The 144,179-nt window shown below is 40.6% G+C and overlaps 1 protein-coding gene across 3 annotated transcripts; it reads left to right on the forward strand.

Moving 5' to 3' along the window:
* The first annotated feature begins 12,788 nt into the window (after positions 1–12,788).
* ARHGAP20 (Rho GTPase activating protein 20) lies at positions 12,789–107,748 on the forward strand. 3 transcript variants are annotated; one of them, XM_070425953.1, is made up of 15 exons: positions 12,789–12,879; positions 29,929–30,011; positions 64,978–65,142; positions 70,225–70,374; positions 79,583–79,624; positions 80,521–80,605; positions 83,409–83,486; positions 86,053–86,119; positions 88,321–88,509; positions 94,972–95,150; positions 96,961–97,122; positions 101,064–101,173; positions 103,360–103,549; positions 104,632–104,746; positions 105,741–107,748. In XM_070425953.1, exons 2-15 carry the CDS (start codon positions 29,932–29,934, stop codon positions 107,615–107,617), a joined length of 3,489 nt encoding a protein of 1,162 aa, XP_070282054.1. In that variant the 5' UTR covers positions 12,789–12,879; positions 29,929–29,931; the 3' UTR covers positions 107,618–107,748. The 3 variants fall into 3 exon arrangements, with proteins under 3 accessions (XP_070282054.1, XP_070282053.1, XP_070282055.1); XM_070425952.1 differs by lacking the exon at positions 12,789–12,879 and adding an exon at positions 13,134–13,379; XM_070425954.1 differs by lacking the exon at positions 12,789–12,879 and adding an exon at positions 13,871–13,936.
* Positions 107,749–144,179: the final 36,431 nt, after the last annotated feature.

A 144,179-nucleotide genomic window follows, 5' to 3' on the forward strand; every position in this document is an offset into this window, starting at 1 on the left:
AGTGGAGAAGTTTTTATTTTATTTTAATAAAGTCTAGCTTATTATTTCTTTCATTAATCTTGCCCTTGGTGTTTATCTAAAAAGGCATCGCCATACCCCAGGTCCTCTAGGTTTTCTTTTATATTACCTTTTAGGTGTTTTATAGTTTTGCATTAAATATTTACATCTATGATCAATTTTGAGTTAATTTTTGTAAAAAGTATAGGATCTGTGTCTACTAGTATATTCCTTTGTTTTGCATATGGACGTTTAGTTGTTTCAGCACCATTTGTTAGAGAGACTATTCCTGCTCCATTATATTGCCTTTTCTCCTTTGTCAAAGATCAGTTGACTATATTTATGGGTTATATTTATGGGTTCTCTCTTCTATTCCATTGATCTATTTATTTATTATTTTACCAATAACATAGTGTCTTTTTTTTCAATTACAGTTGACATTCAATATTCTATTACTTTCAGGTGTACAGCATAGTGGTTAGACATTTATATAACACACAAAGTGATTCCCTGGATAAATCTAGTACCTATCTGGCACCAAACAGTATTATTGACTATATTCCCTATGTTTTACTATGCATCCCCAAGACTATTTTGTAACTGCCTGTTTGTACTTTTTAATCCCTTCACCTTTTTCACCTAGCCCTTCAAAATCCCTCCCATCTGGCAACCACCAGTCTATTCTCTATAACTATGAATGTGTCTCTATTTTGTTTGTTCACTTATTTTTTTTAGATTCCACATATAAGTGAAATCATATAATTGTCTTTCTCTGTCTGACTTATTCCACTTAATATAATAACTCTAGGTTCATCAATGTTGTCACAAATGTTAAATTTCATTTTATGGCCAAGTAATAGTCCATTGATGGGCACTTAGAATGCTTCCATATTTTGGCTATTGTACTAGAAAAAACACTGCTATGAACATAAGGGTGCATATATTCTTTCTAATTAGTGTTTGGGTTTCTTCAGATATATACACAGAAGTGGAATTAAAGGGCCATAATGCAGTCCATTTTTAATTTTTTGAGGACCCGCCATACTGTTTTTTACACCCATCTGCATTCCCACAAACAGTGCACAAGAGTTCCCTTTTCTCCATATCCTTGCCAGCATTTGTTGTTTGTTGATTTATTAATGATAGGCTTTCTGACAGACGTGAGGTGATATGGACATTGAGCATCTCTTCATATGTCTATTGACCATCTGCATGTCCTCTTTAGAGAAATGTCTATTTGAGTCCTCTGCCCATTTTAATTTGATTGCTTGGTTTTTCAGTTGAGTTGTATGAATTCTTTATAAATTTTGGATATTAACCCCTTATCATATATATCAATGACTAATTACTTCTCCCATTAGAGTGGTGGTATTTTTGTTTTGTTGATGGTTTCCTTTGCTGTGCAAAAACTTTTTAGTTTAAAGTAGTCCAATTTGTATATTTTTCCTTTGTTTCCTTTGCCCAAGGAGATATATCAGAAAAAAAAATCTACTAAGGGGAGTATCAAAAGATATCTATGTTATCTTCTAGGAGTTTGATGTTTTCAGGTCTTACATTTAAGTGTTTAATCCATTTTGTGTTTATTCTTGTATATGGTGTAAGGACATGATCTAGTTTTATTTTTGCATGTTTCTGTCCAGTTTTCCCAACACCATTTATTAAAGAGACTGTCTTTATCCCATTGTATATTCTTGTCTTCTTTGTCCTAGATTAATAGACCATAGATGTGGGTTTATTTCTGGGCTCTCTGTTCTATTCCATTGATCTATGGTACTGGCACAGAAGCAGACACATACCCTTGTACTATAGTTGAATATCAGATAGTGTGATACTTCCAACTATGTTCTTCTTTCTCAAGACTGTTGTTGCTATTCAGGGTCTTTCGTGGTTCCATATAAATTTTAGGATTATTTGTTCTAGTTCTATGAAAAATACCATTGGTATTTTGAAAGGGATTATGTTGAATCTATAGATTGCTTTGGTATGGACATCTTAGTATGGACATTTTAATGATCTTAATTCTTTTTATCCATGAACATGCTATGTGCTTCCATTTATTTGTATCCTCTTCAAATTCTTTCTTCAATGACTTGTAATCTTCCAAGTACAGGGTTTTTACTTACTTAGTTAAATTTATTCCTAGATGTTTTATTTTTTATGAAATTATAAATTGAATTATTTTCTTAATTTCTACTTCTAATAGTTCATTATCTATAACTAGAGGCCCGGTGCATGAAATCATGCATGGGGCGGGGAGGGGGGGTGTCTCTCAGCCCAGCCTCTGTAGCTAGGATTTCTAATACGTCATTGAATAAAAGTGGTAAAAGTTGATATCCTGTCTTGTTCCAGATCTTTTAGCTTTCCATTGTTGAGTATGATGTGAGCTGTGGGTTTGTCACATATGGCCTTTATTATGTTGAAGTATGTTCCCTACTAGTCCCACTTTGCTGAGAGTTTTTATCATAAATAGATGTTAGATTTTGTCAAATGCTTTTTCTAAATCTATTGATTTGATCATATGATTTATAGCCTTCATTTTGCTTATGTAATGTATCATGTTAATTGATTTGTGAATATTGCACTAACCTTGCATCCCAGGAATAAATCTCACTTGATCATGGTATATGATTTTTTAATATATTGGTGAATTCCGTTTACTAATATTTTGTTGAGGGTTTTTGCAACTACATTCATAAGGGATATTGGCCTCTAATTTCCTTTCTTTTGTATTATAATGTCTGGCTTTTGAATCAGGATAATGCTGGACTTGTAAAATAAGCTTAAGAGATTTCCCTCTTCTTCAGATTTTTGGAATCAGTTTTTGGTTTCCGAATATCCTATTGATACATCCTTTAGCTTAGAAATTCTTTCCTCAGCTATGTCCAATCCACTAATGAGTCCATCAAAGACATTCTTCATTCTTTAGAGTATTATTTATCTCTAGCAATTTCATTTTTATTCTTTCTTAGAATTTATACCTCTCTGCTTACAGTGCCCATTTGTTCTTGCATGCTGTCTACTTTTTCCATTAGAGCCCTTAGTATATTCATCATAGTTGTTTAAATCCCAACATCCTTCTCATGTTTGGATCTGATGATTGCTTTGTCATTGAATTGTGCTTTTTGCATTTTGTTATGTCTTGAAACTTTTTCTTGATAGCCAGATATCATGTACCAGGTAAAAGGAACTGCTGTAAGTAGGCCTTTAAAAATGTGGTGGTGAGGTGAGGTGTGGGGGCAGGGAGGGGAAGCATTCTATTGTTCTATAATTAGGTCTCAGTGTATTAGTGAACCTATATCTCTGGATTGAACTTCACAAGTGTTTCTTAGTTTTTTCTTCTCCCCTCTGGTGAGTCAGGTGACAAGCGTGTGCTGTAGTTGGGTATTTCCTTTCAACTTTGATAATATTCCAACAGATTGGGCTCTAGTAAACTAGTTTCCCCTGGAGGCATTTCAAAATGGTTCCTTTTTCCCCTCTCCCTGCTGGAAGCCTGGGGAGATTTTCTTCCCCAATAATTAGTGTGGGAACCTGGTCGACCTCCTGGAAATAAATCTCAACAATATTATGGGACCCACAACCTATATCTGAGTCTCCCTGGAATTTTTAACTTTCAGAGCTGTCAGCTTTCAGCAATTCACTCCTTATAGTTTAGGTTTCCCTGCCTTGGCCTTGGTTCCTGCCATGGCTTTTGCTGGTGAGTCTCTGCTCCAGCAAATCAAGACCCCTGTATTCTCCTGTCTGTCTCTCCAATATTGGGGGCAGTGGTTCCCCCTGTGTCCTCCCAGCTCCCATCCGGAAGAGTTGTTGATTTTTCAGTCTGGTCAGCTTTTTACTTGTTGTTAAGATTTAGTAGAGACTTCCAAACTCCTTATAAGTGCAACCTGAAACTCCATTACTTTCTTTTAAGAAATGAATAAATGAAAAAAAAATCTTTTTTCATTCTTTCATTCATCAACAGATATTTACTTAGTACCCACAACTTGCCAGACAGAGGTCTAGGCACTGGCAATAGCAGTGACCAAAACAAATTCTTGCCTTCATAGAACTTGCATTAAGTAAAAATTTGAGGTTTAACAGTTTAATAAGAATATGTATTACCTATTCTGCATTAAATTTATCAAAAACACAGAATGCTTTTTTGATCTTCAAATTAAGTTTTTGTGTCTAATTTATTTATTTGTTCTGTAAGGACATTTGTTGCACTTTTTTATTCTTAGGCATTCAACCTTTTTCATTCCATCTGTCATCACATCTTTGAACTCGTGTTCATTGAATACTGGTTCTCATTAAATTCTAAAAAATGCAGCATTTTTGAAGATTCACTTTCTGTTTCTTTGGGTTATATTTTCATATGAATTGAACTCTTTTTCATACAATGCATGATTTCATCGTGCTGTAGCATGTTTGCATAGTTGCCATATCGTTTTGTTTCATCTTGCTCATTCTCTAGTATCTCTTCTGAGATTTTATTATATATTTTAGGATTCTCTGCTTCTAGTTGGGGTGAGGCTGGTACACCATTTCATTGTTGAATAACTTTCAAGCTTACAATCATTTCTTGAGTTGTAACTCTGGAGGCCTCCCTTCCATAGAGAGAGAGAGGCAGCTCCATAGTTCATTTTTATTATCATTCGTTTCTCTGCAGCTGTAGTTCCTGCTAATCATTTATTAGAAGAGAGAAAATAAGGGTACTTACACCCATTTTTTTCCTTTATAGATTTAGTTGATAATAGGGAGAATTATGTTTTGCCAATTCAAAAGTTTTCTTTGGAGGATTTGGGGTGAAGTAAGGAATATAGCCCTACTACTCTTCTTTACTACTCCAGAATTTTTTGCACCCCCTCAGTAACCAGGTTTTGAAATATTTTGCTTAGGTCAATGGTTTTCAATCTTAGATAGAGCTATGGAGGTTAAAAAACCCTTACATTCAGGCTGCACATTGGATCAATTAAATCAAAATATCTGGCTAACCCAAATATTATTTTAAAAGCCCCCAAGATGGTTTTGAGCTTAAGAACTATAAGTTTAGGTCATGCTTCTTTCCTTCTTTGGTGGCAGTAATTTTTTCTAAAAAATATTTTTCCTCATTTTGTGTTATATTTTTAGAGAGATATTCTATAATCAAATTTTAATCTGCCATCTAACTAATTGCTTAACAGGAAATTGAAAAGTTCTCAATAACTATTTGCTAATTGCTTAAGAATCACATTTTATATGTATGATACAGTCCTTTAAAATCCAGTTCTGCCTTTCCCTCCTCAACACATACCTATTTGTCACAGGAAAGAAAAACCAAAAACTTCTCTATTCCATCTGCGGATCACAGAAAAATTGTCCAACCTATGAGGGAAGGTGGAGGGTGAGGGGGTAAGAGATCAACCAAAGGACTTGTATGCATGCATATGAGCATAACCAATAGACAAAGATGGGGGGGGGGGGGTGGTGAGGGCATGTGCTGGGGGTTGGAGGGAGCCCGGGAGAGGTCAATGGGGGGAAAAGGAGACTTATGTAATACATTAAACAATAAAAAACTTAAATTTAAAAATGTATGAAGTAAATAATAATAATAAAATAAAAATAATAGTAGTATAAGTGCTATAGTTATATCCAGTGCTAGAAAAACATAAATTTACTTATTCAACAAACATTTGTGAATCTAAAGTCATGATTCTTCCCTTCAACACCTCAAGTATGTGTGCATGTGTGTGTCTGTGTGTATGCATATGCACATGTATGCTGGGAGGGGAAAAAGGACAGGACCTTGGGACATGCCTATATTATAATGTGGGTCGGAAAAGGGGATCTAGTGAAGGCAATGTAGAGAATTGAGAGAAACAGGAGAGCAAATGAAATGCAATCTTCAGGAGGGTAGAAAGCATGTCTAAATTATTCATTTTGTACCTTCAGTGCCTAAGATGGTGCCTAGGACAACTGGTTGGGTAATTAATATGTATTTGTGAAATGAATGAATGAAAGAATGAATGAGTCAGAAGTACAGTGTCCTAGCTACCAAAAAGAGAATGGCAGTTCTCATGCCACAAAATGTCATTCCTGAATTGATTGTAGACGCTATTGCATTTGATCTCTGGGAAATGATGGAAGAGACCTCATATTTGCAAGAAGGGAAGGCAATGAAAAAGTGGAGGTCATGAATATGGATTTCTTTCTCCAAAAGCTGGCAATGAAAAGAAAAAGAAAGTGGAGGTACAGAAGTATAACTTAAGAGGGAACCATGATGGAAGAAAGTTTTATTTTAAAACTATAAAGACTGGAGTGTATTGTGTGCAAAGAAGAAAAAATAGTGGAGAGGAAGGAATTAAATGGAAGCATGGCCCATTCTCCCATCTCTACTCTATTAAAATTCATTGCATACCCAGCAACGTTCTTATGATACTGTATTAACATCCTATATAATAAAAGGCTAATATGCAAATTGTCCCCTCGACCAGGAGTTTGACCAGGGGGTGGGGCCCGCTGGCCAACCTCCCACATCCCCCGCAACCGCCCACCAGCCTGGAGGATCTGTGCAGATGGGCCAGACCCCACCCGTGCACAAATTCGTATGCTGGGCCTCTAGTGTTAACTATAGAGAGGCAGAAAAAAGGTAAAGCAAGGATTAAGCATAGTTAATGATTTTTAACTGCAGAATTCACCAATGATTTAATATACACATTATCACATAAGCTTGTTTCCTTAAGCATGCAACATCCATTTTCATTTTATCTGTCATCACATCTTTAGTGGTATTTCCCATACAATCTTTGACTAGTGTTGTACATAATAACATGCCTTGGAAAATATGCTTTAAGGTAAAAATTCTTTCAGAATGTCTACATATAATTTATTTCCTTTTTCTTTGACATAAACACTATTTCAAAAAATAAGCCATTTTAATTACCAGTATCATTTTTTGTCATTTTCTATTGCAAATACTCAACAGTTTTCATTTATAACTTAAACTAGAGGCCCAATGCACAATATTGGTGCAAGAGTAGGCCTTCCTTCCCCTGGCTGCTGGCACCAGCTTCCCTCTGGCACCCAGGACCCAGGCTTCCCTCACAGCCCCAGCTTCATCTGGAAGGTCATCCGGAAGGATGTCTGGAAGGACATCTGGTCTAATTAGCATATTATGCTTTTATTATTATAGATTATTATAGATAGGACTTAATAAAAAGAATTTAAGTGTCATACTTTTAAGTCAAATGACAGAAATGCTGTTCCACCACTTATTAGCTGAGTAATCTTGCACAACTAACTTAACCTACGCATGGATTGAGCTCCTTAACTCTTCCATATATACACCAATAGTAATCAACTGTGCAGCAAATATAGCAATGAATTAGGAGTATAGTGAAAAGGGCTAATTTTCCACAAATTTTTGGACAGGATTGTTACATAAACATGTAGACATAACTAAAAAATATGCAGTCAATTGAAAAGCCTAAGAAAAACAAAAAGAAACCCGAAGTGGTTTGTGGAGGAAAGAAGTGCCACATATTGTGCTTCCCCTTAAAGAATGGGCAAGAGCACAAGGCGTGTAGTAGACAATAAATGATGATTAGTTAATTAATTTGGTCTGGCTCACAACTAATTTTGATGGGAAACAGACTTTTCTTCTTTTTGCTGTTTCTTATTAAAATATCAAGTTACTTTGTAAAATACATTTTAAAAATGATTGCCTAAGCCTGTGACCAGGAAGTAAACCGACCATGGACTAAGTAGAAAGGTTTGGGGTCATACATAGTTTGACATGGATACAGCAAAATTTATAATGTTTTTTAGTTCTAAGGAAGACATACCATCAAGTGTAGTGTTTTGCCAGGCCAGTGTGATTCAGTGGTTGAGCGTTGACCTATGAACTAGGAGGTCACGGTTCTATTCTCATTCAGGGCACATGCCTGGGTTTCAGGCTTGATCTTCAGTAGGGGGCATGCAGGCGGCAGCTGATCAATGATTCTCTCTCATCATTGATGGTTCTATCTCTCTCCCCCTCTCTCTTCTGCTCAGTGAAATCAATTTAAAAAATCTTTTTTTTTTTTTAAGAGAAAAAGAACATTGGTTTTGGTGTCCTGGATTTGATTCTACCTCTTGCATTCAGTAGCCATATGATCTTTAACAAGTAGCTTTATATCTCTGAGTGCCAAGCTCTTTGTCTAGTGGGCATAAATATACAAGCCATTGCGGTATTTTTGAAGATTGTGATAGATTACGACAGCAGTGTTTCACTATCAAATCCATATTGCCGCATCCCTCTCAATGAAGGATAGTTTTTAACATAATACTGCTGGCACCATAAATATATGGTTTCTATATTTAATCAGATCTGGGTTCAAATACTGGTTCCATCACTTATTAGTTGTATAACCTCAGAAACTTGCTTAATATATCTGAGCCTCATCTTTATATTTAAAATGAGTATAAAAATATCTACCTCTCTAGTGGACAATGAAGTTTAATAAGATAATGTAAGTAAGGTATACATAACACATGGCAGGCACTCAACAGATGCCTTTTCACCACTTTCCCTAGAGAATAATGACCACATTTTTACCATGGAATCCAAGGTCTTCCATAGTCTGTCCCCTGGCTCTTTCTCCAGTGTCAGTTCCTAACATCCTCCCTCCATCTCCCTCCTCCTCTCTCCTAACTTCTCTGTCTCCCATCTCATTAGCTTCTACTTAGAACTGGGATTATGTTCTTTGAGGAAATAGCCCCTTTTGAGATTCTAACCAACGGAAGAGAAAATCCCACATCTGATCTTGATAATTAAGTAAAGTCAATAGCTCTCTTAATAGTTCATAGTCACCTTAGAGAGAGCTGGGTCTCTTACAATATGATACTGTAAACCACTTCTCTTCTTGAAAAACTTTATTACTTTGCCTTTAAAACATGTGTATGCATGTGCACGCCCACACACACACGTGTTTCTCAGGTCTCTCTCTCTCTCTCTCTCTCTCTCTCTCTCTCTCTCTCTCTCTCTCTTTCTCACCAATTTTGCATCTTCCACTACCTTACTTGTTTTAGCTCCCCAGCACCAGGGACAGCGGAGACTATGACAACCATAGGGTTGTCATGAGCATTGAATGTGATAATACAGCTACAACTCAGCTTTAACTAATTGTCGCATCAGAAAATTGAGACCAAGGTTGTCAATATTTGCAAGGGAATTTTTTCAAAACAACCCAGATTTCTATGTGAAATATCCTAATTTTTAAGGCTTGCAACAAGTTTGAAAACTAAAAAGTGCATTGTGAAAAACATACTAAGCTCACTCTGTGGGCCGTCAGTTTGCAACCTCTGTTCTAGGATGTTTGCATAGCATTGCCAATGATTCTTGTGTGTATACTTGTGGGTTTGTTTTGACTGTACTCCAGCACCTTGCAGTGTCTGGCATGTAGCAGGTACACGATAAATACGCCTTGCCTGAACATCTTGTATAGCTAAATTTATTCATCATTTGTCAATATAATGTTTGGAAAACGTTTTGGTTTCATTCTTAGATTAGTTCCTGTCAATGGTCTGCCATTGGTTTTTCCAAGATGTTAAATGTTGCTGCTCCAATTACTTTGCTTTACACTTTGTTACAAGGTATTATGGATGCATCCTGATTGTGTCAGACTCGGGGTACCATTCCAACTGCCTTGTCATCACTTTTGTCTTATGATATCATATTTTCCTATTACATAACATTCCCAGTGCATAGTTCAGCATTGTTTTTTCCCCATCAGAGCATCTTCCCCAAACTGTAGATAATAATGGAAATGGTTGTTTCTAATACTTGATTCATTCATCCAGAGGTAACTCATTGAAAAAAATCATTGCGAGCATACTTGGGCGCCTAGCAGAAAGAAGTAAAGACTAATAAAACACAACCTTTAAATTTCAAGAATCTTACAGGCAGGTAAAACAGATAAAAGTGCAGTGTAATATGTACTATACTATAATACAATAATGTAATATAAGTACTATAATATATACTATATACACAGGAAAGGCAGTATAGCCTAGTAGTCAAGGGCACTGGTTCTCGAACAGACTTCCCAGGTCCCAAGCTTGGCTTCACTCCAGCTGTTTCAGCAAGTTATTTAACATGTGGTTTGGTTTTTTGATCTGTAAAGTGGGGTGTAGGATTAATATGAAGTTTAAGTGAATTAATATACATACACTGCTTAGAACAGTGTTTAGTATAAAGTAAGTACTCAGTAAGTATTATCTGTTACTATAACTGAAGGCATACTTAACCCTGTGTGTGGTTGGTGCATGGAGGTAGCTAGGCAAAGAGAAATAAAATCAGGAAGATTTTCCTGAATTATTTATGTAAGTCTTGAAGATTTATTTCCTCAACAAATATCTACTTGATATTTACTAGGCACTATGCACTAGATAAACAAGTGTAAAGCAGTGGGAATTGGAAAATCTAGAAGAAAAACTTCCTAGGCTATGGGAACAGCAAATTCAAAGTCATGAGGATGTGAGAGGTCAAGGCAAGTTCTTGTAAGCGCAAACAGCTCAATGAGGCAAATAGGGTGAGACTTGTAGAGGGGCAAGAGGTAATAAGAAAAAGAAGCGGGATGATGGTGTCAGATTGTAGGCAGCCTTGAATAGCATACTATGGCATTTGAAATTTATTCCATAGATACAAGTTGCCAAAGAAAGTTTTAAGCAGGGGAGTAACGGGATCAGATCTGAGTTCTTAAAACATTAATCTGGTGATAATATTAATCTGAGCCAACTCAATTTTCTTTAGGAAATGAGTCCTCCTGCAAAACTCCTTATCAGAGAATGCTAGGATTTTTTCAATGCAAATAAAAAAAATAAGAGTTTAAAATAAAAGCACTTACAAATTAAGAAGTGAAGATGAGTTTTCCACATATGCAGTATAAATAATATGTACTTTGGTTTGGATTATGAAGTATTTATCTCAAAAAGAAACACCTGATAATACATGGGCCTCTCTGAATGAAATAACCACCTCTAACTTGGCCCTTCTGTATCTACCTCGTGTGTGTGTGTGTGTGTGTGTGTGTGTGTGTGTGTGTTAGAGATTCGTTCTTTTAACCAACAAACATTTATTGTGCCAGACACTGCTCTGGGCACTTGGGGTAGATACAACAGTGAACAATGACAATAACAAAACCAAATCAAAGATTCCTGTCCTCTGGAATACAGAGAGATAGATCATAAGCATTAATGATAAGTAAATTACATGAAATATTAAAAGGACATAGCTATCAAAATAAAACATCAAGAAGAGTAAGAAAAATCGGGATCATCCATTCATGATAGGAATCATAGTAGGATGACTTCAACAAGGAATGAAAGGAACTGCAGAACTCTCTGTAGTGTAAAGTTCACCATAAACTCTGTGGGGGGTGCACAGTCCTGTCCCTGCATGTGGGTCTAAGCAGCAAAAAGAAAATTATGCTAAAAATATATAATATCTATATTAGCATGAATTAGATAATCCTATATAATAAAAGGGTCATATGCAAATTGACCTTAATGGTAGAACAACCGCTTGGCCAGTCACTATGAGGCACACTGACCACCTCTTGGTCCCTTTCCCCAGCCAGCAGGCTCTGATCTCCTGATGGCCACCCGCTGCTGGGAAGGGCCAGCGAGCCTGGGAGAATTGCAGACTGATCACCCCATGGCAAACGAATGGGGGAGGGTGGGGGGGCGGGGCGGCTGGGGGCAACTGGGGAAGATGGCCCTGATCGCAGGCCAGGCCTAGGGGCCTTACCCGCTCACAAATTTTGTGGGCCAGGCGTCTAGTTGTACATAATATACATGTATGGCTTATAAAGACTGTGTAAGTCCACTTTAAACAATGTGATGTGGACAAGGCTTAGAGTGGGCTGTCACATATTATTCTGCCCATGACTTCCACAATAAACAATTCTGGGGTTTGGTGGTGATGGTGTGTGGGTGTGTGTGTTTTGGACACCATCTCCTGCTTGGAACAGAGCCTGCCAGAGCCCTATTCTTCTATAACCTGTCCTGATAACAGCCCAACCCGGCAGGAATCTCGATTTTTTTTTTTTTCCCTTAACACGAAAACAAACGTCCTTCAAAACCTGGTATCATAGAGTGGTGTCCTTCACCACTAATCTGTCCTTCAGGCAGGCCTGACTCCAAGGAAGAATGCCACCTACAGAATCATCCGCACCAGCCAGCCAGTCCTGCAAAGTGCAGCAACTCAACCCTGTGGGCTCCAAATCCCCTCCCTCCAAGTATTCTTCGGTCAAAAAAAAAGGCACTATTTGGGCTGCCAGGAAGTTATGCTCTCGGCGCAGATATCTGATAAACACTTCCACATATTGTAGCCTGCTCCATAGCTAAGCCAAATTTCAGTCCTCTCTCTGCCTGCATTTTTCCTTCAGTGCGCTTTCTCCTTTGGAATGGCCCCTGTCTTTGCGGCAGGCAGTCAGTGGAAACCGCTGGTGCAAACGGTGCAGGGGCTGCAGCAGCCAGGCAGGGGAACCCGGGCACGCTAACCAGGGATTGCACAAGAGGTCAGGCGACGCTGCGGGCTTCCAAACGTGTACAGCCGCGGCGCTCGGCGAGGCACCACTCCATCCCGAGGCCTCCCGGGTGGGGGTGGGGATGAAGGTGGGGGGACCCCTCTGCGTCCGCTGAAAGCGAGGCAGGAATCCTTGCAAGTCCTCCGTTCACGCTGAAGTCGCCACAGCTGCGCTGATGCACGCGCTGCAGCGGCGCCATCCCCCGCGGGCGGGCGGGCGAGCGCGGGAAGGGATGGGGTCGGTGCGAGTGGGCCGGGCGGCGGGAGAGGCGCGCGTCCGTGCACCAAAGACCCCGGTTCGTGACACCAACCCGTGAGCTCCTCCAGGCTGGACCCATTCGGAGAGGCGGACTGCGCAGGTCAGCTGGTCCCTGCGCCCAAACGGGTATATATAGGGAACCGCCGGGCCGCAGCGCCGCAGGCCGGCCGCCGCGGGAGCGCCGCGCTGGGGGAAGGCGGCCGGGGGCGGGCCCGGCGCGCGGCGCCCAGCGCGGAGGGGCGGGCCCAAGGCGGGGCGGGCCGGGGCGGGCGCGGGGAGCGGGCGCCTCTGCAATCGCCTCCAGCCCGCGGTGTGGAGCGCAGGCGGCCGTACATGGCCCCGACGGGAGGCGCGCTGTCCGCACCCGGAGCCTGGCTCCCCGCCTGAGCGCGGCGGCCGCCCCGGCCCCGCGCATCCTCGCCCCTCCGGCCGCGGTCCCGCCGGGAGGACCGCGTAGCCTGCTCCTGGGCTGGGATTAGCCTGCAAGTCTTCTTCATGGAAGCGATGTCCCCCCAGCAGGAGACTCTAGGGGGGCAGCCGGGGCGCTCCTCCTCCCTGACAGGAATGTCTTGGATCGCGGGAGGCCCCGGCACCAAGAAGGTGAGGATGCTGCGCGGGACCCCGCGCCCGCCGCTGCCGCAGCCGCTGCCGCAGACCCCCCTCTCGGCGCGCGCCCTCCGCGCCGGCCACCGGGGCGCGGGAGCCGGACGCCGCGGGGATTTAACGCTCGCCCACCGCGCCGGCCACCGGGGCGCGGGAGCCGGGCGCCGCGGGGATTTAACGCTCGGTGCTCGTGGCCCCGCGTCGTTAGTTCTAGATCTAGAACGTTCCCGCCTTACTCGTCCTCTCTCCCAGCGGCGCCGCCGTTCCCCGTCTCACCCCGATACCTTTCTCGAGTACCTTTCGCGTCTAGAATCCGATTCACTCTCGGAGCAGCGTAGCAGTAGCCTCCCGCATCTCCATCCACCGCGGGGTCGGCAGGCGGCCGCTCCCTGGCCGGAGCGCGGGGCCCCTAGTTGGGGCCTCGCCTTTCCTCGGCCCCGGGGGTCCCGTGAGGTCCCCCGGGGGCTCACCGCGTCCCGATGGGGGCATCTTCGAGTAAACGAGGGCGGGCGGCGTCCGGCGGGGCGCCGCAACCCTCGAAGAAGAAGAAGAAGGTAGGCGGCGGGGCTGCGGAGCCGGGGCTCAGCCCCCTCACCTGGCGCGGTGGCGCCAGCTCCGCAGGATTTGGGTTGAGTCGGGAGGGTTAGGTTTGCAGGGGGAGGGGGGGGGGGTGAGCTCAGCGCGGCGCGCACGGAAAGACTCGGGCTCCCCGAGGTGATGGCCAGACTTGTGGGTACGCTTGGGATGCTAACGGTCGACACTGCGGGGACGTGGAGGCTCGGTTCGGCCAGGAACCGGACTGGGTGGGGCCGGTGGGCTGCGGTGGAGGGTCGAGTGGGCCGAGGCCAGGGGCCTTCGCCTACCCTGGGGCGTGTGGTGAGGCTGGAGAGGGCCTGGGTGTTGCGGTGGCCGTGGGGGAGGAAGCTGGGAGGAGGGATGCAGCCGCAACTGGTGGCGTTCGGTGAGGATGAACGCAGCCCGCGGTGCGTGCGGCGCGCTGCCGCCGATCCGCCCCGGTTTCTCTGGATCGGTTCCCGGAGCCAGTGCACGTGTCCTGGCCGTCAGGGCCGGCCTCTGCTGTTCTCTCCGAGGAATTGATTTGGGTGTTTCTAGCCATTGGGCGTTTCAGCTCTTGCTCCTCCCCTCCCCCCAAGACCTTGGGATATTTGGCCGGTTTTTTTGTGTGTGTGTTTTTTTTTTCTCTGTCCTGGTGGTTCCCTTCCAGATTCCCTGGAAACAGATTGGATTTGGTTCTCAACCTTCCTAATGCCGCGACCCTTTAATACAGTTCCTCATGTTGTGGTGACCCCCCAACCATAAAATTATTTTCGTTGCTACTTCATAACTGTCATTTTGCTACTGTTATGAATCGTAATGTAAATATCTGATATGCAGGATGTATTTCCAGGGGTCACGACCCACAGGTTGAGAACCGCTGGATTAGAGGGATCAGCTCACTCTTAAAGGAACTATCTCAATGCCCTGCGTTTATATAATTAGAGCCCCAAGGGGTTGCGCAGGCTCCTGAATTGACCCGATCCTAGTGCCTTTCAGGATCCCCGCACGCGCGTCCTGGGTTGGCTGGAGGTCAGTTGAAGCGCGGTGAGATCCTTGCGTTGTCGCTGTGAGAGTGTCTGTGAGCTCCCTGGGACCTTGACCGTGCCACGGAGCCCTCCAGAAGGGAACTTGAGGATGTAGTGTCAGCTGGACCTTTTATGGATTAGATTGCGGTTTGTCCTTGTCGATTTTCCCCTTCAGAGAGGTAGGGATTGAGGAAGTGTGTGTGTGTATGTGTGTGTTGTGTGAATTTATCAGGTTAACACTGCATTTGGGAAGGTAGATGAATCAGAAATTGGCATCGATTTTAGAGCCATTTTTATCCTTGTAAACTTAAGGAATCGGGGAAATCAAAGATTTATATCTCTTTACTAAGGGTAATTAAGCTTAAGCATACCGGGGAAGGGAGAAAGCATTTGAGTGGCTCGGTCATTTGTAAGGTAGTACTTGTCAAATAAATAAAAGGTTGCTTTGCATCTTCAGCCATTGTCCTTAGATGCTGATCATTACAAACCATAATGGGTTGTTAGATTGCCAAAATAGGCTTTTCCCTTTCCTTTTTTGAAAGGGAATGGATTTTGCCAATCAGATATTTCTACAGCTTTTTGCTCCTTTTGAAGTAGGTGTGAGGTTGAAGAACTGTTTTATTTTGCTTTTAATGTGCATCCCTGCTAATATTAAGCATTAGTAGCCATAGCAGTTTGATTTCAGATCTCCATGGTAACAATAGAATGTGAAAATATTTCCAAAGTGTAGCTCACAGTGCCATGGTCATTTCTACTCTTAAGAACCAGTCTTCATGTATCCCAAATGCTCACCAGATTGATCTTTTTGTGTGTGTGTGTTTCATCTTGCCTTTTTGGTGCTTGCTAGACTTAGTGAGTCATGAGACATTTCTTGAAAAAAAAAGTCTACTAATGTGGTTGTAATGTTAATTACTAAGGCTTGGGTCAATGTTTTAATTGACAAATACATTCAACATTTTTAAAAAGTGAAATAGAAGAGAAAATATTAGTGCATTAATGAAGGTAAGGGCTGTTTGGTATAGCTTCTTTTTCTCTCATACATGTACGTGTATTTTGGGTAGTGATGTAAAATGTGTTTCTTATTTAATGGTCAGATTCTTTAAAGGCAAGTTTACTGGAATAAGTTCACTTGGCTTTTAGTGTTAGCTCCATTACTAGCTCAGTGATCTTGAGAAAAATCACTTAACTTGTTCCATTTTTTCTCATTTGTAGGATGGGAATAAGTAGATAATGCTGGAGAAAAAGTATGTAGATGACAATTATATCTTGTATTTTGTGACAATAAGGTGATCTTAAATACTAGGAGTTAAAAAAAAAAATAGCATCTTTCATGTTAGTGACCCTGAGAGTTAACAGGGTGACTGGAATGTAGATCAGATTCTCAGCAACTGCTATCACTGTGGACAGTGAGGTAGAATTTAGAGTGTGGTGACCTAGGTTCAAGACTCCATGGTGTTGGTACTAGATCTCTGACCTAGGTAAGTTACTTAGCCTTTTTAGTTTTCTCTTTATACAATGAAGATAATAATACCTGCCTCCTCAGGTTGTTGGGAAAATGAGATGTGAAATTGAGTAAATATTGGTACATAATATGTCCTCGGTAAATGTTAACTCTTATTGTTTGTAATTTCCCCCGTATCTGTAGTTCCCCATACTACTGTGTCACAGCTGTTAAAGCCAAAAATCTAGAATTCATTTTCAACTCCTCTCATTTCCTCACTCTACAACAACCATCAGAAAGGCCAGTCAAAACGTATTTTGAATATATCCACTTCATCTCCACCGCTGCCACTGTAGTCCAAGCCAAACCATCACCATCTTGCACTTGTACCTTTACAAAAGCTCCCTAACTTGTCTTAACACCTTTCTTGCTCTTCCCTGATCCAGTCTCCATTTAGCAGCACCAGAGTGATCTTTAAAAATATAAATTGATCATGATGCTCACCTGCTTAAAAACCTGTAGGGCTTTCCATCATATGTAGACTAAAATTCGGACTCCTCTGAGGCATCTCTACCTCTCCAACCTCATCTGCCCTTGACACCTTGTTCTATTCTCCAGGCCTTCATTTTCAAACATCAAGTTCATTTCTATTCCTAAGGCCTTGGTTTTGCTATTCCCTCTGCTTCTGCCACAGGCATTTGCAGTATTGGCTCTTTTCTACTGTTCAGAGCTTAGGTCCTCCCAGAGGCCTGTCTCAAATGCCTAAGGGAAGTTGCCCCTTAATCATCTCTATGTTTTATTTTCATCATAGCATTCATCCTTGTCTGATAGTTTATTTATTTCCTTGTTACGTTACCAGAACCCCTCACCAGGTTGTGAAAACCATGAGAATAGGTTGTTCCAGGCTGCCTCCCCAGTGCCTAGGGCAGTGCTACAAATTAGGTACTCAGTATTAGTTGGATTACATACAGCGATGAACAAATTGGCTATTGTATTCAGAATTTATGATTTAGAGCAGGGTCAGCACACCTTCTTAAAGGGCCAGAATAGTAAATAATTTAGGTTATAGACCATAAGGTCTCTGCTGCAGCTATCCACTCTGCCATTGTAAGCAGTAAAGCAGCTAGAGACCATAAACAAATGAATTGGCATAGATGTGTTCCAATAAAACTTTATTTACAGGACAAGTGATGGGTCCCTAGTGTATAGTTTGCTGGCCCCTGCTAGAGCATCACTGTTGGCTAGAACTTTTTATGATGATGGAACTGACCTTTATTAACAATGTCCCATCCGATAACTACTACCTACATATGGCTACTGAGCACTTGAAATGTGGCTGGTACAACTGAGGAACTAGAAAATGTTTAACAGCCTCACTGAGGTATAATTGACATACAATAAATTATACATAGTTAAAGTATGTAAATCAATAAGTTTTGACATATGTATACATCTGTGAAACCATTATCACAGTCAAGATAATGAACATATTTATCATCCCCCAGAAGTTTCCTCATGTCCCTTTCTAACCTTTTGTTCCCTCCTCATTCCTAGGCAACTATAGATTAATTTGCATTCTCATGCATTTTACATAAATGCAATCATTCTCTGTATTCTTTTTTTGTTTTATTTTTTAATTTAGTGGCATTACTTTGAGATTCATCCCTGATTATGCATGTATCGATAGTTCATTCCATTGCTGGCTAGAATTCTATTATATGGATAAACCACAGTTTGTTTATCCATCCACCTATTAATGGCTATTTGGTTAGTTCCAGGTTTTGGCTATACAAATAAAGCTTCTGTGAAAATGTATGTACAAGGCTTTATATGGACTTATGCTTTCATTTCTTTGGGGTAAATACTTAGGTATTGAGTGACTGTCATATTTTAGGTGTATGTTTGAGTTAAGAAACTGTCAAATTATTTTCCAAAGTGGTTTTATATTCCCACCAGCAGTGTATAAGAATCCAGTTTCGCCAGCACTTATTATCTATCTTTTTTCATCATCCTAGAGGGTGCAAAGTGGTATCTTGTGGTTTTGATTTACATTTCCTAATGACTAATGATACTGAGCATCTTTTCACGTGTTACTTGTCATCCATATGTTATCTTTATTGAGGTGCCTATTCAAATATTTTTCCCAATTTCAGTTGGGTTGTTTTCTTATTATTGATTTTTGAGAGTTATTTATATACTAGAGGCCTGGTGCACAGAATTCGTACAAGGGTGCAGTCCCTAGAGCTGGCCAGCAATCGAAGCACAAGCATCTGGCATGGAAGGGCAGGTCCCAGCTGACTTCTTGGCCCTGGGCAGCACCTGGGCCCCCGTGGGCACCCCTCTGCCTGAGTCATTGGGCCCCCACCCAGCTCCCTTAGTGCCTGGGAGCCGGGTGGCAGCCCCGCCCCCCGCTGCCTCAGCTGGTCGCCATCTATGGGGCGATAGGTGGGGTGATAGGGCTCGGCTCACACCCGCCTTGGCCTGGCACCACCCACTCACCTACTCCACCATCCCACCGTGGTCCCGCTCTTGTGGGGCCCATCAGGGCCGGCAGTGCCTCCACTGCTGCCCGTTGCCAGCACCACATCACCCCCTGGTGGTCAACGCACATCATAGCAAGCAGTCAAACTCCAGGTCGAACTCCAGGTTGAGGGGACAATTTGTATATTAGGCTTTTATTATATAGGATTCTGGATTCAAAATCTTTCATTATATATGTCTTTTTGCAAATTCTTTCTCTCATTCTGTGGCTTGTCAATTTAAGAACAGAGCTCTTAATTTTGATGAAATTTGATTGGCCATTTTTAAAATTTAATTTTACTTCTTTGTAATCTATTTGCATTTAAATTTAAATAGCCACATGTATCTAGTGGATACTGTATTGGACAGCACAGGTTGATAGGAAAAGACATAATACTTTAAAAATTCGTAGAGTAATAACTTATTAAAGAAACAAACATGACACTGATTTAGACAAGCGTGGATATGAAGCTAGTCCTTCTGGCGTTCATGGAAGGACTCTTTAAAGATGCTTAACTCTTATACGTGACAAAGAGCATGCTATAAAAAGATTCCAGGAACTTGGAGCAGTTGTTCAAAGTTCCCTAGGTAGAAAAGAGCATTGTGTGTTTGGGAGCTAGTTCATAGATGCTGCATAAGAAGTCAGTCTCTTTATTTTATAGCCACATTTAACCTTATACAGAATTAATTAGTTGGTTCATCCATCTTTAGTTAATAATAGTCAAATGATTTGACTATTTCCAAAAATCAAAGGTTTTTCATCACGAAGGCTCCTCAAAATAATGCACAATAAATTTGCACATTACTTTCTTAAAATGTGGCTCTAAAATATCAGCGTGCAGATAACCAGTTCTGGATATAATTCTGGATAATGCATCCTTGAGGACATCCACGTTTGAACAGAATAGTTGTTGTGAAATGAAATGGAAGCACATATTAGAGTAATTTCAGTTTGGGATAATTTGTGTCATCCTCAACCACCATGACCTTTTGGTTTCACAAGCTAATTGAAAACTCTTTAAGTAAGATGAGTACATATCGGGATAGGAAAGAAAGACAGGCATAGAAAGTAAGTCAAAGCAAAGTATTTTAAAATAGATCCAACATTTTAAAATGTGGCAGCTGCTGTTGTGTACACTCCATTCTGTCGTTTTTGTCTACATTCTTGGGGTCCAAGTCTGTTTATAGAAACTCATGATAGAACACCCCTGGGAGCTGACTTTGCCTGTGTGTGTGTGTGTCTTGTGCTGGGCTTTGAATGAAACATCCTGATGAGTAAGCTGTAGTTTTACTCTTTGATACTGAGAAAAAGATTATGCCTATGGTTAACCCAGTGCACTACTGAATCCTTTTCTGCTGTTTCTCCACAAAGTGAATGGCATAAAATCAGGCAGCTGAGATTATTTGGGCTGAGAGGAGCCTAGAATTGTCAAAACTAAATTGGACTGATCAGAAATGGCCTCTGTTATCACTGGTATGACCTTGGAACTTCTAACTGTACTATGTTTCTTTGTCTAAAAATGGGGGTAATAATCCATATTCTGTACATCTCACAAGGTTGTTTTTTTATGGGTCAAAAAAAGAAAGCACATGAAAACACTTTTGGGGAAAAAAATGTAAAAGCCATTAGTGTCTTTTACCCTATTGTCTGTGTCCATGGGTTATGCATATATGCATGCAAGCTCTTTGGTTGATCTAAGTCAAGACATCTTGTGCCTTATAGCTGCAGTCGCCAACCAGTAGTCTGTGGACCACTGGTGGTCCATGAGGTCCGAAAGGTTGGTGACCACTGCCTTATAGGACCACATATAATTTAATAAAAATATGTGATTATAAGGCTTACCTTCCTAGAAGGTATCACTAACTGAAAATATACTCTCAATTGAAAGTGCCACTAACGCATGTTATAAACTATATATACACCTATATGTGCATATACTCATATACACAGTGCTTTGAGGAAATATATATACATTTTATTATTGTGATTTGATAGACTTTCATGACTCATATCCTTATGTCCCCAGAGCATTTGGCAAAAACCTCTGTTGTGGACTGAACATGTCCCCTGCAAGCTCTTATATTGAAGCTCTGATCCCCTGTATGATAGCATTTGGAAGTGGGGAGGGGGTCATTTGGGAGATAATTAGGTTAGATGAGGTCATGAGGACACAATCCCCATGATGGTATTAGTGCCCTTATAAGGGACCAGAGAGCTTGCCCTCTCTCACTGTCCCCTATGTGAGGACACCACAAGAAGGCAGCTGTCTGCAAACCAGGAAAAGGGCCCTCACCAAGAACCCCATCTGCGGGGAACCTTGACCTTGCACTTCCCAGTTTCCAGAACTCTGAGAAATGGCTGTAGTTTAAACCACCCAGCCTGTGTTATTTTGTTACACTAGCCTGAGCTGACGGACTACCTCTAAAATAAGCTTTCATTGAGTGAAGCGTTTGCTGTCCTTTCTGTTGCTATCGCGGGTGTTCTAGATCACAGGGACGCTCCAGATTCCTATGTGTGCAGAAAGCCTGCAGGGTACATGCTCAGTTTGGTAATGGCTAAGGCAGCAGTTATCTGAAGCAGCCTCGGGTGGAGGTACCGTCTAGCTTTTCTTTCCTTGCGGAAGACTAGGCCACAGTGTGGGAGTCCGGAAAGGGAGCAGGGGCCACAGCCTCTGTCAGCCACCAATAGCAGGGCTTGTAGGCAACACAGCCCGGTTCACTTTATAATTTTGTTTCAGTCTGATTCTCTTTGTCTGGGACAGATTTAGATTAGAAACATCCAGCCAACAGCAGAAATAGCCATATCAGCACTGTACGCCAGTGCTGTGCTGAGCAGCCTTGACCTAATTTTGACAGACAGCTGTCACATGGCACAACTGAGAGGTAAAACCTGTTTTTGGATGCCTGGTCACTAGTGAGAAGTCTCTGAAAGTGGAATGTGCCCACATCGGCTCATATTTCAAAGATCTGAGAAACCCAGCTGCTCAGTGGCCTTTTGCTTTCCCTGTGTACCTGGGTCCTAATTTGTACCTAGCCGAGTGTCTGTGTTCCTCTTGCATCCCTCCATTCACCTCTTGAACCTCAGCTTTTACAGTAGCCATTGCTAGGTTACACTCTCTCTGAATCTGATAGACATGGGCCTGGTTTTTATTCTTATTTCATACACTCTTTTACCATCATGGGTTTTGGACGTGATCATTGTACTCTTTCTCTCCGCATGAGGGAAGTGAGAGGTCGCTGCAAGGCAGAGTTTCCCAGCCATCACAGATGTATTTGATCATTCATCCCAGCTCCTTTGCCTTCAGCTAGGTAGGGTAGATAGGTTACTGGGGCAGCCAGAAAGCCCTTTTGTTTATTACAGTGTGCCATAATATGCAAGTAACATCACTTTGTCGGGCCATGATGTGAGACATGTAGGGAAGCCCTGCCCTCGCAGGGATTATGAGGGAGAGGGCATTGGTGATTGACCTCCCTACTCCAGGTGCTGCTGAAAGGGATTGTGACCTGATGTGGAAACTGGTGGCTTTGCCAAAGAAGAGAGTGCAGACACCTTGAAGGCCCATAGCGATACTCCAGAAGACTGCATGGGCAGGACGGGGCAGAGAAACAAAGAGTAATATACGTATAAGGGGACTGATATCTAGTGTCTCTTAGCCCCATGCCCATTCCTCTACATCACATTGATTCTCATGGTTATTATTTTATTTCAAAGTGGTTTTCTCACAAAAAGAGGAAAGACAGCCAAACGTAAAAAATGTTTCTTTCTTAACCTCAAAAAAGAACTACTATATTCCTTTATTTCTGTCTGTGTTGTGATGACATTGGTGTTAATTAAATGTTCAAAGTGATTCTGAATGGGATGATTGTGAGTAAATGGGAGATCGTACTCACCAGAGACCACACTGACCACAGTAAGAAGCTTCAACTCGCGCATGTCTGTGATAACAGGGCCTGAGAAGGTTAAGAATATTCTTCTTCCCTTGCAGAGCCATGTCTTAGGGGTATGCCTCCACAAATAAATGCTGCAGGCCTCCGGGGAAGACAAAAAACTGTAAGGACTGGCCACCAAAGGAATAATAGTCAAATCTGAATAAGCTAATTTGCAAATGTGATTAAATATTTTTTCTAGCGTTGAAACTTTTGAGTACTTAAAAGTTTTCATCAAAGCCCTTCTTTTAATGCTATGCTGATTTTAAATGTTTAAAAGTGACTTCAGCACATTTGACTTAAATTCAGCTGAAATGCTTGAATTTTTCTTCATAAAGTGACTGGAAAAAACAAAGTATGAAAAATTGCAGCTTCTTTCTTTTGATAGGTTTCCTTTTCCTTTGATCTAATTAAAAATAACCAAATTCAGATTTATGTAGAGGTTTCAAAAATAATACTGTATTTCTTGGTTGACATGACGTTAAAATTCCAATGAAAGGCTACATATAGGTTTTTATGTAAACAGTATTTGCTGAATTGTTGAACAAAAGAAACAAACTTTTCTTCTTCAGTTACCTGTTTCTGACTGCGTTTTCCTACATAGGCACACTATGTTACCAACTTAAACTCTCAGCTATACAGTCAGTGTGTATTTAACTCATTGACTTAACACACGGGCATTGAGAATATCCTATGTGGAAATACTGAGTAGGGCACTGCGGGATGGGAGGGGATGGTGGCAGACAGTAGGCAGGTGGGCATGTTCCTCAGGTCTATAAGGTATTCAGATGGGCAACCACTCAAACATTTAGTACAAGACATGTTCAACACAAAACACGTAAGTGAGTTCCATTCTTAGGTATTGTATTACACTTCAGATGATTGTTATACAAACAAATTATAGGTTCTGGTTATGAACCAGTTTGCTCCTAAGCCCAATGGTTTAGGAGTTTGGTAGGTAGCATTTTTAACAGCCTTATTGAGATATAACTTGCTTACCATAGAGTTTATCCACTTAAAGTATACAATTCAATAGCTTTTAGTATATTCACAAAATCGTGCATTTATCATCATAGTCAATTTTAGAACATTTTTTTTCATCACCCCAAAAAGAATCACCACACTCCTTAGCCATCATATCCCCGTCTTTTCATCTCCCCAAACCCCAGGAAGCACTCACCTACTTTAAGTTTCCATGGATTTATTTGGATATTTCCAGTAAATGGAACCATATAATATGTGGTCTTTTGGGGTTGACTTTCTTAATTAACATAATGTTTTCAAGAGTCATTCATGTTGTTGCACATCAGTACGTCTTTTATTGCCAAGTAATATTCCATTTTATGTATATACCACATTGTGTTTATTCACTCATCAGTTAATGGACATTGAAGTTGTCTCCACTTTTTGGCTGTTGTGAATAAAGCTTCTGTGAACATTCATGCTTTTGTGTGGACTTGTTTTCTCTTATGTACACTTAAGAGGAATTGCAGGATCATATGGTAACTATCTTTAGCCATTTGTAGAACTTCCAAACTATTTTCCAAGTGATAGCACCATTTTACAATCCACACCAGCAGGACAAGGTTAGATTAGGAACATGACGGGAGGATGCAGAGTACAGTATATCCACATCCTGTCAACAATTGTTATTTTGCCGTCTTTTCTAGTGTAGTCATCCTGGAGTATAAAGTGGTATTTCATGGTTTTGATTTGCATTTTTTTGATGGCTAATGATGTTGAACATCTTTCATGTGCTTATTGGCTATTTATATCTTTGGAGAACTGCCTCTTCAGATCCTTTGCCCATTTTAAAATTGGCTTATTTGTCTTTATAGAATTGTAACAATTCTTTATTCTAGATACAAATCCCTTATAATTGGCAGAAATTTTCTCCCATTTGGGGGTTTTCTTTTCACTTCTTGGTAGTGTCCTTTGAAACACAGAAGTTTTCATGGTGACAGTCATGTCTAATTTATATTTTTCCTTTTGTTGCTTTGTGTTTTGGGTGTCATATCTAAGAAACCATTGCCTAATCCAAGGTCAAAAATATATCTGCCTATGTTTTCTCCTAAAATTTTTATAGTTTCTGCTCTTACTTTTAGATCTTTGATCCATTTTGAGTTAAATTTTGTGTATGGTGTGAGATAGAAGTCTTGTTTTATTCTTTTATCGTGTGGGTATCCAGTTGTCTGGCACCATTTATTGGAAATAATTAAAGTTATCATCAGACAAATTTTTACCATGTAGCTCAAAGTGGTAAACATTGACACTATGCCAAATGATGTAGTTCGAAGTGTGCAAAATGACTCTTACCATCCTGCACCATAGGTAACCCTTAGGTTTTCTGAATGAGGACATTCCTGCAGAGCCCCCTAGAGGTTGGTTGGTTTGTTTTTCTGAGTGTGTGTGTGTGTGTGTGTGTGTGTAAATTGGTCTAAATGTGGAGAAGGAGTGTATTTTAAAGTTCACATAAAACTTTCACTTACTCGGTGTATAGTTTTTGCCAGGCCTTGTATTATGCTTTGGGAATTAAAAGATAGGCCTGCTACAGAGTAGAATTCCAGTAAATAATTGTTGAGAGATGGGAGATAGTTTGGAAAGAAGATAGTCCCTGCTTTCTTCAACGTTGCAGAAAAATAAATAATATAATATGAAAGGCTATAATGGAAGCATAGTGTGTAAAGCAACCTAGGAACACAGGATATTGAATATATAGTTAATCCAGCTGATTAAAAGAGAAGTGGAAAGCACCTTGCAGATTAGCTGGTAATGTTGTTAGAGTGTTGTGTTATTATTGAATACAAAAACATTTACTTATAGACCTTGGCTTCTCATCTTCAATCATGAACTCTGTTCACTTACTCTTTGGTAGAGTTGGTTTTTTGCCTTCAATAAGGAGGAGACAGTTTAGAAAACCCAAGGTCTAATTTCCCTCTAGTGTTCATGGTCTACTTTCCTAATTGTTGTTAATAAAAAAACACAGCAGATCTTAAAATTCAGTTACTATTTCTTTCCTTTTAGGACTTTTTCCAAGCTCCTCCTCAACTTCCCCATTTAGGGGTGAAGGAGGAAATAAAGGACACTTATGTTTGTTTGGTTTTTAGCTCATATTAAACTCTTGACTAGCTTTGTGGGCTGTGTAAGGGTAGGCAAATGGTATGATATCAAGAAACATATTCCCAGAAGATTAATGCAATTGAATTTCTTGCCTAATGTGTAGTTTATCAATTTAGAAAATAATATCACTTTTTAAAAAGATTATTCTGTTTCAGAATGGCATCCAATATTTAGCATCTAGATATGTGCATCAAGAACTTGGACTTTCTGAAAAATCACACTGTGGATTGTGATTTTTAAGCTAGTAAAGAAAATACACACTGTTCTAAACCTACCTTCTGTTTCCTGTGAGGCAAAGAGTCATAGTTTGCACTGTCGCTGAACAAGTGTGAAATTTGTTGGTGCAACCTGTCCTGACAAGCTTGTACTACTGTATATTTGTAAAGGTATCAGTAGCCTTATTCTATCTCAATGCATTGTATTTTACACAGTTGTTAAAAGCAAAAAGAATACCATGTCTTTACTGCCTGAGAACAGATTCTTCGATATGGGAATTTGTTTAAAAGTTACCATTGGCCCTTTGTTTGGCAATACTTTTGAGCAAAAGAAAGGGATCTGTGCATTTTGAATAAAGTAATCTGTTTATTAAGCCCTCATTATGTTGGCAACTCTTAAGACTCATTACTTACAAGAGAAATGAATCCTAAATGTGTGATGTAGGTAATGTTAATTTTCTTGCAAATCCAGGGTGAGTCTTTGGTGGACATTTAACATGAGAATATCAGAAATAGAAGGTACCTAAGAAACTACTGTATGTGGTTCAGATTTTCTCATTTTCTAGATAAGGAAATGGAGGCCTAGAGAAGTGACTGGATTGCCTTGAGTTGCATAGCTCATTAGTGGTAGAGTATGTCTCAGTACAAACAATAGGACCTCAAATAAATATAATGTTCTGCCTGTAGTTTGATTGTATTTTCTTGAATCTGAGTTAACAAATGAGGTAGATATACTCCATTTGACTCCTCATACATCTGACAATTTTATAACCAAGAAAACACAGTCTAATTACTATGTATTCAAACGATCCCCTATATTAGGTCTCCATGGAAAACTATTTTAAAAGGAGCTTTATAGAAAAAGGTATGTCACCTCTTTTTGATTATCCATTCTCATGCTTGACAGCCATCACTCTCAGAAAGATTTCCTTAAATTAGAAGGTCTCATATTTGGGTTCCATGAATCCCTACGAAATCCATATTATGTGGGTTTCTGAACCCCCTGACATTATGTACATAATTTAGTTCATATCTTTTATAAATTTCTCAAAGAACCACTACCCAAGATCAACCTGGATTCTCAATCTACAGTTTACTAGTTTCTTTTTGCCTTATCTTCCTTGGAAAATATGTCCTATCCTCTATATTATAACTCTACATTCATTAATTAAATGAAGAATTCAGATCAGTTTAATTTTTCTCATAGGATTTTTTCCCTCCACAATTTTAATCATTTTTATGTCTGCATTTTGATCCTTTTCAAATTCTTTATAAACCCGAAAACCAAGGAGCTCAGAATTAGAAATTATATAATTAATGAAGATCTCATTTAGGAGCTTGGATCTGCTGACAGTGAGTGGTTTTAGAGGGTTAGGGGCAGCAGAAGTAAGACTGCTGAGATAGGTCCAGGAATGCCCGCCCCCCACACTCCTCATCCCACTAATGAAGGCTGGACAGACAGATCCTTGATGTCAAAAGAGGGTATGGGCCCAGGTCAAAGACTGGGCACATTTCAGAGTTCAAAGCATGGTAAACGGACCCTGACTAAGGAGTCAGAATAGTGAGTAGGAAACAAGGTCAGACCTGAGATGAAACAGAATCCCACAGAAAGTCTGCGTCTGAACAAATTGCCACCTTTCTTAGTAAAAAATCTATCCGTCTTCCAGTATTGAGACTCTTCTCTTGAGGCGAGCGCTCGTCTTCCTGATTTCCCTTCTCCTGTAACCGGTGCAGCCACACCAACCTCCAGATGTTAGATTCCTGAGAGTTATGTTCCCAAAAGGTGTGACTAATGGAAACAGTGGGATGAGGCTTACAGCTATAATATATGAAGCAGGTTATCAGAGTTACTGGGGCTGGAGGGATTATAGACAATTATGGGGCTCTGATGAAATCACGGGCGGGCTTTCTTTCCAGAAGGAAGGCACCAAATCCATATTATAAAAATAATTTTATACAATTTAACCAGCCCTGAAACTAATTCATGGTTAATAACTCCTGGCCCTGAAATGTATTCTGTATTTCTTATCTATTTGTTTCCTGTCCTTTTATTAGTGTTTTATATCATTGTTTCAGTTGCTATCTGAGCTATGCTAAGGAGGTTTGGGCATGCAGTTTCTACATGTGAGCCAAAAGATTAACAGGGGAAACAGCAACACTGAGACCATGGCACTGGGGACAATGAATATTTGAGAGAGAACCTTGGATGGAGACAGGGGCGGGGGGTGAATTTGGGGATAAGAACTGTGCCAAAGAAGCCCAGCATCCCCTTTTCACTAATGTTTCTCTCTCTGTTCCTGTGCTAAGGTCTAGGCTTTATTTTAGCAACTAAGAAGCAGTTTCTGCCAGCTAGAAGGGGTCAAGGCAGAGAGGGGGGAAAGGGACATATGTAATACTTTCAACAATAAAGATTTAAAAACAAACAAAAAGAAGCAAGTCCTTTATGAATCCTGTGATGCCATACTAATGCTGAGCCAGTTAGTCTTACATAGTTCATATTAGAGCTGCACCCAGTTACCAAACAAGGCTGGCCTGGACCCTCAGGCAGTGGGTGAGGCCTCTAGCGAGGGTAGGGTGAGAGGGTAGAGCAGAAAGAATGGCTTTGGTAATACAGCCTGAGCTTCACTCATGGATCTTAGTGACTGTTGTTAATTTTACTCATCCATATTCTCTGGCAGGCCCTCTGACTCTATCTAGAGGTCTTAAATATATAAGACTAGAGGCCCGGTGCATGAAATTTGTGCCCTTGGGGGGGGGGGGGCGTCCCTCAGCTTGGACTGTGCCCTCATGCAGTCCGGGAGCCCCCAGGGGGATGTCCAACTGACTGCTTAGGCCTGCTCCCCCCAGGGGAGTCGGACATCCTTAGCACTGCTACAGAGGCAGGAGAGGCTCCTGCCACCATCGCTGCACTCACCAGCCCTGAGCCTGGCTTCTGGCTGAGCAGCACTCCCCCTGTGGGAGTGCACTGACCACCAGGGGGGAGCTCCTGCATTGAGCGTCTGCCCCCTGGTGGTCAGTGCACATCATAGCGACCAGTCGTTCCACTATTCAGTCAATTTGCATATTAGCCTTTTATTATATAGGATTGAATTTAGAGAGTAATTATATAGATAATTCAAGCTAAATAAAACCTCATTTGCCACAAGTTTAAGATCCTCTAAAACAGAGTACCTAAATAATCCATGTAATACGCAACACATATGTTAGCTATAAAAGATGGTAATGGTTATGATAATGTTTTTTCCAAATACTCTGGTCAGCATTTGACCTTATTCTCAGACCGTAGAAAATACTTTCACCCTGGCTCTGTGACTCAGTTGGTTGGAGTGTCTCCTGATACACCAAAAAGGTTGTGGATTCAATTCCCACTCAGGGCACATTCCTAGGTTGGGGGTTTAATCCCCAGTCGGGTGCATACAGGAGGCAACCAATCAATGTTTCTCTCTTTCTCTCTCTCTCTCTCTCTCTCTCATCTTCTCTCTTTCCTTCCCTCCCGCCCTCCATTCCTCTCTCTAAATATATCCTTGGATGAGGATTAAAAAAATTTACTTTCTATACTACTTTTTGACACTTAGTATCTATCCTACTTTAGATGTTACTATTTTATCTTCATAATGAGATTGTGAACTTCTTCATAGACAAAAACGGGCAATATAAAACTTCCTGAATTCCATTGAAAATTGGCATTTACTTTCTTTACAAGCCACGTGGTCTTCATTTTGATTCTTTTTCCTCAACAGAAAATGAAAACCTTAGCAGAAAGAAGGAGGAGCGCACCGTCTCTTATCCTGGATAAAGCCCTACAAAAACGGCCTAGTACCAAGTAAGTGAAAGCTTTGTATTGTGCATTTTGTATGTGCTACACTTTAAGTTGTTTGTTTGTTATCAGCACCAGAATTCTCTGTTAAATGATAGAAACTATGGCTTCTGTGCTGAGGTTATTTGAGAAGGCCTGTTCATTTTGTGAATCATAAAGCATTTTAGAGCTGGTATGTATGCTCAGGTGTTTTAAAGCTGATTCAGAAGTGTATCTCATCACATAATACACAAAAATGCAAGTTCCATATACTGTTAAAGTTTACTTATAAAAATAAGGAGAAATCGGAATACTACAATATGAGTTCTTTTAACCACCAGGCATGTTTGGTTATGCACAAACCTTTGCCTGGTTCTTTATCATAAGATGATGCCTGAGCATGGGTATAAGGCAAATTTTTACCCATTTTAAATCTAGAGAAAGGTTAATAACATTAAAAAATGGAATCTTGATTTTTTAATGCATTTTTGGTTAAATTAATTTACTAGTGTAATTTAAAGTTGAGAAACAAGCTAAGTATCTGTTGAAATGGCCATTTTACCTATTGAGTCTGAATACTATTTCAATGGATATCTTAAGAAAGTCATTCATACTGTGTAGAAATTGAATGGATAGTCAATCATTAATTTATTCATTAATTTTTAAAAGGCATTTTGACTCAGGAATTTTATGTTCAAAGAAATCCTGTAATAATTTTCTCTTAATCTATGAATCCTTTTATGTAAATAGAAGTCTATTTAGAGTGAGGGTATATCTGCTATTTCTATGAATGATGTGCTAATTTAACATAAAATCTATATGGAAGCATGTTATTTTTTTCAATGCCAAAAATGTAATATAGCTAAATCCCAATCAAACTTTCAAAATCCTTAGTCATTCTCAGGACTTAGCAAGTTCTCAGGCAGCCCCCCCCCCCCCCACCTGCCCCACTGCTGTCTCCCCATCACCTCTGCAAAAATTGGTGCTTATATTAGAGTCACGAATTATTCCTGCCTCCGAAATATGATGGGTTTTGTGTCAGATAACCACAGGGAGGAAAGTTTATTTAAGGTGAAGTGTCATATGTTTTAATCTTCAGTTTCTTTCCTATGGGTCTCTCTGGGTTTGTAATATGAGTGCATAGTGCTGGGGAACAGAACCTTTACCTGTCTCATAGAAATAATGCTTTTACTCTAAGTAATGTTGGTGCTTAATGTATATGCCCCTCACCACCCCCCAAAAAAGAAAGCTGTTGGATATTGAATGTGTACAAAATATTTGCAAGTAAAATAATCCCAGGATTGGAAAGAACCTTAAAGGTCATCTAGTCCAGTGGTTTCCAAACCTAAGTCAGTATTCTGCAGTGAGACCCAGTCATGCTTTTCAAAAACTCTTCAACTATTATTTTTTGCATGAATTAATGAATGAGCAAGTGACTCCATTTCAAACCAAAATAGTAATTTAGTCCATTGGCACAGTAGTTTCTGACTTTCCTGCCCTCCTTTAAGCAGCCAGTACAACAAGAATTTCCTTTTTCACTGGTATTATTTGTGAAATTCTGGCTAGGGAAACAGGGAGATTCCTTTCAGCAAAATAATTCTGAGTTATTATTAGGAAGTTATTTCATGCAGCCAAATACCACAAGAACTCATGTATGTGGTCCAGAAATGACACACATGTTGGCATTCTTGTGGTGTTTCTTCACTGTTTACTTAGGGATAAATTCAAACTCTCCCTCCAGAAATTCACTTGTTTTGATATGGCATTCAGCCCACCTTACAGAACGCACACACAAATGTTACCCACTTTTGTTTAAAATTACAATCTGTTAGCACTTTCAAGTTGGTATTCACCTGTCCATCTCCGTCCTTACCTCCAAATTAGTTTCTTGTGTCTGTGCTGTTTGCAAGACCTTGTGCTGGGTGCTGCAGGTACAGTACCTCTTAAAGCTCTGCTCCCTGCTGGCGGGAGGAGAAGGCAGTGCCGGAGGAGCACTGTGGTCCGGCAGAAAGTGCTTGGGCCTGGGCGGCATTCAGACGCTGGCTCTCCATCCTGACTTCCTGTGTGGCCTCAGATAAAGGAACCAGTCTCTGAGTCCGTGTTTTCCTCCGTGAAATATGAATCCAGGGCTTGCATTACAGAATGTGAAATGAGAAAATAGGTGAAAAATGCTCAGAAGATTGGCTTAGTTATTCGTTACGTCTTTCCTTCCCTTACATATGTTTCATTTTCAAGCTTTAAATGCCCTTACTCATCCAGTGAAGTCAAGTTTGTTAATGCAAAGCACCTGCTCTATCATTACAGCATTTTATAACTAAAAGTTACTCCTTGAGCCTGCCTCATTATATAGTGGAAATTGAGTCAAAGACTTGCCCTAAGTCACACAGTTAATTCAGCATTAGAAACAGGACTAGAAACCCAGGTCTTTGGTCTTGATGGAATATTCTTTGCAGCACACAAGCAAAAGTTATATGATATAGTATCTAAGAGCATGGATTCTAGACCCGAATTGCCAGGTTTGAATCTTAATACTGATCTTTGGTATGTTTTTAAACCAGTGATAATAAACAAAACCTATCTCATAGGTTGTAAGCCAGACTAAGTGGGGTTTATATGTGTAGAGAAGCCTGTGGTACTTTATCTATGCTGAATGTCTAAAGGCTATTTATTATTGTTACTAACAATAGTAGCAGTAGTAACAACAGAAGTTGAAATACACATTATCCTGGAAGAGAGATTCTTCTCATGGCAGATGGGAAGTAAAAAATATGAAAGATGCCGTCTGGAAGCCAGCTAGATGCTAACATTAAATTCACTTTAACAAGATGATTATAATTCTAGGTCTGGCCTGAAGCAAGATTAGCTCAGAACATTTTGGATTTATCTTTTATTTTAAGTTTTGAGAATTTTTTTAAATTTATCTTTATTGTTGAAAGTATTACAGATGTCCCCCTTCCCCCCTCATTGACCCTCTCCACCCTGCTCTTGCCCCCGCCCCCCGGATTTATCCTTGATAGACCCTGACAACTCTTGAGGTCTCCCTAGGTCTAGGAAGAAGGTCAGAGTACGTACACTTAGGAGGATTCTGGGAAATGAGGGCTTGGGACACAGAGCAAACTGGCCTGGTTTGCTCCGCCACTGGAGGTGAAGAGGCTCTAGGACAATGTTTCTCAACCTTCTGGCCCTTTAAATACAGTTCCTCATGTTGTGACCCAACCATAAAATTATTTTCGTTACGGCCCCGGTGTGGTAGGGACAACCCCGGTCAGGTTGAAACAGCCCCGGTGTGGTAGGGACGACCCTGGTCAGGTCGAAACGGCCCCGGTGTGGTAGGGACAACCCCGGTCAGGTTGAAACAGCCCCGGTGTGGTAGGGATGACCCCAGTGAGGTTGAAACAGCCCCCGTGAGGTAGGGACGACCCTGGTCAGGTCGAAACGGCCCCGGTGTGGTAGGGACAACCCCGGTCAGGTTGAAACAGCCCCGGTGTGGTAGGGACAACCCCGGTCAGGTTGAAACGGCCCCCGTGAGGTAGGGACGACCCTGGTCAGGTCGAAACGGCCCCGGTGTGGTAGGGACAACCCCGGTCAGGTTGAAACGGCCCCCGTGAGGTAGGGACGACCTTGGTCAGGTCGAAACGGCCCGGGTGTGGTAGGGACAACCCCGGTGAGGTTGAAACGGCCCCCGCGAGGTAGGGACGACCCCAGTCAGGTCGAAACGGCCCCGGTGTGGTAGGGACAACCCCGGTCAGGTTGAAACAGCCCCGGTGTGGTAGGGACAACCCCGGTGAGGTTGAAATGGCCCCCGTGAGGTAGGGACGACCCTGGTCAGGTCGAAACAGCCCCGGTGTGGTAGGGACGACCCCAGTGAGGTTGAAACGGCCCCCGTGAGGTAGGGACGACCCTGGTCAGGTCGAAACGGCCCCGGTGTGGTAGGGACAACCCCGGTCAGGTTGAAACGGCCCCCGTGAGGTAGGGACGACCCCGGTGAGGTTGAAACGGCCCCCGTGAGGTAGGGACGACCCTGGTCAGGTCGAAACGGCCCCGGTGTGGTAGGGACAACCCCGGTCAGGTTGAAACAGCCCCGGTGTGGTAGGGACAACCCCGGTCAGGTTGAAACGGCCCCCGTGAGGTAGGGACGACCCTGGTCAGGTCGAAACGGCCCCGGTGTGGTAGGGACAACCCCGGTCAGGTTGAAACGGCCCCCGTGAGGTAGGGACGACCTTGGTCAGGTCGAAACGGCCCGGGTGTGGTAGGGACAACCCCGGTGAGGTTGAAACGGCCCCCGTGAGGTAGGGACGACCCCAGTCAGGTCGAAACGGCCCCGGTGTGGTAGGGACAACCCCGGTCAGGTTGAAACAGCCCCGGTGTGGTAGGGACAACCCCGGTGAGGTTGAAATGGCCCCCGTGAGGTAGGGACGACCCTGGTCAGGTCGAAACAGCCCCGGTGTGGTAGGGACGACCCCAGTGAGGTTCAAACGGCCCCCGTGAGGTAGGGACGACCCTGGTCAGGTCGAAACGGCCCCGGTGTGGTAGGGACAACCCCGGTCAGGTTGAAACGGCCCCCGTGAGGTAGGGACGACCCCGGTGAGGTTGAAACGGCCCCCGTGAGGTAGGGACGACCCTGGTCAGGTCGAAACGGCCCCGGTGTGGTAGGGACAACCCCGGTCAGGTTGAAACAGTCCCGGTATGGTAGGGACAACCCCGGTCAGGTTGAAACAGCCCCGGTGTGGTAGGGACGACCCCGGTGAGGTTGAAACGGCCCCCGTGAGGTAGGGACGACCCTGGTCAGGTCGAAACGGCCCCGGTGTGGTAGGGACAACCCCAGTGAGGTTGAAACGGCCCCCGTGAGGTAGGGACGACCCCGGTGAGGTTGAAACGGCCCCCATGAGGTAGGGACGACCTTGGTCAGGTCGAAACGGCCCGGGTGTGGTAGGGACAACCCCGGTGAGGTTGAAACGGCCCCCGTAAGGTAGGGACGACCCCAGTCAGGTCGAAACGGCCCCGGTGTGGTAGGGACAACCCCGGTGAGGTTGAAATGGCCCCCGTGAGGTAGGGACGACCCTGGTCAGGTCGAAACAGCCCCGGTGTGGTAGGGACGACCCCGGTGAGGTTGAAACGGCCCCCGTGAGGTAGGGACGACCCTGGTCAGGTCGAAACGGCCCCGGTGTGGTAGGGACAACCCCGGTCAGGTTGAAACGGCCCCCGTGAGGTAGGGACGACCCCGGTGAGGTTGAAACGGCCCCCGTGAGGTAGGGACGACCCTGGTCAGGTCGAAACGGCCCCGGTGTGGTAGGGACAACCCCGGTCAGGTTGAAACAGCCCCGGTGTGGTAGGGACAACCCCGGTCAGGTTGAAACAGCCCCGGTGTGGTAGGGACGACCCCGGTGAGGTTGAAACGGCCCCCGTGAGGTAGGGACGACCCTGGTCAGGTCGAAACGGCCCCGGTGTGGTAGGGACAACCCCAGTGAGGTTGAAACGGCCCCCGTGAGGTAGGGACGACCCTGGTCAGGTCGAAACGGCCCCGGTGTGGTAGGGACGACCCCGGTGAGGTTGAAACGGCCCCCGTGAGGTAGGGACGACCCTGGTCAGGTCGAAACGGCCCTGGTGTGGTAGGGACGACCCCGGTGAGGTTGAAATGGCCCCCGTGAGGTAGGGACGACCCTGGTCAGGTCGAAACGGCCCCGGTGTGGTAGGGACAACCCCGGTCAGGTTGAATCAGCCCCGGTGTGGTAGGGACAACCCCGGTCAGGTTGATACAGCCCCGGTGTGGTAGGGACGACCCCGGTCAGGTTGAAACGGCCCCGGTGTGGTAGAGACAACCCTGGTCAGGTTGAAACGCCCCCGGTGTGGTAGGGACGACCCCGGTGAGGTTGAAACGGCCCCCGTGAGGTAGGGACGACCCCGGTGAGGTTGAAACGGCCCCCGTGAGCTAGGGACGGTCCCGCTGAGGTTGAAACGGCCCTGGTGATGCTCAGACGGCCCTGGTGAGGTTGAGACTACTCCAGTGAGGTTGGGACCAATAAAGGGGACCAGTATGGACTGATGAACAGGGGTAGATACAGAAGCAGAGCAACATTGAACAGAATGTTAAACTACAGTGGGAAGCCTGTGGAGGGTGGGGGGCGGGATTAAGAGACCAACTGAAGGACTTATATGCATGCATATAAGATTAACCAATGGACACAAGACACGGGGCGGGGGGGGGCGGGGGGTAGGGGCCGGGGGAATGTCAAGGGGGGGAAAAAAGGAGACATATGTAATACTCTTTGTAATACTTTAAGAAATAAAAATTATTAAAAAAAAAAAAAAAAATTATTTTCGTTGCTACTTCATAACTGTAATGTTGCTACTGTTATGAATTGTAATGTAAATATCTGATATGCAGGGTGGTCTTAGGCGACCCCTGTGAAAGGGTCATTCAACCGCCAAAGGGGTCGCGACCCACAGGTTGAGAACCGCTGCTCTAGGAGGTTCCTAGGTGCCAAAGAGCAGACACAACTGAACTTGCTGGTAAGGATGCTGGGGTGCGAGCCCAACCAGAAGGCATTGGAGGACTAGGAAAGCAGCTGTTTGCTAACAGGCTTCTACTTTTCTTTAGTCAGTTCACTCCTGTTGTGCATCACACACACACACACACACACGCTCGCGCGCACACACGCACAACATTGTCCTCCTCAGACTGTCCCCCATTATGTGCTACAAATTCCTCATCATCCCACTTGTTCTCTGTCATGTGAGCATCATAATTTTAATATTAGCCTAAAGTAGATGAGAGTTTACCATACTTTCAAATGCGAGGAGAGCATTTGTACTTGAGTAGTTTAGTGAGGATTGTGGTCAAACCTTTCATATCAGAATGAAAAAGTGCCTCTTCCTATGGCAGTTCAGGGTGAACTTTCCAGATATGGTAATTGGAATAAACTGAATAACCTAAAGGCCACTCTTACGCTAAGACTCTAAAATAGTTATGGTAATTTTGATATAATTTAAAGAAAAAACCAGTTTAAAAAATAAGTTACTAGACTTTCTTTTGGAATTCTATAAACCTTCTGTGCCTAGATACAGTTTCTTGATATAAGACTTTTAAATAAAATTTTGAATTTTAGAGTAACTTTTTAAAAATATTTAAGGCCTTAACTGATGAACAAAAATAGTTAGAGGCAGAGCAGCCTCGAACAGACTGTCAAACTATAGCGGGAAGGCTGCGGAGGGTTGCGAGGCGGGAAGGGGGGGTAAGAGATCAACCGAAGGACTTGTATGCATGCATATAAGCATAACCAATGGACATAAGACACTGGGGGTAGGGGAGGCCGGGGGAATGTCAAGCAGAGGGGGAGGAGACATATGTAATACTCTTTGTAATACTTTAAGTAATAAAACAAAATTTAAAAAAATATTTAAGGCCTTTTTTTAAAATACAGTAAACTATAGTTGACCCCTGAACAACATGTGTTTGAACTGCATGGGTCCACTTATACCTGGGTTTTCAATAAATAAACAATTGGCCCTCTATCCCCAGGTTTCCCATTTGTAGATTCAACCAACCACTTGTCTGTATTTTCAGTGCTCAGTTTGGAAGTCCATTTTAAAAAGGAACTTGAGCATCCGTGGATTTTGGTATCTGTGGGGCTTGTGAGGCCCCAGAACCAATCCCCTTCAGATACTGAGGGACAACTGTAGTTAAGTTTTGGGGGAGACAAATTTACAAGATGGATTTTCAACTGTAGTGTTCTCAGCATTCCTAACCTCTGTGTTGTTCAAGTGTCAACTATATACCAACATGTTATCTTAGAAAAAAATCTGACCCAAACGCTATTCATTGTGCTGCCTTGCTTACATGCCAGTTGGCTCTACAGAAGGCCCATTCCTGCAGTTTTGGACAATGTGTTCTGAGGTTTTAATTGACAGACCCATGGATGATTCAAGATATGGGATTAGAAGAGCACAAAGTAGAAATTTATGGCAAGAAGATTGCCAGCGGCGTGCAAGATCCCTTCTCTCCTTGCAAGGAACATTTTCCAAAGTTGTAAAATTCAGATGTGAAGGAAAGAGACAGCAATTGCTTTATAAGGTGGCAAAGTTGGCAAATTTTTACCAAACTGGAATTTGTTGCTTTAAGGAAAAGGCATCCTTTATTATCACTTTATTATTTTCAAACTACTTTTCATATTCGTTAAAAAATGATCAAATACATCTGTTCCTGGTGTGCTGTGCTGTTTTCCTATGGCAGGATTCTGGGCGGAAAGCTTTAGAAGATTATATTAAACCTCCCCACATTCTAATGGGCTGTGACAGGGCCAAATTAATTTATTTTTGCACTTGCAGAGCAGCACATCCATTTAATTTCTTCATTCCATCTATAGCCTAATTTGCTAATTGCGGTTATGATTCAATTTTATCTTCCATTTTGGCACCAAGAGAACACTACCTCATTAGTGAATGTTTATTCACCCTTCCTCACCTCTCTCCACAGGGTTAGCAGGCTGTCCTAAGACATCCGTACTGTTTTGGGCTCACTACTCCCTTCCCCAGTACAGCTAGGATTTCTCAGAGGAGGTTTTGAATTTCACGACTGACTTTCCTTCAGAACCCTGAAAAAAAAGCACACAAGAAGGAAGCAGAAGAATAATTGTTACTATTATTGAGAAGCCTCATACTATTGTGATTTAAAAAAGTGCAAGCTCTGGGGCCATTCTTCCTGGGCTTGAATCTGACCCAGCTTCTTCCGAGGCGTGATAACTTCAGCAAATTCCTTAAGCTCTCTAGGCCTCACTCTCCTCATCAGTAAAGTGAGGATAACCTCATGGGGATTGAGTTAATATTATAAGATATCTGGCACATTGTATTACATAAGATTTTTATTAAATAAAATTATCCAAGCTCTGACCAGGTCCTGCAGTTGGTTGGAGCGTCATCCCACCCACCAAAAGGTTGCAGGTTTGATTTCTGGTCAGGGCACATACCTAGGTTTCAGGTTTGATCCCCATGTATGGGAGGCAACCAGTCGATGTTTCTCTCTCACATTGATGTTTCTTTCTCTCTCTGTCTCTCTGTCCTTCCCCATCACCCTCTCCCCCTTCCTACCTCTCTGTCTCAAATTAGTAAAAACATATCCTTGAGTGAGGATTAAAAAATAATAATTAAAAAATTAAACAAAATTATTCAAAATATATAAATCTTTATGCTTCCCTATCACATGATGTCTGATTTTCTTAGTGTTCCACATTTAGGTCTTGTTTTCTCAACTTGACTATCTGCTTTTTGAGTGAAAAGAACCTTGCTTTCTACTCTTTAAATCTACATGTACAGAGTCAAGTATAGAATGGATATTCTATAAATATTAGCTAAGCTGAATGAGGGCTTCCTTTCTTGCCCTAGCCAAGTAGATCATCTCTCAGTTGGAGTTAAAAGAGAGTAAGAGTCCACTGCTGCCTGAGAAGTAATATAGGCAGTGTTGAAAAGACATACAAAGAAGTGACAAGTGTGGAGTGACCAGCTGTATAGTGCATGTTGATTTAACTAGAGGCCCAGTGCACGAAATCATACACGGGTAAGGGTCCAGCCAGCCAGCCCTGATCAGTTCCCATTGGGCCAGCCAAGGGGAAGGGTCGCAGGCAGTCAGCGGGCCAGCCCTGCCCCCTAGTTGAACTCCCAGTTCAACTCCCGGTCGAGGGGACAATTTTCATATTAGCCTTTCTTTATATAGGATACTTCTAACTGTTTAACTTGTCATATGTATTGTGAACTATTGGTTCTCTGACACAGAGCTCCTGGTGTAAAGAGAACACACAGAGAATAGATTCTAATCCCTGCTGTATCACTAGATGATCCTGGTAGTCACCTGGCCTTTCTGCAACGAGGACTCTTTCCTCATCTGGCAATGGTAGGGGTCAAGGCAGAGTGTGGTTGCTTAAACCCTTTACATTCTTCCTCCACCAGCCCCAACTCTACAATTTTGTGGGGTTTTTTTATGCTAACCATAACTCAGTCATAAGGAGAATGGCAAATTGTATCAATAGTCATTGCAGACCCTTTTATCACAACTCTGAAACATCTTCAAGAGTGTATCTGTCACACTGCTGGAGATTAACTATGCCTTCCATCATTTCAGGGCAAAGGCAAACATTTGCTTCTGTGGGACTTTTGGTCAGTCTGTTGTCATAATGCCATCTTGATCACCAGCATCCACAGTGACCCCAGTGCATCCTACTTCCTGGTATACACGCCTTTGTCTGATCCCTCCCCATGTTGTAGCAGAGTTGATCTGTGTAACCAATAGGACATGGCAAGAATGGTAGTATCACTTCTGACATTAGGTCATAAATTACCAAGCTTCTGTTTCAGTTGTTCTCACACTCTCTCTGTCTCTGAGCACTTGCTCTGGGTGAAGCCATGTCCTGAAGAGCCCTATGGGAGGTCTACAGGGGAGGAACTGAAGCCTCCAACCAGCAGCCACACAAGTGAGCTTGGAAACCGGTCTTCCAACCCCAGCCAAGTCTTCAGAGACTGCAGCCTCCTCAGAGACCTGAGCCAGATCCAGCCAAGCCTCTTCCTTGTGGTTCCTGACCCTCAGAAGCTGTGAGATAGTAAATCCTTGTTGTTTTAAGCTGCTGTTTTGGGGTAATTTGTTATGCAGTAATAATCAATGTAGTAATCTTCAAATTATGACACTAGTTTTCTGGGATATTTCTTCCATGTACCATTTATGTGCTCTTATGGCTAGAGGTAGAAAGATGGGAATAGGCACTGTTTCCATTTATAAATGAAAATGCTTATTCCCCATATCATGCAATTTGTTAGGAAAGGAGACAGATGATATTCTATCTTGCTAAAGAGCTCTATTGAGATACAGTTCATACCATATACTGTACCTATTTCAAGTGCACAATTGAGTAGTTCTTAGTACATTCACAGAATTGTGCAGCCATCACTATAATCTTAAAGCATTCTCATCCCTCCTAAAAGAAATCCCTTAGCCATTAGCTCTCATTCCTCATTCTCTCCCATATCCCTCCTTCCCTGATCTCCAGCTCCAAGCAGCCACTGAGCTCTTTTCTCTTACTATAGCTTTGCCTCTTCTGGACTTTTTATATAAATCCAGTCATGCACTCTGTGGTCTTTTGTGACTGGCTACTTTCAGTTAGCATAATGTTGTCAGCTTTCATCCTCGATGTAGCTAGTATCAATACTTCATTACTTTTAGTTTTCAAATAATATTCATTATATGGATAGATACACCATATAGTGAAGTATTATTTTGTGTATGCACTCATCAGTTGAGGGACATTTGAATTATTTCTACCTTTTGGCTATTACAAATAATGCTTCTGTGAACATTCATGTATAAGTTTTTGTGTAGCACATAATGGGGGATAGTCTGAATAGGACAATGTTGGGGTGTGTGTGTGTGTGTGTGTGTGTGTGTGTGTGTGTGTGTGTGATGCACAACAGGAGTGAACTGACAAAAATAAAGTAGAAGCCAGTTAGCAAACAGCTGCTTTCCTAGTCCTCCAATGCCTTCTGGTTGGGCTCTCATCCCAGCATCCTTAGCAGCAAGTTCAGTTGTATCTGCTCTTGGTTCATGGCTTTGGCACCTAGGCACCTCCTAGAGCACTGATGGCGAACCTTTTGAGCTCGGCGTGTCAGCATTTTGAAAAACTCTAACTTAACTCTGGTGCCGTGTCACATATAGAAATTTTTTGATATTTGCAACCATAGTAAAACAAAGACTTATATTTTTGATATTTATTTTATATATTTAAATGCCATTTAACAAAGAAAAATCAACCAAAAAAATGAGTTCGCGTGTCATAGGTTCGCCATCACTGTCCTAGAGCCTCTTCACCTCCAGTGGCCGAGCAAACCAGGCCAAGCCCCGTGCCCCAAGCCCTGGTCCCTCAGAATCCTCCTAGGCAAACTTCAAACTTCTTCCTAGGGAGACCTCAAGAGTCTTCAGGGTCTATCAAGAATAAATCTAAAATGTTCTGAGCTAATCTTGCTTCAGGCCAGACCTAGAAATATAATCGTCTTGTTAAAATGAATGTAATATTAGAATCTAGCTGGCTTGCAGACGGCATCTTTCTTATGTTTTACTTCCCATCTGCTATGGGAAGAATCTCTCTTCCAGGATAATGTGTATTTTGACTTCTGTTGTTACTACTGCTAGTAATAATAATAATAAATAGCCTTTATAAAGAAAGTATAGATTATGTACCACAGACTACACACATAAGACCCACTTAGTCTGCCTTGCAACCTATTCAGTTGAAAACACTTTCTAATTTCCCTTTTGATTTCCTCTTTGACATATGGGTTGTTTAAAATTAAGTGTGATTTTTAGTATGACAAGATGTTCTTGTTTCATCTTAGGTAGTTCCTGCCTCAGACCTATAATTAATTATAATCTGGATAGTGGGGGCATTCATTGCTACTAGGTTGGTATTCATTTCTAGGTCTTTTCAGTGGATATCATTAAAATATATCTTCTTTAGATACAAAACATGTCATAACTACCCTGGCTGGTGTAGCTCAGTTGGTTAAGCATCATCCTATGCACCAGACGGTTGTGGGTTCAATTTCTTTTTTTTTTTTTTATTTTGCTAAAAGTATTACAAAGGGTATTACATAAGTGTCCTTTTTCCCCCCCCCCCCCACCCTTGACAAACCCCTGTCCTCCCTTACCCCCCAGTGTCTTATGTCCATTAGTTATGCTTATATGCATGCATACAAGTCCTTCGGTTGATCTCTTACTCCCCTCCCTCCTGTCCCCCAACCCTCCCTGGCCTTCCCACTGCAGTTTGACAATCAGTTTGAGGCAGCTCTGCCTCTGTATCTATTATTGTTCAAAAGTTTGTAATGGTCTTTATTATCCATGAATGAATGAGATCATGTGGTATTTTTCCTTCATTGACTGGCTTGTTTCACTTAGCATAATGCTCTCCAACTCCATCCATGCTGTTGCAAATGGTAAGAGTTCCTTCTTTTTTACAGCAGCATAGTATTCCATCGTGTAGATGTATGTGGGTTCAATTTCTGGTCAGGGCACATGCCCTGGTTTCTGGCTCAATACTCAGTAGGGGGCCTGCAGGAGGCAGCTGATCAATATTTCACTATTACATTGATGTTTCTCTCCACCTCTCCCTTCCTTTCTCTCTATAAGGCAATAAAAAATATTTAAAATAAAAAACATCATAACCAAATATAAATTGATTTCCAACTTAGATTCAGGGCTACAAGTGTTTTACTTAACCTTCAGAACAACAGTATCAATACTACCACCACCAATATGATTACTGAAGCTAGTTGTATATTTTTAAGCAATTATCTTTATGGCATATCCCAGTAGTCATGTATAATCATATTACTGTTTTTGAAAGTCATTTGTAATATTTTTTTTCTCTATGTGGTAATTTGGTTAATTTGTTTTAATTTCATTTTTATAGTTTTATTAAACTTTATTGTATAAATGAAAACTAAGATTTTAAGTTTTATAGTTTATGGTATTGTGGTTTTATAGACTTATGAAAAGCAATAACATTTTTATAGTTTTATAAAATTTATAATTGTGTAAATATTTACATAGTCCATTTGAATCTATTAAAACAAGATATATTCAAAGAAATTTAGTTCCTGTTTCTTTCTCCTCAATCTTGTGTATTTTTCCTTTGCCATTGATAACTTAAAAAGTTCAATTTTATTTAATCAGATATGAATGTATGTTTTTATCCCATTTCTTAAAAAATAATATACTACATACTTTTTCTACCCCACTTTCTTTACATTACAGTATATCTGTATGATCATTTCATACTAGTATATAGAGATATTTTTCTTTCTTCTCTACAGTTTTTTTGGTAATTCATTGTTTATACATGAGTACCATGGTTTATTTAGCCAGTCCCGTGATGATGAATGATTGGTTACTTTGTTTTCACTTTTTGCTATAAATGATCCTAGAGCAAAAAATAAAATAGAAATAAAAGCTTGTACTTGTGAGAACTGGGATGACTATATATATTTGTGGAGGATGCTTTACGTCTTCCCTTTTTAAAGTTGTAATTTCCACTCTCACTACTGATGCAGAAAAGTCCCTGTCCTGCCACAACCTCCCTCATGGAATGTATTGGGATGATGGATGTATCAGGGTAGTTTAAATGTAAATTTCTACTGGTGTGAAATGAAACATATTTTAAATTATATGTTATGCTAAATAAATGTAAACTGAATTTTAAAATGTCTACTTTGTTAAACATAATCAAAAATGACATGAGGACAAGCACCCATCAGTGCAATTGAGAAATATAAATGTTCTTTACATAAAAATAAATGCTGAATTATTGTTTCAACTATGCCAGTTTTTTAAAAGTATACTTTGTATGTGTTAATGATGAGAGTGTCTCTGAATTTTTCTTAAACTGAGAACTTACACCCAGATAATGTTTTCATATCAGCATTATAGTAAGAAGTAAAATTTTTACTAAATTTGCCAATTAACTCATTTTTTTTGTAAAGATCATTTTTCAATGGACTTCTGGATGTGAAATCCTTGTCCTCCTGCTAATTTCCCCCACTGTGCTCCCTCCAGCATTTCATTTATTACAAAAAATGAGCTTATGGTTGTGTCTGTGTACCTGGATACTGAAATGAGTACTTTCTCTTGGACATAGTAATTGTTTGCTTTTAATGAAAAATAAAATACAATGAAAACAGGAAAAGAAAACAAAGGAATCAGTACCAACTTTTTATCTTTTACCCTCCAGCAAACATTGGAGAGATGGGATGACTTTATGTGGAACCACTGGTTCTACAATGGTCCTCTGATATATTGGTTTTGGAATTATGCAAATTTCTAAACTGAGTATCAATACTCTGCAATGTAAATATCTGGGTTTAGTTCTCATTGGGCTGAATTTTTTTTAATCTAATGACAATTAGGGATAACTAATTTGTGGGGTGGGGACATTTCATTATTTTCTAACATTGTAACTAGGAAAAATCTTAAATAGAAACAGAAGTTTATAGGATAGTACAGTGAATACTCATATACCCACTACCTGTATTTTATCTGTAATTGACATTTGCCATGTTTATTTCATCTATATTCATTTAATTAGCTCTCTATTTGTTTATGAATCATTTGAAATTAAATTAAGACATAGTGCTTTCATCAAAATACTTATGCATAAAACTCCTAAAAGTATAACATTCTTCTTCTATACAACAAAACCTTCATCACACTTAAGAAAATTTAAATTTCCCTTAACATCATCTAATGCATGTTTTATATTCAAATTACCCTGATAATCCCTACTTTTTTAAATAACTATCATTTTTAAACCAGGATTTAAATCGAGGTTCACAATTACATTTGGTTGTTAGGTCTCTTTATCTCTTGTAAAATAGAACAGTCCCTGCAACTTTTTTTAATCCTTATGTATTAATTTTTTAAAGAGACTAGTCCTAAATTCTAGATTTTTTCTGGAGAAGAGTCAACATAATAGTTACCTATTTTTGTGTAACAAATTGCCTCAGTATTAGAAGCTTGTAACAGCAAACACTTATTACTCCACACACAGTTTCGAGAATGAGAAATCCAGAGGCAGTTTAGCTGGGTGGGCCTGGCTCAGTCTCTCATGAGGTTGCATCAAGGTGTCAACTGGTACTGCAGTCTCTGATGGTTTGACTGTTGCTGGGGGATCCACCACCAGTAACATTCACTCACTTGGTTTTTGGCAGGAGGTCTCAGGTTTTTGTTGTTTTTGCTTTAAAAAAAATTTTTTTTAATATATCGCAAGGTCTGCTGTAGTGACATGCTAGTCCCCAGAAAATAACCCAGTACCCTCCTTGTCAGTAACATACATGCTCAAGTTGACCAGCCAATTCATATTTCTAAACCCCTGTGTGTGCATGTGTCTTTGAACCAAAGCCACACGGCTCGGGTGACTGTTGCTGCTATAACGTGCTTCTCCTGTTGACAGGCCAGTGTGCACCCCCTCCAGAGGGCGGGCAGGGCACAGAAACCTTTACATGGTAGTGAGGGTTTTCAAGCACCGCTACCCTCACCCACGCAAAAGGAGATTCTTATTTCTAACCAGACCACTGGCCTCAAATTTGGCTCCCGGTGACCAGATGGTTTTCCTCCTTTAGAAAAAGCACACGTATCTGCACACCCATATATAAGTTCTTTTCGTTTTGCATTTAAATACAAAAACACTACTCTGCTCCGTGTTATAAATGAGGACCAGGCAATGAGAATTTTCTTCTTCTAAGGTAGGGCTGTCCACCCGAACCCTTTACACTGAGCTTGCCTTCCAGTGGGGCCAGTTAGCCCCAGGCCAGGGAAGCACAGCAGGTAAGAAGGCATCTTCCTGCCTAAGCCCTACACTTTCCTAATTCTCACTTTTAGTTAGAAAACTGGTTATAACCTTTTAGGAAATGGAACTTCCCACCAAGAGGAAATACCTAATCTAACCACAGAGTAAACCCACCCCCCCTCCCCCCCTTTAGCTCCCTTAAAGCAAAAAGTACTCCCCTCCCTTCACAAATACTGTGCTCACCATCTGTACTGTAGACGCCTATTGGACAAACACTTGATGAAGTGAAAGTCGTATTTCCCTGTCCCCTCCCCACTAACGCACTATAAAGCTTCAATGATGGGGTGGGGGGGAGTGTATATGAAGAGATTAAGAACTTGACCCCTCTATTCTGGACAAAGAAAGCAAGAGGTATTAACTGGGCATGAGGCATAAAAAAAGGCCTTGATATTCCACCCATTCATTTACAGCTGTTAGGACAATTAAGAGGGGCCGGGAGTGGAACGGGATGAGAAGTAATTAGAAGGGGTTGATGCTGCAAGTCTAGTCCACTTAGTCTTATGCTGGAAGGTCTCATAACCAATTTCATTGAGAAGACACGTGGGGATGAGAGCTTCTGTCACCGCAAAGGAGTCACACTTGGCAGAGGGGCTCGGGGCTTCAAAGTAACCCTTCTCCTGGCCGACAGCCCAGAACGCAGCTGCTAACGCTCAGGTTGGCCCCTCTGGCAGAAAAGTCGTTGATGTTGGAGGTTTCCTCAATCCTTTTAGGCGCCTGGCATTGTCCCTTCCACTTGGGATATGAGGCTATGGTACTGGTGCTGCCTGCTCAGCCTCTGGATGGACTCGAGTCCTCAATGTACTTCAGGCCATTCCCCTCTTGCATGGCCTTGGTGCTGAAGGAAGCCTGTTTTCTGCTGCGCGGTGTCTCCATAAAGTTGCTAACAACATGGCAACTGACTTGCCCCACAGTAAGCAATCCAAGAGAAAGACATGCATGCACACACACATGTAGAGAGAGAGAAAGAGAGAGAGAGAGAGAGAGAGAGAGAGAGAGAAACTGATTAAGCTGAAATCTAGAGTATTTTTTATAATCTCATCTTGGAAATGACATAGTGTTACTTCTGCCAAATTCTCTTGGTTATAGGGACCAGCGCTAATACAATATTGGAGGGCACATAAGGGTATGAATCCTGTGGGCAGATATCATGGCATGCCAACTCACAGGCTGGCCATTACAGCCCACATTCTGGATTTCTCCGATTTCGTTGCCTTGTCATTAAATGTGTTCCTTTATTTCCCCAATATTTCTGATACACTGAAAATTGTGTCTGCTTGATTAAATTTAGGCAATCATTGTGTGCAAGAATGCTTATAAGTGAAAGAGTGTATTTCACATTGCATCACTTCAGAAGGCATATGTCCGGTTACCTTACTTGGCGAGGATGACCTGATATCCTTGTAAGGGTCTCTTTTCCCTTTGCCATTAGAAAGTAACCTGTGAGTTGATAGTTTGACCCTTACTAAATATTATGTTTTGGGGGGCAAGAATTTGAATTTCATGTGATTTTTCATATCGGTAGCTAACTTTTTATGCTTTTGTTATCTGCTGAGCGCTTTTAAATATATGACTTCCACAGAGCCATGAGCTAGATACTTTTTAATTATCTTCATTTATAGGTAAGAAAATTATACGCTCCTGAAGTTTAAACATTAAGGTGCACAACTAGTAAATGGCAATACCCGTATTTAATGTCAGGTATGTCTGACTCCAGAACCCATGCTGTTGGCAGTACTGCTTAGAGAAAGAATGGGAGAACTTGCACGTAGAACTTCACAAAGTGGAAAAACTGGTCTCTTGAAAATACAGGGAGGAGCCCAGGTGGTGAAGGGGGAAGCTGCTGAGGTTGATATCTGCTGTTCTACTCTGTGCATGACATTGTGGGCAGAATTCCCTGGCTACAATCAGAATCATGGCTAAACTATGCCAGGCAGATGAGAACTGTACTATTTTAAAGATTTCTGGGGGCTAATGTAATACTCAGGAACTCATTCCTTGGCAAAAAAAAAAAAAAAAATTCCTCTAGAAATAGAATTGTGTTGTAAATTAATTTACATATATATGATGCATAGTTGTGGTTACAACTATAACATAAAGTTAAGATTAAGGAAAGTATTTCAGTGGATCCAGGCAGTTTTATTGGAGGGTGTGAAGGAACAGAGGGAGAAAGGAAGAAATGGGCCTCGGTGGAAAAGAGAACCACTTACTCCTTTATGGTTAGACCTTGAAAGCAATGCTGACAGACCGTAATTTTTGAGATAATGAAAATGTTCTATCTGTGGCTAGAGCTACTATATTGAATTATGCAACTTTAATGGTTACTTACAAATTCAAGTGGAATTTAAAGTTTCTTAATTGTTTCTCTTCATCTCAGATACATACATTTCTCTTTCTATACTAGTAAGGAAATGTGGAGTCTTAGAATCATGGAATTTTAGAATTGGAGAGACTTTTTCTAAAACAATTATATAGATCTTTCCATCAGACTTTCTTATTTCACAACTAAGGAGCCTAAGACTGAGCGAGATCGAACAGCTTAGATTGCACAGGAAGGGGAGAGCATAGGATAAAGCTGTAACCATCATCAAAATGAATAAGAAGAAATCTACTAGTACTAAAAGTTTAATGCACTTCTTAAAGTGTCAATTTAAAGTAACTGGGAGCCCCATTTATTTTCTTTTTCATGGGTCTTTACTGGTTTTCTTACAAGAAAGATTAGAGGTAAATCAGGAGATGGAAAAGATGCATGCAGAATGGTACAGGCATGCAAAAATTGATTGGTTTCATCTGTGAGATGGGCATGAAACACTGCCTTCTTCCTCAGAACCTTTTGTCTTAGTAACAAAAGCCAGCAAGGGAGGGGTAGCAAACCTTCTCACCATCAGGTCCAGGTGAAGTGCCATTGCTTCCAGAGAGAGCTAGAAGCAAAGCCCATCTGCCTGTTGGAGGGGAACATCTTCCTCACCTACAGGACTTAGGCAAATAATCCTTGCTCTGGATGATCTACCCATATGAGGAGGGCAGAAAAGCCCCTTAGTCCCAGATTCTGCACCAATAAAAACAAGAGGTCTACTACCACTGAGGGCAGTGGTTCTCAACCTTCCTAATGCTGCGACCCTTTAATACAGTTCCTCATGTTGTGGTGACCCTCAACCATAAAATTATTTTCGTTGCTACTTCATAACTGTCATTTTGCTACTGTTATGAATCGTCATGTAAATATCTGATATGCAGGATGTATTTTCATTGTTACAAATTGAACATAATTAAAGCATAGTGATTAATCACAAAAACAGTATGTAATTATATATGTGTTTTCCGATGGTCTTAGGCGACCCCTGTGAAAGGGTCGTTCGATCCCCAGAGGGTCGTGACCCACAGGTTGAGAACTGCTGACTTAGGGGGAAGCCGGGAGCTCTTCTGTCCAAAATCTGTCACAAATTCAAGGCAAAATGTGGCTGCCATGGGCTTGAGGAGAGACAAGAATATGAGAAGACCCTACCTCAGGTTCACATACTTCTGCCAAAAATTGAGACAGACCAGGAAGACTAAAAATCTCATGTGTCCCCATGAAGAGCCTAATGCTGAATAACAAGCAGTAAGAGTCTACTTCTAGGGCAAGAGGAGGCGCCGGTGAAAGACACCCATCTCTCCCTATAGGCATTCAGGAACTGCTAAAAGCTGAAAGAGGAGCATGGACAGTATTTCAGGCCTCACCCTACGCACTAGGCAACAGTTGTTCATCACTAGAAGAATCTAAAGTCTGTACACTGAGGTTAAAGATAGCAACAACAAAACCCAAACAACTCAATGACTTATTAAATTGCCTCAGCCTCTCATGCTAATGGCATAACAGAAGAAGATGCAGACCCACTTCCATGAGTAAATACTATCTACCTCAGTTTCTATTGTTCTTCTATAACAGTGTCCAGTAATCAATCAAAAGCTTCATAACACATTAAATAGCAAGGAAAAACCCACTGCTGAAAGATAAAACAGCCAACCAGATTGAGAAATGAAACAGATACCAAGGGCATTAAAACAACTATGATTAATATATAAAGACTGTAGTGGAAATGATTGACCGCATTCATGGACAGATGGAAAATTTTATCAGAGAGATGGAAACTGAAAAGGAATCAAATGCGCTATCAAAGATGAAGAATTCTTTCAACAGATTTATCCTCAGCCTTGGCCAGCTGAAGAAATAATCACTAAACCTAAAGATGGACTAACAGAACTTTTCCAAAGTGAAGCACAAAGGAAAATGATGTGAAGCCTCCAGGAGCTGCAGAACAATATCAAACATAAATGAAGCAGAACAAATATTTGAATACATAATGGCCAAGAATTTTACAAAATTAATGAAGAAGCTCAGAAACTCTCAAGCTGAATAAATAAAACCTAGATCCTCTTACGGTGATGGGGGAGGGAGAACTTCCAGTCCGGAGGGGCACCGGAACTCTCAATTCCGTGCTGTCCCTTGACTTGCATACACCACTGAGGATCTCTCCCTAGTTTTTACAATGTCAGCACACTGGCAATTTACGACTCTGACCCAAGTATTGATATGGGAATCTTCCCTTAGTGCCAGCATCACAGCCAGGAAAAACTAAGCAAAACACAGAACTGCCTTTCTCAATGTGTGTTCAGCGTAAATGAAAAACTTCTCTCTGTCAGATGTTCAGGTGAGGAGGAGGAAGTTTCTTTGTCAGTTTTCATGGTACATAGTAAAAGCTCTGGAAATAGGAGGTAAAGAAACCTCTTCAATCCAGTGTTTCCTTCAGGGTCCTTTTTCTTGGTATTATGTATTATGTCTTTACAGAATGTAAACCATAGAAGGGATAGGATTTTGTTTTTCTTGTTCATCTCAGAACTGTGCCTGACAATTGTTAATTTATTCAACAAATATCTGTGACAACTTTCATGCGGTGTACATTCTAGTGGGAGGATGTGGATAGCTAATCACAAATTAGAGTATTGGTAGTAAGTAGTGTCTGGTATTAAAAAACTAAAGTGAGGCAAGAGAGAGAATGACTACATGGGATAGCTGGACATCTATTAACGTCTCAGAGAAGAGACTCAGACAGATGCTGGGCTTTCAGGGAAATAGAGACAATGACATGCCATGAGAAAATGTCACTTATAAATTAGGCCTTGTTCTTTTCTCCCTTTCTCCTGGCCATCTCAATGCCAGCCCCCAAGGAACTCCACTCTTTGATAAGGTACCAGATCAAAGAGTAGGTACTCCCACCCACTTTAGACACCTGCCTCTTCCCATGTCACTAAACCTTACAACATTTGCCACCTTCAGAGAAGACCCATGACTAGGTCTATAAGGGGCTTTATAAGACCATAACAAAATAGACATTCATCATCATCATCATTAATTCAGCAAATATTTGACACCACTAGGAATACAGCAGTGAACAAGGAAGACTTACGCCCTTATTGTCATGAAGGGCAGGGACCCTGACTTTGTTCTGGTAATATTTTGGACACATTAAACTATGGTTCTAGAAAACAGGAAGGCTGGTGCCCCCACCCCCTGCCATCACCATCACACCCTCCTTTTGTTTCTTCTCTTTCCAAAGGCTTTCCACTTAGTTTTCTGGTTATTGAGAGGAGCGTAGAATCTAGGCAGCTCAAATGTAGTCACTTAGACTCTTTTTGTGGAATACTAACATTCCTTTTAAGATATCCAGAGTTGAGTCAGTGGAGAAGCCTTTTCTGAAGAATAAGAAGAGTGAAACTTTTATTGCTATTCAGTTGTAGTCTGTTTCAAGATTTGTCCTTAAATCTTCTTCAGACCCCTAAATTTAGAAACCTCTAGAATGTATTTCCAATATAATTTAATTTGGAATGATAGAAACGGTAGAGCACTTTCCCACTACCCTCTCTTTCGGGCAAGGCCTCTATGACAGGGAATTTTGCTCTATCACTTGTACCGAATGGTCACAGAAAGCGTGTTATAGCCACACTAACATTTTCACAGCCTGGAAATAAACTTGGCCACATGTGTGTTTGCTCAGCTCCACCAACACAGATGCAAGACATGCTTTCTGCTTGGTTAAGGTAATGATGTCATTTTAGCTATGTGAAAAATGACTTCAAATGTGGTTTGGTTTTGGTTTAGCTGTCAATTTTTATTGTGTCTAGCTTTTAGTTTGTGGGTTTCACGCTTTAACATGCACCAGCAGTTATTTATAAGTATTCCACTTATTACTGACATCTTTAAAACTTTGAATAAAACAGAAAGTAGGACATTTGTTCCTTAGTATTGATTTATGATCATTGTGATCAATCTCTTATAATTTGAACTTGAGAAAAAAATTGAGAATGACGAAAGGATTTTTAATGACTGTTCCCCATGACTGGTATTCAGCTGGTGAGCATTTTAATGCTTCTTATTTTTCTTTAGTTCAATTGGATTTCAGCCCAGCAAACATTTGTTCAGTATTTTATAAGGAACAAAACTGAAAGGTCTGCCCTTGCATCAGGGGTTAGACTTCTAAAACCACGCAGGGCATCTTCACACGTGCGTTGGTACATGTGCACAGAACCAAGTCTTTGGGAGGGTAAGTCTGAAAGTCTGTTAATTTTGGAAAATTAGATGATTGGCTTAGGTTAGTTCTAATAGCTTTTAGTTTTTTCTCACTTTTTGGAATGCTTTGATCATTGAAAAAAGCCCTGCCACTTTGAACTAAATTGTGTGAAGTCAATTGTTCATCTTTCTGGAATTCTCCTCCATTCCTCTTTTATTTTTATTTAGGGGCAATGATGGAAAAAAGTTCCAGAAATAGAGTGGCCTGGGTGGAAAGGTGGACTGCAGTCATGGTGTTAGGTAGACAACAGATGCAACTAATCAAATGGGTCTGCCTCCCCTGAAGAGAGTTATTGTCTTTACCTGTGGTCACTGGTAAAGAAAGGAACCATCCATCCAGAGAGGGGAGGACCACTCTTTCCCATACCTATCCTACCTGGCTAAACAGCATTAGTACCAACGCAGGTTCATAGCAAAGTGGCTCTGGGGTTTGGTTTTGGTTTCTGAGTGGTAAACTGATTTCTCCACTCTACTTTTGTAGGTGGAGAAGAAACCAAGGACACTTTCGTTTGCTTACCTATTTATTCTGAAACATTTGAGCCCTCTGTGTAAGTGATAGTTCTAGAAACAGGGGATCAGAAATAAGACATGGATCGTACCTTACTACACAGTGTAAATAGGAGCGTATCATTGATGTGGGAATATTCCCACCAGGGGTGACAGCTCTGGGTGAGAAGGATTAATATTGGAGAACAGATCATTTCTTTTAGAGTAGTAAATATAAAAATATTTCTCTTCATCTTTAAAAATGTTTAGCATAACATTTGTTGTCGGTATACTAGTATATTGTATATGTTCAATGTAAAGCTTTTATTTTAAGGCTTGGGTTTACTTTTGTTTGAAATTGGAAAGTATATTATCTTTTAATGCTTTAAAGGGTTAATTAGATTTCCCAGCATAGACTTGCATAAAACACCTGAGATATACTATGTCAGCCCTCTCTAGAACAAACTACATGATCTTTTTAATATATTGTTTTTATTCTATCTACAGTGAGTGGTTTTTAGTACAGTAAAACAACCAGATTATCTGGAAAGCTCAGTTGCTTGAATTTTGGGATACTTTTATGAAAAATAGACAAATGAGAGTATTTCATTGCAGGCTAACAGCTGAGCTTTGCTTATTTAAAAAAGCATTTCATGTTATGGTGTGGGACTTATGAGCCTATTCCTTTTGCTGGAATCATAATGACTGGTGTCCCTAACAACTGCAGAGGCCTAGTCAAGGCCTCAGTCATCTGTATGTGTGTGTCAGAGTGTGGTAGGCAGGAAGGTTGTTCAGTCCCAGAGGCTGAAACAAAAAGCATCCTCGGCTTGGTGGTAGTTATTTAAGATTTTCATGTACAAGGTGATTTTAAAGCATCTTCTTGAAAACTGAAATAGACTAGCTGTCAAAGAAAGTGTTCTGAGTCTTTTCCCTATAACATACTAACTGATTCTTGACTTCAACACCAATTTTGTGAAAAGCTGCTAGTGTTTGATAAAAGCTGCTGCTGCTGAGCACAAGAAAGCATGCTTTGCATTCTCAGACAGAAAGCACTTTCTTAGCACTGTGGGGGACAGTGTCCTGGAATATATGAAAATATCTGCTCTAATTATGAGATAACTTTTATGCTCTATTCAGAGTAGTTGTCTCATCTGTTATAGTGAGAGAATAGTCTTCGCACTTTGTAATAGTTGTAGCAGATCATGGCCAAGACCATTTTATTAGCAATTTCTTGGATTTAGAAACTTCTTTTGTGTGTTTCCAGTTTTATTTGGCATTTTTTTAACAATCTTTTTCAAAACTGAATATGGTTTTGGAAAAGTTAAATGATGACTCTGCAGAATCATCAATTACCTAAAATTTGATGTAAACCAAATTGGAATCATCCATAATAATAAAAGCGTAATATGCAAATCAACCGAATGGCCGAACAGCAGAACAACCGTCTGGACGACCTTCCAGATGACCTTCTGGACAAAGCCGGGATTGCGAGGGCCGGCCAAGGTAGCCGGGGCTGTGAGGGCCTACTCTTGCACAAATTTCGTGCATCAGGCCTCTAGTTTCTTCATAAATTTCCACCAGAATTGTTCTTCTCAGGGTCACTGATGCCCGCCTTAATTTTAGGTCCAATGGTCAAATCATCTTCCTTGACCTTTCTAGGACACCCTAATCCCTCCCTTCTTCCATGGGCTTCTTGGTTCTGTTTATTGACACCAAGCTCATTCTACTTTGCTAGTTTCTCCTTCTTTCCCAACTTCTAAATGTTGGTGTGTCCTAGGACTCAGTATTTGAACTTGTTCTCCATCTATACTAACTCCCTAAATGAGCTAATCTCTTTCATAGCTTTAAAATCTCTATTTTGATATCTGATAAGTAATTCAAACTTATTATATACAAAACCAACTAGTAATGCCAAAAAAAAGTCTGCCATCAAATCCTATTAGATTCTACCTTTGAAATATATCTAGTATAGAACTATTTCTTACCACCTCCATCACTACCAATCCACCGTTATTTCTCTCCTAACTTATTACTTTTCAAGAAGCATCTAATGGCTTTTACTTAAGGAATTTAGCCAACTGATTACTGTGATTTTATTTTAAAACTTCTTTAAGTAAGTGTTTATTGCATCCTTCCTCTTTACTACCCTCTATGCTACTTACCTAATAGATCCTATCACTTTTCTGCCACACCATCTCCTCTTCATATCTCATTCAGAATAAAAGTGAATGTGGTTTGCATATCCTTGGCCACTTTGTTGGCTGCAGTATCCCCAGAGCTTTAATGCAGTGTAGGTGATCATTAATATGTAAGTGACTGAGCAAATTATTAGTAAATATTGAATATGCTTTGGGATTTAAAAAGTTAAACATCATGAAATAGTTCACCATCTCAATATAGAATAACAACACATTGGATTTAAAAGTTTCTTTATTATTCAACTTTCTATTTAGCATTCACTAAAAATTTATTTCTCCTTTATTTCCCAAATGATTTACTTTGAAATAAATTTGTCATAGCAAAATGTGCTCAAAAATTTATTTCAAAACCTCTAATGCATATTTTCTTTGTTAAATTTGTTTTTAATTGATTTCAGACAGAGGAAGGGAGAGGGAGAGAGGGATAGAAACATCAATGATGAGAGAGAATCATTAATCAGCTGCCTCCTGCATGCCCCTAATGGGGATTGAATTGCAACCCCGGAATGTGCCCTGACTGGGAATTGAACTATGACCTCCTGGTTCATGGGTTTATGCTCAACTACTGAGCAACACCGGCTGAGCAAGTATTTTCTTTCAGAGACTTTCACCAGCTAATTGCTTTGATTTCTTTAAAATGTCTTAAAGGAAGAATTATATAAGCATACAAATTCTTTGGTTGATCTCTTCCCACCCACCCATACTCCTCCACCTTCCCTCTGAGGTTCCAGTCTGTTCCATGCGTCTTTGTATCTGGATCTACTTTGTTCATCAGTTTATTTTGTTCACTAGATTCCACATATGAGTGAGATCATGTCATACTTGTCATTCTCTGACTAGCTTATTTCACTTAGCATATCCAGAAATTATAGTTAGAACTACCTTTAATAGGTATGATCCAGAAGTTGTAGCTAGAACTACCTTTAATCAGGTATGACCCAGAAATTGTAGCTAGAACTACCTTTAATCAGGTATGACCCTTGTGTTTCCTTTAGTGTACCATTATATAATTATTACCTGAACCAATCTACTCAAATTACTGAAGTGCCCAGTCAGCCTATTGTTGACTTGGTTCTTTATTGAATAAACATATTCAGACAAATGTATTACCATATCACATTGTAATCACTACACATATAAATTTTCTTGAGTAGCATAAGTATGTTTGGCAATCTTATTTGATTCAAGAAGATGACTCAAACCAATTTACTTAATTGATAATTAAGATGTCCAGTATTTTAAAGTCCACACAGGTGACTAAATTGAAGTTCTCAAAGTCAATAGTCATAAGATCATGTTCTCTCCTTTCTTATAATGTCCTGTCAAGTGCTTTTTATTAAGTGAATTCCTAATAGCTATTGTTGAGAAACTTATATGTCAAGGCTGTTAAAAAGGTATATAGTTTACTCCCTTCCTTGGAAACAATATCTCTGTGTATGGATCTTGGTCTGTTAGTGTAGCTATTTATTAGTGTCCTCTATCCTTCACACTCTCCTTCCATATTGCTATTCTGTCTTTGCTTATTTAATGGTTTGTTTTCCTTGCTCTTTAAATATTAGCATCATAGATATAAGATTGTTGTTCTCATTATGTCACATATACTGCCTATTCCAATCAGCATTTTGGTTATAATTTAAAGGTTCTCCTTTGTATTTTTCTTGCTTTAAGGCCCTGCTTATTTTATTTGTCCAGTCATTCATTCATATAACTGATAAGCCCTTAGTCTAGCTTAGTTCATTTTGATCCTGGTATTAACATTATCACTAGGCTCTATTCTATAATAGCAAGTTAGAATTTGGACTGTATAATATGAGCTACATGATGCATCATTTAATCATTGATGCTAATTTGGAAGTGGAAATAATAGTACATATTGCATACAACCACATCATGTTATAATTTCTATGTAGAGTTTTCTTTGATTATTTGAATGTGATTTTATTTAGATGATGGCTATAGAAATGTAATAGTACATTTTCACCCCATCAGTAAGACAGATAATTGCTTTAGACTAGAGTTCCTTAAAATGTGCTTTGAATATTGAGATGTTTCAGATACAAATATCTAATGGACAAATTTTTATTGCTGAATAAGATAGAATTTTGATGTTGACAGTGTGTGTTTTTTAGCTTCATGTCAGTAGTCATCTCTTTTTGTTCTAAATTACTTCTGAAGTAATTTCTTCTCTAAGACTCACTAGGGTTACCTTTATACAGGTAATATAGAGTTCTAACCTGACATATCATCATAACCAGGTAGGGTAAGGCACAAGCTAGATCTTGAATGCTAGATTAATGAGTTGAGCTTACTCTTTGCCAGTGGTTCTCAACCTTCTGGACCTTTAAATACAGTTCCTTGTGTTGTGACCCAACCAAAAAATTATTTTCATTGCTACTTTATAACTGTAATGGTGCTACTGTTATGAATCGTAATGTAAATATCTGATATGCAGAATGGTCTTAGGCGACCCCTGTGAAAGGGTCATTCGACTGCCAAAGGGGTCGCGACCCACAGGTTGAGAACCTCTGCTTTAGACAGTGCATATGCCATGATCATTGATAATATGCATCAGAACAATTAATTTGAAAGAAGTGAGAAGTGAGTAGCATAGATTGAACAAGAGAGAGCAAGGAAGTAAAGAGTCCAGCTAGGAGTTCATTGCAAACTATAGTAGAGATTATGAGGATCTTCAGGAGATTTTATTTTGTAGTTAAATACCCTGTAAACATCAGATGTGATTTTATGTAGAGACTGAAAGAACGAAGAGTCAAGCTGGTGTGAATGTAACATGGTCCAGCCACTGTAGAAAACAATTCGGTGGTTCCTCAATAGTTTAAACATAAAATTACCATATGATCCACTCCTGGGTATATACTAAAAAGAAACAACAACAAACAAAATCCGTACATGAATTTTTAGAGCAGCACTATTTACAATGGCCATAAGATGTAAACAATCCAAATGCCCATCAGCTTATAAATGTATGAACAAATGTGCTATATCTATGCAATGGAGTATTATTTATCAACAAAAAGGAATGAAGTGCTGATACATTCTATGGTGTGGGTGAACCTGAAAACATTATGCTAAGTGAAAGAAACCAGGCACAAGAGGCCGTATGAACTATCCGGAGTGGGCAAATCCATAGACATAATGAAATTTGTAGTTGCCAGGTATTGGATACAGTAGGCAATGGGGGTGACTGCATAATAGATACAGATTTTCCTATGGGGATTGTTAAAATATTGGGAACTAGATAGTGGTGATGATTATACAACATTATGAATATGCTAAATGCTATTGCATTATACATTTTTAAATGGCAAGTTTTATGTGTATTTTACCATAATATTTTTAAAACTCAAAATTAGGACTTGTATGCATGCATATAAGCCAAACCAATGGACACGGACAACAGGGGGATGAGAGCATGAGTGGGGGGGGGGGGGGCGGTTGGGCGTTAATGGGGGGATAAGGACACATTTGTAATACCTTAACCAATAAAGAAATTTAAAAAAAATTAAACTAGGTCTAAACAATGTAACTCTATATGCATTTATGCATAACCCATGGACATAGACAATAGTGTGGTGAAGGCCTGGGAAGGATAGGGCCAGGGTGGAGGGAGGCAATGGGAAAAGAAAGGAGACATCTCTAATGCTTTCAACAATAAAGTTTAAAAAGTAACCCTTTCAGTTGGCACTGCCATCTTCCAGTAATTTGTCAAAATTACCAACAAAAAGGGAAAGAGTAGAGGCTCCCGCTATATATTCTCTAGGCCTTTTAGAAAACGTGCAGTTGTTCTTTTGGCCACATACATGTGCATCTACAAGAAAAGTGATCATGTAGACATCAAGGGAACAGGCGCTGCTCAAAAGGAATGCCCCACAAATGTTCCCATGGCCAAACTGGAGGAGCCTACATAACCCAGCATGTGGTGGGCGTTGTTGTAAACAAACAAGTTAAGGGCAAGATTCTTGCCAAGAGAATTAAAGTACATGTTGAGCATATTAAGCACTCTAAGAACCAAGATAGCTACCTGAAAGTGTGAAGGAAAATGATCAGCAAAAGAAGGAAGCCAAAGAGAAACCTGGGTTTAATTGAAGCGCCCACCAACTCCACCCAGAGAAGCGCACTTTGTGAGAACCAGTGCAAAGGAGCCTGAGCTGCTGGAACCCGTTCCCTATGAATTCATGGCGTGATACGTGTTAAAAAAATAAAAGACCTCTGCACTGTTGTTTTTTTTAAGTAATATTAGGGCAAGAATCACAGACTTAAATGCTTTCAAGTCCCTGAGAGGTGCGGTAAACAAAGGAAAGAATTGGCAAGAAAGGGAATGTGGTGAATCAGACATTTGAAATCAAAACCTCTGTGTGAGCTCCATAAAATATGACTGTGGACTGTAGTTTTCAATCTCTGCTACAAATTGAACTAAGCAGCAATGACAGGTGATATCAAATAAATAGATAATATTGAAACTAGAATCAAAATTCCACAAGAGGAGAGGGTAAATCTAAGTTATTTACCCCATATCGTCACCATTGAGCACGAAGTCTAGCCAACACATACATATATATATATCTATCTGATAGGTAGATAAATAGATAGATAGATAGATAGATAGATAGATAGATACACACTCAGGAAACATTTGTTGGATGAAAAACAAATAAGTAAATTTTAAAAGGTTAGGTAATAATTCTGTATTATTTTTCTTAGTCAATTCTATCTTCACTGCAACCTCCACAATTGATCAATTTGCAAATTTTATCTATGTTTTAATATCTCTCAAATATGTTTTTTCTGTGTCTTCTCTCCTCTTCTCACTGCCAACTCAGTTCCATGACATTTCTTGCCTAAGATTACTGCAATAAATTCCTAAAGGTCTTCCTTCCTCTAAGCTTGCCTTCCTCTTTTCTTCAGAGTATTACAAAACACCGTGCTTTCCCATACAAACTGAATGTGTTAGGAAAAACATCCATCTGCTGCTGCCCTTCCCCAGGCCCTGCCACTCAGCCTTCAGCTTCCGACAGTAACCGAAGCACACCACACATATTTGTCCACTTAGACTGCTCTCAGCCTTCCTTGATCTGTCCATCCTTTAAGACTCAGCTTCCTTCAAGAATTTTCCCTAGCCAGTCTAGTCTCAGATAGGGGCTCCTTGTTTTGCTCTTCTCTGTGGCCCTAGTACTCTGCATGTCTTTTATCACTTGCTTCACTGGTTTATCACTGTGCTTACTTGTCTGATCCCCGTATCACATTGCTAATTCCTTGAGACTAAGGACCACATGGCAGACACCCAGCAAAGGAATCCCTTGATCACTATTACAAATAATTAATTGCATGGTGATCATACATTCAATATATGTTTAGTGAGAATATTTAAGAGCTTCAAGGTAGGACATAAGAAGCAAAGATTCAACTGAGCCCAAGCTGAGTGGCTCAGTTGGTTGGAGCATCATCCCATACAACTAAAGGTTGCAAGTTCAATTCCTGGTCAGGGCACATACCTAGGTTGTGGGTTCTTTGGTCCCCAGTCAAGGCGCTTGCAGGAAGCAACTGATCAATGTTTCTCTCTCACATCGATGTTTTTCTCTCCCTTCTTCCCTCTCTAAAATCAATAAAAACATATCCTCAGGTGAAGTTTTGTGTGTTTTTTTAAAAAGGATTCAACTGAGAAAATTTTCATGGAAGAGATGGCATTTGGAGTGAGCAGGTCTTATCTACTTGTCATCAAAATCATTCATTGATTTCCGTGTGTAAACATAGACATTTCCAAGAAGCATTCTATTCTATAGTTTCTTTTGTGATTTAAGATGAAGCAACACCGCCTCTAAAACTGTATCTAAACATGGACTTGCTTTTAGGATAATCCTGAATAAAAACTATGAAGAGATATTACTGTGGGCGAATTTTATGAGAACTATTATCTAGTTTTAATTTAAAATGATCAAGGCCCTAAGACACCCTTATGCCTTTCAGAAATAGCTTCACAAAACTATTTTAAAATGTAATGTTAACACATAAGAAGCCCACAGGTTAATTCTTAGACTGCTTGTATTTGTTAGCTCATTTTAGTGCTCTGTTCATTATAACTTGTAAATCCTAGTCAGGCTATACTGAGAAGCTAAATAGAAGGTTATACTCTTACCCTCCTCCCCATTTCCATACCCTAAGTCACTAAAATAAACACATCTACATTGCACTCAGAATAGAAACAAACACATCAGAGTCACATCATTGAGAAATACATTTGTAAGTAGCAAACACTGATTAAGATTGTAGTTTTAAAAAGCACAAAGGTTATTTGTGTTTTTGTTTTCTCCTACAAAAGAATGTTTTTCTTTTTAAATTATGTGGGTACTGACATGTTTATTTTTACTCAAGTAAATTCTACTGCATGAGTGGTGAGGCATTTTAAACCAATGCTTAGGTTTCTTAAGTTGTGAGGTATCTCTTATCATTTTTATGTGTAGCTCTTTAAAATGTATGTTAATGAATCCACACTGAAAGAGAAAAATATTTTAAACTCATAGAGGATTCTCCACCACCACCACCAATACCACCAAATCTACTTATTTGAAAGTATTATTATGAGATGGAAAATGAGTTAGTATATATAAAAATTCTTTAGAAGTGCTTTAAAATGTAAACCATTTAAAAATAGCCTAATTAACCTTTGATCTATGCTAACCCCATGCCAAAAAAAAAATAATAATTTTACTAATTGCTCCAGATTCACCATTATCTACAAGCATTTAAATGCCTTGGGTACCCATGGCCCATACAGGCTGCCTGTTTGTTTAATTGAAGTGTTACTCAGTCACAGCCACACCTATACAGTTAGGTATTGTCAGTGGCTGATTTTGTGTTACAATAGCAGTTCAAATTGACAACAGAGACCATATGACCCGTGAAGCCTAAAATATTTACTATCAGACCCTTTGAGTAATTATTTGAGGATCCCTGGTTTCAACTGTACTGCTAGCTAATGCTTTGTCATTATAATAAAAAAGCAGTTACTTATTGAACACCTAAAATTAAAATGCAAAAGATGATTTTTCCCCTGTCAGGCAATTCAAAACTAAAGCTATGTAAAATGCTATGTTGGCCATTCCTTCATCTATTCATTATTTGTTAGCCTTGTTCTTACTCAGTTTGCACAAGAACAAGTGAAATTTCATTCCTATTTTCTATAAATTTGAAATCACTACATGATAAAAGATACCATTGTGCCTCCTCCTGCTCCCCCACACCAAAAGAATTTGAAATAGAAAGGATTTTTCTCTGTGATGGTGAATATGGGCCTTTTCTCTATGCTTAGTTCCCATCCATACTATTAAACATAGACATTCCCTTTCCCTTTTTTTTAATTGATTGATTTACTTGCCTTGTTATTCACTTATACATCTCTTTAAGTTATACATAGCATGTACTTAACTAGTCATTAATGAGCATAATGGAATTTACATATTAGGAGAGGTGGCTATAACTCAAAAAACAAAGGGAATGACGGAACAACTCTGAGAAGTTCGATTTATCTGAAATAGAAATGTATGCTTCTTATACTTTAATGCACAGTTGTAAAATTTTAGAATGTTAGAACAAGAATGTGTTATGCAGTCAAAAGTAGTTCTCAAACTTCAACGAGCATTAGGATCATCTAAATGGCTTGTTAAAATACAGAATGATGAGCCAACCCTCCAGAGTTTCTGATTCAGGAAGTCTGAGGTGGGCCAGAGAATTTACATTTTTAAAATGTTGATGCTGATGCTACTTGGGGGAGACCTCACTTCACGAGCACCTATGTCACAGGAAAGGATGGCTGACCAGGCATTCCCTCGGAGAGTTATCAGGACAGCGTATGGTCCTCAGCCTTTTAGCATACCCAGGGGAGGTCAGACACTGTGGCCATACTGTTCAAACCCAGAAACAGAACTAAGCCAGCCTTACTAAGCCCCATTTACTGTGGCTGATTGTGAACCAGGTACTTGGGATGGCGGACATGGCCTCTTACACCCTATACTTTGATGGAGAGCCTGACAAATTCTATGATTCCATTTATATGAAATTCCAAAAGAGGTAAAACTAACCTTCAGTGGTGGGAAGGGGAAATCACAATAGTGGTGGCCTTGAGGGTGATAGCATAAGGATTGACTTTTGTAAGGAATTTGAGGGATTTGGGGGCTGATCAAGGAAAAGGATATGCCCATTGGACAGGTTGCATGAGAAAGGAAGTCCCTCACAGCATGAGACTATCTAGAGGTTTGTGGCCAAAGGGCCACCATCTGGAAGGGGAAGATGGAAGGGAGTCCCTGAGGTGGTGGAGATTGAAGTGGGGTCTCTGGAGATCACACGTCTAGATGAAGTTGCTCAGTAGCAAGTTCTGGAGCCTCTAGGTCACAGAGCTCCAAAGGGTGGTAGTGATGTGGCAGCTTATAACCACAAGGCTTTCTCTCATCAATGGATAGTAAATGTTGGGCATAGTTTTGTGGAGAATGCAAAGCAGGCAAGCTATAAATGGCTAAAAATCGGTTTGTTTGGGCTGGTTTTAAAAATAATTGGGTGTATGAAAATTTGAGTATGGTTCCAGCAGACTTTTTAGCTAATGGGTTTCAGTCTGCAGTGAAGAAATAAACAACTTAGGAACCAGTACATAGATGCCATCTTCAGCTAATCTATATAATAACTGAGAAGGGAGAAGAGGAAATTGTTTGGAGAACTAATAACGTTCTCCATCTTGATGAGGGTTTAGATTATACAGGTGAATACATTTATCCAAACTCAGTGAATATACGCCTGAGACTTGCGCATTCATTATACATACATTTTGTTCAAGGTTTCATGTACATTTTACTTTATTTTTATTTTAATAAAATTTATTGAGTTAACATTGGTTAATAATATAATATAGTTTTTTCATTACAAATATTCAACTCTAGTTAATGATATGTATGCTGAAGTATTTAAAGAGAAATGTACTGCTGTATGCAGTTTACACTGAAATGCCAAAAATAAAATGGATTAATGAGTAGACAGAAGGACAGATAGTTGGGTTGGATAGTTATGTTAAAGCAAGCATAGAATGTAATTTGGGGTATACCTGTGTTTATTATAAAACTTCAACTTTGCTTTATGTTTGAAACATTGCACAATGAAATGTTAAAGACTACTGTGTGGAGATAGACTGGGAGACCAGTTGGGAAACTATGCCATCGCATTAAAAAATGTATAGAATTTGTATTTCTTGGCCAACTGTAAGCTATAATTTGATAGACAGTCATTCCTATGTGCGATCATTTGACTAAGGTCTGTGGTGTTCGCTGTTGCAGGGAAAGTCCTTCTGCCAACATGGACACGGGTGCATTTCTGTCATCATCTATGTGCTCCAATAGGACTCTGCTAATTGATAGCCGAGTAGAACTCAAACGAGGCCTGCAAAGGCAAGAGCGGCATCTTTTCCTGTTCAGTGATCTGTTTATTGTGGCCAAAAGCAAGTGAGTATACCCTACACTCTCCCAGTTATCATTATAAAATTGCACTTCCACCAAAAAAGAAACCTTTCTGGTCAGAGCTCACTGTAAGAATGTCTGGGTTCCATAACGGTAGCTAATATCTGAAGGGAGTTTCATGTTTGCTTTGTTTTTGCAAAATAACATTTCAACTGTTTATTCACTCAGCAAGTGTTCATTTAAGTCCCCCTCTCTGCATAAACATGGAAGACACCATGAAAAATATTATGGGAATGGTCCCTGCTTTTTTGGCACATTCATTCTAATGGTTGTGGGAGGGCAGTAGTTATAGATTGTGGTTAGTGCTATGAATAAAATAGGGTGCTACATGAAGTAAAAATGGGATACATGTTAGGTAGGTGTACTCAGGGTGGAGGGAATCATTGACGGATGAGAAGAAACAGCCATTCAGATATTAGGAGGATGAGCAGTCTAGGAAGAAGGAATGCCAGGTACAGAGGTCAGGGGGAAGCTTGGGCCTTGGAGGAGTTAAAAGAAGGCCTCTGTGTGTAACTGGAGCACAGTGGGCAGGAGGAGAGTCATCTGAACGGAGACTGGAGAAATAGACAAGGATCAGGCTATCAGGACCTCTGCAGGCTGTATTAGTTATCTATTGCCATTAACAAATTACCCCAAGATATAACAGTAGGTAACTATAAACATCTCATACAGTTTCTCTGAGTCAGGAATCTGGGAGTGGTTTAGCTGTGGTTCTGGCTCAGGGGGGTCTCATGAGGTTGCAGTCAAGCTGAGGTTACAGTCATCTCAAAATTCGACTGGAGCTAGAGAGTCCACTTCCGGGCTCACTCGTGTGAATGCTGGCAGGCCTCAGTTCCTCGCTGCTATCGGCCTGAGGCTGTAGTTGTTCATCTGGGTTTCCATAGAGCTGCTCATAACATGGTGTTGCTTCCATGGAGTGAAGTATCCCAGAGAGTGAGGATGAGAGGAGGCAAATGTGCTGACTTTGGAAATGGCAGACCTGATGTATTCCGTGGGCCACACAGGCACCGTGGGCACAGTGTGGAAGGGAACTACTCCAGGCTGTGAATGTCAGGAAACATAGCTCACTGGGGGGCCATCTTGGAGGCTAGGTACCACAAAGGCTATGATACAGAGTCTGTATTTTATTCCAGAAGGTTTAGGATAGTAGCATGATGTGGTTCCTAGTTCTAAAATATTGTTCTGGCTGTGATAGTTCACGGTGGATTAGAGAACAGGCACAGGGAGAAGCAGAGGCTGGACAGGAGGTTATTGTAGTCATCAGAGGAGAGGCAATGAGGTCTTTATCTGGGGAAATGGCACTTCAGTGGGGGATACAGACATATTTTATGTGTTTGGATTTTTTTTTCAACAATTATGACAATATTTAGAGTAGAAGTCTTTTGTTTTCTTACCTGAAATCATTGTTCTGATTGTTGCTAGCATGCAAGTGGTTTTATGTAACTTATATAATGTTTTGCTAAAAAACCTTTCACATAAAGACAGTTTCTTTCCCCACTAGAAAATTGCTATTTTAGACATATTGGCAAAATCTGTGCCTGTCATCTACTTCTCACATAAGATGTATGTCATTTTTTTCTACATACTGCTTTGGAGAAAACTGTTTATATCCATTTAAATGTTTTTATGAGATGACAAAACCTATATCAATTGATTTAATGCTGTGTTTAAGAGATTCAGTTCATGAAAGATTATTTCAAGTACTTTTTACTTTCATTGGGGATATTAAAAAGTGTGAGTAATCTAAGTTAATTTGGCGGGGTAATAAACCCAAGACCCCTAAGGTAGAGAGAACATGTAGGTCCGAACAGACGAAAGAGTAAGACTGAAGATAGAACTCAGTTGGTGTAGCTCAGCAGCTGAGCATCAAGCCAGGAACCAAGAAGCCACTGGTTTGATCCCCAGTTAGGGCACATGCCCAGGTGGCGGGCTCAATCCCCTGTTGGAGGCATGCAAGAGGCAGCCAATCAGTGATAGTTCTCTCTCATCAATTTTTCTATCCCTCCCCCTTCCTCTCTCTCTAAAAAGAAATCAATAAAAAATATATTTAAAAAAAAAAGACTGAAGATAGAGATGCTGAAGGAAACTTCTCATCCCAGGGCTTTTGATAGATGCATAGCGTTTAACAGCGTAAATAAAGCCAGGAGGCCACACTGCTCAGACTCCAGCTCTGCTAATTAAGCTGTTTGAATTTTGGCAAGTGTTTTAATCTGTCCACAACTCGTTTCTTTTTTCTTCCTTTCTTTCTTTTATTCCTTACTTGAGGATATTTTTCCATTGATTTTTTAGAGAGAGTGGAAGAAAGAGGGAAAGACAGAGAAATATTGATGTGAGAGAAACACATGGATTGGTTACCTCCTGCACATGCCCGACCAGGGCCTAGGCCAGGGAGGAGCCTGCAACCAAAGTACGTGCCCTTGACTGGAATTGAACCCAGGACCCAGCAGGCTGACGCTCTATCCACTGAGCAAAACTGGCTAGGGCCATGACTCCCATTTTTTATCTGTAAAATGTTTGAGGATTAAACTAAATAATATATGTAAAGTGTTTATAATAATGACTGGCACATAATAAGTTTTTAATAATATTAGCCATCAGAATGGAAATAATTCTTTCTACCTCTAGACACCTCCTTGTTTTATATCAGGAAATGGATAATCTTGGAATCTTATTGATCTAGGGAAAGAATTGTTGAAGTAACTCTTTTTTAGGTAATAGATGTGGCAGTTCCCACATGGTATCTGAACTATCCTATATAATAAAAGCCTAATATGCTAAGTGTCTGGTCGACTGGTCGGCCATTCAGCCAATCAAAGCGTAATATGCTAATGATATGCTAAGGCCGCTCAACCGCTTGCTATGACATGCATGACCACCAGGCAGCAGACAGTTGACCAGTCGACCAGTCACTGTGACATGCACTGACCACCAGGGAGCAGACGCTCCAATCGGTAGGTTAGCTTGCTGCTGGGGTCCCACCAGTCGGGACTGAGCAAGATGGGCAGACAAGCCCTGGAGCTCTCCTGCAGTCCCTCCCTAGCTGGCCAACCTCCCACGTCTCTCCACGGCCCCTGTTGTGCACTGGTGGGGTCCCTCGGCCTAGTCTGCACCCTCTCACAATCCAGGACCCCTCGGGGGATATTGGAGAGCCAGTTTTGGCCTGATCTCGCTGGCCAGGCTGAGGTACCTCACTGCTGCACGAATTTGTGCACTGGGCCTCTAGTCTAATATAAAAAGAGACCTGCATTAGAAAACACAAAATGCATGAAAACATTCCCTTCCAAAATATTTGTAGTTTCAGTTTTATATTACCTAAATAGTTGCCATCAAGAAATAAGATTTTAGCTTGGCTGGCGTGGCTCAGTGGTTGAGCGTTGATGTATGAACCAGGAGGTCATGGTTCGATTCCCAGTCAGAGCATATGCTGGGTTGCTGGCAATCCCTGGAATAGAGCTTGCAGGAGGCAGCCAGTTGATGATTCTCTGTCATCATTGATGTTTCTGTCTCTCTCTCCCTCTCTGAAATCAATAAAAGTATTTTTTAAAAGAAATAAGATTTTTAAAATAAGATTTTATTTTCAATTGAGAATTTAATTAAAAAATAAAAAGATACATAACAATAGGGTAAAAATATTGAAGTGATATATAGAAGGAAGGCATTATGCTAGCAGGCACTTTTCTATTACACTTAAATGTACCCTACAGAAAGCATAAATGAGGCTTTGAATCTAAATTACCTTCATGTATAGTTCTAGCAAAATCCTTTTCCATTTTATAAATCCTACTGAAGAGTTTTAGCTCTAACTATTCCATGAGGAGCCCTGGCCAGTGTGGGTCAGTTGGTTGAACATCATCCCATGCACCAACAGGTTGTTGGTTCGATTCCCAGTCAGGGCACCATGCCCAGGTTGTGGGTTCAGTTCCCAGTTGGGTGCATACAGAAGACAACTATTGATATTTCTCTCTCACATTGATGTTTCTCTCTCTCTCTCTCTCTCTCTCTCTCTCTCTCTCTCTCCCTTTCCTTTCCTCTCTCTTTCTAAAAAAATCTGTAAAATCATATTTTTAAAAAAAATAGTCTATGAGGAGTTTTAGGAATACTTTCATATGAAGTATCTTTTATTTCATTTAGCTTTTAGTGTTTCCAAAAGTGGTTCTGAATGATAAGAAGTAGCCAACTTTCCCTTGGCATTCTCTTTATCCTTCCCAGTGCCTGCTAACTATTTCATTCTTAGGTCCATTATGAGCATTAAATAAGTGAATTAGGTCAAGTGATATAGTGGTATCAATATCAGGTTCTCAAGGAGATTAGGTAGAAACTGTCAAAAAGCAATTTATCGACTTAAAGTAGATCACCTTCTGGGTCACCAGAGATAAATATTAATTCTGTTAGCTCTACTTAAATATAATACTTTCTCACCTCTTTTTTTTTCTGGTTTCATGTAGGGTCTGTTTTTAGGATAGTTTTTAAATTTTAGCCAGAATGTAAGAGGAAATGGTATGAACAAATCCTTAAGGAAATCTAAAATAACCTTTGCTTCTAAAGACTAGAAAATTTTGTAACCAATCATATTGAAATGCATTGCAAATTCCTCTAGTTAATTTCAGGTTATATTTTTTAGTATAGCTATCTCTGTTAAGGTGAAAATTTTCTAAATATTTGAATAAGTAACATGTATCTTAATCTTTTGTTCAGGTACTTAAATATTTTTGGAAGTAAGCAAATTGTAAATAATAAATGAATTAATTTTTTATAACAGCAGTAAATTTAAAATTGGGATTTCCACCCAAATGCAGTGCTCAACATATAGAAAAATAAAGTAGCCAGTTTATGGCTAAATGCAGACATGAGAGCTAGTACATGTAATGTTGCAAAGGCATTTGGGGACGAGGGTAGCCAACCATTTTACAATTCACTGTGGTAAGTAAACACTGAAGATAAAAACAATGAATAAGACATTCTTTGTCTCCTTGATTCGTTTAAGCTATTCTCTTATCACAAATTCAGAAACTCTCATAAAATTTAAGAGACAAAATAATAAGTCCTGTCTGGTTGTTATCTTTTTAGGTATAACAACAATTTTAAGATAAAAAATAAAATTAAATTAAGTGACATGTGGACAGCAAGTTGTGTGGATGAAGTGGGAGAAGGCAATACCGATGCCATGAAATCATTTGTAGTGGGCTGGCCCACTGTGAACTATGTGGCCACTTTCAGGTAAGAACATAGCTTGTACACGGGTTAGCTACTATTAAATACAGCCTACTATGTAATTTCTAGGATGGAGAGAAAAAAAATTAATCAATTTTTTTCTAAATGTTTAAAGGAAGATATTTTATTCGGATTAAGTTATTCTGAAGTCAATGACTCATCTTTTGATATACCCCCAAATAAAGACACTTGTGGGCCATATGTTTCTCCCAAAGATCTTTTTATTAAAATACATGAGAAGTAATGATAAATATTGAGAACTCTGGGGGTCATTTATCTTGTTTGATTAGTGATTTTCAAAGGGGCTCTACGGAACCACTTTCAGGGCCATGGGAAAGGAATAGAGTATCAGAGCTCAAGGACCCCCTCTCCAACGTTCCCCCTCCTAATGTTTAAGTATTGTTGTACATATTGTGCTTTTGAGTTGGACTTTTCAAACCACTGAAATAAATCTGTACCGAAAGGAATTTTATAAAATAGTCTAATTATGTTTGAATAAGTGGTTGATATTCCCAAATTTTCTTTTTTTTTTTTTTTTTTTTTTTTTTTTTTTTAATTAAATCTTTATTGTTCAGATTATTACATTTGTTCCTCTTTTTTCCCCCCATAACTCCCCTCCTTCCAGCTCCCACCCCACCCTCCACCCTCACTCCCCACCCACTGTGTTCATCCATAGGTGCATGATTTTTGTCCAGTCACTTCCCGCATCTCCCACACCCCTTTTTCCCCCAAGAATAGTCAGTCTATTCCCTTTCTATGTCCCTGATTCTATTATAATCACCAGTTCATTCTGTACATCAGGTTATTTATTCACTTGATTCTTAGATTCATTTGTTGATAGATGCATGTTTGTTGTTCATAATTTGTATCTTTACCTTTTTCTTCTTCTTCCTCTTCTTAAAGGATACCTTTCAGCATTTCATATAATACTGGTTTGGCGGTGATGAACTCCTTTAGCTTTTCCTTATCTGTGAAGCTCTTTATCTGACCTTCAATTCTGAATGATAGCTTTGCTGGATAAAGTAATCTTGGTTGTAGGTTCTTGGTATTCAGCACTTTGAATATTTCTTGCCATTCCCTTCTGGCCTGCAAAGTTTCTGTTGAGAAATCAGCTGACAGTCGTATGGGTATTCCCTTGTAGGTAATTGAGCCTCTTTCTCTTGCTGCTTTTAAGATTTTCTCTTTGTCTTTTGCTCTTGGCATTTTAATGATGATGTGTCTTGGTGTGGTCCTCTTTGGATTCCTTTTGTTTGGGGTTCTCTGCGCTTCTTGGACCTGTAAGTCCATTTCTTTCACCAGGTGGGGGAAGTTTTCTGCCATTATTTCTTGAAATAGGTTTTCAATATCTTGCTGTCTCTCATCTTCTGGCACTCCAATGACTCTGATATTAGACCGCTTAAAGCTGTCCCAGAGGCTCCTTACACTATCTTCACACTTTCGGATTCTTTTTTCATTTTGCTTTTCCAATTGGGTGTTTTTTGTCGAATCTTTGGTTTGATTATTGTACTCCTCTGGTCTGCTATTGGGTATAATATTCTTTATTTCAGTCCGTGTATGCTTACTTTCTAATTTCTTTATCGTAGCATCGAGGGTCTCATTAGTTTTCGTGAGGTTCTGCACAAATTTATGGCAAGCCCTCAAAATTGCGATTCTTAGCTCCATATCCTCCATTTCTGTCATGTTTTTTTGTCTCCGCATCTTTTATGCTTTCTTGGTGCACCCCCTTGTGGTCTCTGTGCGCAGTCTTGTTCTAGCCAAGCCTTAATTGTTGTAGTTAACACTAGAGGGATTTGACCCTCAGGCCGACTGGCTATAGGAATCAGCTGTGCGGAAAACGTCTGTCTTCTGGGGAGGCGCTAATCCAGCCTTTGCCTGAGGCGATCGGCAAATGGCTGTGCGCAGGCTTTGGGCGGGGCGGGATCAACAGGGCGGGCGGAGGGAGCAGTTATGGCCACGCTCAGTCCCGTTCCCAGAGGCTCTGCTTCTCAGAACCCCGGCAGCCGCTGCAAACCTCGGAGAGAAAGCTGCCCTCAGGTTCCAACTGATGCCGGATAATCCCGCTTCTCCCGTTTGAGTCTGGGTCCCTAGAGACTCGTCCGGATCTGGAGCCCAGAGTCTGAGACTCACTCCCGACAGAAAACGACAACCGCGCCCTCAGCCACCAGCCCGCTTTCGCGCGCACCTCGGTACCTTTGTATTTTCCACACTGCGCCGCCTCTGAGCCTCGATTTGCTGTTCTCTTTCCTTCTAGTTGTAGAGTCTCTCTTCAGCCAGCCTTCCTGTGGTTCTGGGTGATGTCCGTTCAGTCTTTTAGTTGTATTTTTGAAATGGTTGTTTGCGGCAGCGGTCTCCGGTGTTTACCTACGCCGCCATCTTGGTCGACTCTCCGATATTCCCAAATTTTCTAAAGAAATTGTTTTTAACTATTGAAATTAATGTCATGATATAAATGGGTGCCTGAATTTTACATCAAGTTCTGACTTAGTATCTATAGAGATGTGACCGATTAAAAGCAAATTTATGATTCAAGAAGTCAAAGTTACTTTTCTAAGATTCACTCCCTGGCTAGGATGGAGTTGGAGAAATTGTGAATAGAGAACCTTTGTGCTCTTATACTTAACGTGCTAACTTGGCACTTTCCAGTGCAGGATGGGCACACCAAAACGGGTAGTTGAAATTTTTAACACCCGGAGCTGCATGTCCAGTATTTGTTTTACACTTAAGGAGTTGGTGTTCATCACATGCATGTACTGTTTTTCTTCTTGCTTCTTCTCACCCCACTACCACCAAACTCCTCAGGCATCATCTTAAAAGCCAGATAACTAAAACCCAAGCTACTAATCTTCAAATAAAGGAAAGGCATGTCATTAAATTGGGTTGTGCACTGTTGGCCACCACAAGAGTTTAAGAACTTATTTGGCAGAAACGTGTATTTTTTATCATTTTCTCCATATCTTCTTTTCCATGATGATTTCTCTAGATATTATCATTTTCAATTGCTTAATCTCCTTGGAGTTACAGGTGGAAGGAAGCAATTTCGAGTGAGGGGGTGGGACTATATGATATCTTTAATCAAGGAGTTTCCCTAAAACTTCTTTTAAGAGTGGAAAATAAATGTGGAGACAAGTATCACATACATTGTATTCCTCAAAAAGTAGAATAATTTAACCAAGTGATTAAGATTAGTGTAACTAGCAGTGTCATGTGAATATTATGTATCCCTTGATAAAATGTGATTGAAAAAACAACTCACCTATATGGTATTCCTCCCCAAAACACACAAGCACAATCTAATCATGATAAAAACATCAGACAAACCCAAACTGAGGGATATCCTATAGGTTCCCCGGAAATACCTATAGTAGTGCTCCTCAAAACTGTCAAGGTATTAAAAAAAGAAAACAGGGAAAGACACAGAAACTAAGACCATACACTAAGGAGACATGATAACTAAATGCAAGGTGGTATCCGGGATTAGATCCTAGAATAGAAAAAGACATTAATATAAAAACTGGTGAAATAGTCAAGAGTTTAGTTTATAGCAGTGCACCATTATTGGTTTCTTAGTTCGACAAATGTGGGTGAGAGGTACTAGTATATAGGGACTTTCTGTACTATCTTTACAACTTTTCTGAAAAACTAAAATTATTTCAAAATTAAAAGATCACTTGTTTAAGAAAGGAGTGTTGGAGAGTACTGCCCCTGGTGTGGCAGAGTGAGATCTTAACAGGCTGATAACCCTACAAATAACCAAAAACTGAACAAAAATGCAAGCAATGACCTGAAGGTCTGCAAAGTGAATAGAAGTTAGCAGGTTTTGGTGAGGAATTGAAACTTGGAAAGAGGCACCAGCACTGGTGGGCGAGTTTCCTGTTTTTAAGGCATTAGCCTGAGGCAGGCAACAGACACATCATGGTGGAGGGTAATTAAACTGACAAAAAGATACAAGTCTTTTTGCTGAAGAACCGAAGGACAAGTGTCTGGGTCAACCACAGCCACGTAAAAGTGAGGAAGGAAATCTCAAAAAGGAGAGCGTCAGAGAAGTTAAGCTCCAAATTTTGTGTATAGACTCTACCCAAATCTTTAGATAACTGCTGAACCACATCTGCATGGAACAGACTCAAAGCAACTTGAAGCTAAGAATAAAATAATTGAACTGAGGAGATGCTGCCCACGGTGGGTGAGGTAGAGTTGTAGCTTGAGTCTGCTCAAGTTACTTGTCTGTTGAAACAGAAACATCAACACTGTTTGGCAACGATGACATAACTCAGTCTCCAAAAAAAAAATATTGTGATGTCCAGAATCAACCTAAAATTTCTTAACATACAAAGAAAAAGGAAAGGGAAAATATAGTTAAAAGGCTAATCCTGAGATGTTCCATATGTGGAATTATCAGAAAAGAACTTTAAAGCAACTCTTATACTCTGTTCAGTAGGTAAAAGGGAAGCAAATTGAAATAAATGAAAAGATAAGCAATACCAGTAGAGAAATAGAAAATATAAAAAAGAGCCAAATGAAAATTCTAGAACTGAAAACTACAACATCTTAAATTTTAAAATCCTGTGTGGCCTTAGTTGCAGAATGGAAATGAAAAGGGAAGGAGCAAATTTGAAGCTAAATCAATACAAATTGTCTGATCTGAAGAATAAGGTTAAAAAAAAGATTTTTTAATGAAAAATGATTCAGAGACTTATTGGAAAATACCAAAAGGCATAATATACATGTAATTGGAATTCCAGAAAAAGAAGAAAGAGGGAATGAGACATAATGAATATTTAAAGAACTAATGGTTTGAAAACCTTAGAGATTTGGTGAAAGACATAAAATGTACAGGTTCAATAAGCTCATTGGACACTAAACAGGAGTATGAAGAAAACATCACCTTGTTATGTTATAGACAACTGCTATAAACAAAAAATAAGAGAAAAATCTTGAAAATGCCAGAGAAACACAACACATTACATACAAAGGAACAACAATTTGCATCACTGTGGGTTTTTCATCAGAAATTACGGTGGTTTCAGAAGAGAGTGGAATGGCATCATTAAAGTGTTGAAAGAAAAATACTTCAACCTAGAATACTATATCCAGCAAATATATCCCTCAGAAATGAAAGTAAAGTAAAAATCTTTTTTTTATTAAGAATTCATTGCCAGCAGAACTGTACTATAAAAAAACTGTTGATGCAAGTTTTTCAGCCTGAAGTGAAATGATATCAGAGGGAAGCTCAGATCTTTAGGAAGGGGTGAAGAACATCAGAAATGATATCTAGATCTCGGTAAATATTCAGAAAATCAAGGCCATGATCAGTTTACTATGCCATCAGGTAGTTCAAGAAGCAGTCACTCTAATATTAATAAAGAAGCAAAACAATAACAGCTTTGAAATATATGATCGACAAACAGCTGCCAGAATCTGTGGGGCATTTCTAATCAAGTCAGATTGGGGGACGAGCAAACATAAATGTGAACTCTCCACGCTTTACCTTGGGAAATGGGATAGATCAGCACGTCTCAAAAAAGGCCAGAAGGAATTTCATATCTCCACCAATGCTTGTACTTTGATTCACATACATAAGTTCTGTATCCACCAGAAAAATGGGGTCAGCACCTTGATTTTACAGATAACTATATGTTAAGTCCTCATTTAACACCATTGATAGCTCCTTGGAAACTGACTAAAAAAACCATGTATAACAAAACTAAATTTACCATAGGCTAGTACATAGATATAAGCAAAGGAAGTTCCTACAGCAGAGTACTGGTCAAAAAAACACCACCAAGCATCCAAATACAGACACAAAACACCTCTAATGTTAAATATTGAAATAAGTCTGAGCTACACATACTGTAAAGGTTATGAAAACAAGAAAGGTAATTCTTTTTTAGCTGGCTTGTTGCAGTTGAGGGTCACAGGTGGCTGGAGCCTATCTTTGCAGCTCAGAGAGCAAGGCAGGACCCAACTCTGGACAAGACTACATTCCCTCACACAGTGCACACACACACACACACACACACACACACACACCACACATTCACTCATACTGGGACAATTTAAAGCACATCAGTTACATACAGATATGGTAACAGCCTGCAAAATACACAGACAGAGGCCTCAGCCAGGAATCACATTTTTTTCATCAATGTTACAATAAAACAATGTTGAACAAAACACATTATTCTAGGACCTAATGTATAGGAAAACGGGAACGTTGTTCAAAAGACACAGGCAATATTTAAATCTAAAAAGAGAATCAATATTTTAACTTAAGTACCTAGTATGAATCTTAGTCTACAAACAGGTATGCAAGAAAAGCCTGTTTATATATAGATCAAATTAGAACCCATCTTGAGCCCACATTTTGCTGGGCTGTTAAGAAATCAAATTTTCTTCCTTACTGGAACTCCTGTTACCAGTACATTAGGTTAGAAGCAGAATACAGGAGATTTCTCTGATGTTTCCAAAACAGATGAAAAGCTTCTGAACTTCAATTTATTATGGTCATCATCTTTTTCTGTCCTTAGTGTTGTTCTTTCACTAGTACATCCAAAGATACTCCTTCCCACATGGGTGGTGCAGGCATCTTTGTTGATATGGAAACCTTGGTGCCTAAGAACAGGTCTCCCTCATTGCCCCTCACAATCATTTCTTCTGGGTGCTGTTTCCTGAGGCACCTCCACTGAGTAACATATGGTTCCCAGCTCACTATCAAGGATGACAGACTCTATCCTCTCTCAAATTTTAGGGAATCTTTCCAATCTGCCTTTCCCTTTTTCCTTCTCTCAGACAGACTGCTTCCTCCCCTCCTTGCTCTTATCAAATGAGCTGAGGAGTTTATCAAACTCTAAGGTAGGTAGCCATGATCTTCTGTTTTTAGTTCTGTAAAAACTGCCTGAGATTGAGAATTTACTAAGGAAAACAAGCCCTGTCTGCTTGCATAGAGAAGGAGAAAGGGAGAAATACAAGACGACTACACGAGTCAATCTTAATAAATTAACCTGACATACTTTATACTTTATAATTTTTAAAGTAATGTATGCTGTGCATTCAAACAATGGAACATTATATAGCAATGAGAATGGGTAATCAAAAACCACATGCAGTAATATGTGTAAGTCTCACAAACATGATGTTGAACGAAAGAAGCCAGACACAAAATAGTGCATACTGCACGGTTACATTTACAGAAAGTAGCAAACAACAAAACTACCCTGTTCTGCCAGGACAGTGGGGGCTAGTGCCAGTCAAAGCTCAGTGTAAACACCTCAGGAGGGCCTTCAGCCAGAAGGGAGTGGTATGAAATATTAAAAGTGATAAAAAGCAAGGACCTAGCCCTGACCGGTTTGGCTCAGTGGATAGAGCGTCGGCCTGCAGACTGAGGGTTCCCGGGTTCGATTCCGGTCAAGGGCATGTACCTTGGTTGTGGGCACATCCCCAGTGGGAGGTGTGGAGGAGGCAGTTGATCAATGTTTCTCTCTCATCGATGTTTCAAACTCTCTATCCCTCTCCCTTCCTCTCTGTAAAAAAATCAATAAAATATTTTTTTAAAAAAAGAAAAGCAAGGACCTACAACCAAGATTATTCTACCAGAAAAGCTATCATTTAGAATCTAAGGACAGATAAAGAGTTTCCCAAACAAGAAAAGGCTAAAGGAGTTCATCACCACCAAACCAGTATTACAAGAAATGTTAAAGATTCAAGAAGAAGGAGGAGGAGGAGCTCAAAAATATGAATAACAAAATGGCAATAAATATATATCTATCAAAAATTATTTTAAATGCAAATGGATCAAATGTTCCAATCAAAATACATACAGTGGCTGAATGGATAGCAAAACAAGACCTTTATTATTTATGCTGTCACTTCTGATAAAAAGACACACAAACTGAAAGGAATAGAGAAAGTTATTTCATGAGATGGAAATGGAAAAAAAAAAAAAGCCAGGATAGCAATACACCAGACGATATAGCTACCAAAACAAAGGCTATAGCAAGAGACAAAGGACCAGCAATTTCACTATTAGATATTTATCCAAAGAAAAACAAGTCATGAATTAAAAAGACATATACATACATTTATATGTTCATTGCAGCATTATTTACAATAGCCATGATATGGGAGCAACCTAACTATTCATCAATAGATAAATGTATAAAAAATAAGTAATGCACATATGATACAATGGAATATGACTCAGCCATTTTAAAAAAATGAAATCTGCAGCAACATGGATAGACCTAGGGATATTGTTTGAGAGAAATAAGTCAGAGAAAGAAAAATGTCATATGATTTCACTTACATGTGAATCTATAAAACAAAATAAGTGAACAAGCAGAACAGCAGACTCACAGATACAGAGAATATTTTAACAGTTGCTAGATGGGAGGGGAGTTGGGGGATGATTGAAAAAAGTGAAGGGATTAAGAAGTACAAATTGTTAGTTACAGAATAATCATGTAAGTATAGCATAGGGAATATATTCAAAAATATTGTAATAACTATGTATGGTGTCAGATGGGTACTAGATTTATCTGGGTGATCCTAAATTATATAAATGTCTAATCACTGGGATGTACACCTGAAACTAATATAATATTGTACATCAACTGTAATTGAAAAATAAAAAAATTATTTAAAGAAAAATAAATAGAAGAAACATTTTAGATGTATTTATTTACTAAATTACAAATCTACTATATGTATGAAGAAATAAATGCTTCTTTTCTTGGCAACAAACTGGTTTCTTGGCTATTGGTATGCCAAATTTCTGCTTAATCTCTTTAATCTCAAGTTAAGCATACATTCCGTTTGAATGGCACTTATCACTACCAGACACTCTGAGATAATTAGCCCTGTTTCACAGATGTGGAAACTGAAGCTTAAAGATGTTATGTGATTTGCCCGTCATCATATAGTTTACGTATATCCTTGAAATCAGATGTTTGGATTCTAAATCAAGTGCTTTCCACTATAAGAGTACCACTCATAGAAGAGTCATAAAGTAAGAAAATGGGTGTCTCTTGGATCCAGAAGGTTTTAATAAAACTGTACTTGACTGTACAGTTTTTCCTAGCAGGGAGTTTCACTTCAGAGGCAAGGTTGCAGTAGTTTGCAGCTACGCCAGTAACAGCAGGCTGTGGATAGTTGATTGACTTAAATATGTTAGCAGAAGTATTTTATGAGGTTTAATTTTTCTCTCCCATTTTATTTGCAGTTCCCCAGAACTGAAGGACAAATGGCTCTCTCTCCTTCAGAGGTACGTTTTTCAGTGTACATATTTTTAATCTTTAACATAGTTAAATGAGTTAAATTCATCTCTGCAAAGACCCCCAACTTTTCCCCTTTTCCCTAGTAGAAATTGTTCATTTGTCCTCAAATAAGTTGTTATTTAGACTGTGCACAAGCTACTACATACTATAAATAATGTTTTCTCATGTCATGTATTTCTTTCTAGGAAGAACATTGAGTCTGGTTACTTATTTTAGACAAAAAATTAGTAATGTTTTCCATCTCTTTTCCTGTCCCCAGCCTTACCATTTGGAGCTAACAGTTCCCTCAGAGCATGCATTAAGTTTTCATATATGGAGGGTTTTCTGCTGAGCACCTTAAAATCAATCATTATTCCTACCTTTGAGCGCACAGACTAAAATGATCAGTTTAGGTCCATCTCATATTCCTGTAGTTCTTCCCTCCATTCTTTCCTCTCTCCCTTCCCAAGCAATGGGATCACCAAGATTACCCCTCCCCTGAAGAGCTAAATGAGAAGTGAAAGGCCATTGCTTTGCTTTGGTCTAGTGAAGTATTATGCGTTTTCCAATACATAATTAAGGTGCTGGGCTTATCGAGAGAAGGTAGGGAAGCTTTGAGGATAAGACATCACCCAGAGACGCCTAAACCTGACTGTGCTTCTCAAACCTCACACTGGAAATGGATCTCCCGTTCTTTTTTGTGCCCATGCCTAATGTCCTGAGAATTTTTTCTCTTCCAACCCATAATGTAATCTGAGTTTGCTGAGTCTTTCCATCTGTCTTTTTAAAAATACCATAAAAGTATATTGAAAATATTAGCAAAATAGATTGATTTAAAAATAAGCTACTTAGCAAAAATCCATCTGACTCAGTGTTGTTTTGGGTTGTTGTTGCATTTGATTAGATACATCACTCTAGAGAAAGAGAAGGACTATCCGAAGAGCATTCCCCTCAAAATCTTCGCCAAGGACATTGGGAATTGTGCCTATGTAAGTGTTTCTAAGCCAGAAATTAAATTCCAAGTCCCTGCATAAGGCAGAACACCATGCACAAAAAAAGAGACAGGCAGGCAGACAGACAGACTGTGTGTGTGCTATGCAAGGAAGGCATTTAGAAATAGCACTGTGGCAAAACACGTTTTCCTGGGTATGTATGTGCCTTGTATACATGAAAAGTAAACCCTAGAGAAAATGAAGCAAGAGAAATTCATAGTAACGTGGGTATTTAACACTTACACTTGGAAGGAATATTGCTTGTCAGATGTCTGTCTTCCCTCTGCATTCATGTCTCTCTGGATCCTTTCAGTGGCATCTGTAGAGGCTTGTACTAAAGCCATTTCCACAGGGAGCCACTTCGTATTAGTATTAAGAAATTTTTTGCAGCTTATCATTTCTTAAGTAGAGAGTGGTTCTGGAAAGTTCTTCATTCTTTAGGTTTTTAGGGGGATTGACTTCCTCAGGTCAATAAGTGGGCGAGCTGGGAAAGGTGACATTTTTTAGGGATCAGCACATTTCTTTCACACAGTTTTTATCATATTGGTCAAATAAAAATTAAGTCTACTTAATTCTGGTTATTATGTGTAATTCGAAGACTGCAGCATAGTACAAGTGTTAAGATGTTATCAATGATGAACAAAATGGAAACTTGTGAATATTTTTATTTTTGCTATTAATTGTCATACTTCACAGCAGCTCTAGATCACACAGAATCGTTTTGTGTGTGGAAAAAAATATGTAATACAAACAGTTGTGTTTGGGCCAAAAGCAAAAGTTATGCAAATATTCTGACCTGAGTGCCAGATGTTACTGCTTGAGGGAAATACTCAGATTTTTATTTATAAAGACTACAGAGATCTCCTGTAGCAAAATAGCAAAGAATAAATAAATATATAAAACCATCACTCTTTTTCTTCTGGTTTTGATTCAGTTGTGGCAATTGGTTACATTCAGGATTTTCATGGAAAATCCCTTGAACTTTTTTTTAAACCCTTCCAGTGTATGGAAATGTGTGCTTGAGAAAGAAAGGACTGGTGGTCACTGTCATTTGGAATAGAAGACACGCAAGGTGTTTGGGTGCTGTGTCTTCATCACTAGTGCCCCCGTTAAATCCAGGATATGACACACACTCCTTTGCTGTCTGAAGTTGCTTCCCGGCAGGGGTCTCCTTTCAGGGAGCCCTGCTCCCAGAGAGAATGCCTGTATGGGAAGCATTCTATTTCCTTTGCCTTTAGTTATATAACCTGTCAATGAATTCTGCTGATATGGAAAAACATAGCCAGGTTTTCAGTTTTGTCTGTTTTATTTGTTTACTTGCCGGAGAGCACTATCTGGTGAAATTCATTTGTTTTGTCTACCAGAAAGGCATGCACAGAAAAATACGCATCCTGTAATTACTGTCTTGGACATATGTGCCTAATATTAAGAAAAATTCTCTTAGAAACCAGCCACCTTGGGAGTAATTATTAGTATTCCCGGATAGATTCCTCAATTCATGAGAGAGTTTCTTTAAATTAAATGGAGGGATTTACAAACTTTTTTTAAAAAAGACAGAAGCCTTTCATGAAATTATATCTCAAGTTAAAACCCAATATAAAACCTCTTTGCCACTCTTGGCAAAGACAAACACTGGGCTGAGTGCTCTGAGCCCTCCCTGTTAGATTCTGAAGCACATTTGCATAATCCTTGGACCTACATGGAGCACAATTTGAAATCAATAAACAAACAACCTTAAGAGGCAATTTGTCATGTCAAGGGGTTCATAGAGGAAAAAATACTATAATGGAGGGATAAGTGATGAATTTTCAATGGATTTTACTTACCTTTATTTTTATATAATTTTAGTTAGGTATCATTTTGATTCTATTCTACTTATTTGTGCCATTTAAGCCCTATCAGTGACACTGCCTTAATTCCTGATTTATCTGACCATTATAATAGTAAACATTTCTTTTTTGATAGTATTGCATTGTCTTAAACAATGTCATGGGATTCAGTTAACACTACAGCTATCTCAGAATCTTGTTACTCTTCTTGTTTGTTGCAAACTGTCTTCCTGTTTTTAAGCAGTAGTTTCTCAATTAGCTTAGCACAGAGCTATTATAGATAACCCTATTCAAGGGCAGAGTTGGTAACAGAATTAAGCTTTCTAACATTTCAGTCCTCTTTGCTAGTCTCATTGGTTTTAAGGCCTCTACAGATTGCAACAATGAAAATCTCAATAGCCACAATGCCTGACATATAGCAAGTGCTCAATAAATAGTGTTTTTTAAAAATTCTAAACTGTAAATGTCTTTAATAACCAGTTATTTTTATGATTTTACCTAAACTGACTATTTACCATGCAAATAAATAAAATCCACACTATGAAAACAGTACTCAGGAAGAAATAGAAAGTGATCCAGCTCTCTCCCTCTTTTATCACACATTGTGGAAATACAATTCTGGAGATGACACAGGGGCCCAACCTCATTGATTTCTTTTTGGTTGGGAGGATGGTCCATATACTTTCTCTAAAATACATTTACTCTGTTTCTTCCTTGCTTGCACTCTTAGATTTGTGAGCCACATATTCTTTATCTTAAGATAAATAGATGTCTTATTAAAGACGTAATATATAATGGAATGCAAGTAAGTTATAAGCAAGAGTTGTTTTCTAATTAAGTCATGTGCTTTTACTCTGTCAACGCTGGAAATCAAGATTTGCGTTGAAATAATCATTTGACAATAATTACTTGTTCACCTGTTTTTAAGTCCTTTATTTATAGCTGTATTTCTCATTTCTTTTTTTCTACAGTCTAAAACTATAACAATAACGAATTCAGACACAGCGAATGAAGTTATCAGCATGTCTCTCTCAATGCTAGGGATAACTGTAAGTCACTCTGCTGGGTAGCCTAATCAACACACTTTGAAACTTTAAGTTCATGTAAATATCATCCCTCCCATCATAAGACAGCTGATTGCTAGAGATACAAAAGTCATACTTTGTCCCCCAAAATGTAGAAAATAAGGACAGTAAAGCTTTAATATTAGCTTCATATTGGGTGCTATTCTTCTCCCATTTTAAAAACTGTGCAAACTGAAAAGCATAAGATTTTACACTAATTTTAGAGTGCTAATAAAATAATATAGATTATATTGCAATATGCTATATACAGTTGGAGAGTTTTGGGGTATAAGATTCTTAATAAGAAATTTTCAACCTCTTCCTCCTTTCCCACTTGTCACTATCTGACTCTTCTTTCCCCATATCTTCTCCTAGTTCTTTTCCCTTACCTGATAGTTATTCTTATTATCCCAAGAATCAGTGAGCCTTAGGGTGAAGAATTCTGAAGGATTTGCTATGTAGTAGGATTTTTACATAAAGAACACATAGCTAGAAACCTGCAGGTCCAGAGGATGAGATGGCTGGTACCTCTAATGAATTGGTAATTTTAAAAACAAGCTTTGAATTAGATCAGGAATTTAAAGAGCTTTAGTCTGCATGCCACATTTACCCCTCTTTTGCTTTTAGTTTCTTTCTGTTTTATTGGGCAAAGACACATTTTGAAATTTTATTAATGGTGCAGATCGGAATATTTGAAGATGAGGCAGGGGGAAAAGAACTGGAAAGTTCTCCTCATCTCCTCCCTCCTGGTATATAAACACCATTCGGTGGATACTTTTATTAAAGGGAGTGACTTAAACTAAAGGATGCGCTTGACCAACACCATTTCTTGAGTGAGGTCCTCTATGAAAACAGGGTGTTACTATGAGGTGGCATATGTCATATGGTTACTATGTGCCATAATCTTATTAATTATATTTAGATTTGCTTTTACATAATGCCATAGTAAGCCTTTAAAACCTCAGGACTACCAAAACTTAGGATAAGAAATCTGATTTCTTTTAATTAAATGTAATAATATATTGTAAATCTAATTACATTTTTTTCATTTGTACACTATACTTTGTGTTCAGCACCCCAAGTCAAGTCTCCGCCCATCACCATTTATCTCCCCTATTCCCTCCTCCACGTCCCCTCTCCCCATGAAGTTTATATGCACTGAGTGAAGAATGCACCTCTGCATTGACTTCTAAGCTTATAGAATTATGTCTTGGAAGAGAATGAATTTAAGGGGAAGGAAAGGATTAATTAAGACCTGATTCATTTTCTTATGTATGCTTTTCCTTTGGATAAAGTGATCCATCTCCTCAGACCAAAAGTGTTTCTATTTGGTATAATGATTTTCACACTTCTAAAAGATTATTACAGTGTTTCCAGACATTACCCAAAAAAGAAAGGATTTTTATTAAATTGTTCCTCCTATTCACAATAAAATTTCTTGACTAGGAAGTGAGGGAGAAAATGACAAATAGACTTGGGGAGGGGAAAGGATGTATATTCTCCATAGCCACTACCCTTGATTATAAGGTCACGGTCATAATTTTTTTCTCACCAGAAGACATATTTTTTTATTAATTTTAGAGAGAGAGAAACATCAGTCGGACCCACAACCTAAGTATGTGCCCTGACCAAGAGTCAAACCCTCAACCTTTTTTTTTTTTAACCTGCAACCTTTTGATGTACAGGATGGTGCTCCAACCAACTGAGCCATCAGGCCAGAGCAGGGCCATGATTTTTAATCAGAAGATAAAGGCAGGAATATTAGTATTGCTAATCTTTTCTGGCTTCACTTTAAACATTTTTGCTTTTTTCTTCTTCTAAAGGATACAGCACAGTTTGTATCATTTAGTGTTATTTCTTTGAAGTTGGGTTATAATTCTGCTAGTGAACAATTTCATTGTTTCCCATCACTGGGTCAGTTCTCTAGACAGAATTCTTGTCCTTTCTGTCCCTAGGGCTGAACTTGCTTGCCCAAAACAAAGCCAGTGTAGATTGTGCCAGCTACCTATCTCCTCAAAGCCTCTTGGTCAGTCTTCTGCTCAGAAGCAGCTGAGCTCCTAGTCAGCCTTTGAGAATTTTAGTTTTTCATCACGACACTACAGTGTCTGTGGCTTCCTGGATGGCAAGGTTGTTTTTTTAGGTGCATTTTGGAGATTAAGTTGAATGTTCTCTGAGACATCATAGCTGAAGCCAGGACTCTAAAGAAGACCTTAGTCTTTTAGAAAACCAGGAAGTTTCTCTTCCTTTGTGACTGCACATTCCATCGGCTGCCCATAGAGTGAGGTTCTGACTCTGTTGCAGCTCTTGGATTACGAGCCATTGCTAGGAAAAGAGGGCAGGATTCCGGAGTACTCTGTTGGGGATTGGAGAGAGGGGAGAAGGGTTGTAGGAATTAGCACTGTCTTCTTCAAAAACTATAATCACTCCCATGAATCTGAAGGTATTTATATCGTTTCCATTTTTCTGTTGCAAAACATAAAAATGCCAAAAGATGTGTCTTCATACAATCACCAGACTTAAAAGAAGTATTGTTAATTCTTTTGTTTCCAAGGGCTCTGACAGAGATTACCAGTTATGGGTCAATTCTGGCAAAGAAGAGGCACCGTATCCACTTATTGGTAAGTTCCTGTGAAGATCTAAGATAGGATTGATTGTGTTTTAATTATAATCCTAAATTTCTCAGGGATCTGGTCATATGATCTAAAATTTGAATACTGTTAAATATCATATAAAATTCATTTATTCGTTTAATAAATATCTATCAAGCGTTTTCTGCTCGACAAATAATATCTCTTCACTCAAGCAGCTAATAGTATAGTAAGGAAGAGAAGTGTAAATTGTCCTCTATTCTTTTACTTGACAGAGAGTGCTATCTTGCCAAATCTTTTTAAATTGCTTTCTACAAGAAAGCAATATGTATTGGTCTTCCTTTTCTCCTATATTTTTGTTTTTACATTTGAATCTTACATTTCCTACTCACTTTCCTACTTATGAAGTTGCCTCTGTAGAAGACCATCCAGAATCCAATCATGTCTCTTAATCTCATAGAACTTGACTAGATGACATAAAGAAAATGAGATTAACCCATTTAGATTCCAAAGAATCTTCACTGGCTTACCAGCCAGCTAATACTTACCGTTGCTATTTCTCTAACCAAATTTCTCAGCTTTTGTTTTGAGGAATTATTGGTAAATAGTTCACCTCACCTTATTTAAATCATTTAACTAAAAAATTTCTTATCAGTTAAAGTCATTCAATGTGGTTAACAAATTGAGCAATTAAAATAAGGGACAGAATATGTAACAGATCTTGAGGTTATTACAGTGATGATGATGATGATGATGAGTTCTATTAATTTTTAAATGCTTACTTTCTGCCAGACTATTTTCAGAACATCATTTGCATTATCTCATATAATCCTTTCATTTCCCTGTGAGGTAACTATTGTGTAATTCAAATGTTTCAAGTGACCTGAATAATCTCAAATCCAACTTTTCTACAAAAGTTTTAGATTATTCTCAGACTGAAAATAAAGTAATCATTTCCTGATTCTTTTTTAATGTTATCATTTTTTAAAAGTCAATGAGTAGCAATTACAAAGTTATGCTTAAAAAATCAAATAAATACTTAAAATTAGTTTTAATGAAATTAATATATTTCATTAAATATCTTGTAAATGGTAACTGTCAGGCTTAAAACAGCTTCAAGCTTTATCCCTGACTCTTATTAAAAAACCATGGAATTTAGGATGTGATTGTTATTTAATAGCAGTTCTTCATATATTTGAATGTGCCTTACAAACCTCAATTGTGGATTCAGCTCATCTGAGTTTGTTTTAATCCCTGGGGCCTGTGATATTCATGGAATATTGACATTGTATGCCTATGCCAGATAAAAAGGGAAAGGAAGTGTTCACTGAGTCACATTCAGTGATAAATCAGGAATAGGAGAACTTACTCTCTGTACTTCAAAGAGACTGAATCTACCGCACAATGGTACTTGAGGATTAAGTTGAGAAAATGCAATTACTTAGAGTACTAAAGAGCAAAAACTCATATTTCAGCCAGATGTCCAGGGTTTAGCTTTTCTAGTTTACAGGTTCTTTTTTGCATCTTGTTTCTGTTACTAATGCCCTGCAGTCTCCCTTCTGATTGTTGCCTATGACACCAAGCCCAGACAGCCGCAGAGGGAGGGAAGCATAAACCAAGCAAACCTGGGCTGATGCCCTTGAGTAACTGATTGTATAACTAATAAAAAGTAATGAAATGTCTTTTTCAGACACACATCTCGTATTGAATAATAGTAATGAGTGATGCTTGAAACGCGTAGTATTTTCTTATTATTTAAGTTCTTTTAACCACTGAAGTTTTCTTATTTGATCCTTATAATATTGTGTGGGTAAGACAAGTATATTAAGTTATGGATTTGAGGACGAGAGAGATCAAGGATTTGCTGAAGATTTACAGATATAGTTAGCATCAACGAAAAACTGGAATACCTTTAAATGTTCTTAGGTGGAAACATAGGAAGCATCGACATTGTGCAACTCACAAACCAATCTGTGCATTCCAAGAGGAATACTCTTCAAAGATTAGCTTTTTCCCCCTCTCCCCCATCCCCTTAACACTACTCTGGTAGGGCCACCTGCATTATGCAGTGGTCTCCAGCTGTAAGAGTGTGCATGGTGATCATTCAGTCAACAAAAGGACTCTTTATACCAGAAGTCCCAGGAGCAAAGTGCAGTCCGTTCCAGTATGTAGCACACGTGCTCAGAGTACCAGCCAGCATAAGGTCCACATTTAGATCTCTCTCTGTGCAGGGCATGAGTATCCCTACGGAATTAAAATGAGCCATCTTCGAGACACTGCCCTCCTGACACAGGAGTCAAAGGACTCCACCAACCCTTCCAGCCTCCAGGAGTCCTTCCTCATGGAGCAGCTGCCCCGGGAGATGCAGTGCCAGTTCACCCTGAAGCCCAGCCGCCTGGCTGCGGCCCTGCAGCTGAATGGTGAGTCGCTGCTCTTCCTTCATAGAGCCTTTTATCAGCAAAAGTTTTTATTCCTGAAAACAAAGTTTGCACAAAGGCAAAGATCCAGACTTCAGCCAGAGGAGGCATTTTTTTCATTTGAATTTGCTAAGTGTTTTGAAGACATTTAAAAAATCAGCAGTAGGTGTGACTAACTTAGAAGCAGCAGTGCAGTCTGTTCCTTCTGTCATCACTATTCTTTCCCCTTTAACCTCATGCCCACTATGGAGCCAGAGGCACCAGGCAGTGCTGCAGGTGCCTCAATGCCTCCTTTGTACTGTAGCACATTGCACTGTGTGTTCCCCTAAATAGTCTTATTATAAAAAAGGAGGATGTCCGTGATGGGGGCCAGGAGGCTCTGATGCCCTACGTGGATTTGGTACTGAGTATGCGAGACTAAGTGATTTCCACAGAAATCTCCTCTTAGTCTACTAATCTAATCTGAATTCCCTGTCACATAGCTGTCTCATACCCTCCCCATCATAAAGAATGATAGTGATGGTCAGCATAGGAGGACTGTCATTTACTCTTAACCCAAGTTTGAGCTTTAAGCCCTCCATCAATCTGAAGGTAAGATTGTATAAGAAACAGAAGAAAAAAGATACCAACAAGTGTTAATGAGATAGCAGAAAATCAATGCTGAGTTTCTGTAGCTGCCTTTCGTACTAATGGGGGGACCAATGAACAGCGGCAGCTATTTTATATGCACCTCCCCACACATGAACATCCAACTTTATCTTTTTTAACTGTTTTTATTATTGACACTATTATAGATGTCCCCCATTTTCCCCTTCCTTTACCCATCTCCATCCAGCCCCTACTCCCCATCCCTCTGGCCATCACCACACTGTTGTCTGTGTCCATGGGCTATGCATATATGTTCTTTGGCTAATCTCTTCACCTTTCATCCAGTCCTCCCACCCCCATTCCCTCTGACAGCTACCAGTCTGTTCCATGTATCATGCCTCTGGTTAATTTTATTTGTTAGTTTATTAGATTCCACACATAAGTGAGATCATATGATATTTGTCTTTCTCTCACTGGCTTATTTCACTTAGCATAAAGTCCATCCATGCTGTCTCAAAAGAGTTGCTTCTTTTTTACAGCCGCGTAGCATTCCATTGTGTAAAATGGGCCACAGCTTTTTTATCCACTCATCTACTAATGGGCACTTGGGCTGTTTCCAGATTTTAGCTATTGTAAATAACATTGCTATAAACATAGGAGTGCATATATTCTTTCTGATTGGTGTTTGGGGATTCTTAGGATATATTTCCAGAAGTGCAATCTCTGGGTCAAAAGGCTGTTCCATTTTTTTTTTTTTTTTTTTAGGAAACTCCATACTGTTTTCCACAGTGGTTGCTCTAGTCTGCATTCCCACCAAGAGTGCACAAGGGTTCCGTTTTCTCCACATCCTCACCAGCACTAGTTGTTTGTTGATTTATTGATGGTAGCAATCCTGGCAGCTGTGAAGTGACATCACATTGTAGTTTTAATTTACATCTCTCTGATAATTAGTGATGTTGAGCATTTTTCCAGCATTATCCTACTTCCAAAAGCAGATAAAGACACTACAAAGAAAGAGAATTGTAGGCCAATATCTCTGATGAACATAGATGCTAAAATCCTCAAAGAATATTAGCAAATCAGATCCAACAATATATTAAAAAGATCATACACCATGACCAAGTGGGATTTATTCCAGGAATGCAAGGCTGGACAATGTTTGCAAGTCAATAAATGTGATACATAAACAAAATGAAAGATAAAAATCACATGATTATATTAATAGATATAGAAAAAGCAATTGATAAAATTCAGCACACGTTTATGATAAAAACTCTCAGTAAAGTGGGAATAGAGGGAGCATACCTCAATGTAATAAAGGCAATATATGACAAACACAGAGCCAACCTGAGACTCAGTGGGCAAAAACTACAGGTGTTCCCCTAAGATCAGGAACAAGAGAGGGATGTCCACTTTCACCACTCTTATTCAATATAGTACTGGCAGTCCTAGCTACAGTAATCAGACAAGAAAAAGAAATAAAAGGCAATTAGAAAGAAGGAAGTAGGACTGTCATTATTCTCAGATGACATGATATTGTACATAGAAATCCCTAAAGATTCCAGCAAAAAAAAAAAAATACTAGATCTAGTAAATTAATTTGACAAAGTAGCAGAATACAAAATCAATATCCAGAAATTGATGACATTTTTATACACCAATAATGAAGTATTAGAAACTAACAAAACAATCTTATTTACTATTGCATATCAGATATTTACATTACGATTCATAACAATAGCAACATTACAGTTATGAAGTAGCAACAAAAATAATTTTATGGTTGGGTCACATGAGGAACTGTATTTAAAGGGCCAGAAGGTTGAGAACCATTGTCCTAGGGCGAGAGAAACAAAGGAAAAAATAAACAAATGGAACTACATCAAACTAAAAAGCTTCTGCACAGCAAAAGAAAAAAAAATCAACAAAATGAAAAGGGAACCCAGTGTATGGGAGAACATATTTGCCAATGATACAGGTGATGAGGGGTTGATTTCCAAAATATATGAAGAACATATACAGCTCAACAAAAGGAAGACACTCCATTTAAAACAGGGCAAAGGACCTGAATAGACACTTTTCCAGAGAGAACATACAGATGGCCAGTAGACACATGAAAAAATGTTCAACATCACTGCCCAACTTTTTATTGAATTTATCAGGCATCTTGCCAGTATCAGCTATAAAAACTTACTTTAAATTTGAAGCATTCATCTGCTCTCCCATGATGGTAAATTGAGTTCTGAAATTTAAGGTTTTTTTACTCACATCTGTGGGCCATTTTGAAGGGATGTACTTTTCCATCCACTAAAATGTGAGCTCCATGAAGGGAGAGCTTTTGGTCTGCTTTGTTCACCGCTGTGTTTCCAGCACCTGGAATAGTGCCTGACATATGTAAATAAGAACTAAAATATTTTTGAATGAATGAATTTATTAATAAGTCTATTGTTACTGATTAAAGATACAGAGGGAACATTGCCTTTATAACTAAGCTGAGGAGAATAATATTTTACTCTTATACCTTTATATCCATGTTTTGCAAACTATTTCTCTGGGTCTCTTGTCAATTTTATTTTAATTAAGTTGACCTATAAGCAGGGTCAAGAATCCTAAAAGCCACAACTAGAAGAAAGATTTAACTTTGTATCACCATTTCTGAGGTAGGCTTTCTCTAGTTAGCTTAAGGGAAATATCTCATTTATCCAAAATAACCGTAGGTGAGCATAGTTATCCCCAATCTGGGACTCATAGCAGGGCTTAGTCCAGTATATAGAACAGAGAAGTTATACAGAAGATTGAGTGGCTTGGTCACACCTATTATGGGAAAACTTTAGTGAAGCTGAACTCTGGGGTTGAAGTGGCATCATCGGGGAGTGGTCTGACGTAGCTCCTGAGGTCTAGGCTGAACTGGACTCCCAGTCCTGCACCCACTGCAGGCTCACCTGCCACATGTGCTTCAGATCCAGGACTAATGGACCTGAATTTCTATGGTAGATGGTAAAATATAGAATGCAGCATTTTTCTTCTACCTGTTTGCTGTATGATTCTAGTATTCTCCCATATGTATTTCATACTCTGAAAGGGGGAAAAGGGGGACATTTTTAATTTGGAGAGTTACTTGGCTAGAATAGAATTTCTAATTGAGGTTTTGTTGTTGTGATCATTGTTCTATAAGCACAAATTTTTAAGAATTGTAATGTTTAGTATTCAGTTCCCTAACTTAAGCATGAAGAAACACTAGCTGAAGCTTTCCACGATTGTTTAGGAAAGTTAGACTTACGTGAAGTTAGTTTTCTCTACATTCACATCACCTTTATATTTTTAATAACAATAGCATGATTTTCATCGGCCTTTGACATTTAGAAAGTAAGAGCTATGTGTTAAAAGCTCCTCAAGAAAGTCAATTCTAATGAAATTTGTTTCCTCTCCACCTCAGAGGGAACATGACCTCTAAACTTTGAATGTTGTACAGAACAAAAGGCATAGCTGCAGCTGAAACTATTTTTAATACAGCACAAGACCCAATCTCTACTTTATCCTCTGTCTGCACTCATAGGATAGCTGGGTGTATAACTTTATGATTTAAAGTTATATTAGTCACTTTTCCTAAGAAGTGTGTAAAAGCTAAAAATCAAATAAACCTGATACTTTAGAAATAATAAAACCAGGTTAAATGTGAGGAAACTACACTGAGTACAGCTACTCAACACATTGAGGTATGCTCCCTCTATTCCCACTTTACTGAGAGTTTTTATCATAAATGTGTGCTGAATTTTATCAATTGCTTTTTCTATATCTATTAATATAATCATGTGATTTTTATCTTTCATTTTGTTTATGTATCACATTTATTGACTTGCACATACATATTAAACAAACATTTGCACAAATTGAAATTGCTGGGAAAATTGGAACCCCCTCCTGGATTTAAGCATGGGTTTCGTTTCCTTGTCTATTTTCTCACGATGGGACAGGTTGGGAATGTCAAGGCAGGAAGAAAGCACTCTGGTTAAGCGGAGCCAAATGGAGAGTGGATGTGGGGAAAAGTCCTCTGTAGGGAGGAGATTGGTGTCTTAGCAGCTTTAATCAAGATCACCGTGACTCATGCCCAGGTTCTTTTCATGCATTATCCTGCTTAAGCCTCTCAATAAGCCTGTGAGAGGCGGAGGGCGGGGGCGGGCTAGAAGAGGTCAGTGGGGGAAGGGGGAAGACATATGTGATACTTTTAACAATAAATATTTTAAAAAGAGAGAGAGAGGTTAAGTAACTTTCCCCCAGGTTAGTGTCAGAGCCCGGAGTCTAACTGGGCTCCTAACTCTAGAACCAAAGGCCTTTACACCTGGGTGTGTGCGCATTGGTGACGCGAGTACCTGAGGAAGCCAAGGTGGGTGGTGGTCTGGAGCCTATTCAGTAAAATGTCACTTTTTGGGTTATCCTCCCACAACTTGCCTGTGTTTAGTATTTGCTTTAAATTTGGTCATTCTGCCGAAATAAAACATTGCGTGACACTGCTGATCCTCTCCTCCCTGAAAAGCTCATCTCCTCCAGCACTCCATTGTCTGGGAAGGTTGAGTAGTTAACATCAGCTCCGGTAGTGCGGTTGGCTGTCAGGGTCATGCAGCCGGGGCTCAGTGACTAATTGCCTTGCTCTCTCACTGGAGGAGATGGAGTCAGACCTGTGTGGGTGCCACTGAGGACTACGGCTCCTCAAATCTCAGTTCAGTCAGCCCTAACTACAAGCTGTTTGGCAAGTGCCCCACACCTGGGTGCTTCGGGTCTGCAGAGATTTGGGCAGGATTTATACACAGCATTTGAGGCTCCACTATTTAGTTTTCTCCTAGGACTTACAGCCTCTGTGGAAACCTCCCCTCTCTTCTCTAGTTCTCCAAGGCAGTGGGAGTGCAGGTTTCTCTCCACATTTCGGTCACCCACCACCCTGGGGCCTGTCTTCAGGCCAAAAGCTATAAGAATAGAAAACTTACCCAGTACCATGCCATTCCCTTCCTCCAAAGTGTCAACTTTTATCTCAAGTATTTCCCTTCTTTTGGTCCCTCTCTAGTGCCTCAGGTAGGTTTTTTAAAATCTTGTCCAGAGTTTATAATTGGTATTGTGTGTAGATGTTGAGGCTATAGGACAGGAGATAGTGGCAGAAAGGTCTGAAAGGATCCTTAAAGAACTGTCCTTGTAGCTATCAAATCCTGTGCACATCCATTAATTCTCCTTCTTCTCCTCCTTTCTGTCTCACTATTTAATTGTGGTCTAATTTAATATCTTCAACTTTTTTGTGTGCCTAGTCTCATCTTTATATGTTAGTATGAAACATATATACTTTTTGCTTTAAGCCAGTGATGGCGAACCTATGACATGCGTGCCAGAGGTGACACGCGAACCCATTTTTTTGGTTGATTTTTCTTTGCTAAATGGCATTTAAATATATAAAATAAATATCAAAAATATAAGTCTTTGTTTTACTATGTTTGCAAATATCAAAAAATTTATATATGTGACACGGCACCAGAGTTAAGTTAGGGTTTTTCAAACTGCTGACACGCCGAACTCAAAAGGTTCGCCATCACTGCTTTAAGCTGTTACAGTACAATAAGGGACCCTTTCTTTCACCTTTGAGAATTCAGTGCCAAAACTCATGTAAACAAACCAGTGATGCTCCAAAAAGGAGTAGTATGATAACCCAAACATTTGATTCTTAATTTATAAAATATTATAGTGAAATTTCATAGATTAAATTAATAGTAATAAAGGATACCTATAAGCAGTTTTTCTCTTTGAGTCATAGTAATGAATATAACATAAAAATAGAAACTGTAGAAATAAGGTAAAGTGAGTTAAACTGGTTTTTCTACCTCACTTCTTCCTTAGATTCGGGTCAGAAGACATTTAAAAGGAGAAGATCTATCATCAATTGGGCCTTTTGGCGGGGTTCTGGCACTCACCTGGATAACTTGCCCATGTCCCCAACCTCTCCTATGACAGGACAGCTCTTTGGAGTGTCTCTGACAAATATCTGTGAGAATGACAATCTGCCCAAACCTATCTTGGTAAGTCTCACTCTGGCCTGGAACACCAATGGGAAGGGAGGTTTGGGGAAGGAGAGAGCTCTGAGAGGCAAATCTATACCGAAATGAAAATATAGATACCCATGGCTTTGGCTGAGAATATTTATTATTATTACTTCAAAGAATAAAAATCTGATTAAGCTATTAACAGAATCATAAGTTAGACATAATAGAAAGAGATCATCTAATCTACTTGTCTTAGAAAAGAGCCACATAAACTGCTCAGGTAGATTAGAATTTGCTTGGTAGAGAATTTGCATTATCCCTCACATTTCTCTCACTTCCTTTCTTGAATTCTGTATTGTTCTGAAAATCTCCTTTAATCCCTTTATCAGTAGAGACTACTCAATCATATGCTTTTTAAAAATCTTACATGTGTTTTATTTGTATTTCAAGTATTTATGTATAAAAATACATCCTCTGGCATTTAGTTATCTTTCACCTGATTAGAGTGGATCAGGTGAAAACTATTGCATTTGTCTTATCTCCAAATGACCATTGTTAAGCAACATTTATTGAGTATCCAGTGTCCTCTAAATACTCTACTAGATGTATGCATTTTATAGTATACTAGTGGCCTGGTGCACGAAATTCGTGCACGGAGGGGTATCCCTCAGCCCAGCCTGCACCCTCTCCAATCTGGGACCCCCTGTGGGCTCGGGCCTAAGCCAGCAGTCAGACATCCCTCTCGCAATCTGGGACTGCTGGCTCCTAACCGCTCACCTGCCTGCCTGCCTGATCACCCCTAACCACTCTGCTGCCGGCCTGATCAACCACACTTGCCCACCCCTGCCAGACTGATTGTCCCCAACTGTCCCCCCCTGCCGACCTGATCACCCCCAACAGAGCCCCCGCTGCCTGCTCCCCCGTAACTGCCCCCAATTGTCCTCCCCCGCCAGCCTGCTTGCCCCCAAATGCCCTCCCCTGCCAGCCAGATTGCCCCTAACCGCCTCTGCCTCAGCCCCGCCACCATGACTTTGTCTGGAAGTTCGTCCGGAAGGTCTCCTGGAAGGTCTCCTGGTCTAATTAGCATATTACCCTTTTATTAGTATGGATTGCGCATCTGTAAGTACCAGACACTAGCCTCACTACTCTATCAATTCCCCCTGCACAACAGAATTTGGGGGTAGTCATCATCATCATCCCTACCTTACAAATTTATTTTAAAGCCTCAACTTTATCCTAGATCACACAATAAATATGTGCTATAATTAGGTTTCAAATCCCATGGGTTGCTTGTCTCCAACACCCATTCTTTTCCTGCCCTGAAGGCAGAGGACATACAACTTGAAAGAAACCAAAATGAAATATGGCCAGAATGGACTGGGATGGAGAAAGCCTCCTGGGGGGGAAAAGAAGGAAGTAAATACAGGAAGTAGAATGAAGTATGGAGATGCATTAAAAGAAAGACAAGCAAGTGGAGAATGAGTTTGACAATAATATTTCCATATTTGGGGAAAAGAGTTTGTATTGGAGAGTAATGGGGAGAGAGTAGTGAGATAGAGGAGACCAGGTGACAGAGACCTTGAAGCAAAGAAATCTGAGTTTAAAGTAGCCGTTGGTTCATTGAAACAAGACAGTCTCCTTAAAGCAAGTGTTTGAGGTAAAATGGTCTTTAGATGTTGAATAAATAGAACAACAGAGATTTAGAGATACCAAAAAATAAGTTGACTAATTCCTCTAGCAGTCCATTCAGCCAGATCCCCAGAGCCGTCCCCGTCCACCCTCGCCTCTGGCAGAGAGAGGTCGCTGGTATGTGTAAAGTGCCTTTTTCCCCTTTGCTTCCCCATAGGATATTCTTTTTTTCCTTAATCAAAATGGACCCCTCACAAAAGGCATCTTCAGACAGTCCGCCAATGTGAAATTGTGCAAAGAGCTGAAGGAGAAGCTGGACGCGGGAGGAGACGTGCCCCTGGACTGTGAATCCATTTTCGTGATAGCGTCTGTTCTGAAGGTAGGCGTTCTCCCTCCCTCCATCACCCCACGGTACACCTCTGGAGAAACAACTGGTTGCTTTCATTTTGACGTCATTCCCATCTGCAAAGAACCATAATAGATTAGAACCTAAAAAGTGTTAAAAAAAAAAAAAAAAAACCTCACAAAAGTCAAGATTGTCCTTTAGAAGCCACGGCCCATGAATGGCATGGCATGACATGTCGGACGTACTTTTTAAGTTTTTCTATCCCACGCCACTCTTCTCACCATGACTTCTGCTACTCTGTGCAAAAAATTATGTAAATTAAGTTAAATTTAAAATAATCAAAGCACATAGAGCACATTTACCAAAACAAACATCCTAGCTATGATGACTTCCTCACTATCTCACTACCTTCCTAAAAAATGCAATTCTCTCAAAAATATACTTTATTAAACTATGAAAAAGAAGCTTACTATCCCAAACAAGCATCTGCCTAACAACTGAAACAAACATTGCTCTCTGAGGCCCCTGAAACTTCCACTCATTGATGCAGTCATGGAGCCTTCCTTGTCCCTAATGCCTTTTAAAGGGACAGTGGGGAAGGAGTGGCTCCGGACTCGGCCTCCTTTTATAAAAACCTTTCCTGACATTTTTACGGTTCTCACCCGCACCCCATGGTTACTTAAGTCACGTCCACACTTGGCCTAGAGCACTTCTAAAATGTTTTCCTCCCACATTCTTGAAAATACCTCACATTTTTAGAAAATGTAGAGTCAAAAACAGCTTTTAGCAGAGCTTTTGACCTTAGGGGTAGCTTCTGCAGACGTGCCTCAGGCTTCAGTCTCCCAGCTGGGTGGGAAGCACCAGGCCAGGGCAGAGACAAGGCCCGGCCACATTCCAGGGCAGGAGCATGAAAACCAAGTTAAGGAAAACATGGTGAAGAAGACTCTCGCACACCCTACTCCTACCCTGTGGGGTGGGGAACTGCTTAACAGAATCCTACTTCCTGACTTAATGCACCGTCAGATGATTCTTGGTAAATGGGCCATGTCTGCTCTTAACCCTGCTGCAGGCTGTGCAGTAAAGAACACTCAGAAGAATTGAGGAGCTGGAGCCAGGCTCATCCAATCTGTATTGCACAGGGTGCAATTACTATGATTACGCTTCAGCCCTGGAATACAATAAAGATATGCATGGTGTGCGCAGCCAGATATATGTCAGGGAGATATATACTAGTATACACACACAATTACTTTTTCTTTTTTACTCATCTAATTGGGCTTTCTCCCATCTCTTAATTTAAGAAGCTAAAGCCTTTGTTTTAGGACATTTTCCCTACCATGCTACTCTTCACAGCACACACTTCTTAAGATTTTGTGCTAAATTATTGAGGCTATTACAAAAGTAGAGTCCTAGAAGAGTTCGACTACATTCCAGATTGGAGAAGTATTACTTGTACAAAAATAAGCAAAGGACGCCGAAACCGGTTTGGCTCAGTGGATAGAGCGTCGGCCTGCGGACTGGAGGGTCCCAGGTTCGATTCTGGTCAAGGGCATGTACCTGGGTTGTGGGCACATCCCCAGTGGGAGATGTGCAGGAGGCAGCTGATCGATGTTTCTCTCTCATCGATGTTTCTAACTCTCTATCTCTCTTCCTTCCTCTCTGTAAAAAATCAATAAAATATATTTTTTTTAAAAAATAAGCAAAGGACAAAATTAATCCAAATGATTGAAAAGTCTGGTTAAATAGGTTACAAGTAGTTGACATTCTATAATCATGTAACTGCCTTTTACTCTCATTTCTTCTAAGTGGCTGCAGGAAAGGACATACTTTTTGCCAAAAGTTGAAGTTTTTGAGCTTTTGTTTTATTTCTTATTTTTAAGTCTATTTGGAAGTGCTACTTTAGGTTTCCTTTAATGTTTTACTTCTGCTGGTTTTGTTTAAATATAAGCTCAACTCTTCAAACTATAATTGAAAGAAAATTGCTTGAGATGCTGTAACTTTGATCCAACAGACCTTTGAGAGAAAGTTCATTTTTAGCCCTGCAGGAATCTCATCTCCGATGAGCCTGGTAGTCCTGCTGGTGACCGGGGCTCTGGTTGGGGAGGGCAAGAGACTCAGCTGAGTGCTGGGAGGCGGTGATTGTAATTCAGGACCAGCTCTCATAACCTTTCTCAGCTGCGATGGCGGTTGTATTTCATAACTTGTTATTCCAGCTGTGGAGAGTTCATTGAGATGTTACGACCTATTATCTTTCAAGTGTAGGTTTAAGATTTAATGATGTTTTTCTTCAAGACAGATCATAAGTATGTGTTCCACTGAGATTTAAAAAGAGTGCTATTGTCATGTCCCACTTAGAAATAACAGATTTTGCCTCTTTGAATCTGACTTTTAAAGTAGGTGCAGCAACTAAAATTAGCTTGGAATTATGAAAATTCAATACCTTTACCCAAAAAGAGGTAACTTTTGTCAAGACACATCTGAGTCACAAGTATCCAGGTACATTTCTACTGGAAGATGTAATAGAACAGAGACACATAGTATAATAGAATAGGAAGAATCAGTCATCTTCCCGCTTATTCGCCACTCTTAAAAAAAAATTGTATTGTGATAGGAGACATGACTACAAAGAGGTTTTTAAAATTACCTGGGAATCTCAATTATAGTTAGTTGGCCTTCCCTTGTCCCTCACTAATATTTGTCCGTATGCAAATAGCAACAGCTCAGTAATAACCACCACTCTGTGTGGGGCTGTGCTTGGCATTGAAGTGTATGAGTAGAGAGAGAGGGTCCTACCCTGCCCTGGAGAACTCATGAGCTACTGGGGGAGAGACACATGTAAGCAGCTAACTATAACAGTGAGGTGTCACAGCCTTCATATCAGTAATATAAGCATGACATGTAAGTAACAAGTTGTGTTGTCTTTCGCAAAGTTGCTAATTTGGTTTTCCAGCAATATTTAAATTGCTCAATTGCATCTTTCACCTCTTTCCATGAACTTGCAGAATGATAGCCAACCATGGGTATCATTGCTTAGACAGGAAACTGAGTTTTCTCTGCCTAAAGTTTACTGAGGTAGAGATCAGACTTTGCAAGCTTAGCTTTGTGAATGACATGCCAAAAGCAACAGAGAGAGTTGGCTTAAGACAAGAATGAACATGGGACCAGAACCAAATTTAGTTTATTTTTAAGCTTTTTATAAACGAAGGCCAAACAACAAACATCCTTGGCCATAAGTATATGCATTATGATCTGGTCTCACCACACCAGCCGCACCAATGGTTCAGCAGAACAGAGTCTGGAAGGCCCGAGAGGAGAATGTGCTGGGCACATGTTAATCAGTGTACACCAGGCACAGGGTGCCTCCCAGGCTCCCAGAGCCCAGCCACTGCCTGGAATGCTGTTTCTCCCCCAGTAGTGAGAGTCCTTCCATGGGGAATAGAAGGGAGAAACTCTATCTCTAGATGGGAATTGCTCAGCAATTCTGCTGGAATATAACATTTGAAAATAGCAGGGACTCTGTTTTATTCACTGCTCTGTCCCTAGTACCTGGCACATATGAGTAAATATGTATAGAATGATTGGATGCTGATTACATTAGGAACATCACAAATGTCTTTGTGCATTTCTTTGAACCAGTGATTTGAGAAGGGAAAGGGGGATTTAGGATGACTTGCCAGGCCCTGTCACATACTAGTTTGCTAAAATGTAAACAAACAGGCGCTTTCAGCCCAAAGAGGTTGTCCTGTATCTTTCCCGTTATAATCCAGACTCCGGTTGCTCCTCTGGTTCTTGCTAGAAAAAAAGTCAAAGCATGTATTTCTACATGTGCACATTAGTGGAGAGTTGGCACCAAGAACTGTGTATTCCAAAGAAGGGAAGACTTAACTCTTTTCAACAAAATGTTTTATAATCACTCCAGTACATGCTTACCATGAAATAATGACTTAAAATATTTGTTTTTCCCTCTCTCTCAGGATTTTCTACGACATATTCCCAGAAGTGTTTTCTCATCAGATCTCTATGATCAATGGGTCTGTGTAATGGATCAAGGAAATGATGAAGAGAGAATAAATACAATTCAAAGGTAACTATTCTAATTTGGTCACATCTCAAAAATACTTTTTAAAAAACATATGTTTTATAAGCTTATCTCGTGAAGTAATGTTATCCATGGGGACCAGTTAAAAACAGATTTATGCTAGCCACTGTCATTGTTATGATTGTTTTCTCCCTAATCTTAGTAACATGGCACACTTGACCCTTGTACACCTTCTATATGTCTAAATCTGAGAGGAGTTGACAAAAGCCTACTATAAACCCAATTTATGATCTTAATTTTGGTAAATATTTAACCAGACAACCCCTTATATATCTCATTCGCCAACTGAATTCACACAGAGAAAATTTCCTCCCACAAGGGACTCACAGTCTGGTAGAGTTCACAGGTAAAGCCAGAATTACAATTGCAATTCAGTATAGTCTGTGCTATAAAAGAGATACGTGGAGGAGGGCATTGTGGGAGCACTGCAGAGAGGCAGGTGGCTCTGGAAAAACATCAAGGAAAAAGGGAGTTGCACAGATGCAGTCTGATCACAAGGAGTGCATCGTCTGTACTCAGGCAAAGGAAGCTGCTGGCAGAACTCACCGCCCCCCCCATCCCCTCCATATTTCCTGCATTAAAGGGAGCAAGAAAGAAGTGTCCATCAAAAAAGCAATACTTCCAGTTCTTTGAAAATCCAAAAATCCCAATACCATTTTTGGCATATGCTTCTTGAATACAGTTTTTTTCTTGAACAATTTTAAAATATAAGTTATTATCTACATCCTGCTATTGATAGACATCCCTTGTCTGTAGAAAAACATGGTACAACTGTTGGAGACAGAAAGCGAAACCTTGTCACAAAATACTCTCTGCTTCCATTCTGGTTTGGTGGAAACCATCCAGAGATAGTGAAGATTAGATTCTGTGCTTATGACTCATTGTCTAAAACTTTACACCTTACTGTTAAGGATGATTTCCTTAAAAAAAAAAAAAAAAGTAACACTATGACTCTCATACAAATATAAAATGAACACGTGTAAAAGATTTCATTTAAATCATTAATTAATGAGAGAACTGATAAGATATTGCAACCAGTTCAAAGGAGATTTCAAACTACCACCACTTATGTATTTGAATCAGAAAAGAATTTATTAATAGATGCAAAACTGGCTTCCTCTACTGAGGCATTGAGGGGCAGTGAGAGAGCACAAATAAGTCATTTGTTTCTTGACCAGACAGAATTTTCGATTCTATGAGCAAGTCTTAGGTGCACCAGTAACTGTCATCAATAACTTAGAGTTTGTAGGGTTAACTCAAAGGCTTAAGGCCCCCATAAAACCAGGTAACCCAAGGAGTGTGCTAGACAGTGTCTCGCTTTCCACTGAGCACACTCAGTAACCTTTTGGTCTGTTTCAATATCTTTCGTCATTTGTCCCTATAAACTACACTCATTGTGAGTTCCTTGTCCTGAAGAAATGCCTCTGTTGTTTTTGCAACAGGAATCAGACTAATTTTCTCCTCTTGGTTGCAGATTCTGTTTTAAAAAAGCAACAACCGTGATATCAACATATAAGTTTTCTGGATGGTAGTAAATATCATTTTCAGCGAATGATAATTTAAAAACCTCTTATCATTTACAAAAGGAGAATAGTAGGAAATAGACTATCATAAGCTTGACTTACATGTGAAAGTGATACCAGTTAGATGAGACTTGGGACAGATTGACTTTGGAAGCTAGTGGAGCAGAGCCCAAGCCCTCAGAATGCACTAGGCAGCCTTAATAGCTCAAGTCTGGGCTCCCACCAAGAGATACGCTTGGGAACAAAGGAGCACTTTAAGTTTAATGATTGTTGAGTTTCATCAGAAAGATTTTGTGGGGTTTTGGGGGAGAATATTCTGAAATGTTACAAGATTAAACTAAAATACATTACATTAGTTTCAGGTAAATATTTTGGGAGCATTTTGGGGGAGCCATTTTTGTGCAATCTTTTACATTTTCATTGAGTTGTCAAGACAGTGTACAAAACAAATAGCCAAATCCCCAGGCTTGTTTCTCTCCTCCTGTACAGGCAGTGCTCACTTTGCATAGTACCATGTTAACTGAAACTCCTGCACGTCTGGACTGTTTTGCTTTGCATGAGGAATTCATGGAAAGCGAGGGTTGCCTGTTTATACAAATAGTTTATGAAATGTCTTGCTTAAAGCGTGCATTTGTTTTCTGTCTTCAGGCTGTTGGACCAGCTTCCGAGAGCCAATATTGTTCTTCTAAGGTACCTTTTTGGGGTACTACACAACATTGAGCAACACGCCTCATCCAATCAGATGAACGCATTTAATTTAGCGGTGTGTATCGCTCCGAGCATTCTTTGGTCTTCTACTACCTACAGCCCAGAATTAGAAGGCGAATTTACAAAAAAGGTAATGAAGTTTTTCATTTTTATGCCCTGGGAGACTGAGTCCCCATTTTGAACCCAAAATTCAGGGTATTAATTCTGAAAGACATTTTCTTAAAAGAACATAAATTTGAGTTCATTAATTGTTTCATCCTATCCTGGTAGACTATAGAAAAGTGGTTTCTGAAGCAGAAAAGTGCTAGCAGTTGGGTTAGTTCTCTTTTCCCTTGAAAGAGGCAAAAAACTGTGACTGACTTCAACCACAGAATGATAAGCAGTTGATTTGAGAAAACAAACAAGAACTTTGAAGTTAGAACAAGCCAGAGTTCAAGTCTCAGCCCCACACCTGCCAGAAGTACACTCCTGGGCAAAATCAGTTACACTGATCCAGTTTCTCCTCGGGAAAGTGGTGGTGGTGATAATACCTCACTCATCCAGTGGTTACTTGAAACCACACCCCTGTAGTGCCTGGCGCACCCACCATTCTGCTTGCTCCTTGGCTCAGCTATTGGGGCAGGGAAACTACAGCCAGACTCCAGTACAGCTCAGTGGAGGCAGAAAGCTCCCTGGTGCAGTCTCACCTCTTCTGCAAGAGCCTTCCATTAGGGAGCCTGCGGGAAGGAAGTGCTTAGGGAGAGACCAGTGGGGCAAAATGCAAGTTTTCTCTCCAGCTGTCTCTCTCCTTCACAGTCAACCCATAGAGGACGCCCTCTTCCCAGACCCATGACAACTGCCTCATACATAGGAAATACACTTCATATGTCTGTCTAGTGATGCTTTACGGGCTTTAATAACAAAGTATATTTCTTCACCCCAGACACTGTGGAGAATATATAAAACTACCCTAATTTTAAAGACAGAACCATTGGGATGAAAATGTTAGCATTAAGCCAAGGCCACAAATAATAACTTTAGTCCACTGATTAAAATGTATTTCTATCCCTGAATTACTAGGGGAAACTCTTCGTATACTTTTAAAACAGACATGATTTTTTTTTCCTCAGGATTCTTTTGTATTTTTGTTGAAATCAGCACTCATATATTAAGTATGGTTTATAGATATGCTGTATGGAAAGTGGCACTTCAATTTTGTCCCTTTTTGTACAGGTTACTCTGCTTATTCAATTTGTGATTGAAAATTGCTGTAGAATATTTGGAGAAGAAATCACTTCCCTCTTTGGAGAGGTGTCAGTGAGGTGTGACATTAGAGAGAATACCTCAGGTATTGTGACTAATTGGATTGTTTTCCTGTGAGAAACAGACACATGTCTATGAAGGTGGTGGGACAGTGGTTGTCCTGGATCCCACAACAGCTCCAGTGAAGGGAGCCACTGGCCTGGGTCAGTGGGCCTCGGGCTCCTTCCTTAGAAGGCCTGCTGGTGTGAACACTGGTGGGGTTCACATGGATAAGACAAGATCCCCAACTTCAGGAACCTGTTAGCACTTGATGGTGTTACCTTTTTTGTAAACAGAACTTTACAAGGAATGCTAATACACATCATAGGACTAGAGTTAAACCTGGAGCAGAAGGCCCGGAGGCAGCAGAAGCAGCCGGGCTTTTTCTCTCTCCCCTTCCTCTGCGTCCCTAGGACACTCGGGATGCTGGTGACTCTAAAACCATTTCTAAGCAACAGCATCCAGACTGTGAAGTCCTGTACCACCAATGACCTTTGGTCAATTATTCTCTGCCATTGAACATCGATTCTGTATCTATAAAATATGGATACCCATAATGCCTAACTTTTATGGTTGTTTTAAAGATTAAATAAATAATGGATATTAAAGAACTATATCAAAGAGAAGTTGACAGGGTTAGTAAATGGTTGCCCTGAGAGTGAATTGCGTGTATTCACCAGCAAGCCACGCTAGAAGGCAGTCTTATTTGGAATCCAGGTGTACTTGGCATTGATTCCTTTATTTTTTTGTATCATTTCTCAGTATTATGACATGTCTCTTTGCTTTGAGGAAATCTTACTTAGGAAAAGCCCATTTCTTCAGGAACTGAGCTAAATCTAGTACACCCAAACAATTTTATTTTGTATTCTGCACTGACAAATTGAGAGATTGTGATTAAAAATTAAGGATTTTTCCTTAAATATAGAAATTTGAAAAATCTACATGAAAAGAGAATTAAACTAAGCATCACAGTTTTTGTCTTCTTAGGCAGCATGCACTTGGAGTATTTAACAAGGTTATCATGGTTTGATTTCCCGCAGATATCTCTTGCTTACAAATGACCGACTCCTCCTATGACAGCTTGGAAAACGAGCTGAATGAGGATGCTGACGCTCCGTGCAGTGACCTGGTGACAACCCTCGGCCAGGGGAGCAGAAGCATGGACTCCGTCCTCACCCTCAGCGACTATGACCCCGACCAGCCCGAGCTGGAAGGTCTTTTAACCCTGAGCGACTTTGACTTAGACCGTCCTAAACATGAAGACATTCAAATGGAAGGGCCTCTCGAATCCAAGCCGGTGACTGTCCCAGGGCTGTACGGAGAGGCCACCCTGCAGGACCATGGCGGGGCCCCGTCCTGCGCAGCCACACCCGGCTATCTGTCCGCGGCTGCAGCAGATGCTCCGAAAAGCCCGCGGCGACAGCGGCGCTGCTCGGAGCCCAGCATCGACTATCGAGATGCAAAGCTGTCCTCTTTCCGGGAGTTTTACCAGAAAAAGCTACGCAAGTCCAGCTGCGATGCAATTCTCTCACAGAAAGGTGAGGACCATCTGAAGCAAAACGAACCCCCACAGGAGGAGGGTAAGGCGTATTTTAAACAGGCTCTAGTCACAGGCACTGATATCAAGAAAAATGCCTCTAATAAAAATGCTAAGAAGAAGGGCTTCTTTGGTATGGAAGGAAGTCACGTGAAGCGCCCCCCGCCCTCAAAGCCCGTGGCCATTTCTGTGGCATCTTGCAATTACATGTCCTCACATGAGTGTCCCAGGAGCCAGCCCTTGGATGCAGACACACCTGGACATGCCCCGCCACACGCAGCAGATGCCCCCAAGAGTTCCAAGAGGCACCGGCGCTGCTCAGAAACCAGCATCGACGACCAGCACTCCAAGCTGAGCTATCTCAGGGGGATTTTCTCAAGGAAACACAATAAAACCAGCTATGAAGTACGCCCCTTGTCTGGAGAGGAGGAATATCTCCAGCAGCACAAGTCTTTACAATTGGAGGGGCAAAAGCTTATTAACCAGAGCTTGGTCATGGGGATCGAGGTGGGCAAGAGCGGTGCCACCAACCAGAACACCGAGAAGCTTTTACCCTCAAAATTAAGCATCTGCCCCAGGACGAGCTGTTCTAGCTTGTCCTCCCCAGGCACCTCCCCATCTGGCTCCTCAGTGAGCTCCCAAGATAGTGCTTTCTCTCAGATTTCAGAGCATTCCGTGTTTACACCCAACGAAACGTCCTCCCCAGTCGATTGCACTTTTCAGGCCCCAAGCCAGCAGGGAGAACCTTCCAACTCCAACAGCTCCAGACTCATTTCTGGAGTGCCTGGTCCCGCCTCTGAGCAGGCCAGCAGCCGCCTGGATTATTCAAAAAAGGACACCTTACAGCGGCATTCACAGATGCATTCTGTAACCCTGCATCCCAGCACATGGTTAAGAAATGGTATGGCCAGTTTGAAAAACTGGTCCCTCAAAAACAAGGCCAGGGCAGCCAGAGCAGAGGAAAAGAAAACAGCTTCTCTGCCAGGACCCGCTGAGCCACCTCCACATGCTTCTGGGGCTCCAGAAGCCAACCCACAGCAAGAGACACAGAAAGACATGCCCCCTACGGTACCTGCAGGACTTGCAGCTGCGCCGACAGCCCAGCGGGACAGCTCCGATCCCAGCCACGTCGCCGAGCCACGCAGTAGCTCTCCATCCAGCCTAGTGGAAGGCACATTGGAGCTTTGTCTGAAGTCACAGGAAGAAGGAGAGAGTAGCGGGCCGTGCTCTCCTGGCACCCCGCCGTGTGCAATATCCTCGCCCAGCTCTTTGGTTATAGATGATGAGCCCAGCCCAGACTCAGGGCCTGCAGCAGTGTGTGATGTTGAGGACAAACATTCAACCAAAGACATTTTACCACAAGAAGAACCTGATGTCTAGAAGAGCAGAAAGTGGCCTAATAACATCAAGACAATAATCATTATGACCCCTTTGTATAAAATACCTGGAATAGGTAGCATAAAGATAATTATTGCTCATACTTAGTACAATAAAATAATTCTCTTTACTAAGACCATGTGGCAAGAAGTTTTACTACCATAATTCTTTAGAGCATGGGACTGGGCCTGTCATGATTTTAGAGATACTAGCAGAGAGTTAGAGAAAGTGTCTTCTTTTTTTTTCTTTACTTTTTTTAACTTTATTGAATTTATTAGGTAACATTGGTTAATAAAATTATATAGGTTTCAGGTGTACAATTATATAATACATCATCAGGATGTTGTATTGTGTGTTCACCACCCAAAGTCAAGTCTCCTTCCACCATCGTTTATCTCCCTTTACCCTCTTCTATCACTCCCCACCCCCTTTCCCTCTGGTAATCACCATACAGTTGTCTGTGTCTATGAGGGTTTTTTTTAGGGGGTCGGGGATACTTAATCCCTTCACCTTTTCACCCAGCTCCCCAACCCCCATACCCTCTGACAGCTGTCAGTCTCTATGCGTCTGTTTCTATTTTGTTTGTTAGTGAAATCATGTGGTACTTGTCTTTCTCTGACTGGCTTATTATTTAGCATAAAAAGGAGGCATGCATAATATCAGGTTAGGCTCCTGAGAAGGCCATGGTATCAGTGAAGAATGGAGACTGTGGGGAGTGGGGAAGGGTGCAGACAAACAATCCACACCCCATGGAATGTGTTCAATAAATAAGCAAGAAAAATACCACTAATCAAAGTATTGTCAAGAAAAGCACGCCCAGTAATGAAGGAAATCATGTGAAACATTTCCCTTCCTCCAAGTCACTGGCCCTTTCTGTGACTTCTAGAGTCGCATGTCCTCGCAGGATCATTCCAGAAAATAGCCCATGATGCAGCTAGACTGGGGAAAAGGAGAGTGGCTCAAGAGCCATGAGTATCATGATGCCATTTTTTTGTTGGTTGTGTCGCTTGATTCATTGTCCCATTAGCACCACATCGCTTTGCAAAGGCTCCAGTGAACAGCTGGGCAGAGAAAGACGGAAATGTCGCTCGTCTCAGTGTCTCAGTGTTCTTTACAAAGGGACTTGTGCTGGGAGCGTTCTCCAGAAACACAGCTTTTCCTGAAAGCACTCGCTACCTGAGGGTGGGGGGAAACGGCAAAACAGTCTTTTCTCTGTTACATGAATGCTGTTGCCAGCAGGATGAAAGCCGGGCTCCTCTGTCGAGATGGTTTTCTGAAGCCCCGCCTCTTAGTCAGCCAGAAAACATTGCTGATAAGTTATCCTTTTTCTGATTATCATTTGGCCACAGAGAGAGCAATTTTGAGTTTGCCAGCTTATGAAGAGTTGCAGAAGAGAATACCCACCAAAGTGGCTATCGGGCCTTCTCAGTCACTGGCTTTGGATTTCCCTACCTCCAGGAGTTTGTACATACTTTTGTCCCAAATGACTCATGGTTTACAGATAGTGTACACCCCACCCCTTTGGTTTATATCCATGGACACCTCTCTCTTGCCTTAAAGTGACACTGGTACATCTCCTGGATTAACTCCATTGATTATTAGGTCTTGCCAGCCAGTCTGGAGGGATAGAGTCAGGAAAGGATGTGCAACGTCCTTCATTTCAACTTGGTACTTATAAGAAGCTGCTTAGAACCCACTGGGTCTCTTTAGTCCACCATCAAATGGACCTTTCTCCCACAAACTAGCTTATTCCGAACTATATTTCTGAGCCACTAGGAAACTTTTATGTTAAGTGTTCTTTTCCTGTTGTCCTAAATGTTGCATTTTTTCAGTTAAAGGGGGAAAAATGTTTTCTGGTGGCTCTGGCCAGGTAGTTTCATTGGTTAGAGCATCGTCCTGATATGCCAAGGTGGTGGGTTCAATCCCCAGTCGGGGTACATACAAGAATTAACCAATGAGTGCATAAATAAGTGGAACAACAAATCGATGTTATTGATGTTTCTCTCTCTCTCCCTCCCTCCCTCCCCCCTCCCTCCTCCTCTTTCTCTCTCTCTCTCTCTCTCTCTCTCTCTCTTCCTCTCTCTCTAAAATCACTAAAATAAGTAAAAATAAAATGTAAGATATAACAAGTCTTTTCAGTATTAGCTGTTGGTGCTACCTACCTCTGGGGTACATGGCCCTGTTTGCCCTTAGCATTATAATTAGCTTTTATAACTCTGGGTCCAAAGAACTCCTTCATGACACTGGCCATCTCCCTCACAGGTGTGAAGTAGATTCCACTTTGTCCTATAGCTAGACCTCTGAGTGTCCATTTGCATTTTTTGCGATATATAAAGGCAACAGGGATCTCCCTTACCCCTAGGGCAAAACTACTGTCGGAACTGCAAGATGTGAATGAAGCTCTCCCAGCTTGGAGTGTCTTTCTGGAAGACATTTCTTCTCTACTTAATAGAACATTAGTTCTAGCCTTTATGTATATATATATATATATATATATATATATATATATAAAATCACCCACCCAATTTGAAGCATAGAAGGAAATAGATATTGAGGTTCTTAAATAATTATTTCCACTCTTTGTTCCCTTAGATCCTCCTGTAAGACTTAATGTAAATAGTTTGTTAATATGGCTGTAAAGTATTATATTGTAAGATTTGAAGAACGTCATTTTATTATACTCTGTTAATCTATAATATATTAGACTCATGCTTTATCTAAAATGTTTTGAGTTTGTATAATATATCTTGACAAATTTTACTATCCTGTTATGTAATAAATGTGTATTTTTGTACTTGCAGAAACTGCTGCTAACTTTTAAAGTTGTTTGGTTTTCAAGGCACTGATAATGGATATGTATGAAGTCCATGCTGTCTATTAAATAAAATACCATTCTCCAACGTTAACAATCTCCCCAGAGCAATGTTCCCTTTGTAGAATTGTTCTAGTTAATGAGCCCAATTTCTACTTACCATTGGAAATGTCATAAAATGCTATTAATGTAGAATTGAACTTTGAGCTTTTAGTCATAGGCCATGGTTAGTCTTTCTAGAGGGGGAAAATAAAGCTTTTCTATTTTTCTAATCTTACCATTTACCAAACAAGTCATGCTGTAAGCACAGTCTTCATTTGTTTAAGCATTATGTTTTCCTTGTGCTCCTGGGATGTCCTTATTCTCATATCAAAAGAACCATCAACTCAGTTTAATTGATGGTATGATATTTCCTTACCTAGTTTTAAATCATAATTGACCAGATTGACCAAGTTGCTCCCAGACACCCAAGACCTGAGTACTGCTGAGGTCATATAAACGTTATTACTGGTTCCTCAGGACTGCTGCATCTTTACTTGTCAGAGCTCATTGGGGTTCACTCTGTGTAAGTTTAACCACCATTTCAAAGAGATGCAAGAAAAATGTACTTAGTACAGAAAAATGATTTGTACTAACAGCACTGAAGACCACACCCCACTGTCAGAAATGCCACTGATGAGGGGCAGGCAGTGTTCACATACACTGATGTTAATTTCCCCCTAAATTTTACAGAAATACAAAGATTACTGTAAAAGGAGAGTCTTGATGTACTAAAAACATTGGATTCAAGAAATTTTCTCACATTGTGTTTTTCTACTTTTCATGGCATGCCATTGAGTTGAAAAGATCTAATGTTTCCTGGAACCAATGACATATTTTGCTTGTTGAAAAGAAACTCTTAAGTACAGTATGTATCTTAAGCCAAATTGTGGTAGTAAGTGTTTAACTTATCTTTTCCTACCTGGTCATGTTTTAATGACTTAAAAGAAAGTCTTTGCAACCTGCTTATTTCAATACAAAGGAAAAAACTGACTAATAAAAGTTGAGTAAAATGTTAACTTTAACATCTATCCTGATTATGAGGATATCTTGTAAGCTAAGTTTTCTGCTGAAAGAAAGAATACTGCTGCCCTGGCCAGTTTTTCTCAGTGGTTAGCGCATCAGCCCTCAGACCCAAGGCTCACAGGTTCAATTGCCCACCCAGTCAAGGCGCGAGCAGGAGGCAACCAATCAATGTGTCTCTCCCCCTCCTCACCCTCCCTCCAACTCTCTCTAAGAGGCCAATGGAAAAACTATCCTTGGATAAAGATAAAACAAAAAAAGAATACTGCTGAATTCTGTGTGCTATCTACCCCAAGTATGAGTCCGCTGTTTCAGAGCCACCTGTGAATATAAATCCTTCATTTTTATTGCTGTTGTTTTAAACACAGTGACCACCTTGAGCTTCAGGTCTGCATTTGTATGGTGGAATTAGAAGAAGGCTCTGAGGTGTAGTATGGAAATTTTTGTTTTGAAGTCCAAAAAAAAAGATACACAGAGGATGATATTAGAGGTATAGTGTTACTTAATTTGTACAGTGTGTTATTGCTCAGTGCCAGAGCACGCATACAATTTTTAGATAGTTCAATGTTGTTTCTAACTTACTTAATTTGTTAAGGCAAAGTAACTAATTTTCTGGAGTTCGATATTACATGGCAATGTATGGTGCAGATTTGGAAGACACTAAGGTTTAAATGCTAATTGTTTTCATATAGGTTTTATTTTACATTACAGTAATTTGGAATTAAATTTAGAACTTCTCCTTGCAGCCTCTTGATCTACTACGAGGAGTGAGTAAATTGGCTAAAAAACAGTATTTGTGCTAAGTGAAATAAGCCAGTCAGAGACAAGTATCACATGATCTCACTCATATGTGGAATCTAAAGAACAAAATAAACTGATGAACAAAATAGATCCAGAGACATTGAAGCGTGGGGCAGACTGATGAATTTCAGAGGAAAGGCAGAGGTGGGTGAGTGGGTGGGAAGAAATTAACCAAAGAACTTGTATGCATATATGCATAACCCATGAACACAGACAATAGTGTGGTGAAGCCCTGGGGTGATGGGGTACGGGCCTAGAAGGGGCCAATGGGGGGGAAAGGGGGACATCTCTAATACTTTCAACAATAAAGATTTTTAAAAATACAAAACCAAACAAAAAAACACCTGTATTTGAGAGGTAGGCCTATTACTCTCAGTAAGTAAAATGGACGCTATAAAGGAATACTTCTTTTCTGCCAGCTTACAGGGCTGTGATTGTTACTACCTAAAATTCAGGAGGAAAAGAAACAAATGGGATGATTGAGAAATAGAGAATCATCAAAATATATGAACATAGAGAAGCTTATTACTTGAAGGCAGAGCAAATGAATGGGTGAGGGAGGGAGCCAAAGATGAGCTAATTCAAGCAAGACACTGAGTCATAAAGAGGTCAAATAAATCTGAAAAGAGTGAAAGAGCATGACTGGGAGGAGGTAGAGGTATTGCAAATGATATATATATATTACTCAGGCCATTTAATGCCAAGGACTGTTCTAGACTCTAAAGCTACAATGTGAAAAAAGATTGTTTCTGTCTTCACGGGCTTTAAACAACTAAGGGAAAAATTGGGCTGTGTAGAAGAAAGGGAACATTAGCATTTATTGGGCACTTATTGTTGCCTGCATATATGAATGCATAGATGTATTTTTTTCATTTAATGATTACAGTAGCCCTCCATAGTGGGTATATTCATCTAGAACATCGTTCTGACCCAGGGCTCTTTTTTTTTATCCTTAAACCTTAAAATAGGGATTAAAATAATTCTTTCTCCATAGTAAACAGACACAATTTATGGGAAGCCAATCCAAACTTACCAAATTATAGTGTCTTGGCTAGATAGCTCCAGTTTAAGAAAATCATTCAGCATCAGACATAATTCAGAAAGCCATAGTAAATGTAAAAATATCTGAAAATTTGGTCCAGAGAAAATGGTATAGTCTTGTGTCTCCCCGCTCCTCCCCACTAAATAATAACCATATAGTTAAGTATAATCATAAATCCTCAAAATAATGCAAAAGACGACCAAGGGAGAATCCTAAAAGGTGGTAAGAGCAAGGTGAATTGGTCCAGAATCCTAGGACTGGAGAAACAACACCATAGCACAGCATCTTACATCCCCTCAACCAACAGAAGGCAACTCAGGCCTGACCTTTTCCAACCTAGCATCAGAAGGCAGCCCAGATATGCTCATTCCTCCCCCCGATCCTCCAACTGAAGTACCTTCGACACCACTGGGTAAGCCAGGCACCACCCACAGGAGAGATGGATGTTAGTGCCCCACAAGCATTAAGTGGTGGGGGCAGAGGGGAAGAATTAACCTTTCCTGCTGAGTCTGAGGATCCCCTCCCCCACTGGGAGCCAATAACAGAAAGAGGGACTTCATCACAATAAGCAGCTCAGCCTGGGAAGCATCTTTGCCCCCGCAGGCCTAAGACTCCCCTCCTCCACGCAAAGACACTGGGATGCCCAGGCAGCATAGAGAGGAAGGATTCCACCATAAAAAGCACCCATCCAGGGGAGTCTCCGATCCTGGCTCAGTCCATGAAGAAGAAAACTCTAAATGTGTATGCACAAGCTTGAAATATGTAAAGTGAAACATGACATGACTGAAAAGAGAAATAAGCAAAATCATAACTGAAGACTTTAACAATCCTTCCTCACTAATTGATAGAACTAGACAAAAAACCAGCAATGATATAGTACTTATCAACACCATGAACCAAAAGAATATAGTTGTTGTTTATGGAAAACTTCATCTAACAATAGAAAAATACATATTCTCTTCATTTGTTCATGGAACATAAATCAAGATATACCATATCCCGGGCCATAAAACAAACATCAACATTTTTTAAAAATCAAAATCATACAGAGTATGTTTTCTGACCACAATGCAATCAAATTAGAAATCAATAACAGAAAACTCTTTAAACCCTTGAAAAACAAAAAACACACTTTTAATTAACACATTGGTCAAAGAGGAAGTTTCAAAGGAAATTTTTTTAATCATAGAAATAAATGAAAATACAAACATCAAAATATGTGGAATACTGCAAAAGCAGTGTTGAGAGGAAAATTAAATGCTTAGATGTAAAAAGATCTCAAATCAGTACACTTCCTACCTCAAGAAACTAATAAAAGAAGAAAATAAAGCCAAATCAAGCAAAAGAAAGAAGAAAAGATTAGAGCAGAAATCTATAGGGTGGGGCAAACATAAATTTACAGTTGTGAGTACTCAAAACAGAATTTATTCTTGTATTATTATTAATAAACTAGTGGCCTGGTGCACAAAATTCATGCACGGGGCGGGGGGGTTGTCTCTCAGCCCAGCCTGCACCCTCTCCAATCTGAGACCCCTTGGGGGATGTCCGACTGCCGGTTTAGGCTCAATCCCACAGGCTGCAGTCCGACATCTCTCTCACAATCCAGGACTGCTGGCTCCTAACCACTCACCTGCCTGCCTGCTTGATTGCTCCTAATCACTCTGCCTGCTGGCTAGCTCGCCCCCAACTGCACCCCCTGCTGGCCTTCTCACCCCCACCTGCCCTCCCCACCAGCCTTCTCACCCCCAACTTCCCCCCTGCCAGCCTGATCACCCCTCACACCCCCCCGCCCCCACTGGCCTGATCTCCCACAACTACCCTCCCTCTTGGCCCCTAACTGCCTCTACCTCGGCCCCGCCACCATGGCTTTGTCCAGAAGAACATCTGGAAGGTCTCCTGGAAGGTCTTCCAGTCTAATTAGCATATTGCCCTTTTATTGATATAGATTATTGTGTTATTTTTATATGAACAACTGTAACCTACTCTTGTTCCACCCTGTATAATTTTTTTTAATTCTTTATTAGTTAAGGTACTACAAATGTGTCCTCATCTCCCCATTAAATATCCTGTATAAATTTTAACATAGGAAAATAATAGAGAAAAGACAATAACATTTCATTTTAAAAATTAGTAAAATTAATAAATCTCTATTAAGATTAATGGCAAAAATAAACAACTCACAAAACACCAAAATCAAGAATAAAAGAAGACATCATTATACATCCTACAGCCATTAAGAGGATAAGGGTCAAATGGCGAAATAGGTAAATACACACACAAAACCTAACACAACCACATCAAAATTACAATTAAACTACAGAACAACCATCACTCAGAACCACCCGAAATCTGGCTGAAGAGTAGTCCTACAAGTAGGGAATTAAAGAAGAATTCAAACGGAAACTGATGAGAGGAGGAGACACAGAACAGGCTGGTCTTATCCTCATGAGTGACAGTTAAAAATTGGGAGGGATAACTTGGCTGCAGCTGTCCCCTGTGAGGTCCTAGCCCAGCCGTGGGCAAACTATGGCCCTCGGGCTGGATCCGGCCCGTTTGAAATGAATAAAACTAAAAAAAAAAAAAAAGACCATACCCTTTTATGTAATGATGTTTACTTTGAATTTATATTAGTTCACATAAACACTCCATCCATGCTTTTGTTCTGGCCCTCCAGTCCAGTTTAAGAACCCATTGTGGCCCTCGAGTCAAAAAGTTTGCCCACCCCTGTGACCTAGGCCCACACTGGGGCCCCCAGTCCATTGTTCCGGTGCCAGGAAGAGACATCACCATAACTTCCAGCTGTGAAAATCAGCGGAGATTGTGGCTGAGACTGGGAGCTGAGGGAATTCCAGGTGTTACTCTTAAAGACCTGCAAAGGGACTATTCCAGTGGTTCTCAACCTTGGCTGCACATTAGAATCACCTGGGAATCTTGTTAAATCCTGATTTCTGGGCCTCATCCTCCAGAAATTCTGTTTCTTTGTTACTAATGATGAGGCCCAGAAATCAGGATTTAACAAGATTCCCAGGTGATTCTAATGCACAGCCAAGGTTGAGAACCACTGGACTATTGGAACGCTCTCCAAGCTCTAGCACTGAGGCTGTAGCTTGAACGGTGCCAGGAACATACAGAGAAAAACTGAATTGTCTGACATCATGGCAAGGGCTAAAGGGACTGCTTTTCCCTAGACAGAAATGCTGGCCGAGGCCATTGTTCCTTTGCTGAGCCCTCTCCCAACAGAGCTGGCAGGTGAGCACCATTTCTGAGTCTCCATTAATCTGGTCAACAGTGTTCTTGCCCCACCCTGGTGATTCCCTCATACCCCACCCCACCCAACTTGTAGGCCAACCCAGGTTGTTTACTATGGCATTCCCATACAAATGGCCTATCTTGGCTCATGCTTCAGACTCTCCTAAAAATCTATCAAACAAGCAGCATCTGGCCTCAGCATGCCTTGTACTTCTTGCTAAGTGACCCCAAGCCAGGCATTAGGGGCAGCTAGAATCAGTTTGCAACTTAGCCTCTGCCAGGCACCTCCAAGCCCACCACAAGTAATAGCCATCTGCAGATCTCTCTGTAGCTCATGCCAGGGGGTCCCAATCAAAGAATAGGCAGCAGCTGACGAGGGAGGCCTCAAAGACATCTACAGATCGTGCCAGAGACATCCAACCACCTCCAAAAGCAACATACCAAGAGTAGACTCAGCCAGCACCAGAGCCCTGCTAAAGTATGTCCTGTTCTGTGGGGTTGGCCCCTGCACAGCAGATCCTCAGCTGCAGTTGCAGTCAATTATTGCAGCTGATCAACTACAACAGGAGGGGGCACATAGCCCACACAGGGGCACACCCAGTTCACATGACTGAGGAGACTGTGCCTCTGGGCACTACAGGACACTTACTACATAAAGCCATTCTACCAAAACCAGGAGACATCATAGCTCTACCTAATTCATAGAAACAAACACAAATGAGGCAGCCAAAATGAGGAGACAAAGAAAAAAAAACAGAATAAAACTCCAGAAAAAGAACTAAACAAAATGGAGACAGGCAATCTACCAGATACAGAGTTCAAAACATTGGTTATAAAAATGCTCAGTGAACTTAGTGGAAAAGTATATGAATTTAATGAGAACTCAAACAAAGACATAGGAAACGTTAAAAGGAACCCATCAGCAACAAAGGATACACTAACTTAAATGAAGAATATATTTCAGGGAATCAACAGTAGAGTAGATATGTAAAGGATAAAATCAGCAATTTGATAAATAAGAAAACACCCAATCAGAAGATAGCAAAGTAAGAACAATTTTTATTTTTTTTTTTTTTTGTTTTTTTTTTGTTTTTTTTTTTTTTTTTTTTTTTTTTATTTTTTTTTTATTTTCCTCTTAAAGTATTACAAAGGGTATTACATAAGTATCCTTTTCCCTCCCCCCCGCCCTTGACAAACCACTACCCTCCCTTACCCCCCAGTGTCTTATGTCCATTAGTTATGCTTATATGCATGCATACAAGTCCTTCGGTTGATCTCTTACTCCCCTCCCTCCTGCCCCCCAACTCTCTCTGGCCTTCCCACTGCAGTTTGACAATCAGTTTGAGGCAGCTCTGCCTCTGTATCTATTATTGTTCAAAAGTTTGTAATGGTCTTTATTATCCATGAATGAGTGAGATCATGTGGTATTTTTCCTTCATTGACTGGCTTGTTTCACTTAGCATAATGCTCTCCAGTTCCATCCATGATGTTGCAAATGGTAGGAGTTCCTTCTTTTTAACAGCAGCATAGTATTCCATCGTGTAGATGTACCACAGTTTTCTAATCCATTCATCTACTGATGGGCACTTAGGCTGTTTCCAGATCTTAGCTATGGTGAATTGTGCTGCTATGAACATCTGGGTGCATATATCCTTTCTGATAGGTGTTTCTGGTTTCTTGGGATATATTCCTAGTAGTGGGATCACAGGGTCAAATGGGAGTTCCATTTCCAATTTTTTGAGGAACCTCCATACTGCCTTCCATAGTGGCTGCACCAGTCTGCATTCCCACCAGCAGTGCACAAGTGTTCCTTTTTCTCCACATCCTCTCCAGCACTTGTCGTTTGTTGATTTGTTGATGATGGCCATTCTGACAGGTGTGAGATGGTACCTCATTGTTGTATTGATTTGCATCTCTCGGATGATTAGTGACTTTGAGCATGTTTTCATATGTCTCTTGGCTTTCTGAATGTCCTCTTTTGAAAGGTGTCTATTTAGATCCTTTGCCCATTTTTTGATTGGATTGTTTATCTTCTTTTTGTTAAGTTGTATGAGTTCCCTATAAATTTTGGAGATTAAGCCCTTATCCGATATGACGTTGGCAAATATGTTTTCCCACGAGGTGGGTTTTCTTGTTGTTTTGTTGATGGTTTCTTTTGCTGTGCAGAAGCTTTTTATTTTGATGTAGTCCCATTTGTTCAGTTTCTCTTTAGTTTCAACTGCCCTAGGAGCTGTATCAGTGAAGAAATTGTTTTGGCATATGTCTGAGATTTTGTTGCCTTTGTATTCTTCTAGAATTTTTATGGTTTCCTGTCGTACATTTAAGTCCTTTATCCATTTTGAGTTTATTCTTGTGTATGGTGTAAGTTGGTGGTCTAGTTTCATTTTCTTGCATATGTCTGTCCAATTTTCCCAACACCATTTATTGAAGAGACTATCTTGGCTCCATTGTATGTTCATGCCTCCTTTGTCAAAAATTAATTGAGCATATTGGTTCGGGCTAATTTCTGGACTCTCTATTCTATTCCACTGATCTATATGTCTGTTCTTGTGCCAGTACCAGGCAGTTTTGAGAACAGTGGCTTTGTAATACAGCTTGATATCTGGCATTGAGATCCCACCTACTTTGTTCTTTCTCAGGATCGTTGCAGCTATTCGGGGTCTTTTTTTATTCCAGATGAATTTTTGGAGAGTTCGTTCTAGATCTTTGAAGAAGGCCATTGGTATTTTAATGGGAAGTGCGTTGAATGTATAGATTGCTTTGGGTAGTATGGACATTTTAATGATGTTGATTCTACCAATCCAAGAACATGGTATGTTCTTCCATCTGTTTATGTCTTCCTCTATCTCTTTTTTCAACGTCCTGTAGTTTTCTGAGTAGAGGTCTTTAACCTCTTTAGTTAAGTTTATTCCTAGGTATCTTAATTTTTTTGGTGCGATGGTAAATGGGATTGTTTTTCTGATCTCCCTTTCTGAAAGTTCACTGTTGGTGTATAGAAATGCCTCAGATTTCTTGGGGTTAATTTTGTATCCTGCTACATTGCCAAATTCATGTATTAAGTCTAGTAGCTTTTTGATGGAGTCTCTAGGGTTTTGTATGTATAATATCATGTCATCTGCAAATAAGGACAGTTTTACTTCCTCTTTTCCAATTTGGATGCCTTTTATTCCTTCTTCTTGCCTAATTGCAATGGCTAATACTTCCAGTACTATGTTGAACAGGAGTGGTGAGAGTGGGCATCCCTGTCTTGTTCCTGTTCTTAGGGGAAATGGTGTTAGTTTTTGTCCATTGAGTATGATGTTGGCAGTGGGCCTGTCATATATGGCTTTTATTATGTTGAGGTATGATCCTTCTATTCCCACATTTCTGAGAGTTTTTATCAAAAATGGGTGTTGGATTTTGTCGAATGCTTTTTCTGCATCAATTGATATGACCATGTGGTTTTTTTCTTTCAATTTGTTTATGTGATGTATCACATTTATTGATTTACGGATGTTGTACCATCCTTGCATCTCTGGGATGAATCCTACTTGGTCATGGTGTATGATCCTTCTGATGTACTGCTGGATCCGATTTGCTAAGATTTTGTTGAGGATTTTGGCATCTATGTTCATGAGGGATATTGGCCTGTAATTCTCTTTCATTGTGATGTCTTTACCTGGTTTTGGTATTAGGGTGATGCTGGCTTCATAGAATGAGCTTGGAAGCGTTCCTTCCTCTTGAATTTTTTGTAGTAGTCTGAGGAGGGTAGGTTTTAGTTCTTCCTTGAATGTTTGGTAGAACTCCCCTGTGAAGCCGTCTGGCCCTGGGCTTTTGTTTGCTGGAAGCTTTCTGATGACTGCTTCAATTTCTTCCATAGTTATTGGCCTATTGAGGTTTTTAGATTCTTCCTGATTGAGTTTTGGAATGTTGTATTTTTCTAGGAATTTGTCCATTTCCTCCAGGTTGTCCAGTTTGTTGGAGTAGAGTTGCTCGTAGTATTGTTTAACAATCATTTGTATTTCTGTGGGGTCTGTTGTTATTTCGCCTCTATCATTTCTGATTTGGTTTATTTGGGACCTCTCTCTTTGCTTCTTGGTGAGCCTGGCTAGGGGTTTGTCAATCTTGTTTATCCTTTCAAAGAACCAGCTCTTGGTTTCATTGATTTTCTGTATTGTTTTTTTGGTCTCTATTTCATTGATTTCTGCTCTAATCTTTATTATCTCCTTCCTTCTGCTCACTCTGGGGTTTTCTTGTTGCTCTCTTTCTAATTCTTTGAGTTGTAGAGTTAGATGATTGACTACCATTTTTTCTTGTTTTTTGAGATAGGCCTGTAGAGCTATAAACTTCCCTCTCAGGACTGCTTTCATTGTGTCCCAGAGGTTTTGGATTGTTGTGTTTTCATTGTCATTAGTGTCCAGGATGTTTTTAATTTCTTCTTTGATGTCATCGGTAACCCAATCAATATTTAATAACATGCTATTCAGCTTCCAAGTGTTTGAGTATTTTGGGTTGTTTTTATTGTAGTTTATTTCTAACATTATGCCATCGTGGTCTGTGAAGAAGCTTTTTATGATTTCAATCTTCTTGAATTTGTGGAGACTTTGCTTGTGACCCAATATGTGGTCTATTTTTGAATATGTCCCATGAGCACCTGAGAGGAATGTATATTCCGCAGCTGTGGGGTGAAGTGTTCTGAAGATGTCAATTAAGTCCATCTGATCTAGTGAGTCATTTAGGATTGCTGTTTCTTTGCTGATTGTTTGTCTAGCGGATTTATCCAGTGATGTCAGTGGTGTATTAAAGTCCCCTACTATGATTGTATTGTTGTCGATCTCTCCCCTGATATCTTCCAGAAGTTTTCTTATGTATGTGGGTGCTCCTGCATTGGGTGCATATATGTTTACCAGGGTTATATCTTCTTGTTGTATTGATCCCTTTAGTATTATGAAGTGGCCTTCCTTATCTCTGGTTATGGCCTTCACTTTGAGATGTACTTTGTCAGATATAAGTATTGCTACCCCAGCTTTCTTTTCCTTTCCATTTGCGTGAAAGATATTTTTCCATCCCTTCACTTTCAGTCTGTGTGAGTCCCTTCTAATGAGGTGGGTCTCTTGTAGACAGCAGATGTATGGGTCATGTTTTTTTATCCATTCAGCCACTCGATGTCTTTTGGTTGGAGCATTTAGTCCATTTACATTTAAAGTTATTATTGAAAGGTATTTGTTTGTAGCCATTTCTTTTTGTGTGTGTGTGTGTGGCTGTTTTCTTTCTGAGCTTGATATTTCTTCTTTTTACACCAGTCCCTTTAGCATTTCTTGCATGGCTGGCTTGGTGGTGATAAACTCCCTTAGCCCTTTTTTGTCTGTGAAGCTTCTTATTTCCCCTTCAATTTTGAATGATAGCCTTGCTGGATAGAGTATTCTTGGATTCAGTCCTTTGCTTTGCATCACTTTGTAGATTTCCGTCCATTCTTTTCTGGCCTGATGTGTTTCTGTTGAGAAATCATTTGATAATCTAATGGGAGATCCCTTGTATGTTACTTTCCGTCTCTCTCTTGCAGCCTGTAAGATTCTCTCTTTATCCTGAACATTTGCCATGGTAATTATGATGTGTCTTGGTGTGGGTCTTTTCGGGTTCACCTTGTTTGGGACTCTCTGGGCTTGTGTGACTTTTTTCTTCCCCACCTCAGGGAAGTTTTCTGATATTATTTCTTCGAATAGGTTTTCTAATCCATGTTCATCTTTCTGTTGTTCTGGCACCCCTATTATTCGTATGTTGTTTCGTTTCATGTTGTCCCAAAGCTCCCTTAGGCTCTCCTCCTGTCTTTTAATTTTTTTCTCCATTTGCCGTACAGTTTGAGTGTGTTTTGCTTCCTTGTCTTCTAATTCACTAATTCGGTCCTCCGCTTCTCCCAGTCTACTGTTGATACTTTCAATGGAGTTTTTTATTGAAGCTATGTCACTCTTCATTTCTTCTTGGGACTTACTTAAGTTGTTGATTTTTTCATCTGTTTCTTCTAGCTTCTTGCATAAGTAGTTGAGTTTTTCATCTGTTTCTTCTTGCTTCTTGAACATGTGGTGCATGTACTCTAGGAACCTTATTCTGAATTCTTTTTCCGTCATGTTGCATATCTCTGTCTCACTTAGCTGCTTTTCTGGCGAGTCCTCCTTTTCTTTCCTTTGGGGGTTTCTTTGCCTACCCATGTTTGATCTCGCTGACATATGTAGATGTTGAGGTGTTCAGTGGCTGCTCCCTGGGTGGCAGGGGCTCCTTGGGTTGTGGTTGCTGCTCAGACGGTTGCGGTAGCAGCTGCTTTCCAGTTGGCAGCAGCTCCTCTGGTGGGTGTTGTTCACAGCTGTGTTGGCTCTTCTGGCTGGTGGGGGGAGGCTTCACGTACAGTTGCTGTTCCACAGACAGAGGGTGTGGTGATCAGGAGGCTGTGGTGATCAGGAGGCTGCGGTGATCAGGGGGCTGCTGTTGCTTGGATCTGCTGCGTTGATTTAAAGGCACAAAATACAACAGAGCAAGGCACAACGTACCAGGCACTGAACACAAGTATATTCACAATATTAATAACTCCAAATAAAGGTGACCAACCGAATTAAGAGAATTAGGGGATAAGGGAGAAAGAAGAGAAGAAGTTAAAAGAGAGAACAGAAAAGAAAAATAAGAAAAAAACAAACAAAAAAGGAGTGCAAAAATAGAATTGGGAAAAAAGAGGGGGGAAAAAAGAGAGCGAAAAAAGAGAATGAAGTAGAAGTGGGGAAGAGACTCCCCGTATGAGGAGCAAACTCCAATAGAACTGCCACTAATCTCAACAAATTCCAGCAACAGATCCCTGGAGATGAATGCAAACTGCAAACCACCAATAATATCCAGAGGGGTAAGGGAAAACAGAAGCACAAAAATAGCTGGGGTGGGGTGGGGGAGGGAAGGGAAAAACCAGCAGAAAAAAAAAGGAAAAAGAAAAAGAAAAACAACCTCACAACCAGTCCTAAAAAAGAAGAAAAAACACAAAACAAAACAAACAAACAAATTTAAAAAAAAAAAAAAAAAAAAAAAAAGCCCAATATATTCAACAATCAAGAAAACAATAGAAAGATAAGAGAGAAAAAAAAATGGTTGGAAAGTGAAGAAGGATAAAGAATAGGTGTATAAGGATTTAGAGCAGTAGATTGGAAATAGGATATATAAGTAGGGTGGAATTAGACAGGGGGTAAAAAGAGGGAATTGGGAAGGTCTGGAGCAGGAATAGGGTAAGAGAAACAGGACACCAAAAGGGGAAAAGTAAGGAAGAGGGTTTTAGCAAAGAGGTGGAATTGAGATAGGGAAAATTAATGCTAAAGGAACAATGAAAATAGAATGGAGAACACTAATCCCAAAAGAAAATAAAGAGAAAATAAAATGGCACTTTAAAAAATGGTAAAATGGTAGGAGTAATAATACTGGTTAAAAATAAAAATGTGGTAATTGAAAGGGTAAAATCAGGTGATGGAAAAAGAAGAAAAAGAGAAAAAAAATTGGTTTCTTAGTAAAAAGGTGAAAAAATTAAAAAGAAAAAGAAAAAGAAAAAATTTGCAGTAGTGATGGTCTTTCGGTTCTTCTACTCTTCAGCCTGGTTCGCCTTGGTCCTGCCAGGTATTTAGGAGAGTGTTGCCTGCATTACACTGTTCCTCCGTGTTGTAAATCACAGTCCTGATTTTAAAGCAGGCCGTATTTGTGATCCAGTCTGCCTTAATTTGTATTCCCCTAAGAGTCAGTTTGTGGCTCAACCTCTGGGTGGCAGTGTTTTTGGGTTGGCCTCTGAGGCTATACAGCTTCTCTATCCTTTTTTAATCCTTACCCTGCTCTGTGTTGTTGGTGGGACTGAAAATCCCTCTATAGGCCAGACCCTGGTAACTCCCAGGGACTAATCAGCTTGTTTTAGTCCTTTATCTCATACAGGGTGGAATCTGGGTGTGGCTGTGCTCCTTGCCTGGGGGGCTGGGGGGAGGAATTCCACCCTCTGGAGGAATGGCTGCCCCAGTCCTGGGCCCAGGGGGGTCTCAGCACTCAATTCGCTGCCACCTCCTCCGGCTCCCCCTCTTTCCTCAGCCTCTCCCCAGATTCCCCTCGTCTGCACCTTCACCCTCTCTTCAGCACAGGTGAGTGTCTGTATCCGAACTGTCCTATGAGCAGGGTTCAGTGAAAACAAAGAAACAGACAAACGCCGGCCGGCCGCGGAAACGCTCCTCTTACCGGTCTGGGAAACGCTCCTCTTACCAGCACTGCATGGTCTGGGAAACGCTCCTCTCTTATGGGCACTGCATGGTCTGATCAGTTCCTCAGGATGCCCCCTTTAGTCTCAGTTCTCCGCAATCACAAAATCCAAATCTCAAATCTCCTGGCGCCAGCAAACCCGCGGAACTCCTTACCCTGGTCAGGGTCTGTGTCTGTCCCAAGAGACGCGGCTGTCTGCCATGCGGTCTCCCTCCGACCCTCTGGGCTCAGGTCTGGCAAACTTTCCTGCCCAGATCCCTGGTTTTTAACCTTTCCAGGGGAGGTCTGCCCTTCCAGGCTGCAAGCCATCTCACCAGCTGAGTAAATTTGCCAATTCGGGGTGGGTGTTATTAGTTTCAGCTGCTTACTCCGTTTGCTCCGGGACAAGACCTGGGACGCGTCTGCCTATATCGCCGCCATCTTGCTTCCTCCCAAGAACAATTTTTAAAAATGAGGATAGTATAAGGAGTCTCTGGGTCAACTACAAGCATACTAACATTTGCACCGTGGGAATGCCAGAAGGAGAAGAGAGAAAGCAAGGAATACAAAACCTATTTGAAAAAATAATTATGGAAAAATTCCCTAACCAGGTGAAGAAAATAGACACACAAGTCGAGGAATTGCAGAGGTGAACCCAAAGATGCCACACCAAGACACATCATAATTAAAATGACAAAGGTTAACTATACAGAGAAAATCTTAAAAGCAGCAAGAGAAAACCAGTTAGTTACCTACAAGGGACCTCTCTTAAGACTGTCAGTTGACTTCTCAACAGAAACTTTGCAGGCCAGAACAGATGGCAAGAAATATTCAAAGTGATGAAAAGCAAGAACCTACAACCAAGATTACTCTTCCCAGAAAAGCTATCATTTAGAATCAAAGACAGATAAGGAGCTTCCCAGACAAGAAAACACTAAAGGACTTCGTCACCACCAAACCAGTATTACATGAAACACTAAAGGATCTTCTTTAAGAAGAAGGGGGGGAAAAGATAAAAGATATGAATAATAAAATGCCAATAAATACATACCTATCAATAATTACTTTAAATGCATATGAAGTAAATGTTCCAATCAAAAGACATACGTTCTTGTTTTGAATAGATAACAAAACAAGACCCTTATATACAAGAGTCTTACTTCAGATCACAGACTAAAGGTAAAGGAATTGGAGAGAGATACTTTATGAAAATGGAAACAAAACAAAACAAAAAAGCTGGGGTAGCAATTCTTATACCAGACAAAATAAATACCAAAAGAAAGCTCTAACAAGTGATAAAGAAGTACCAACAGCTCCATTTTTGGGTATTTATCCGAAGAAACCCAAAATCCTGAATCAAAAAGACATATACACCCATATTCTCATTGCCCCATTATTTACAACAGCCGAGGTATGGAAGCAACCTAAGCGGCCATTAGAAGTGTATAAACAAGTGGTGTATATATCAAGCAATGGATTATGATTCAGCCATAGAAAAGACCACAAAGTATCTAAGACATAAAGTTAATTTTCACACACACACACACACACACACACACACACATAACAATGTTTTAAACATTTTTCAAGGTTTCCCACTCACCGCATTGCCAGGAATGCTCTTGTCCTAGATGCGCACTGAGCTCACTGCTGTCTCTCCCCACTTCTTCAACTCTTTACTCCAATGTGCCTTCTCAGAGAGCCTTCAAGTCATTGAAAACACTTCTTTTTTTCAAAATGCTGGGAATCCGGAGCATAGAAACACTGCTTAATCTCCTCATTTCTAAAATGAAGATACCTGCTCTACTTAAAGGACAGGAAAGAATTGCTAACTCCTTCAGCGACAGCGTGCAGAACTGCTCTGTCCGCTGGTTTCAGCAGTACCAAGCAGTGCACGGGAGAATCTCCTGCCCTCGAGGAGCTGACACTCTATGGCAGGGGTCCTCAAACTATGGCCTGCAGGCCACATGCAAATACAAATATTATATTTGTTCCCATTTTGGTTTTTTACTTCTAAATAAGATATGTGCAGTGTGCATAGGAATTTGTTCATAGTTGTTGTTTTTTAACTATATTCCGGCCCTCCAATGGTCTGAGGGACAGTGAACTGGCCCCCTGTTTAAAAAGTTTGAGGACTCCTGCTCTATGGGAAGGCACACAATAAAGAAGATAAAGCAAATTTTTAGTGCACAGACACACCTCATTTTATTGCACTTTATTGTGCTTCACAGGCGTTGCATTTTTTACAAATTGAAGGCAAGAACCTCCCCCGGCAAAATGCTCCTGGCTCACTTCACTGCAGTGGTCTGGGACCGAACCGTAATGTATCCAAGGGAGGCTGCCATTAGATGCTGACCAGTGCAAAGGAGAAAAAGAAAGCAGGGAAGGGAGATGGAAGTGGCAGGAGCAGGCGGGTCGGGGTAAACCTTTAGATCAGGTGTCCAGGGAAAGCTCTAGGGCTCCGTTCCTGGTCAGGGAACATACCCAGGGTGTGGGTGTCATCCCCCATCAGCGTACAGCAGGAGGTAACCGATCGATGTTTCTCTCTCACTCCCTCTCCCTTCCTCTCTCTCTAAAATCAATAAAAACATATCCTCGGGTGAGAATTACTTAAAAAGATTATTATGTAGAATCAGGGCCATTAGACGTAACCTAAGAAATCAACAAGTCAACATCAAATGACCCTCAGAGGCCACATGAGGCACAGGTCCCACGTGAGGACGTGACAGGGTGTTTCCCAGTGCTGTCACCATGGGCCATGTCACCTGGCATTTGACCACCCGAGAAGCTGGTCCCTCAAGGCTCACTTAGAACCCAGAGCTGGATGAAGCCTCGTCCTGGTTGCGACCCAGACACTAGCTTCCCTAAGACATTCATTTCTCAAATGCCCACCGCTCTCTTAGCTGAGGATCTGTTCAGCTCTGGTTTCTAATCCCCTGAATTGACAGCACAGAGCCGTGTTTCTTCAGCTCCCTTCCCTCTGCAAGGCTTTCCATTCAGGACCACCCACAGCTGCCACACATACACTCAGAGCTGTGGCAGTGGACAAAACAGCACTTGGGCACACAACTCAATCAGGTCGGTTACGTTTGACTCAACCTGGGCCTGAGGAGTTCTCTTATACACGATTCCACCTTCCCTCTCTGAGGTGTCAAATACAGGGTCCAGCTGCTCACAATGTCAGCGTCGCTTGTTGCAGTCAAAACAGCTCCTGGTGCCATGTGGCACCCATGTAAACAAGTGGTTGGTGAGGTGTCACATAGACAAAACAACTGTTGGAAGGACTGGGTTTTCCCTTTCCACCCAGCACAAGTTGGCATGAGTCGAGGGTGATGCCTGCCAAGTATGTGGGCAGTTGGGGCCTGCACACGTGGCCGTTTGTGGTGCTGGCAGCTGCCCCATCTTCCCGCTGTCTCTCAGTAGCGTGGGCGGCTTGGTTTGGAGGGTGGGGCAAAGGAGGGAGCTAAGTGTGAATTAGGATAGGGGCTAAGCGTGTCAGTTCCCTAACCCGAAAAAGTCTCCCATGTTTCCCAAGTTCACCCTCTTGTCCAGAGTGGGATTTGCTGGGACTTGATGTTCACCCCAGCCTGCATCTTTGTGTGACTGACCAGGCGACAACAAAGGCTTTCTTGGAATCTGAGGTTAAAGAAAGATGAAGGGCCAGTGCCGCCTGTCTGTCTGCAATGGGCATATTGCATAATAATAGCTCTCTCTGATCTTTCTTCTGCATGTTCTTGGTTTCTCCACGTCTTCCTTTCAGCTTTGTAATGTGACACTCAGCCGCTGGTTTCTTATCTTTGCTGCCTCCTCACCCCCTCCCACCCCCCAACCCTTCTCTCTCAGATCCACACAGAGAGCAGACCACTCCAGCTTTGAAGCCTTAAGGATCATGGCATTTGCCTTAACACCCTCTGTTTGCTGGACTCCTTGTTTAATGATGGAGTAACCAGGCAAGGACCATAAATTGCCTCCTCTGCCTTTATCTTGCCTTCCTTTCCTCTCCCCCAATTATAAGGTGTCTTACACAGGCAGCTCACCATGCCCTCCTAGGCCCTGGAGGCCCCCTCTTAGAGTGGGACAGGGCCGAGATATGAATATTTGGTTTGGAGTTTTTCAGCTCCTCCATAAACTCAGGAGATATGAAAAACAGTAAGACTGTTGACTTTCTTAGACATCTTTTATACCTTGTAAGTTTCTCCTGGGAGAGGATAACAAAGCCCAGAAGAGAAAACACAGAAGAGAAAACATTGTCCATCTGTGGGAAGCTTCAGGGGTTACCACAGCTTGGTGGACCCCAAGCTTGGCCAGTGGGTGGCTGCATGAGGAGCTGTGGCATGTATGGTCCAGTTTGACACTCCTGGGGAGCCCTAAGCTGCCAGCTCAGCAGGAGCATAAGGAGAGTGGGTGTTTCCAAGTATCCCAAGCTTCCCAAGTATCCTGCTTCCTTTGCTCCTTCCAAGGACTGTGCTTTGAAGCAAGAGAACAAATTGTCCTCCACGTAGCTTTTCTCAAAGACATTGAGTGCAATGAGCAAGAACTCCCCATCAGGGGTCCCCAACTTCTTGGGCCTCTCAGAGGTAGAAATGGAGATACCCTCATAATTTTCAACATAAAAAACAATGGCTAATGACAACATCAACACCATTTTTTACTTTTAATTGTAATTCATGAATTTGATATGTTAACTTGTGGGAAAAGAAGGGCTATCTCCTGAAAAAATTAACTACATACAATTGCATAAGGGTTTAGGGGTCACTTTTTTATATTTAAAATGGTATGTTAAAAACTGGGATGTGCAGGGAGGAAATAATGAAAGGAGCCATTAGGGATAAAAAGACAAGACCCCTCTGACAGCTTGCTCAGGGATCTGTTCTGTGGGAATCCCCAACAGCTGTCAGCCTCTCAGACTCTCATGTAGCCCTCCCACTGCACAGAGCTCACTGCCCCACACACAGTCCCAGGGGACTATAACACTACAAGAACTTCTCCTGGAAACGCAAGCAAGTGACAAAAAGGATTTGAATTTTGCCATCTTTTTTTCTGCCTGTTCTCCAAAAAGATGCTCTTTATTACCTGAGCAGGTCGGCCTAGGCCCTAGGGCCAATCAGTAGTGTGTGGGTTCTTGACTTCGTGTAGGAAAAATTTCACAACACAACTATGAGGACACGTATATTAAAGCTGGAGGGTTTGGTATAGAAGAAGCAACAGCAGAGCCTAGGCTGGGCTGCCTTAATTCACTGGGAAGTCAGAGAAAAGGGGGCGACCTTGGGGATAGGTTCAGAGGATTAGCCTGGGATAAGCTGCCACTGCTCCTTGCTCCCCTGGTTGCAAGTCTCATGGGGACCCTTAGAGTTTGGGAGATGCACACCTGTGGGGGAAGAAGAGAGGGAAGAAGAGGGGGAAGGGAATGGCACAGGCTGCTCCCCAGAGAAAGAACACAAGCAGCATCTTTCTCTTGAGGCTTTTATCACTCTCTCACAGGCAGGGATCTTAGAGGAGGTGTCAGGGGGAAAGTTTCAGCAGAATATTCATCAGTTTTCCAGGTGCGCTCTTTCCGGGCTATGGTCTCCATTGATTGGCCAGTGCCAGCGCAGAGGTTCATGGGTCACTGCAGCTGGTCCTGGTGTCACCCACCTGGTTTTGCTGTTTTTCTGGACCGGGAGCTGACATACAACTGAGGCCTAGATGTTATCTCTAGAGAGACGACCTTCTGTATCTGGCTACTAATAAAGAGCATCTTTATTCAGCTGTCAGTCCCAGTTTCCCTATTCCACTTGTCCTGGCTTACTGGCCTGTCTCACTCTTGAGCAGTGAGGTGCTCAGGAGTGAGGGTTGGGGGAGGAGAAGGGGGAAGATAACACAAACAGGATGATTTCTGTAGGGCTGATGGGACAATAGTGGTAGTTATTGACATAATATTCATGATCACGTGTTGAGTACCTCGTGGCTTTCAGAGTTTATTCAAATCCCATTATTCCAAGCCCTTTATGATGTCATGAGCAAGTATGATTACCCCCATTCTGCAGATTCATAAATTGGTTACTTAATTAGTAAATGGCTGAGCCAAGGCTTGACTAACCTTGTGCCTTTTCAAAGCACCAAGCTATAGAGTATGAAGGTTTGTAAAGGTGCTTCCCTTCCCACCACACTCCTAATTATCCCAGATGCTTTGGGGACTTCTAGACCTATACATCAGGGCTGAAACAACCACTCAGATGAAAATTAAACCGACCCAGCACTAACAATAAAAGGAAAAAAAAGTTGATGTCATCAAAATTAAACTTTTCTCCTCATAAAAACACACCTTTAAGAAAATGAATACTACTAGATACACATTGAAATTACAACTAAACTACAGAAAAACCATCATTCAAACCATCTGAAACCTAGCTGAACGGAAGTCCTACAACTAGGGATTTAAAGAAGCAGCTACATCGAGACTGGTAGGAGGGGTGGAGACACAGAACAGGCTGGTCTCATACCTACATATGGCAGATAAAAATTGGGAGGGATATCTCAGCGGTGGAAGTCTCCCCTGAGGAGCAAGGGGTCCCAGCTCCACACTAGGGCCCCCATCCCAGGGTTCCAGTGCCAGGAAGGGAAGTTCCCATAACTTCTGGCTGGAAAAAAGGAATGGAATTATGGCTGAGTGAGACAGGATTGTCAGTGTCCCAGGCAGTCCTCTTAAATGGCCCACACACATGGATGGACATACTCAGACTCATTCACTCTGAGCTCCAGCACTAAGGTAGCAACTTGAAAGAATTCAGGGACATAGAGAGAGGAACTGAATTGTCTGGCATCAGGGTGAGAGCTGAGGGGTCAGCTTTTTCCCAGCAGAGTGCTGGCAGAGGCAATTATTCCTTTTCTGAGACCAACCCACACATACAGAGCCAGCAGGCTAATGCCATATTTGAGTCTCCTTCAATCCAGCTCACACTCTTCACCCACCCTAGTGATTCTCTGAGACCCCATCCCACCCAATTTGTGGGACCACCCAAGCTGTTTCCAGTGCCTTTTTCATATTTATGGCCTGTCTTGGCTTATGCTTCAGATTTTCCTAAAATCTCTCAAACAAACAGCATCTGGCCTCAGCAAGCCCCATACCTCTCAGTAAGTGGCCCCAGGCTTAGAAATAGCAGCAGCAGGCCTTGGTTCACAGCCTGGCCTCTCCTGGGCACCTCCAAGCCCAGGACAAGTAATAGCTATCTGCAGATCAATCTGTAGTTCATACCAGATGGCCTTGGGCAGAACACAGGTGGTGGATGACCTTGGCCTGCATGTCCTGAAAGCCCCAGAACCAGCTAACCCAGTGGACAACTTCATACAAAGTTGAAGAACCACCCAACCATCTCCACAAAAGACACATTCAAGGAGTGGACTCACCAGACACCAGAGCCCTGCTGAAGTTACGTCCTGCTTCATGGGGTGGGACCCTGCAGAGCAGATCTTCATCTATGATTGCAGCCAGTACTTGCAACCAATCAGCCTAGGGGTAAATCTATCAATTTGAGGTGCCAATAGCAATCAAAGCTCAACTACAACAGGATGGTATACACAGCCTACATGGAGGGGAGTATACCTGGAGTTCCCAGCTTGGGTGCCTGGGGAGGCTGTGCCACTAGACCCTATAGAACACCTACTACATAAGGCTACTCTGCCAAGCCTGGGAGATGGCAACTCTACCTAATACATAGAGACAAATGCAGGGAAGCTTCCAAATGAGGAGAGAGAAAAAAACCCTAGTCCCAAATGAAAGAACAGAACAAAACTCCAGAAAAAAAGAACTAAACAAAAGCTGGTGATTCCCCGCCCCACTCAATTTACATCCCCACCTAAGCTGTGTGCAGAGGCTTTTGCATACTAGTGGCCTGGCCTTTCTCTGGCTAAAAACCTGTCAAAGTGTAGCTGGGTCAGAGAATCCCAGATATTCCAAAAGAAGGCCTAAGGCTCATCAGCAGCCTGCATTATTTCACAGTGGCGCCTCATCTGGGCATCTCCAAATCCCAAACAAAGAGGAGGAATCTGCAGTTCTCTCTGTAGCTTCTGCTGAGTGGCCTCAGGCAGTGGTTGACTTTGCACCTCCTTGGAGATCCAAGAGCCAGTCTACCCAGTGGTCAGAGGGAGACCATCCAGATTACAACTCTTCATATCCATAAGAGATACACTCAGGGGGCAGACTCAGTGAGCACCAAAGCCCCACTGAAGCAAGTCCTGCCCCATAAGGGTGTCTCCAGCACCAAAGTTTTCCCATTGTAGACATAACTGGTCCTCACAGCCAATTGACCTGGAGGTCAATTCCTCCCAATGATACCAACAGCAATCAAGGCTTAGCTACAACACAAGACTGTGCACACAGCCCACAAAGGGGTGAACCAAGAGTGTCCACCTCAGGTAATTAGGGAGGCACACAAAGCTACTCTATCAACACAGGGAAGCAGCCAAAATGCAGAGACAAAGAAACAGGTCACAAATGAAAGAAATGGAGGAAAGCAAACTACTGAATATAGAGTTCAAAACAATGGTTATAAGGTTACTCAAGAATCTTCTAGAAACCTCCAAGAAATATAGTGAGACCCTCAAGAATATGAAAAAGGACCAATTAGAAATTAAGCATACACTGACTGAAATAAAGAATGATATACAGAGATTCAACAGCAGACTAAGGGATCCCAAGAATCAAGTCAAAGATTTGAAATACGAAGCAAAAAACACCCAACTGGAAAAGCAAAAGGAAAAAAGAATATAAAAATATGAAGATAGTGCAAGGAGCCTCTGGGACAGAAGAAGAGAGAGAGCAAGATATTGAAAAAACTATTTGAAGAAATAATGACAGAAAACTTCCCCTACCTGGTGAAAGAAATAGACTCACAAGTCCAGGAAGCACAGAGAACCCCAAACAAAAAGAATCCAAAGAGGACCACACCAAGACACATCATAATTTAAATGCCAAGGGCAAAAGACAAAAAGAGAATATTAAAAGTAGCAAGAGAAAAACAGTTAGTTACCTATAAGGGAGTATCCATACAACTGTCTGCTGATTTCTCAACAGAGACTATGCAGGCCAGAAGGGAGTGGCAAGAAATATTCAAAGTGATAAATAGCAAGAACCTACCACCAAGATTACTCTACCCAGCAAAGCTATCATTTAAAATTGAAGGTCAGATAAAGAGCTTCACAGATAAGAATAAGCTAAAGGAGTTCATCACCACCAAACCAGTATTATATGAAATGCTGAAGGGTATTCTTTAAGTAGAGGAAGAAGAAAAAGGTAAAGATAAAAATTATGAACAACAAAGTGACAACAAATACATATCTATCAACAAATGAATCTAAAAATCAAGTGAAAAAATCTGATGAACAGAATAAACTGGTGAATAGAATAGAATCAGGGGCATAGAAAGGGAGTGGACTGACTATTCTCGGGGGGGAGGGGGTCTGGGGGTGTGGTAAGAGACTGAATAAAAATTGTACACCTAGGAAGAGGATAGTGGGGGAGGGTAAGGGCAGGAGGTGGGTGGGAACCGGATGAAGTGGAGCTATGGGGGGGAAAAGGAGAACAACTGTAATAATCTGAACAATAAAGATTTATTTTTTAAAAAAAAGAAAAGAAAAATATTGACATAAAACTTCCCTAATTTAGTGAAGGAAATAGACATCCAAGTCAGAAAGCACAGAAACTCCCAAACAAGATGAGTCCAAAGAGGCCCACACCAAGACACATCATAATTAAAATACCAAAGGTTAAAGACAAAAAGAGAATCTTAAAAGCTGTAAGAGAAAAGTAGTTATCTACAAGGGAGCTCCTATAAGTCTGATTTTTCAACAGAAACTTTGCAGACCAGAAGGGATTGGCAAGGAATATTCAAAGTGATGAAAAGCAAAGACATACAACCAAGATTATTCTACACAGCAAAGCTATCATTAAGAACCAAAGGATATATAAAGAGCTTCCAGAAAATAAAAAGCTCAGAGTTCATTATCATTAAACCAGTGTTATAAGAGATGTTAAGGGGTCAAGAAGAAGGTGGAGGAGGAGGAGGAGGAGGAGGGGAAATAAAAAATATGAACAAAATGGCAATAAATACATATCTATCAACAATTGAATCTAAATAACAAAATAAATGAACAAGCAGAACAGAAACAGACTCATAGATACAGAGAACATTTCGATGTTTGCCAGATGGTGGGGTTGAGGGGTTGGGTGAAAAAGGTGAAGAGGTTAAGAACTACAACTTGGTAGTAACAGAATAGTCACAGGGATAGGAAGTGTAGTCAATAATATTCTGATAAATATGTATGGTATCAGATGGGTACGAGATTTATCGGGATGATCACTTAGTAAGTTATATAATGTCTAGTCGCTGGAATGTATACCTGAAACTAATATAATATAGTTTGTCAATTATAATTGAAAAATAAAAAGTGATTTAAAAAAAAAGAAAATGAATAGATAGTCCACAGACTGGAAAATATACTGTATATATACATAGCACCTAGCTGACAAATCCAGAATATATAAAGAAATTCTACAAATCAAGGACAGAAAGACAAGTAATTAAAGTTATAAAATGGGCAAAGACCTGAATAGATATTCAGGAAATATACAAATGGCCAATAAGCATGTAAGAATGTGCTCAACATCATTAGTTTTAAGAAAATGCAGACACAGCCAGTCAGCCTGGTGGTCAAATCCCTCTAGTATTAACTACAACAATCAAGGCTTAACTAGAACAAGACTGCACACAAAGACCACAGGGGGTGCACCAAGAAAGCATAAAAAATGCGGAGACAAAAAAACATGACAGAAATGGAGGATATGGAGCTAAAAAACGCAATTTTGAGGGCTTGCAATAAACTTGATGAGAGCCTCACAAAATCTAATGAGACCCTCGATGCTGTGATAAAGAACCAACTAGAAATTAAGCATTCACTGACTGAAATAAAGAATATTATACAGACACCCAATAGCAGACGAGAGGAGCGCAAGAATCAAGTCAAAGATTTGAAATGCGAAGAAGCAAAAAACACCCAACCGGAAAAGCAAAATGAAAAAAGAATCCGAAAATACAAAGATAGTGTAAGGAGCCTCTGGGACAGCTTCAAGCGTACAAACATCCGAATTATAGGGGTGCCAGAAGAAGAGAGAGGGCAAGATATTGAAAACCTATTTGAAGAAATAATGGCAGAAAACTTCCCCTACCTGGTGAAAGAAATGGACTTACAGGTCCAAGAAGTGCAGAGAACCCCAAACAAAAGGAATCCAAAGAGGACCACACCAAGACACATCATAATTAAAATGCCAAGAGCAAAAGACAAAGAGAGAATCTTAAAAGCAGCAAGAGAAAGAGACTCAATTACCTACAAGGGAATACCCATACGACTGTCAGCTGATTTCTCAACAGAAACTTTGCAGGCCAGAAGGGAATGGCAAGAAATATTCAAAGTGCTGAATACCAAGAACCTACAACCAAGATTACTTTATCCAGCAAAGCTATCATTCAGAATTGAAGGTCAGATAAAGAGCTTCACAGATAAGGAAAAGCTAAAGGAGTTTATCACCACTAAACCAGTATTATACGAAATGCTGAAAGGTATCCTTTAAGAAGAGGAAGAAGAAAAAGGTAAAGATACAAATTGTGAACAACAAACATGCATCTATCAACAAGTGAATCTAAGAATCAAGTGAATAAATAATCTGATGTACAGAATGAACTGGTGATTACAATGAATCAGGGACATAGAAAGGGAATGGACTGACTATTCTTGGGGGAGAAAGGGGAATGGGAGATGTGGGAAGAGACTGGACAAAAATCGTGCACCTATGGATGAGGACAGTGGGTGGGGAGTGAGGGCGGAGGGTGGGGCGGGAACTGGGAGGAGGGGAGTTATGGGGGGGGGGAAATAAGAGGAACAAATGTAATCTGAACAATAAAGATTTAATAAAAAAAAAAAAAGGTGGGACTCAGACTTAAAAAAAAAAAAAGAAAATGCAAATAAATACCACAATGAGATAGCACTTACATCGTTCTAGAATGGCTAAAATTTAAAAGATTGACATCACTAAAGGATGGGGAGCAACTGGAACTCACATACATTATGGGGGAGCATATATAAAATTGTACAACCACTTTGTCAGTGTCTTATAAGTTTAAACATACTGGTACATTCACTCTAGATATTTCATGGAATATAAAAACATATATCCATAAAAAGACTCATATACAAATATTCATTGCAGTTTTTATTCATAATAGTCAAAACTATTAAACAACCTAAGTGTTCACTGATAGAATAATGAATAAATTATGACATATTCAATGAAATGAAATGGTATTTAGCACTAAAGAGAAATAAACTACTGACTCATACAACATGGTAGGAAACACATTATATTGAACAAAAGAAGACAGGCACCAATGAGTGCATATTGTATGATTCCATTTACACGGAGTCAAAGAGAACATGTTGATGTTTCTAAAATCTCATATGAACTGGTAGTGACAGGAGTCAGAAACTAGTTAGGAAGGTGGTGGAACTGATTGGGAAGGGGCACAGGGAAAGTTGGGGGGAAATGGAAATGTTCTCTTTCTTATTTTGAACAGTGCACACACCAAGATGGATGTTTAAAACTGTCAAACTCTTCTAGCTGACCTCTTAAAATCTATGTATTTTATTGTATGTTAATTATATCTCAATAAATTATTTGTAAAAGAAGCCTGCTGGGTTAACTACCAGGATTATGGCTTTGCCCCCTGGAGGCCAGTTTCTTCCCATTTGACAGAAACCTGAGATCTGAGCTCCCCCAATAGCCTGGGTCTATGGGGTGAAGGCAATGAAGTTTCAGCAAAGCAACTTTAACCAAAAGGCCTTTCTGCATAGTGGTGCCTCTGCCCCAGAGCCAAACTGGCCTCTTATTTACTCTGTTCATCTGTTAAAACTCAGAGGAGGAATACCAGAGGCGCTTGCCAGTCATCCCCCCGTCATCCAGAAAGGAATAACGTACAACTAACTCTGCACAGTGCACTGGCTAACAAGCCCAGGTCACCTGTCGTGCTGGGCAGGGAGGTTCTCATTGTTGGCATAGAAGTCAGCCCTGATGACAGCCTCGCTCCTCATTTTAGGAGTCACTGCACCTCACACAGAGATCAACTTTAAAACTTTAGGCAGAAATGATAAAAAGGGGGTTTCAGGCCATACCTATATGTTCGTAGATCCAGAATGCCTGCATTTCCTGGAGAAGCATACTCTGATGGTACCCAAACAACCCCTGAGGTCCAGGGAGTTCTCATCCCAGGAAGACCAGTATGTCCGGGACTTAGAAACCAGACTCATGAGGGACAGTCACAAGAATCTGGTGCCTTTACCCAGGAGGGAGTGTGGGGAGACATCACAGAATTCAAATACTTGAAGGCCTGCCTAAAGGAAGAAGAAACAGGCTTTATACTCCAAACTGTTAAACTTCGGCCAATGTATAGAAGTCACAAGAAATTAGATGTTATTGCAACATAAAAAGGACCTTTGTAACAGCAAAGTTGCTTAGCATTTCACTCACATATCGATTAATTGAGCCAATAATTTTTGAATATCCACAATGTTGGGCATACACCAGGATGGATCAGTTGCAGACTTGGCCCTGGAAATGAGAGACAAGACATGGCTGTAAGTAACTGAGAACAAGGCAACAAGTGCAGGTGAGAGGGCCACATTAAGAGAAGGAAAGATTGCTTCTAACCCAGCTGGGTCCTCCATGATACTCAACAGTCATTTTGCCTCTTCACATTTATTCTTTCATCCATTCAATAAATATTGGTTGAGTCCTACTGTGTGTCAAGTACTGCTCCAAATGCCATGGATATAGACTGAATAAGAGACAACCCCTTGTCTGCATGGAGTTTGTGTCCTACTGAGGAAAGACAGGCAAAATGCAAACAGATAGGGTAGCGTGGCAGTTGGTGACTGGTATTACAGAGAAATTGGGTTGCCCTGGACCTTTATCACTCTCTTCAAGCAAACAGCCTCTCTTCTCTTGCTTTTGACTGCAATGACCTCCCACATCATTGCGAAAATTGTGGCCTCAGCCCCTCTCTCCTGCACATCCTAACCTCCATCCCCGCTCCCCATTCTTACCCAATTACTTTCTGATTCTTCCTTCAGGATTGATCTCTCCACTTATGCTCTCCCCACACCTCAGGGGTCTTGCTACATCAGCTCCACCAGCCCATATGCTCTCCACCTCATCTCTCCTCACTGATTAGCTTGTCCTCCTCTCACAGACTTGTTCTTTATCATAGTCCTAAAGCAACTTTCCTTTATTACCCCAACATGACAAATAGGCGTTAGTCAAGAGTTAGTTTGCTGCTGTCAGCAGCTTCCTGAGCACAGTGCCAAAGGGGAGTTCCCAGCATCTCATGTGGCCTCACAGAAAGGATATATGATGGATTATTGTGTGTGCCCGTGGTCCAGAAAGCACCCATGTCAGGGGCTCTTGGTGAGCACCTGCAGGTCCCGTCCCATCCTGACTCTCTCTCTCAGCCTTTGTTGTCAAACTTCTTAAAAGCTAGCACTGTACTCCTTGTCTCCACTGCTTCACTTCTCCTTTATTACCTCACCTGCCCCATCATGCTTCTGTCCACTGACCTGCTCCTGCAAAGATCACACAGTGATCACATAATTGCCAGCATAATAGCTTTCCCTTTCACTGTGTTCAGTGTCTTGGTTGGTGTTTCCCAAGGTTATGTCCTCAGTCCTCTGCTCAACTTTCTGTCACTCCGTGGACAATCTCACCATCCCATAGATGCAAATATAATTTGTACCCTGTTAGCTTCTCCATTTAGTCTTCTGCCCAGTTACCATGTATTAGAAATGAGGGTATAGGTGTGATTATGAATGGGTGACACAAGGGAGTCTTGTGGTGATGGCATTGAGCATATTGATTGTGATGGTGGTTACTCAAGGCTACACATGTGATAAAATTGCAAAGAACTACAGACACAAACACACACACACACACACACACACACACATACACACACACACACACACAAATTAGTGCATGTAAACTAGTGAAATCTGAATTAGCTCTATGGGCTGTACCAATGTCAATTTCTTGGTTTTGCTGTTGTAATATGTTTAAATATCCTATACAATTATAGTTGTATTAAGGGAAGTTGGGAGGAGGGTTGTGAGACTTCCCTGAACCTTTCTCTTTTTTTTTTGCAACATCCTGGGAATCTATAATTATTTCAAATTTAAATTTAAAAATTAAATAGATAAATGATTACTTTAAAAATAGTAAAAAATACAACAAGATAAAACTGCAATGGCTCTCCATTTTTTACAAAACAAAATACAGACTCCTTTGCTTAATGTCCGAAGCTCTTAACAATGAACCTCATAATCCATTGCTCTTCCTTCAGACCCTTGATCATTCATTCCATGACCATTGGGTATTAAGGACCCGCGATGGGTTGGACACTGAAAATACAGTGTGAACAAGATAAATAAGACCTCCGCCCTCAGAAACTTATCATCTTTGGGGGAAACAACCAAGTAGGCAAACAATTCCAATGAAGTGGGCCACGTGCCACAACCGGGAAGTACAGAGCTGTCTAATCACTCTTCTCATCATTCCTCTTCACTCACGCCAGCTCCTCTGCCCCAAATGCTCTTCCCTGACCATCAAATTGTCCATGAAATCTACCCCTTCTTTCATCCAACAAACATTTTACAGAGTGCCAGATCGTGTTCCAGTCCCTGGGGCTGTGCTTTGGAAAACACAGCAAATAAAATTGAGCCACTGGAGTGGGAAGGGAAGGAAAGGTGTGCTGGAGAATAGAGAGTAGTTCTCAAGGTAATAAGAGTTGCCTTGACCAGCCTTTGTTCTCCACCTAAAGCCATGGGTTATCTCTGAAATCCTTCAGACCATTATTTCAGGCTTTTTAATCAGTATAAGATTTTACAAGGTCATCACAATTTATGTGTTCCCTGAAGATTGATTCCAGAGAAGCATGGACCATTCATTATATTCCATCAGATTCCAGACGGAAACCTGAATAGAGTTGAAGAGGGTACATAAAGATGTAACCGAAAAAGTGTGAAACCATGGGCTGGGAAGGCCTTGAGGGCAGGACAGGGATGTGGGCACAAGCCAGCTCAGTCCCAGTCTGGGGATTTGTTTTTCCACACGCATGCTCTTCCAACAGCGCGAATGTGTTTTCTTCTCTTAGTCTCCAGTTTGCCACGCTTCCCAGCTCATTCCACTGGATTGGGTTACCCGCTGGGTTGGGTTGTTTTTCTCTGAATGCTTCCAGCTGTTTCCCTTCTGCTTATGTGCACTTTCTGCTTATGTGCACTTTCTCAGTCGTGGGGTTCTCCTCTCCCATGATGCTGCTCCCAGCACCAGTTGTGAATACAGCTCTGATTTTGCTTCTTCCCGGTCCTCCCCTGCCTACCATTTTCTGCTATTACCCAGTTCTACTTATGTTTCACTAGCCTGAGCAGGAGGAAAGGAACTCGAATTCAATATTTATTCAGCACTTATTACTGTGCTAAACAATTTATGCACATAATATTACTTGATCCTCACAGCAGGTCTATAAAATAGGTATTATTTGTGTTCCCACTTACTAGATGAGGGAACTGATGTGCAGGGAATTTCCACCACTCGCCTGTGGCTGTGAAGCTCAAAGCCAGGAGTTCACCCAGATCACTGTGACCCCAGAGGTCATGTGCAGCACCAAGTAGTTTAATCACTGCAGTATTTTTCTTTCTTTTCTTAAACTCATATGCATGGTTTCATGTCAGAAGCATTCATTTACAGCTTGCTTCTTTTCATTCAGTATTATATATTAGAGACTTGTCTATTTTGATAAATTTTACATACTTAACTTATTTTAATAACAGTATTTCATTTTATGGATATCTTACACTGATGTTTTATTATTGTAATATGCAGTACTTAACTCTATTGCATGTGATATTTTATTTAGGGTATATACCTAGAAGGGTATGGGTGGTGTCCCAATCTTTAACTCTATTTGAATTGCCTACTATCTTTCCCCAAAGTGGTGGTTTCAGTTTATACTCCCACCAGCACCCTACATTCTCACCATCACCTAACATTTATCAAATTCAGAAGCAAATATGGCAAAATCCGGATGGCAGGTATGCGGATGTGCTGTGTAATTTTTTTATACTTCTCCATACATTTGAAATATTCCATAATTAAAAGTAAGTTGTAATTATGGTTGCCTACTTTTATTGGTATATTGGGTAAAGACTTAGAATTCTTACTAATGGCATCTGCACATGTCACTGAGCTATCATCCAAAAGACCCTAACATTTCTCAACACCTATGTCATGAGCTATGCTTCTTCCAGAAATCGAAAAGGATTCCCAAGTGCAAAGGCTGAGGTTCTGAGTACAAACAAAGATGGTGATGGGGATTCATATGCAAACAGACAGTGCACAGAGGGTCAAGTGCAAAAGAAGAATGACTATGAATGCCTAAAAGACTTTAATCACTCCATGCCACAGCCTGTAAACACAGGAGGCTCCTCTCCAGTTGGGGAGAAGGTACCTTTAGAGAATGAGCTCATCTTTCTCTATTCCTTGTTCAAATAACAAAATTTCTATTGTGCTTTCCCAAATTTAGTTGTTCTATTGGTGCAAACAGCACTGGGCAGAGCAACCTTGGTTTGGGTCCCTGACCCAAAAGGGTCAGTAACAATAACACAAAACTTCAATGAGCAAGATATGTGAATGCTAGTGTGACATTTTATATATATATATATATATATATATATATATATATATAGTCTTATATATATATATATATATATATGTATATATATATATATATATAGTCTTATATATATATATATATATATGATCTCCTAAAACCCTAAGTGATGAGAAAAATCAATGTGTCTTTGTTATGTTAATGAAGTGACTTTTGGACTGCACCTAAGGATGGGGGCTGGCTGCCAGGAGAACCAACCATGTGATTAGAGGTTTGGAATTTTCAGTCCTACCCCCAGACCTCTGGGAAGGGGAGAGGAGCTGGAAGTTGAATCAATTGCCAATGTCCAATGATTTAATCAATCATGACTCTGTAATGAAGTTGCCATGAAAACTCAAAAGGACAGGGTCCAGACAGCTTCCGGGTTGGTGAGCTCATAGAGGTGCTGGGAGAGGCACGGACGCTCCACACCCTTTCCCCACACTTTGTCCTATGCTTCTCTATCACCTGGCTGTTCCTGAGTCACAGCCTTTTTAGAAAAAGCTGGTAATTAGTACTAAAATGTTTCTCAGAGTTATTTGAGCCAGTATCTAGCAAATGAATCGAACCTGAGGAGGGAGTTATGGGAGCCTCTGGATTATAGCCAGTCAGTCAGAAGCACAGGTAACAACATGAACTCTCAACTAGGGTCTGAAGTGAGATTTGGGGGTGGGGTGGTCTTGTAGAAATGATCCCTTAACCTGTGGATTCTGTTGCTATCCCTGGGGAGATAGTGTCAGAATTGAATTAAAGTCTTGGGCATCAGCAGGGTGTCTGGGAATTGCTTATTGGGGTAGGGAACCCTCACACACACAAATTTGAAATTTGGGTCCCAGAATACTCCTATGAGGCCAGGCATCCGGATTAAAAATAACCTCAACAGAAAGTGACCAAACCAACAAAATTAAACTTAATGGAGATTGATTAAAGGTTAAAAATGGAAGTTTGCCTTCACTAGCGTAGTATGCTGTGGGAGATCTTAGCAACAGCTTCAATGTAAAGCAGTGGGGGAGTGAGTTAAGGATGAGTTTGGATGACCAGAATCTCAATGTGAGCCATCAGTGGGCTATCTCTTCATACTACAGAGATGAATGACATCTGTACCAGCCACGGTTTTTTGGCTGCAAACAACAGAAACTGACTTCAGCTAACTTACGCAAAAAAAAAGGGGGGGGGTATTTATTGGAAAATTATCTCTGCTCAGAAACTTGGCAGGAAGCCTACATAGCAGGGTCAGGAATGGACAAGACCTGGAGGACCTAGGAAGTAGGAACCACAGGAGAAGTCTGATAACAGGAATGGCAGGGTCGGAACCCCTTTATAAACAGAGACCCAAGACCAGGGCAAGAGAAATTTTATTCCCAGCAGGTTCTGAGCTAGCCAGGCTGAGACCTGAGCTGAAGTTCTCAGTTGCCATCTTGTTCTTCAATGGAACACAGCCAGTTCAAAGGGGAACATATTTAGCAGAGGCACCTCTGGGACATCTGGTTTTCACCGAAGACACTCTGAAAGCTGCTGCCAAGGGCACTCAATAGAAAGACCTGCCTCTCATTACCCCACAGAGTAGAATTAGGGACAATAACTAAGTACTGTAGA

Source organism: Myotis yumanensis, unplaced genomic scaffold (assembly GCF_028538775.1).
Source record: "Myotis yumanensis isolate MYYU_CA2020_CCGP unplaced genomic scaffold, mMyoYum1.0.hap1 SCAF_10, whole genome shotgun sequence".
Classification (NCBI taxonomy): Eukaryota; Metazoa; Chordata; class Mammalia; order Chiroptera; family Vespertilionidae; genus Myotis; species Myotis yumanensis.

Bases quoted from the DNA above. Each gene is read 5' to 3' on its own strand.
- ARHGAP20 (XM_070425952.1), top strand. From the start codon at position 13,275: ATGGAAGCGATGTCCCCCCAGCAGGAGACTCTAGGGGGGCAGCCGGGG. The intron at 70,375-79,582 runs GTAAGAACATAG...TTTTATTTGCAG, and splicing joins AACTATGTGGCCACTTTCAG to TTCCCCAGAACTGAAGGACA. The intron at 79,625-80,520 runs GTACGTTTTTCA...GCATTTGATTAG, and splicing joins TGGCTCTCTCTCCTTCAGAG to ATACATCACTCTAGAGAAAG.